Raw genomic sequence first — 142,542 nt, forward strand, 5'->3', positions numbered from 1 at the left:
TGTTGGAAGCTGTCTTGTTTTATTGTCATTCCCTACTTGAAATCTTGTTTCCCATGAGGTATTGCAGCACACTGGTATGACTCCTGACTCCTATCTTTGTGTGAGCTTCAGTTGACTACGTCTGATCTTGTCAATTACTGTGTTGCTAATTCCCCTGTGCATAGTCACAGTGGTTGATGGGAGTTGTAGTATAACAAAACTGAATGATTGCCTACTGATATAGGACTGTCTTCAGATACAGGACTTTCTAATTTTCAGACATTAAAAAGAAACCCTGATATGAAATGACATTAGTTCAGAAAAAATCTATTTGATTTTTTAAGGCTGTTTATGAAAGAACCATTTGTCCTTTTCTACGGAAGACACAAGAACACAGGATTTGAAGAGAACCAAAAGCTTCGCCGGTCATTCAGTGTAATTTTTAAAAAGGATTTCATTAAGTCTAAAGCAAGTTTACAGACTGACTTTACGTAAGCCATTTACGCCTTGTGTTGCTTAAAGCTCAGACGAGTACTCATATTTACAATGCGTATTTCAACGTGTCATGGACATACTTTTTTTTTTTTTCTGTAGTGTGAGCTTTGAGTGATATTGTAAACACACATTCACGTTTAACTCTTACTTCTTGCCGCCAACAATGTGAATCCAAGCCTAAATGTTTTTCTCTTTGTTAGACTGATGGTCTCATGTGTTTGCTCGGTCAGAAGGTCCAGAGCAGGGTAGTTATGTTCACAGGTGAAGCACTCTCCTACAGTGGATATCAAGGGCTCCTCACTGTGGAGACCCGTCTCCATAGCAACCAGTGTATAGATACTCTTTGTGATAGGCTTACATTTAGAAATGTGTGTGTACTGTCGAGCAGGTGGTGTTCTTCTCTAGAGCTTTGTCAAGGAGAGCGATAGGTGAGGGTCGTTGGCCCTCTCCTAGAAAACGCACACATTAAGAACTTTGTAATCTAAAAGAACCGAGGAACCGAGTAAATATTAGTTAACCGATAAAAGCAAGTACGTTTCGCATAAATTCATTCCATGTATTTCTTCCCTCTGGAGAATCTGGGGCGCTGGATTTGTCATTTACATTCACTCGGCTTTAGTTATGTTTTAAATGCTCTGGAATTGGCTGCACGTTTGAGTGTGAGGGCAGGTTTTAATGACTTTGTGACCTGATGTATGAGTCAGCTTCTCAGCTATGAGAGGACTCTCTGAAAGCCCCTGTTGAGTACGGTCTTCTCAGTGTGCTACTGCAGGAAAAGGTCAGCTCTGTCAATCAAACATTAAACCATTGACCCTGCACAGTCTCATCCAGCTCATGCTGCTATTTCACACTAAAGAGCTGACACATGGGTGGCAGCTGGTGTTCCTTAGCCATTATTGTGGATCTCTCTTTCTTTCTCTCTCTCTCTCTCTCTCTCTCTCTCTCTCTCTCTCTCTCTCTTTCTCTCTCCCTCTCTCTCTCTTTTTGGTCTCTTGCCATAACCACACCACAATGCTTTTACACGCCTTTTAGAATATTTAATGAAGTCATTAGCTTGGTGATGTCACGTCGCCATCTATCCTCAGCTGGAAACCTTTGTTCTGGAGGTAAGAGCTCGAAAGCCCTTTTGACACATCATTCTGGATGTAGACATTATTAGATATACAAATCAAAGAACTACATTTTTGATTTGTCTAACAGCAAGTTGTTAAGACCATAATTGAGTCAATTAGTGTCATGCCAATTTAAAATGTCCCTGACAGTGTGCACATGCGTTTAGAGTCAAGCGAGCGTTTGTTGTTTGTTCTCTTGCTCTTTATTTTTTTTTTCTTCTTTTTTTTTGTTACAGTAGCGTTCAACTGTAATGAAAGTGAAAGCAGTCTTTGACACCATCCATTTAATGGAACAAGCATACTGTGTTCCAGTGAACACGTCAGATATTGTGTCATATTTTCAATGCGACTGGATAATGTCTCTCGAAATGAAAAAGACTAATTGTGTGTGTTCTGTGTCATGATTAATGTACGTTCATTTGTTCTTCTTTTTGGGTCATTCAAAGCTTTATCCTTCCACTACAGGGGAGAGAACAAAAGATTAAGCTCTGCTCTCAACGTCGCTGTGGCCCCCCCCTCCCCCCCCCCGAGAGATTGTCCTTTACATTTCCTCTGAATCTATTCAAACTGTACCCATGAATGTTAGTAAGAGCACAAAGGCAGTGCATCAGAGCGTTCTACAGCTGTCAATAGGACAGAGTAGCCCCACACGATCACTTTGGTGATTAGATAACCATCTCTCCCTCGGGTCTGATCTCAAAATGTGATGCAGTGAGGTAACTCTGAAGGTCTTACTCTTTTCTTTTCTTTTCTTTTTTTTTTGTTCTTTCTCCTTTCTCTCTCTCTCTCTCTCTCTTTCTCTCTGTCTCTCCCTCTGTCTCTCTCTCTTTCTTTATCTGTCTTGTCTATTTCCTCTTTCTCTCTCCTATCTTTTGAAAATGCGAGGGAGAGTGCTGAAGCCTGTTGTTGTTAGCTTGTCAGCTTGGCTTCATGGTGGGCTGTCAAACTGCCTCTCATAAAATTGGTGATCCGAAACTGTGTTCTGCTGTCTTTTTTGTTTGTTTGTTTGTTTTGTTTTGTTTTTCTTATTGTTTTTTTATTTCCCAGAGGACACGTTTGTAATGACTGTCTGATGTTGCAAAACCAGTGATATGTGTATTTTTTACTTAACCAGTTAGTTATTAATGGGTCTGGCCTATGTTCTTGTTATTCTTATGTACTGAATACCTCAGTCCCAGTATATGGATATGAATGATATGACTGCCATAAAAATGTAAAGTGAAACATCTGCATCTGCATGCTTACTGTGCCAGCGCCAAACTGAAAAATATACTAATGTTGTTTCTCGATTCTAGTCACAGGACTGAATGTTGCTGCCCAGTGGATTAGTGAGGCTAATGAAGTCTCTTCCTTTGGTATTAAACACCAGTCTGGGCTTCTGTGTGACGCATCTGGTAAAAGCGCTGTCTCTCAGCACACAGGTGTGTCTTACATCTGGGTTTCAGGGTTTGAATCTGTGACACGTTTGCTCACCGCTGTTATAGGTCCGGGGGGGGGATGCAGTGTGCTGCGTTGCCTTGATCGGGCACCTATATAACTAGGGGGATTCTATAAGAAGTGCTCTCCGAATGCGTTGTGTTGCTTGGCAATGCTAAGCATGAGAAAAGTAAACAGGTGGGATTCAGAACTTTTCTTTTTTTTAAAAAAAAAAAAAAAAAAGCTGTAAAATGGATGTTTATTACAATAATTAAAATCTTAATGTATACACAATATGTTCACTCACTTTGTGGCATTTACTGTTCGAACTTGTGGTGTCTGTCTTGTACCAGTCTCCACACATTGCTTGCTTTGAAACACACTCACACACACACACACACACACACACAGTGGGGGAGGGGGTCGAGAGAGAGAGTTTTACAGGAGCAATATTGCATTTTTTTCGGAAGATGATGAATTGAGTCTGGAGTCAGGGTGAGCACTGAAATACACGGAGAATTACTTTGGCAAAAGAGCCAGCAGACACACTTTTCCTCTCCTTGCTTCAGGTCTCCACTGAGTTTATTTGCATGGCGGTGAGATAATCATTTCATTAAAATGCAGGGAGTGGTCCAACAAGCATCAATTCCAACTGCTTATCTTCTTTATAGTATGTAAACAGGAATTCAATGCAAATGTCTCTCTAGTAACAACAATGAAATTTTCATAATGTTCCAGAAAGTAACTGACCTTCCAGAGATGATTGGAGATTATCACCTTGAGTTACCAGCTGTGACACTGATATATGAGAGATGGATCTAAGAATGTGAAGTTCTCTCACATTTTCTCAAACTACTTTCAAAATCAGTAACTACTTAGTTATACATATTTATATGCAAATTATTCATTTTCAAAACATTGAATGTTAGGTTTTTTTCATATTATAGCAGAATATTTTTTCCCATCTTGCTTTGGAAATAATCCCACAATCCCCGAGCTGCACAGCCATTTCCCCTGCCCTGTTTTTAATCTACTCTCCTTTACACAATTCACACACAGCACCGCGTCACTATAGGTTTGACATGGATTAAAATAAAATAAAATCTTTCATCATAGAAATGAGAAGAATCGTAACAACTATATAAGAGGTGTTCCCAGATAGAAGAACAATCTTGTTTTTCTACTTGTCCCAGACTTCTGTATAACAGGATTCAAAAAACTGTTTAATCTATGTTGAACGCCCAGAATGATTTAGAACCTCCACATGTGGGATTCAACCATTATTTCATTCTTGCAGCAGTCTGTGGGTATAGTGGTGTGCATTTGGTGTTTGAACTGAGTAAACTTCAAAAGGCTCTACAGCTGGTTGCCATATAGTGACTTTTCCTCAACGGCGTTAGCGATTGCCTTGACAACATATCTTTAATGGCAATGTGTGTACATATGTTGCAGCTGCAATCAGCACTGATCAAAGTGATATGTATGCCTGGTGTGATGATAAGGCCACAAATGCGTGTGCTGATCAGTCTGTCTGTTTTGTTTGAAGCAGCTGTTGTCAGCACACCCCTCGCATCACCCTATACCCACCCCCACATGGATGCGTTGTGGTGCATTGCAGAGTTGGATGAGTCATCCACAGGTTTCAGAGACACAAGGATCACTACAAAGGTAGCAAGCCATTAAATTCTGTGAGGCAAGATCACAGGAGTCCATTATTGCATTCCCTCTAGAGGTGAGCATAAACGCTTCGATAAAAGAAAAGAAAAAAAAACAAAAAACAACAACAACAACAAAAAAAAGAAGGTCACAGTGGGAATTTGGTGCAAGTGCACAGAAAAGAAGTGAAGATATGTAAAGTATGCGCAAAGTGGGTTAACTGGTATCACGGGCACGGGGTATACTATATTAAAGAGAAAACTCCAGTTCTACCATTTTTTTTTCCTTTTACTGCATGGAATATTCCAGTTAAGCGAAATTCAAAATGGCGTCCCAATAGCAGTCGGTTACTTGACTAAATTGGCCAATTCCACCTGTTAGCGCGTGCTGCTAATGACAGCACATTAAGCGTCATTCATCTTCAAATCTAAAGCTAATGTAGGACAGATGGTGCGTTTTTAGTGGGCCTGTATGCTTCATGGGGAAAACTATTACATTATCTTTGCCCCCTTTTTTTCTTGCAAGCCCAGCTGATGCTGTCTGAAAATTCGGAAAATAAGAGGCTATTATTACTACTAGTGAGATACTCAAGATCAAGTTAATTTGAATGTTTGCCAATGAAGTTACTTTTCCAAGAATACGCAAAGCAAACAATATGTAGTAAAATAAAATCCTATACACTTGAATACGCACTTGCGTGCAAATGCAGAACAGAGCAGGCTGCATCTTTCAGCCCCAACACATACACAATACTATCCTCTGCTCATACATTCTGTTTCAGACTGTTCCCTAGCAACATGGCAGTGTTTGAACAAGTTAACATGAATTTAGATGTAATTATTTCCTAGAGTATTTCATGTTCTGTCTTAACTGCTGTAACTGCATTGATTATACCATTGTCATCTGAAATCCCTGGGGTATGAGTGTGTCCAGCTGTGTAGCGACCTTTGTTCAAACACAAAAAACCAACAGGAAATATACATGAACTACTTCAAATGGTGTTTCTGTTCTCCACCTCTTTAACAGCCAGTATATAACTACCACAAACAAAGGTTAGTTACATTCAAATTACATGAGAATGACAAAAACAACTATAAGGTGTTGCTTTTGGCCAAAATGAAATGGGTGTCTGTAAAATGTACCTGATCCGCGATGACCTTTTTAATACGCCTCTGAATCTGGCTCTATACATTAAGCGTGAGAGGTGTCAAAGAGAAAACCATCACACAGACTGGCTGGCTGACAGATTTTTCAGCGGGATTTCTTCAAGCCCGGCGATTGCGTTTCTATTATTTCATTAATTCCAAGGGCGTAGAAAGGAGACGGTGGTCCGGTGCTGTGGCTGAGAGAGATGGAGCTGGAACGCGAGCTGACAGTAATCTAATGAGAGAATAAAATTACGTCGCTTCGCCAGGTCAAACCTTCATTTAAGATTTTTTTTTTCTTTCTTCCCTGAACCTCTCAGTCCTGTGCCTCGTCACATCTAAGGTCATCAAAGCCCGTGTTTTGTCTGTGACTTGTTAAAAATCTAATATCAAATGCCACCAGAATGTCATTTCAATTACTCTGTTCTTTGAATAAAATAAATAGATTGGCCTAGCCTTGCGCGCCCATTCTTCTGAGCTCATCTTTGATTAAAGACACTCCTTAAAATAGCTCTCCATTCTTTATCTACATTAATACATGAACTTCTGGGTGTCTCCTTCTGACAGGTGAGTTCCTTGTTACCACTGATTTGCAGTCCCTGATGGACAGTGTCATGCTTTTCCATACATCTTGATTTGAGAGGGTATATTTGAATGAATATACTGAACAAACCATTGATATCATAAAAATCTAGAAGAGGCAATGCCTTCCGCTTATTCAAATTAACAAGAGAAGAAAATCTGTATATCTGTTAAACTCTATGTGTGGTTAATGAACATCTAGGATGGGTAGAAGTTAGCGAGAGACCACAGAGTGTTCTCTCAGACGGTACTGTAAGTTCTCAACGCTGACTGTGGCAGCAGGACCAGTCATAATAAACCACCGTAATTATTACACTTGAGAGAGGAAGATTGGATAATTGGTGTCTCTGCTGGGTGCTAACCTCCTGCCCAGGCTGTCTTTCTGCTCTCAGCCCTAATGAAGGAGAGCAATCTGACACACACACACACACACTCCTGTCTTGTTACAGCAAACTTCCATGACATTCTGGTAGTTTCTCTCTTTTCCCTCCCACGACGTTCCTCTCACTTTCCTTCGCCTGCTTGCCCTCTTTACAGCACTTTTTTTCTCTTGTTTCAACTTAATGAGACTAAAAAATAAGGCAAATCCTCCCTCATGTGCTGATTTAAATGCTGTTGCTGATCTCAGATTTTAATATTGTTAATATTAACAGAGTTAATGTTGTAAAGCAATCTGACCATTATGGATAAACACGTATTGTAGAAAGGCTTTCGAGTATCACAGAAAGATTGAAATAATGAACAACCAACACAGTCATCATCAATCTTGGGATGCAGGATTTCAAGGAATCCAAAAAACATCTTGAGCTGCAAACTTTTTTTTTTCCTCATTTTCCAAACCCCTCACATGTGATCAAGATCAGTCATAAAGTCTTATAGAACCAAATGAGCCATCAGGAGGTCTGGTGAAAAGTTGTTTTTTAAAAAAAGAAGAAGAAGAAGATCTAGCAATTTGCACATCTAAGCTTTGTGGGGGGAAAAAAGAGCAGTATTGAAGAAAATGAGGAAGAAAAGGACTGAAATGCATCAAATACTGAACAAGGCATAAAGTTCACCCAGGCAGACACTCCTCTACAAACTGATGACAATCAGAGAGGAAAAGGTCAAGGAAAGTGATCTTCGTGTGCAGTCAATTCTTTATTGAAGTTGTATTGAAAATCTAGTGAAAGTCGTGTCGGATGGCGACGCAAGAACTGATAACAATGTTGATGTAGCCTTTACGTGGAAGAGAATCTTTTCATTTCTCAGTTCTGTGAGTGTGAATTAGACCAAATTATTTTTATATAATTACAGGTGCATTAGATTTTCAAGGTGAAACCATGAAAAAAAACAGCAATTAAATATTAGCAGGAGATGTGGGAAAAGAACATTTGAATTTGCAGGTCATTATGAAAAAAAAAAAATCATAATTTAATAAGACAAATAAAAAGCCAGAAAAACTGAACCGAATAAAGCGCTGAAGTCCCACTCGAACCCAGACAACCACTCTTCCATAAATTAACGACAAACAATCAGGAAGCAGAGTGCCAAGCTTGGTTATAGATAAGGGAACTGAACGGGTTTACGCGTGGATTCAACAGTTTTCAAATTTATCACCGCTTCTTTTTATTTCTCTCGCTGAAAAAGAGGAGGCATTAAAAAGACGCAGATGAAAAGGTATCATTAGAGAACTAATCTCCACGCCCTGCTGAGTTTACTCCAGAGTCACAGTGCTGAGCTCTGGAACTCACTTCAAGCAGAGACAAATAACTTGCCATGGAAGATACAGGACATGATTATCGACCGCACATTTCAACACCTCATTTACAGCTCATTAAAAATTCTATCTGAACTCTACGGCCTGCAGAACAGGCTCTTACAGGAGACCAAGAGGAAGCACAGGATGCCAAGATCGCTAATGTTGCTGTAGGTAGCTAATTACGTAATTTACCTTTGGAGATAATTATGACTCCTCAGAGTCCAAATGACAAATCAATGTCTTATTAAAAAGAAAAGGTCCAGGTGATAGTTTGCCTATAATACTGGTATTTATTTCAGATAAAAACCTGCTGCTTGTTTATCACATGTGCATTTTTTTGTGCATTGTTTATCACATGTGCATCACAAACTGCATTATTAATTTTTCTATGAACTCTGTTGGCATTAATGATTAAAAGCAGGATGATAGGGTTTGAAATTCCTTTTTATACATATGAATTCAAAATGTGCATTTACTTGTTGATAACAATAAAAATGAGCATTTTAATAATTGGTCTGAAATAATTTGAAAAAAGAAAAAAAAATCTTTTTTTTTATAAAGGATTTAATTAGAGAGCATTAATAAATGTTTAGTCTATGGGACAAATGAGAGACGTATGTATTAAGGAGGTTATGTGCTGGCTTTTCTCAGTGCTCAATGCTTAATGCCCACATTCATCAAGAATCATTGGTGCAGGTCAGTCATAAAAGACCAGCAGAGAGGAAATGACTTGTCCTCCGAGACAAGATGAGTCAGAGCCCCATCTACGTCATTAGAGACAGAGAGAGAGTGAGTGAGAGTGAGAGTAAGAGTGAGATAGAGAGAGAGAGAGAGAGAGAGAGAGAGAGAGAGACAGACAGACAGACAGAGAGAGAGAGAGAGATTCCAAAACTACCACTGTAATTCTGGCTACTTTGCTGTGTAGTCCTAGGACACACGAAACTACGTCATATGTTCATTCTGTGTGCACACAAACACTTCTCATTGAAGCCGGTCAGACAGCTTGATAATTAGTGGCATCCAAGCATCTTGTTTGGCTGAGCAAGCCTGAATAAACGTGAAATATCTGTTAATACGGACAACACTAGATGTTCCATCTCGCCACCTTCTGGTTAGAGAGTGCATGAAAAAAATATTAGAGTAGCCTCGTGAATGGAAATACAAATTAGATAAAAATCAAGATGAAAACAAATAAGAGGAAGACTATCATTGGGGGGAATCATTTGTTAGGAAAAAGTCTGTGCCCACCCCATGCCCTTTCATATTTACTGATTTACATGCATATTTACTGACTGCAAATGAAAAGAAATGTAGATAGATGACACCCTGACAGTCGGATTATTCGTAATATCCATGGAGCTGTCTCTCAAAGAATTCAGTAATTACATGTATTCACTTAGAGCGCAAATTGCTGGCCAGTTTAAACTCAACCCTGCATGTAAGTAAATAGCTGCTCACCTGCAACAGTGATATTACATCAGAACAAGTTCTCAAAAACGACTTTGACTTTTTATGGTAATCTAGCATTACAAGCGATAAAATAACTCGCGTCAGTGTACACAAGATTATTTTTAGGACGCCAGCACCAGCAGAGGGTGGTATGCTTCAATTAAAGACCAAGTGAGCGGGTGTCAAAACGCAGAAACAGTCACATCACAGTAGAACTCGCATATTGCCGATTGTCTTAATAAAAGTGTCATCTAAGCGTTTTCAAACGATGAGTCAAGCTGTTTTAAAAAGGAACGATTTTCAAAACTGTTGTACAGTCTATGCATTTTAGAAAACAGGTAAATACGTATTAAGATTGTGGTGTGTTGTTAAAACACCTACATTAAAATGATTACATTTTAAAAAATTCAGTTAATTAACGTTACTTCTTCTGAGCTCCTTTTTACGATCTACTTTTCCAGCGGTGAAATGCCAAACAGAGGTGTCTCTGGTTTGGTGAACAAAAAATAACCAGTAATGTCCATTCTGTGTAACCATTGAGAAAATTAGAAATCCGTTCGTTGAACTGGTGACTGAAGTTACTGGACAAATATCGTCCTCTGTGTGCGGTGATTAATTGTGTCATTAAACAATTGCAAGCCCTATAAGAAGAGATGCTTAAAAACCAATAGCTTCTGGATAGAATCCGATACAATCCAATCACATTTTACTGAGATATAATGGGTGTGGCCGCCGGGCGTCAAAGAGGCGGGAATAGAAAAAGCGGACCGTGCGCTTAGTTAGGTTGAGGAGTTTAGCAGGGTAGTATCATTACTAGTGCAAAGAGGCGAAACAAGGGAATAGCGGCCAATTTTATTATTCATTTGAATAAAAATTGGACGCACTGGATAGTATTTTATTTGTTCATACGTTACCGACATCTTAGCAACTACTGCATCAGGTAAGTTGAGAGAACGTTTGAATTTGACTTCAGAATAAATATGTGGCTAGTCTGAATGTAACGGATTATTTGTCATTACTTTTCAACGATGGTGAGCCAGGAGCAGGCTAGCAGGGATACTAGCATACCGTGTCTTTAAATGCTCAGCTTTCACAGGGATGGACCAGGTTTTAGAACCACAATTTGAATGAATATTTACAGTGTTTTATCTGAAATACATGTAGCATAGACCCTCTGTAATCAAATGGTCACAGACAGCCGGTGAGCCATCTCCATCCATGGTGTTGGCCGGGCCATGCATTTGCGGATTCAGTACTGTAAGGAATGGGCTAGCTAGCTAGGATGCCTTCTGGCCAACTGTCCTGCTTGCTGCACCACTCACACCGGGAGGAATTCTCAGTATACATCCTTTGCTGGTTAAGCTGTGAAACCTCAGATTTTCCTTTAATTTATATTCTTATATGTAAGTCAGATGATGTATGAGAAAAAAAATAATAACGCCAACATACTGATCCTCATGTTAATCCTTACACTGGTAACGTTAGCTGTTGTTCGTTGATGCAGGATAAATGTTTGCTTGGCTAAGTGATTAGCGGGGTTTGACATGAATGCAATCTCGTGAGAATGGAATCTTGCGAGGATGAAACTTTTTTTCGAGTAAATTTGCAAGTTACGTGCAGAACAGTTCAATTCTGTGCACACTGGCGTCCCGGAGAGGGACGGCTCTTACCTCAGCAATGACGGATGATCTCACCACACTGCCTTTCAGAAGCGTCGGAGAACGACGGACTAGCCAGTCACCTCACATTAGCCATCTGGGCTGATCCTTAAATTTGTGGCCTTGACCGAATTTTGTAATTAAGGCGTATTTTAAATGTTCTATCACAAGCGTATTGCCCATCTGTCTCAAATAAAAATACAGATGTTTAAATTACACGTGCATTTCACCTGTGTCTGTATAAAATTCTGTCAGGTAGCTGAATATATACACGTTACAGATTTTGAAAATCCTTAGTATTCTGATGAAATTTCAGTTTTGCTAGAAAAGAAGTCCAGTGGTTCATTCCGAGTGTTTGTGCATTTCAGCAGGCATGGGTTTGGTCGTTGGCAGTCCCTCACTGACTCTCTCTGTGATGTTTCAGGTGGCCTGTTTTATCCTTACGGCCGGAGATGGCACAGCGGAGCGGGCAGGAGGACCCCGAGCGGTACCTCTTTGTGGACCGGGCCGTCATTTACAACCCAGCCACTCAGGCTGACTGGACAGCCAAGAAGCTGGTGTGGGTTCCCTCGGAGCGGCATGGCTTTGAGGCGGCCAGCATCCGAGAGGAACGCGGGGAAGAGGTGCTGGTGGAGTTGGCGGAAAATGGCAAGAAAGCTCTGGTGAATAAGGATGACATCCAGAAGATGAACCCGCCCAAATTCAGCAAAGTGGAGGACATGGCTGAACTCACCTGTCTGAACGAAGCCTCCGTGCTGCACAACCTGAAGGACCGGTACTACTCTGGTCTCATTTATGTGAGTGTGCAACTTTACCGGCTTAAGATCTGGTCCGAATTTTTGTTCCGTTTAATTGACGTCCTCGCGTATATTGAACAACAGTAAACTTAGTCAACAACTCGCAGCATTTACATCTTCAAAATTTGTTCTCAGTCACCATCTTCTATGATGGGAAGGATGTGGTGGTGTCCCGGATAAATTTTTCCCATGCGGTTGTGACCGACTTTGTCACATTCCAAGAATAGAAGCAGAGTTTGGTGGTCATGCTAGACACGGTGTAAATGTGTGACATGACAGAGATAAAGGAAGAAAGGGGAAGAGTTGGTAACGCTGTTGGGTTGCAGCCCCAGCATTTCTTTAGTCTCCCTCATAGCACAAGAGCTTCAATGATGAGGTCATTATGGAATTTCAATGAGAGGGGCCACTTGTCCTTTCACTATCTACTGGGTGTCAGTATTTGAATCCTGTAGACTGTCATATACAAGGAGGGTGAGATATTTTCATCCTGCCTGTGTATTTTGTGAGACTATTCACATGCAATTAGCTTAACTTAGAAGCCCTGTTTGGTTTCCGATTGACTGCATAATTCTGTCCACTGAGAATTCACTGTCTCAGTAAGCAGTGGAGTTGGGGCATTAACACAATTGGCTGGACTGGGAATATTATCAAGGCCGGCACTGTTGTCATAGCTACAGTGCTGCTAAGGGGAACGGTGTACCCTGCGGAGCCCTTTCAGTCACTTGCGCTTCGGGCAGGCTGGAATCCAAAGCTACCTCCCTGCTTTTAAGAGGCCTTGTGTTGTTCAAAGCTGCGTCTACCTGGTGACTGCTGTGCTAATAGCTAATAGCTCCTTGCTATTCGTCTGCAGAATGCAGTAATCAGACAGAGAGGCCCATGCTGAGTCACACGGTGACTGTCAAGCTACAACTGGGCTTCCATCGTTGCTGATAAGCCACAGTTGCCCTGGAATATCTGGAAGACATTCGGCATTCAGACTGCTCCTTTATGAAAAAATAATTGCATTCGCACTTGCCCGTCTCACGCCTCGCACCAGCTTTTTGTGTCTCCCTTTGTGATCCCTCCCTCTGTTCCGCAGTGTGGTTTGAATTGAGGAGTCTTTTTAATGGGCTTCCCCTCCATCCATGTAGATTCAATACATGTCCTAATTATGTGTGCTTATGTAATTAGTTTTCTTCCTGACCAATTTTTTTTTTGGCAGACACGGCGGCTGTTAATTGGTGTTATAGTTCACGTGTCCTTGAAGGATAGTTCTGTGTAAAACAATTTAAATAAGCCAAATTAGAATTTCCTCTCAACCCCAGGTGGACGTGGCTCAAAGCCTCTCTTTCCTGCCTCAGACCTCAGAGTGGTTTGTGACCAGTAAATCTGTTTGTTAGAGAGGCTGACACATTTGCTGTGTGGGCAGAACAGAGTAGCTGTATCCCTGACTAATGTTGCCTCCCACACCCTTACAGAGTAGCAAAATGAAGCAGAAACACAGATTACGGCCCTCTCCTCCTAGTCAAGGTTTCTTCGTCCTTGTCATTTTTTTTGTAAATAATATATATATTTATTTATTTATTTAACTGGGGAAAGAACGATGTTCCCTGAACCATTTTTGTTTTCTGTGAATGTACATAGTTTGTTTCAGTTCTGTTGTTAAGCTGATCTTGGATGAGTGGTCCTTTTGGACGTAACCAGAGGACTGGGCACTGGGTCAACTGTGTTAGAGGGCTTCATCGTAAACAGACTCTGTGGTATCCTTGGCACGGGTGCGCTCTCTCTTCCTGCAGCCTTTCCGGTCAGAGCTGACAGGCATTTGCCCAGTTCCCCAGAGGTCCCTGATCTCCAGAGTTGCAGTAGTGACTCTACCGAGAGATACGGCAGGCGCTTTCGCTGAGTCATTTTGGCAATCTGTGCCCTTGGAAGACCTGTGGTGTTTTGTATAGCCTCACAACTCTGCTGATAGCATCTGATGACTCCCCCAATCTGTTTTCTATCCGCTGTTGCTTTTTTAGTCTTTATTTTTAAACTTAGAACTTTGTATTTGTCTTCTTCCATCTGTCTCGAGCTTTTAAGAAGAACTGAGTGCGAGTGTGCTGTACATTATCATTTTGTTGGTTTAAGCAGAGCGCCAGCGGATGTATTAGCAGTCCATTTAAATAGATAAATGATGTTTTGGGCTCTGAACGGGTCTTTGGATCCTCAAGGATGTTGTTCACTGCTACTCTCAGCTTGCTTGTTATACCGCTATTGTTCTCGCTCATCAACTCGATTAGCTGGAGTGGTTAGCCTGGCAGTCAGGAGACGGGGAGTGGTATCTAGACAGTAGACAGTCCATCCTCACCCTCCCTCTCCATTACTTCCCCCCCCCCCCCGCTTGTATCTCTGGCCAATAGACAACCTACCCAGCAGACAGGGATTACCCCTCTCCCAAACTGCCCTCCGTCTACACGCGTCTGTATTGTCAGAATGCAAGAACTACAGCATTTCAGATGGAAATGTTCTGAACACACAAACGCTGATTGACTGTGTGAAATTTAATGAAAGTGTGTCAGTTTCAAGTTGCTGTCAACCAGAATGACATCGATGTAGTGTCAGCTTAGTGTAACTGGGGCATGGATGTGGCTCTGTCAGGCTTGTGTACCCAGTTTTTTTTTTTTTTTTTTCCTCCCCCCTGTTAGCCTGCTCTGCGTGGCCTGAGTGCACTGTAGTGGGAGCTCATTGTAATTCTCTGTGTCGACGGCCACCTCTCAGTCAGAGATGATGAAGTTCATGCTCTGAGTAGGAGAGTGTGTTTGCGAGGGAGGCATGTCCTGACTTAGTCTTTGGTGTTGCACATGCTTTGGCCTCGTGTATATCTGGATTGACGTATAATATCAGTTTGCACAACTTCTCGAAAATGTTGAACAGGTCTTGGTTTTGGTGAAACTTTCTTATCTCTTTGTGTTAATTCGCAGTTGAGTGGGTGGTTCGCTCTCAGAACCACTTTAGAGAAGGTCGTGACTTGTGAGAGCAAAAATGTTAGTGACAATTAAAGTAGGCCTCCTTATTATTCGTCTGTTCCTCTACAAAGAGGCGTAGGAGAATAAGCTGCACTGTGTGTGTGTGTGTGTGTGTGTGTGTGTGTGTGTGTGTGTGTTTCTTTGAGAAAAGTTCATCCACATCATTTAGTCCTTCCAAAAGGGGCCGTCTTTACTGATCTCTCTGCATGGTTGCTGGCCGGTGCTGTGAATTTTCTTCCTTTGACTGTCTTTTGTTGCTTCTTATTATGGGGTTTTCTCTTGAGCTTTACTGTGGTCGCTTCTGCTCTCTTTCTTCATCGGCCCTGTGTAGGCTTCACTGCCTGTAATCTAGCAGGCAGGAGTGTGGTAGTCTCTGTTGGTCTGAAAGAATGAATAATGATTGTTTAATCAAGAGTTCATGTTGATTCACGTCTCGTATCGTTCTTAGCTTTCAGACATTGAGTCCATTCATGTAAATATGTTTGTGTTGTTATACAAATAAATAATAAAAAAAACCTTTTATTTATTTTGCTGCTTGATGGAAACTGTCCCAAAGCATAGAGTGTGGATTCTGGATTTCACTTACCAATTTGTTAACATTAGAAGGATTCTTTACTCTCTCTCTCTCTCTTGCTCTTTCTGTCCACAGACCTACTCTGGACTTTTCTGTGTGGTCATAAACCCTTATAAAAACCTGCCCATTTACTCAGAGAACATCATCGAAATGTACAGAGGAAAGAAGAGACATGAAATGCCCCCACACATCTATGCCATCTCAGAGTCCGCCTACAGATGCATGCTCCAAGGTAAGGATGCATTGGGCTTCTGTGTGTGCAAAGCAAACACTCTCTCATCGAGCGAATCATTATTCGATTACCTTACAGTATCCACCACATTAGTAATGGTTCATCGCCCGCCGCTCTTCAGCACGCGTGGCAATCAGAACCCATATTAGGAATGAGTCTGTTTTCTTATCACTGCTACGCAGCCGTCACATTTTACGTTCGCTTCTCAAACAAAACTGTGAACCATTTACCCCAGTTAGTGCTGGCCAATGTTTAGATTATAGATTGGTTGTTTCAAGTCCTGTAAAAAAAAAAAGCATAAATGAACTTACTGATCTTGAGCATGAAGACTTGCATAGAATTTGTAGTTTTTCCCGGATAAGTAGAGTTCTGGCAGCTGAGTCCTGTGTATTAAAATATCAGTAGCCACACAATAGCGAAATGGACCAAGTAATGTTTACGAAAGCATTTGTGTTTGCTTTTCCACACCGGCAGATAAATCCATTTTCACTGGAACATATGGTGTGCTTGGGGGGGGGGGGGTGTTTTTCCCCATGTTTCTTGTCTCTGGGCTGTACACTATACATATTGAGAACCTGTGGTCCAGCTATTTGGGTGAAAGGTAAAAGATTCTGAAGATCAGTGACTTGAGATCCAATGTTGACATTACAATCATCCGCTGAAACTGAAGGAGATATCTGGTCAACAACACAGCTGTCTGAGAGGAGATGGGACATATAGGTGCCTGTTCTTACACTCATAATGTTATTCATAGTCGAGTAAATTACCTTGTGCATTACAAGTTTATCAGACTTTTGCTTCTTTTGATATTGCCTGGAATGCAAGATTTTTTTTTCACAAAGGCATGTTTATTTGATCTGGCAGAAACCAGAGAACAGTTCCTGTAGATTTAAGCTTTGCATAGGCTGTCTAATGGAACATTGAAATGTCTGGCTCTTATCAAAAGCACTACCAGTGTTTAAAGTAATTTACACTTTTAAAACCCTTATAATCCTGTGAAAACACAGAGAGCTGAGTGCCCTCCATCATGTGTGTGTTGTTTTTTTTTTCCCCTTTGTTGGAGATTGAGCTTGTGTCCATCATAGCAGGCAATTGCCCCCCCCCCTCCCCTCCAACTCATTCTGAACAAATGGAGCCTTTTCTGACTGCTTCCTGTGTTTGTTTTCTTTTTCACTGGTCCTCTTCCCAGTTGGAGGGGTGTGAGCTAAAGAGCTAAGTCGTAGGCAAGTGAGGACAGCGCTTCTTCCCCCCCGTCAGTGTATTTTACCTCATAGCACTGTATTACAGAGGATGCTTCCAAGTGATGTCGCTCTCCGCTGAATGCATGCGAAATGTTCGGTGTTGCAGAAACCAAATTGCGATGGCAGGGCTCATGCCATGTCAGAGAAGCACCGCGGCCGTGGGGCTCTCTGCCTGGGATCAGACCCGATAGAAGCTGGGATGGATGGTGACCTGCATTGTGAAACACAATGGGGCCTTTGTTGAGCTGCGAAGGGGGCAGTGTGAGCTATGACGCGTTGGGTCAGGCCTGGCTGAGACTCAGAGATCCTGGTGACTGCCTCTGGGTGGGAAACTCCCACAGCACTGGGTTTATGCTCCAACACCCTTACAACTGCGCAAGAGAGTGAGGCAGCGGAGCTGAATGCTTTGGTTCTCTTTTTTTTTTCCCTCGCTAATGCTGTCTCTTGTCGGCAAACAAGCACGCTCGTGATCACAATCACACTTCTGTCTGGAGGCTGCCTTATGCGAAACTGGTCCCTACAGACAGTGTCCATAAAAATGTTCCTTTTCTTTACACGCATAATCCCTCTCAGCGAGTACAGGGGGTCAGAATAGTGTGAAGCGAATGGTTTCAAGAACAACTTAAGACACTTGAGAGCGAGCTGCTTCATGAGGAGCTGGTAAATGCCTTAAGCCGGTAAGCAGAGTAGGACGCTTCATTTACATCCGTAGTGCTTGTTGTCCTTTGCCCTCTTGTTTGGATATAATGATGCATGTTAAGCCCACCAGTGTTCTGGTTCTGCTCATTCTGATGGTATGATATAACTGTTATTAAACTGAACATGCACCAGTTGTTACTGTCACAAAGGGTATTGGGGTCATTTCCACAACCCACAGCCTGCAAGGGAGGGGGTGAGCAGCCCCCGCCCCAGGTTTAACGAAAGGGGTGGGATCCTGATGCTGTTGTGGAAGAAGGATGCTGCAGTAGCTGTCAAGGTTACTAGAGCAGATAACAGGCTTTAGTCACCTTCTTGGTGTGGTGATTAGGGCTATAGCTTTGCTAGCTGGAATAGCTTTAGCCTAACTGTTATCCAGAGGCTCTGATACAGTTTGCCCCTAAAGTAGGCTACTGTGCTGCCCTACATTAATTAGCTAGCCAACATACTGCGATGAATACGTCAATTCCGTCACGTGCCCTTGAGTGGAATTGCTACCTGCATCACTGGCTTAACCAGCTGTGTGTATTTTAATTATGTAAAATAGCTTTCAGGGAATTTTTTGCTCAGTTTTATTACTGGCCACTTCGAATTGCAAATGGTATTTTAGAGAAAGAAAAAAAAAAAGCTACTGTAGCTCTTTAGACCTCAGAGTATGTTATTTCTTTTTTGGTTATGTGTGTTTTAACTCTGAAGGAACTTCAACTTAACATCTGGTCTAAAGAAGAGTAGGGTAATCACTTGTCATTAAAAGCTCTTTATTTATCACTGATCTTTAAAAAGAACTAGGCCAGATCTTTTAATGAACCGCTAAAGGGTATTTGGACCATTTGTTTTAGGATTGTAATTTTAGCCTAGCTGAGATCCCACTCTAAATCCAGATGGGAGGTTAAATGAGGTGTAGTTTTTACAAAGAGACGTTGCATAACTTGCCTCCCCAACCATACACACACACACACACACACATCTGCCTTCGATTAATTTACCAGATACTTTCCATAATCTCCCCTGGTGGCTGTTGACTGGAATCAGTCAGTCACCAAAGGCTAATTATAACAAGCGTAGAACTTGTACCAAGGAAATGCTGATGTTCATTTAAACCAAATCATGTGTTTTTTGGGAAAAAAGGCACACTCAGCTGGGAATCCTCATTCTCTAGAGCGTGGATTCTCAGTTTCAGTGGTCTGTGCACTGGGCTGAGGGGATTTAGCATGGTTTAGGAGAATGCACTGTTTGCCAAGGGGAAGAGAGCAAAGTCAAATGTCAAGAGTATTAAACCCAAAATGCTCAAGGTCCACAAATTTCGTTTGGCTGTTTAAAATGTTAGAGCATGCAAAGTGAGTAGCTATGCTTATGCACCATCAGAAGATGGCCTTTACACCAGTCTTTGGTTCACTGAGTGTGTGTGTGTGTGTTACATTTTAGTACCTCTTTAGTAGACACTGGAGGCCTTTTAGTTGGATTGTAGCCTTTAAGAATTGACTACTATTGTCCATCACTTTTATGATTCCTGTAACCAGATTAAAGGCCTGTTCATGTCATTAAAATTCAAAATCCCAAGTACCCAAGCCGTTGTTCACTCCCTCAATATAACACATTTTTCCCTCGCAAATCAGAGTGCCAGCGTGCCATTCCTTTGAAGAGACGCAGCATTAAATCTTCATTAAGTCAGCTTGACTTAACCTCAGTCCTTATTTAGGGATAAAATAGCTTTGTTAACTATAAATCATAATCAATCTACAATCAGCGCAATTTGTTGACATCGTGATCAAAGGATCAAACGTTTGAAAGCTGTATCAGATCGTGTGCTGAAGCTGGAGATGGTGGGCTTGCTGCAGTGCATGTCCCACCTGGTACCAATAGACAGTGTAAATGGGTTTCATGACCGCATTCTTTTGAACTGGATCCAGGGCTTTGCAGCAAGCCCTCATCCATCCCGAAATTATTGGAACATTGAGAGCTAACTGGGATTGCATTGAAGAGAGACCCTCTGGATTTCAAAGGAATTCCACAGGGAGCTTTCAAAAAAAACAGATCCGTCTTATTTTCTGTTCTTTGTGTTCAGCAACTGTTTCCTCTTTCCATCTGAGAAGGAAAGAATGTTGTAACAGTAGCCAGAAGATGGTTAAAAAAATTACTGTTTTTTTTTTTTTTTTCTTTTTTTTTTTTTCTTTTTCTTTTTCTTTGAATGCAATTGATATTCAGTGTAACGCGGGTTCATTAGATCATGTTTAATCTCGTCTTTGAAATCATTTTGCTAAGTACAACCTAGAGAGACGCACAAACTGCCTTGACCTTCACTGTGAAAGTTTATCTTCTCAGTGGTCCGCAGCAGGCCAGACACACTGCAGCGTACTCCTCTGGGATCATGAGACAACGGCCTCAGTTTCCCATCCAGTCCCTTCACATGGAGCCCTGTTATCTCTGTGTCTCCTTGAGACAAAACAAACCTCATATTCATGCTTTCCTTTGCGGTGTTGAAGAATGGTATCCTTTCTGATAGTTATGAAGCCAAACAGAATGACGAACTTCTTAGAATCAAGCGCCGGCAGTATCCTAGCCCAAAAAAACGTCAGCCGAGCCAATAAATCTTTAAATGTAGTTTGGAAAAGCAGGCTTACGGGAAACTGAGTCTGTCGAAATTCTTTGATCGATGTCTTACGATGCTTTTCCACGTCTTTGGTGCAGTGTGTTCTGATAAATCTCTAATGCACCGATTGTCCACACGTGGCTACTTCTACAGCTCTGATCAAACATGATCCAGTGAATGACACTCCAGTTTCATTCTCAGTGTGTGTATGACAAATGAGACATTGCTTCAGACGGCTCCATGCCAAATTCCAGCATGGTGCATTCTGGACAGCTGGCTCCATTCTTTCACCTCTGAACCTGCCCACTCATCTGAGTAATGCTGAGTAATATCTGTGATATTCATTGTTGGAATGCTTGCCAGTGATGTCACCCAGCTCAGAAAACCTTCACTAACGCTCAGCGGAGTTCATGCACAGGAATGACAATGGTCCTCGTGTCTCTGTGTTGCAAAGATTTTAACGGCAGATTAGTCATGTTAACTGATCTTAACCTGGACCTGTATGTAGAGCTAGCAACTAGCAGTTGAAAAATCGAAAATAAAATGCATCTCTTTCAGTTGTTCGAGAAATATTGAAACATAGACAAGAGAGCATAGTTATGTTGTTAATGTGAAGGTCAAATTTAGAAGTTGATTTAAATGTGCACATTCATATGATACTGTTTATACCATTGCATTGCACATACGCTTGGGGGAAGGGCATGTATAAAATGTGTTGACTGTTGTGACCTTGAGACATAAGGCTGGGCACATGTTCAGGAGAACTGGACTAGAGCAGAGCCAGCTCCAGAGAGCAACTTAAAGCCAAGCAAAATTTGAGCTTTATCGTCACTGCTGCGATAACACGTTCCAGTCATATAGAGCCGACACAGAGGGCCAGGACAAACTTCCACATATCTTCTGCTCTCTCAACATGAGGCATGATTTAAGACTGGAGAGAGAGAGGGTAATGGTCTAGTGAATGTCTCTCTGAATGTAGCTTCTGATTTTAATTTTTCTCTATATGTTCCATTGGAATAGAGCCACTGTACAATGTCTTTTACGTGTTATATACATCTTCAAACAATATTTAATCCCCTAACGAGAGCCTGTGATGGATTTTTCCATGTCTCACAGTTTATCATGTGGCTGAGGAAGACTTTTTGAAATTCCAGATGCTGTAATAAAGCATTAGAAATATAGATGTCTGGTCTGCAGATGAAGAGTCTGTTTTCTTTCTCTGTTCTCAGAGCTGGATTTTTATTCACCCACAGTTATTCTTGAAACGAGTTCTACTTGAAAAACAGACCCCCCCCCCCCTCCCCCCAGTGATACAGCTTGGCTCCAGACCCCCCCCCTCCCCCCCCCCCCCCATCTTTAGTTTCCTGAACACAAAATAATTTTATCACGAGATTATGATTACTCTAGCGTCATATGGAGTGCCCTAACGGACCAGCCGTGCAGACCCATTCATGCTGTACAGTTGATTAGAAAATCCAAATAGTCTGCCCTTGAGTGGAGAGAGGCTGGTGGCTAGCGGTGAGATGTCTGGAATGCGTGGAATGTGTCCTGCTGCTGTGTTAATCCTTTGGAGGGGAGTGTTGGGGGCTGTGGGGTTGATGGGAATGAGGGCAACATAGAGGGAGAACTAGGATATTAACAGTGGTGTTGCCATCAGGAGGAGGCAATTCCACAATAAACCTTTTTTTTTTTTTTTTTTTTTTTAAGTCAACGCAAGTTGAATGCCAGTTTACGCGTAACTCGTAGCTAGGTTTGTGTTTGGTGTGTTGTTGTCTTATGTTGTGTAACTGTCTGGAGACTGAAGCTTATCCTTTTCTTATGGTTCTTACAGAACTTCTGAACATATATTGTCGAAATATGATTCAGCATCTGTTCTTTACATTCAGTTCATAACCATCTTGTCTGTGTGTGTTTTCTTTTGTTTTGGTTGAAATGCAGAAGAATTTTTTATATGTCTGGGTCTTTTAGAATATTCCCCCAGCAAAACAGTGAAGTCCGTACTGTCGAATGAAAGGTTTCTCAGATGCATCCCTTTGTCTTCCGTATGATAAAGTACTTTGTGTTTAAGGTTTAGCCACTATCTAAGGGTGGTTGGACCAAACAACATCAGCACAGTGAGATGCAGACTTGCAAGAAGCTCAGTATAATGAGGTGGAGAATGGCTCACTTCATACCAGTGTTCTGTTTTCATTAGCGCCGATCTCACCCCTTTGGGGTTCTATTGTAAAAGGAGTTTATGAGGCTTGTATTATAGCCTAGTTGTATGTTTTCGAGTGGTGATGAATATTGAAATACATTGTCAAGTTCTTCTATTATGGTGTCAAGTCAATATTTGGCGATCTGTTTTATTCGCTTATTTATTTATTATTTTTGTTACGACCAGAAAGCGGATTGTATTGTCTCCGCGTAGCACATTGGATCTGCCAGTGGAGCTCAGACGTGTGAAGAGAACAATATCATCACCAGTCATGTCAGGCATACAAAATCACCCTGTGCACAATGAAGCAATGTTATAGAAATAGCGCTGGCGGTTGGCTCCCTCAATGCTCCATGGAGCCATGCCTACACTGGCATCTTGCTGTAATCAGCGTTTCATGGTCTGGAAAAGTTGTGGAGGTCTTGGCTCAGAACAGGCAGTGAAAGGAAGTCAAGAGCCTGCTCTTGACTCGATTATATCCTTCCCGTCTCTGCAGCTGGGCAGATAGGAGAGCCCATTCTTAGGAATCCCTAGATGGCCTCTGTGCTTGTGTGAGATAGGGTCACAAATGTCAAGAGAGATTTAGGGGGGAAGGTGAAGGGGGTGGGTGTGTGTGTCTGTCTGTCTGTTTTTTTGCATGTGCATGTGACAGGGAGGGAGAGAGGGAGGGGGCTCAAGGCATGCCCAGGTCTGAGCAAGTGTGGTCAGTGTTTCAGTAAGACTGGAGAGGAGAGCCACCCAGGCCGGCGGCTCAGAGCCAGGAAGAGGCGGAGGAAACTCTGGCCAGGACCGATGAGGTGTCCAGCTGCGATTTTTTTTTTTTTTTTTTTCTTCCCCCAACCCAGGCAATCATGAGCTGCCATCACAGGAACACAGTCAGCAGAATTTTGTCCTCAGGCTTCTGCTGTCATTGCAAGAAGTCAGGTGCCCCCCCCCCCCCCCCCCCCCCCCCCATCAACGCATGTGAACGGCCAGCCAAATTCGTGAGGTCTTCCTGACGGCACGCTGCGGTCATTTGCATTCGGTGCGTGTGTGTTGCGGCTCACGCGTGACTGATTGGCCTCCTCAAGGCTTATTTCAGTCACGTATAGAGGGGGGGGGGGGAGGGAGGGGTCTGCTGCAGGAATGAAAAATGAACTCTGAATCCAGACAGAAATTCAAAGCTTGACCAGTACACCCCCATGTCTCCGTCTCATTCACCGTTCAAAACAAAGACCTTCTCAAATGAATGCTTTTATTCAGGTATTGTCCTTGCCATCTTGGTTTTTGGGATTCCAGCCCCACATGTGGGTGTGAATAGCTTTAATATGCGAGAAGAGGTCATTTCCAGGAGCACACAGAAAGGTCATGGGAAGAGACTCTGACCAGCAGCCATCTGTAGAGTAGAGGAAGGATGTTCATAGAGAACACCCACAGTGACCCACCAATGAGATCTGTAGGAATTTTGCAGAACATTCTACAGACATTCTAAAATGTATTACAGTCACTCTGTGCAGCCTAACATCTCTTCTGGAACATGTCATAGGCAATTCGTTATGTCTCGGTGTCTTTTTTTTTTTTTTTAATTTCCATACTCAAGAAACTTCAAATCACATTGTTCAGAATTTAAGATTGAATTGAGACTATATGTCGTGGAAATTTATTGCCTGCTTTTGTGTTCAACACAACAGTATAGTCAGCACTGAGTCATCTGAGAGAACTTCTTGACTCCCCATCACACTCAGCCGTTGGGCGAGGCTGTTATATTTTGATGAGGTGTGTTAAATTTTTCTCTTGTTGCTCTCTTGAGCGATGACTGCGTAATAGGCTGTCAAAATCATTTTAAGACTTCTTCGTGGGGGCAGGGGGTTTCTAAAAATGTCAGAGTGATTAAAGTTTTGTGGACATCACCAGCTATTGACAGTCACAAGTAATTAGTTTTACTGGTCGATGTTTGTGGTAAAACGTGTTGTCAAGGGCATGAATAAGCAATGCACATGGTTCACTGGAAGTGAACCACTAAGGCGCCGGCCTTTTTTTTTTTTTTTTTTTTTTCTTTCCTCTGCAGATACATTAACAGTACTTACTCCATCTTCATTCCTGGAATAAGATGAGGCATTATTGAATTCTGAGGTCAAACTGTAGTTAGCTGGTGGCTCCATGCCAAAAACCTTTCCTGAGGTCCTTTGAGTTGGTTTGGTTTGCCATGACCGAGAATGAGAATGAGAGAGTTCTCAGGAGACTTTTGTCCTACCTAGAGAACCTCGGCTAGGGCAGGCAAGGGGGCGTGGCCCCAGGGTTTACTGACATGGAAAGAGTTTAATTTACCATACCACAGTATATGTCCTCATGCCATTGGTTTTTATGCAAATATTCTGTAGCCATGGATCCTGGGGAGCCTTTTGGGGAGGGGCTTAGGTATCTTCCATATTTCGAGTGAATCTTTGGCAACACAGATGTGCTGCTGTTATACCTCGAACTCTTACAGGTACTGTGAGACTGATACCACAGATTGTTGTCAGCCAGATGTGGAAAGTGACACAACACATTTTTCTCATTTTGTTTTTCGAGGTTTTGACACCTCGCTCTCGTGCTCGGGTTCGGAACAGAACAGATTTCGAAAGTAAACTTTGCCTCTTTTGGGTTTACCACATTCTTGGGGGATTGATTACTCATTGTTAACATGTGGAAACATCGACTGCTTTTTTCATGCCTCATTTTACCTAAGCAGCTGACTCTCTATTCCCTTTCATTTGTCGTACTATATCCCTCAGTAGATGATGTCTCTTATTTAGGCATTAGTACAGTAATAACCCGTCTCATTTAGGTTTCATTAGCCAGGCTGCGCCGCAGAGTACATGCTACGGCCGCAGCGTACTTATCGAATCAGATGTCCTGCATGAGACGCTAGACCGTTTAAGTAGTAGATTGAATCTACTGATTTCTTCTGATTAGAAGTGGGCGGTAATGTCAGCCAGCTGGAAAGTCCTGTCCGGGGCCAGTGTTGGGAGATAGCTGGCCTCATCCGTTCATTACCATAAGCCAGCAATGGACACACAATGCCTTAATACTCAATTACCCTCATTCTCCACACAACGCAACTCCATTAAAAAAAAGCAAGCTAAAAGGGCCAGGAGCAAAAGAGATTGACTGACTGTTTAAATGAATGACAGTGGCTTTGATGGGTTTTTATCTTTCTGTTTCGACAATGTTCTTAATAGCTGAGTATTGTTTTACTGTAAGGAAGAGCATCAGATAAATTGAATTGCCGTTGTAAGTGCTGTTGATATTTATTGTACCAGCCAGTTCTCCTTACATAACAGCTGTTTTACAGCAAACGCTATGACAAGGCAGTGACAAATCTGTTGAGAATGAATTGAATCCGCTGAAATTGTGGTGGTTTAATGATGTTGGTCTAAGGTCAAACGATGAAGTTTGTTTGGAGAATAAATTGGATTGTCGTGTGCTTTAGGCTTTTTGGAGCTGGACTGGTCAGATAAGGAGTTGACTGAAATGTTACAGGTTCAGTGGCTTAGTGATACTGCTTCTCTCAAAGGTCACTACACATCCTCACCAAAGTGTGTCCAATCAGAGCCCCCTCATCATACCATAGTCCACTAAAGCCCAGGAACTCTTCCGTGCCGTTCCGGATTTTTCTCAGAAGTTTACAGATACCAGGAAAAAAAACCCTGAGTTTTCATTGGATTTCATCCACTGGACTCATCCACCCTGAGTGAGAGATGCTCTTTAACTAAAAGGTTGAAATACGATTGATGGTGAATATCTTTTTGCCTGGCACATGCATTGGCATTTCCATTACTCTCTGTGGCCTCTCCTCCGCAAGTGTATTCATAAAAAAAACCCAAAAAAACAAGATAAAACACTTGAAATTTATTTTATGTTTGTAGTCTCAGTGAAGCTGAAACCATTTCCTGGAAATTGCATCCTGAACTGGTCTGTTTTCCTGCACTGGTGTCATTGACGTCAGCCTTATCTCTCTTGCGCAGAGGCAAGGATTAAATATTAAAAAAAAAAAAAAAAAAAAGATTGGAAAATTAAGTGTTTTGATTGCTCTTCCATCTTGTACACTTTAGGACACTTTGATTTGAACCTCTTTGAAGGGTTTTTAAAAGAGTCCAGAATTGGTTAATGCATTTTGTCAGTGACCAAAATGTTTATGAAATGATACCTCCCATCTGATGAGAGACTCACTGAAATGTGCTTTCAATAAGAGAACAGGACTGATGAATTTTACAGGCCTGAGGTTCAAGTCGGTGTGGTATTACACTTGGTATTACAGAACGTCTCTCTTTTCAACTAACGTGCAATAGCCACTGACAGCAGAATTTAGAACTGAGGATTTTTTTTTTCCTGAATTTATACACCACTCTTATTTCAACAGGAGTTTCCATCAGTCAGAGATATTTTTCTTGGACCATGTCAAAGTGTGTTGCATGAGGACGAATGATTTTGTGAAGTACTGACTCTTTCTTCTCTCTCTCTCTCTCTCTCTCTCTCTCTCTCTCCCACACACAGACCGTGAAGACCAGTCTATTCTTTGCACGTGAGTATCTGTTGGATGTTGTCTCTTCTACAGACACCTCCATCATTTTTTAAATGAATTTACAATCATTGTTTGTCTCTCTCTGGAATTGTTCTTTAATTTTGCCATTGTAATGAACAGTGGAGGCTGAACAAACAGCTCGTTGCAGCAGAAAGCTGGCTCCTTTCAAGGGATCAAAGAGCAACATTTTCTCAGATAAAGGTAGTCTGTCAGAAGTTAGCCAACGTGGCCTTAAGACGGATAGTTGTATTCCACTTTTATCGGCCACATTTGATGAGTGACTTGGCACATGGGATGAAAATTTGCTACACTGCAGAAAAACTGTGGCAGAATCAAACAGAAGCAGAATCCACTAGAGAGTTACTCTCTTCCTCAAAGAGGTGTGATGTTATTTACAAGAAAGTTTTGACAGCGTGGAAAACAGTCTCAGTAAGAAGGGATCTAGCCGTTTGTTGGATTTTGTGTGATGAGCACCTGCTCTGTGAGCAGAGTAATCTAAAGCCAGCTGTCAACAAGTAGAAGGAGCTGGAAGTGCTCCACGTTTCAGGCACTTCACCTCTATGGGTTTGTGCTAACGTGTACGGAGACAGGAAGGCACCTTAAAGAAATGTCAGAGTGACACTACCACCTGAGACCATGAGAAAGCACAAAAGCATATCACACACTGGCTGCAAAGCTTGAACGACGAATCATTTTATCACCATCGTGCTGTAGCCCTTCACATTTAGTCCCCTGTTACATAAAAAAAAAAAATTTCTTTGTCAACAAAACATTGCTGGCAGCCTTTAAGAATATCTATCAGTGACAGGCTTAGGGGGTTGGTATAAAGCATGCACAAAAACATACTGCATATTTAATGCTTGTGAGTGAGAGACAAGTATACTTGTGAGTGTGTTAGAAAGAGACAGGGAGAGAGAGAGAGAGAGAGAGAGGAAAAGAGCAGGAGAGTGAGAGCATGAAAAGGCGGTATGAGTTAAAGTGGCCCTGACTGGGATGGGATGGGTGAATGCCAGTGGATGAAAACAGCTCATGACTGTATAGCCACGTACAGTTCATCCGCACTCATGCTGAGCTGAGGAATCTCGCACTTAGCAACTTTAAGACAAGCATAAAACACACTGACACGTTTCCCCCCACCCTCTCTTCCCACCTGTCACTGTTTTAACTGTTTACGCAAGCGTCATCTGTGGACCAGGCCCGTCAGCGCGTGTTAGATTTACTAACGTTGGCATGTAGTAATATTATTGACATTTGTGAATCCATAAATAATGGTTGTTGGGTTACAATTCATTTAACACATCATGGACAGTTTAACTTGCATTGTCTGACGTTAGCTAAAATATTTGCACATACTAAAGGCCTCAGTAAATCAGGAGCATATTTTCCTGTTAGGAGCAGATTTCTCTCTGATGTAACTGAAAAGAAATTAAAATAGCACTGCTCTGCAGGGGATAATTGATGCAATTTGACATGGAAAAAAAAGGCTTCTTAATTTGAATGGCTTTCTAGCAGGCACATTTTGGGATTTCTTAGGTATTGATTGTTTCCAGATAGGCAGTCTTATTGATATTTCCAAAATTGTGCAATCTTCTTAAAAAAAAAGCTATTTTTTCCACTAGCTGTTGGTATTGTGATATAAGAAGTAATTTATTTCAGCGCAGGGGGCATTTCACAAACCACATTTGCTGCTGACATAACCCAAACCAGACAAATAGACAGCAGAAATATACAAAAGCCTGAAAACAATTCTGGATTGGTGCCTTGCTGGCTATTTATTTATTTATTTATTTATTTTCTCTTTGTTAATACAGTCCAGACTCTACAATGAATGATGCTTCCTCCCAAGAGGACACTTACCTCTGATATTATGCATGTGTGTGGAATGGGGTTTATCTGTTTGAATTTGTTATGTTCTTTCTAATTTTGTCATTTTGTGTGTGTATACGTGCGCTGTCCCAACCTTTGTCTTCAAACAGAGGTGAATCAGGTGCAGGCAAGACAGAAAACACTAAAAAAGTCATCCAGTACCTGGCACATGTCGCTTCCTCGCACAAGGGGAGGAAAGACCACAACATTCCAGTGAGTTTCCTTTCTCCTTATCTCTCCTTGTCTTTCATGCCTCTGTTGTCTGCTCGTTTTCACTGATGTCCAGACTTCTGTTCTCTCATCAGTTAAGAGATGGAGACATGAGGTGCAATTAAGATGGATAGCATATGACGCTTTTGATATCAGTGTTTCCCCTAACTGTCACTGCAGAGCTGATGAAATTACTCGAAGAGCTCAAAATATCTCCAAAATATTTGTATGTAGAAATTTGTTTGTACACTTTGTTGACTAAGAAAATCTGTTTGCTAAATGTGGTAAATGTAAGTAAACTCTTACAGTGAAGTCAATTCTTACTTGTATGATTGTTTTTGATCGATCAACAGGGCTCTGTTACATCAAACTCCTGTTGCTTAAATGTTATTAAGAGAATAACTGAGGAGGATAGACACATTGTTTTTACCAACAAAATTTGATTTATCTAAAATTTGTTAGCATTAGCTTTAGTTCCTGACAGCTGTTTTAATTGATTCAGAAACAATGCAGTGAGTTGTTTGGTTTAACTGTGGCCCGGATTCACTCCTGTGGTAACTGACTTGTTTTCTAGAATTAATTTGCGTAGCATGGCCTTGGGCCTAACTGTAATTCAGGTCTGGGATATTCTGCATCAGAACTTACCTGCGCTCTGCAGGGGAGGTTCGTGTAGTGATATCCCCAGCGGCAGTCTAATGTGGAGCTCTGACCTAAACAATGTGTACAGTCTGAAGAGCTGAATTCCCCACTAACATCTGCATCTGTTTATCACATACAAACAGCCAGAGTCTCCTAAAGCAGTCAAACTCCAGGCAAGTTCCCTTTTATGCTTTTTATACCCGCTCCCCTTATGCATGCACCACTAATTCTTTGCTTTAAAAGAAAATATATATAAACACGACAGTGGTCAATGTTAAGTTTTATATATTTCTTCTATGAGATTTTGGATTTGTTTTGGCATGAATATTGATCAAATAAGGTACATGTTCTTTGAGGGGGGGGCGGCACATGCAGACTTTTTCCAGCTCTGCTTTTAAAATTTGCTCTGATTGCACTAACTGTTCACACTAACATGATATTCAAGGGGTTCTGAAAACAGTTTACATTAAACAAAGTCACTGTTGATTTGATAATACAGGTAAAAGGGCACAAACAAATGGCACGGCAACAAGTTCTTCATCATGCCTAGCATGTTTATTTAAACCATTTAAACCATGAAATGAATCATCATTAATCATGTAAGATGAATATAGTGCATGCTCTGATTGACCTAATCCAAATGTGTTTGTGTGTGTATTGAAGGGGTGATTTACTGAAACCTACCGTACATGTTCAGACTGCTAGTCCTTATGAAATAACTGGACCAGTCGCTTACCCTATTTCACCAGTAGTGATTTGGTTCACTCTGGCATGCATGTGGTCATTGCTGTATTGATACTGTCATTATACAAAGGCTAAGTCCTGTTGTGTAATGTTTGGGGTATCAACCAGTCAATTCCTACAAGTTACATGCAGTAGTGGAGAAAGAACAAACAAACTTGCAAGCTTGAAAATCACCGGAGAATTGAGATTATTTAATGTGGATGGATGTCATCTACACTGATTTTGAACAAACTTTCTCTTCTTTTTTTTTTTTTAATTGCACTGCTTTTATAGTTGATAGTTTGGTATTAAGTATGTTGGCATGCTCCCCTTATCTGTAACCTGTTAACCCTCGTTTGTTTCCATGATAACACTTCAATCTGACAGAGTGGATCACTGTTCTATGTGAGTAGCCTGTAGTCCCCTTTTTCTCTCTGTTGGCCTCTCTTTCTTTCTGTCTCACGCAGAAACAAACACACACTACTTACCCAACAGGCACTTTCATAACTCTGGTCACTTTGCACAGTGCTTTTATATGTATGTTTTTTTTTTCTCTCTCTCTCTCTCTCTTTTTTTTTTTTTTTTTCATAACTAACCTTCAAGGTGAGTTCATTTATGCCCAGTGGATTCTTTGCCTATGATGGTGTGTTTTCCCTATTCCATAAATTCTCTCATCTGCTTGGTTCTCAAGTAGCAAGTAGTTTTCCTGTATGCAGTGTCACTGAGTATGAGCTTATTAGAGGATGGATTGAAAATCTACCCTGAGCTGCCAAAGAGCAGTCCCTAGTACAGGCTGTCCAAACATCACCTCTGGAACTGAGGAAGGAATAGACATGGGGTGGTCCAAAACACATATGGCCTGTTAACTGTGGGGGTCCCATTCTTTCCCCACAGGTTCACCCACCTACTGACTACAAGCTATCTCAGTTTTTGCATTGGCCTTCGATCTTTTTTCATTTTTTTTTAAACTATGTTTTGAAATAGTCTTTTTGGAATGTTATGCAGTCTTTGGGCAGTTTTTTTTCTTTTTCTTTCTTTTTTTTTTTTTTTTGCATTAATCTGCAGGTTCTTGTGAATTTGAACTCTATCCTCAGCTGGTCTGAACTGAGAGCATCTTGTTTTTTTATGGGAGAGATTCCTCTTGGCACTTTATTTGAAGTGACTGTCGGGGCACTCCATAAAATGATGAGAGATGGCTTTGTACGCCTGTAAAGGTTCAGTTTATGTAGTCCAACAGGAAAGCTGACTGCCTCCCATGGACACAGTAACACGTTACATTCATGCTCCCAAACCACATGCTCTACTTCAATGGCTCTCGCCCAGCACTGGATTTCTCCCGTGAGTTGGAAATCATGGAGAATGACCACCCACTGTTTCTAATAGGTGATTGGATGACTGCAGTCCTGAATTATACAATTCGGATGTCTCTTTCATGTGACCAGAAAACAATGAGAGTTTATTGCACGCTACTTCCAGGCTCTAAAAAGCTTTTCTGGTGATAAAAGAAGCTTGAGGAGCACCGATGTGACCACCTTACTCGTACTCAGAATTTGGGTTTTCATTATACAATTTGTATGGAGGAAAGAGTTAGCCTAATGAATGCAGGCAGTCCTGTGCATTCTTGCAAAATATTATATTTCAGAATTTACGCCTGAGCCCAGATCATGTCAGACTCAGTACCACAAATTCCCCTGGACCATGTCCACAAGTCTCTCGTCATTTGTCTTTCCTGATGTAATGGGAAAGTTATTTTTGATCAACGCAATGGAAAAGTTCTTTTTTTTCCAGACCATTTTGGATTCATGGGCTTTGGAACAATGAAGCACCTGTACAAACATTCTGTTAGATGTCCGTTTATTCTGAGCTGACAAATTAAGGCCTCATTCGATACTGTCCGTATCAGTACTTGCCTGAACCTGACTGTTCGGCTAACTATTTTATATTTTGGTTTTGTTGCGTTTTCATTTGGTACAAGTGATGCAGTTTTACATAAGACATAAGGAAAATGAAAGCTCTCATCAGCACCTTAATGATGCTCATACGTCATATGTCTGAAGTTACAGTATATGTGTCCTGAAGGGCCACAGGACAACATGTTGCAAGTCTTGGACTAGACTTGTTCTGCTTGACACGTAAATCTACCCCGGATTACATCTCTTGCTCTGATTGTTAAGAATCTCTGTACGCTTGGATCAAAACAATAGAAGATTTACCTCATTGTGGTGCGAATACTCTGAGAAGCCTGTGGAGCACTGAAAGAGCTAAACCTAAGTGACTCTCTCAAGCTCTGTTTCTCTTGCTCTGTGTTATTAAGCAGTGGAACCTTGGACGAAACTTTCTCTTCTTTACTCTGTCGTCTCATCTCTACTAATGCCACTAGTGTGTACTAACATTGCCATACTCATTTGATGATTGCCATATTGAATCAACAGGTGTAGATTGCCTTAGAGAATGGGTTTTATAACATGGCTAACCATGGGATAAGTTATATGGTGGATTTTGGTGATGGTATGCATAATTGGTTGTCCTCAATGCATGGCTTATTGTCACTCTTCACCGATCTCTTTTTTTCAGCTTCTTTTTGTAGTTATTTTCCCTAAATTCTGTTTCCTTACTGCTGGTTAAACCTGGACCTCATATCAGTGATAGCTCAGTTGGGATCATTCTGCTGCCTTCCCTGTTTCATAGCTTATTGTGCTAAACTGTGTAGGCCTATATAGTCTTATTATCCTGTGTAATGGTTTTCATATGTAGGGTTATCAGGCCACAATGATGGTGGACCTCTCTTTTGGTGCAACACATACCTTTTTTCTGTAAAAATAACCTCGACAACCTTTTGACTTGCAGGGAGAGTTAGAGCGTCAGCTCCTGCAAGCGAACCCCATCCTGGAATCTTTTGGCAATGCCAAGACTGTGAAAAATGACAACTCATCACGTTTTGTAAGTGACTTTGTGGTAAACCATTGCCAAGTTTATGACACTACCCTGAAAACTGTAATGTGCTTATGTTTGCAAGTCGACAGTTTCACTTTAAGTTCTATTTAAACCAAATTTTCAGTGCCTACATTTGTGGTCTTTTATTTAAATTGCTGTTCACCTTTCCTGGTTTGTATGGTTTGCATGATAATAATACCTCTTCATGATGAATAGATTCTGTTTCCATACTTTGTTTTTTTGAGTTAAGAAACTCCATACCTCTTGGCCCCAGCAAAACAAATATCCATTACGCCCTGCAGCAGTAAAGCCTCTATTTTTCCATTTCGAGCGCAATTGTATGGCAGCTGAGCAAGATTTAGCTGGCATGCGTAAGCGACGTCAGAAAGCTTTAAGGATGAAAAACTATGAGCAGCTAAGGAGAGGAATTTGATTTTCCCTGCCTTCTTGTAGATAATAGTTTTGGGACATTCCGAAAGAATGGCAGTGCCTACTTATCTTTAGTGGATCTCTGAGTCTGGATACGTTTAGATCTAGAGAAGCTGCCCAGCAGTCTGCTTGACGGGTCACAATCACATCAAAAGATGAAAGTTTAAATGAGATGAATACTTCAAAAAAGGCTGGTTTAAGGAAAGTTTGTAAAGTAAGTAAATGAGTAGGTAGATAGAACACTGGTATTCAAATACGTAATCTTGGACATTTCATAACAGTGCTATATATGTTACTTGCCATCTGTTAGGAAAAATGCTGGTACGTTTTAAACACCCTTGATCCTTTCTCTACTCTGTTACACAGGGGAAGTTCATCCGCATCAACTTTGACGTCACGGGTTACATTGTGGGGGCCAACATTGAGACTTGTATCCTGATACTGTGCAAAGACAATAGTCGAACCAAAAGATGAAGTTTATTTTTAGTGGTTAATATCTAGTGCAGTGTACATCAAGGATATTTTTTGTTGTGCAGCTATGAGTGTCAGTATGGAAACATGAGAGCATGTTTTATCATATTAAAGATCAGTGGAAATTCTATTTGGGGATAAAGGTTTAGGGTACTAATGGATTCAAACTGCAGTTATCTACAAAAATTAGTCATTTACATTCATTGATTGTTCAAAGGAAGTGCTTTTGATTCTGTAGCTCAGGAGTTGTCAGACCACATTTATTTTATTTTTGTACGGTTTGAAAGTTTCCGTCGATGGTCCTTGACCAGATCCACCAGATCTTCTTGAAAAGTCCAGAGCCATTCGCCAAGCCAAAGATGAACGCACCTTCCACGTCTTCTACCAGCTGCTTGCTGGAGCTGGAGAGCACCTCAAATGTGAGTAAGAAATCATAAGAATCATCTATGTGTGTTTTCATAGAGGATAACGGAATGCTATAACACTGGCATGGGTCACTGGTTATTTTCATACAACCACGAGTAGTAGTTTGTTGTCAAGCATAACCAAGGTTGAAGTTCTGTTCTGTTTTGTGCATTAACTGTGGAGGAGCTGTTTATTTGCTGGAAAATGAAGGCTGAGCTGCCCTCGTTTTGTCAGAGGTGTTCAACTGAGTGTCTGGAAGACTAGACATAAATGATTAATACTTCGGTTCCCTTGGCAGGTGATCTACTCCTGGAGGGCTTCAATAACTACCGCTTCCTGTCCAATGGCAACATTCCTATTCCCGGCCAACAGGACAAGGATAACTTCCAGGAGACCATGGAAGCTATGCATATCATGGGCTTCTCCCATGATGAGATCTTATGTAAGGCATCCACACGTCCGCACCCTGACACAACCAGCCCATCATGAACGTTTTTAAGACACTTAAGCGTCTGTGTTGTCTCTCGTTGCAGCTATGCTGAAGGTAGTGTCTTCTGTTCTTCAGTTCGGCAACATTGTGTTCAAGAAAGAGAGAAACACGGACCAGGCCTCCATGCCTGAGAACACAGGTATTCAAATTCTGCCTTAGATGAGTGGCATCATTATCACACTGTAGAATTTTTTGTAACTTATTTTTTTAAATTAACTCAGTATGTTCAGTACTCAAAATTTCAGTCCTTTTCAGTTTAGTGAGGGAAATTCCATATTTGAGGAAAAGGACGAAATTCTAAATGAGTTGTTGTAACGCTTAATAAGGGTTGAAATGAATTACACATGTACAGTGAAAGCTGAAAATCAATTGTGAAGTCTATATAAACAAGTTCTTGTTCTGTTACTGCAGACTTGTGCCTGTGTTCATCTTGCATTTCTCAAGTTTTTGGCTGATTTTGATTCAGCAGGCTCTAGATCTGGGTTTGATCTGTGCAGAAGTGCTCTGCATTATGTCTGTTTTCACAAAGCATAATGAGTGAGGATGGCTGAGAAGGTGAAGGAAACAAACTTTGTCTTTGTAGTCGTCATTGAGTTTTGAGTTGTGTTTTTTTTTTGTTTGTTTGTTTGTTTTTACTTTTCCATCTTTCGTTTTCGTTTTAATTATCAAATTATGTAAAAAATCAAATAAGGATTTTAACCGATTTTTACCAGAGTCATAAGGTGACAGTAGGGTGTGCAACAAAGGAAAATTAATGTAAATTTCCATTTTCGTATGCTGTAGAAAGTGCATGGGTAACTATGCTGCTCATCCATTGTACCGCTCATATTGTTTTTCCTCTTCTGACTCATAGCAGTGGATAACTGTTAGACCACTGCAACTCAGCAATTATTAAAGTTAACATATATACAGTATTCAAAACCTTTACCCCTCACTGATCTCATCTAACTTGGATGATGATCAGAAATGTTCATAGGGTTATTTTGTTTAAGTTTTATCTTGTATTTAAAAATGTTAAAAGAGCAAATAAATAAATAAAATGTAGGTCAGTGGGCGCCATTGAGCCCATTTCTGCATGAAAGGGCAGTTAATCTCCAGAAAGGTATACACCATCCAACCTGCACTGTAGCAGATGCTTTTACACAGGGGTTTCTATCAGCTCTTTGGCCTGATTAATCTTCTGACTTCTCCAGGAATCCTGCTGCGACAGCCTCAAACTCTCCTTGGATCCATTTCACGTGAAGTGAAAATACCTTAATAGCCGCTCTGCTTAACATTTCAATCAAACCTTTTTACCCACTGGCGCTGTAAACAGCTGCCTTTTTGACATCCCTGCGCATACCGAAACGTTTATTCAGTTGGCCGGTAGAGTTATTCCATTTTTCTTTTCCTTTAATGGTAACATTTCAAACATTGAGTCAACTGAAGATAGTTTGTATTTTTAAGGCACCTTTCTGTTTGAAAATTTGGAAAGAATTTAGTCTACTGTGATAGTACATCTACTGATTTTTTTTTTTTTTTAAAGGGGTTTGGAAGGATTAATTTGTTCAGTTTACGTAGCCTTTCATGTTGTTAATTACTACAGCACGTGGGGACTACACACATCTATAAATATATATTATTTGACACATTCCAAATGCATTTTCTCTGAACCGCAGACCCTGCTTTTCTTAGAAGCAGTCAAGTTTTCATCCGACTCATCTTTCTACGGCAGTCTGATTAGGATTGGGTTGTAAAGTGTCCTCATTGTCACGGACGGATCTTGGATCTTGAATTAAATTGTTAACTCTGATAACATGTTGGCAAAGAGATAATAGGTCCTCAGAAGAGAATAACCAATGAAGTCACAATTCCAGTGGTGCAGCGTCTAAATTAGGCTCGAGTGCCACCGCCATTAGAAGTGTTACGGTATTCTCTTTTGTAAAGGACAGCTTTCTCCAAAAACCATGTTGATGACACTCCTCTGAGAAAGAGTGCCATAAGCAGCCTGAGAATTTTTATTCAATTTATTTTATGTTTTAGCTGAAGGCCCCCATTTCAATTATGCTTTTTCTCTTCTACCCCCCCCCCCCCCCCCCCCCCCCCCCCCATCTAGCTGCTCAAAAACTCTGTCATCTGCTGGGCATGAATGTAATGGAGTTCACAAGAGCCATCCTAACCCCAAGAATCAAAGTGGGCAGAGATTATGTACAGAAAGCCCAGACAAAAGAACAGGTGGGTAGAACCCCTACGTGTGCAGTCCCTCTTCCTTTCTATCTGTCATATTCCTTTCACTCGCTCAACCGGGCAACAGTTCACTTCTCTTACAGTCACCTCCCTGCACCTCTGTCAACACCTGACAGGCTTGGGGGTTGACTCAGACTGAAATGTTAGTGCGCCCTGGGTTTTATTTTTTGCCATCCAGTGTGTGCGCGCTTCCTTTTCACCTCTGTTATCAATTTAAAACAATAGGGTAGGAAGCGGCCCCTCCTCACTTGTCTCTCTTCTGGGATATCACTGGTCTGGTGTCGTAAATGGACGCACTGCAATAACATCCAAGCCATGAAATATTTTAATTAGTCTTGTTAGACCAGTAACTAGTTTTCGGCTCTACTCGAAAGGTGCATGAAATGTCATAAATCAACTTTCAATATTTTCATATGACAAAAGAAAGCATATTGTATGTCTTTTGTTACACCCACAATCCTCAGTTTGAATTTGAATACATTGTTTTGTTTAGCAACCTGTTTTAACCTCGCGAACTCTTTGCCATGTCTTTGCTTTTTTACCCTGTGGGTGCTCAGGCTGACTTTGCAGTGGAGGCCCTGGCCAAGGCAACATATGAAAGGCTGTTCCGTTGGCTTGTTCATCGCATCAACAAAGCACTAGATAGGACCAAACGGCAGGGAGCCTCCTTCATTGGCATCCTGGATATCGCCGGCTTTGAAATCTTCCAGGTGCAGCACACGAATAACAATCAGCTCTTTATTCTTTCAAGACAGAGGTTTCAGCACAGACACAGTGCAGTTTACTCGTTTACTCACAAATCAACGTGTATGGATTTCATAGACATAGATTTGTGCTGGATAGTTACAATTGAAACATGTTATAAGTCTAGACCATTATTTACAAATAACTGGATTGCAAAATGTTTGTTTTACATTTGTGTGCAGTCAGAATCAATTTGGATTAAGCCAAGATCAATAATAATTTTGATTTTGACACATCCTCAACATGGACCTGTAAATATCTCTCTGTCTCTTCCATGCAGCTGAACTCCTTTGAACAACTCTGCATCAACTACACCAATGAGAAGCTACAGCAGCTCTTCAACCACACCATGTTCATCCTGGAGCAGGAGGAATACCAGAGAGAAGGCATCGAGTGGAGCTTCATTGACTTTGGACTTGATTTGCAACCTTGCATCGATCTGATTGAGAGACCAGTGAGCACTAGCTACATGCACATGATGTTTTATCGATTTGAGCTGTGGGGAAGAATGCTTGTTTTTGAATTTTGTGCTTGAATTTTTCAGAATGTTTTGGCTAATTTGAATTTTTCATGATGTTTGACTGATTTTGAATTTTTCAGCTTGTTTGATTCATTTGCATAATTTGATTTGAATTTTCGCAGGCAAACCCCCCAGGTGTATTGGCCTTGCTTGATGAGGAATGCTGGTTCCCCAAAGCCACAGACAAGACATTTGTGGATAAGCTGGTACAGGAGCAGGGCACTCACACTAAGTTCCAGAAACCTCGGCAGCTGAAGGACAAGGCTGATTTCTGTATCATTCACTACGCTGGCAAGGTATGTTCACAAGTGATGGTGAGAAAATTGTCTCAAGCCTGAACAGCAGGTACACTAGCTTTGCTCCCCGACATATGGTTCAAGAACAAAAATTAAGCCTCAGCAGAATTACCCCATAAAACGCTATTATGTAACAAACAGCACGGTTCACTGCACCGACGGGCCAATCAGCCTTAAATCCTTAAGTTGTTTTTTTGCCCTCATTTCAGTGTAGTTCAATTCTGATACTCAAGGTCAAATGTTGGAATGCGGTTTTGTTGATTAGATCAGTTGCGGCTGGAAACGTTGGCCGGCAGTAGAGTGTTACATAGAGGTCCCCTCGTGTAGCATGATCCAGCTGTGCTGCGTGGTCATTTGAGTCCACATCTGTTTCATATCAGCAGATCTGCTGCCATAGAAATTTGATAGTACATGAAACAGGGGACTTTCTGGACTATTCGCTTTCTATGAGGTTCCCAATGGGTGGGGACGGCGCTGCTTTGTTTATGTTAAATACGAACCAGAGCTCAGGGACAAGCCTTAAAACCTTATTCACACTTCTTTTGCTCCAGCTGTCAAATAAATAAAAGAAGGTGTATATATGTAGATAATTTAAATGCTTGTAAGTTATCTGAACCTTTTTTTGTCTTCAGGTGGACTATAAAGCAGATGAGTGGCTTATGAAGAACATGGACCCTCTCAATGACAACGTGGCTACGCTGCTTCACCAATCCACCGATAAATTTGTAGCAGAGCTTTGGAAGGATGGTTAGTACTGCATCTCAAAATAAACCCACACTGTCCTTACATCTAACACAATTAACAGACCGATTTTTGTGGCCCATAGCTCCGACTACATACATACATAGTTCTGATGAAAGAAACTGTTGTCTACATGCTGAAGTTTATTTCTTGTCTGTAATGTCAAATGCCAGCAATGAACTGAAAATGGTCTATGTCCCAGACAAAAGCTTTTAAAGCTTCTTCAGTTGTCCCACCAATGAACTCCAAAATGCCAAATTGTCAACAATTTAATTTAATTCCCTGGGAAGCTGAAAATATTTCAGAATCTCTTACAGAGAGCTTTACCCCACTCTAATTTTCAGGAAATGAACTGAATCCTTTTTTAAGCTCAGTCTGATTGCTGCACATGAACCTGTCTAACATGGTGGGAAGATGCCTTTGACTCTTCACCTATTTGTTGTTCTAACCAACATGTTTATGTATGTTTGTGTGAGCTTGTTGTGTTTTTGTCTTTCTTTTTCTTTTTTTCTTTTTTTTTTTTTTTGACCTCCTTTTCTCATTTTCTTACCCACCCCTCTTTCTCTGTTTCTCTGGCATAGAGATTCAGATTATTCAAAGAGCGTCATTCTATGATGTCTCTAGTCTCCATGACTGTCCAGGTGAATGTATACGATGCTGTAGGTCTCTGCTTACCCATGCATTGTGTACTTTCATGGCTTTTAGACTCGCATGTTCTTCATTTAGTATTCACTAACCTTGCAGACTTAGCAACAGCACCTTTCAGCAGTTCTGATCGGTCTAGTCAGCTGGTTTAGCCAATTTGTTCACAAGTAGTCTTAACATAAACCGGATTCTGTTTGTTGCCAAATAATTTGGAACACTATTGACCTTACTTTAAACTTTACACAAAAATCCTTGAAGAATTCTGTGCTGCTGGTAAGCACCACTCTTGCAGTTGCAACTGTGTTGCAGTAAATGAGAATATAGAAGCGATTTTTTTTTAAAAATTTTTTTTTATGTATATATATTTTTTTTTTTTTTCTGTCGCCAGTGGATTTCTGTTGTCATGGCCTTTTCCATCAGTTCCACTGGGTTGAGCAGCTTGTTTACTTAAAGCGTCAGAATTTTTTTTTTCCTTTTTTTTTTTTTGATAGTTCATGCGAGTGAGACAGGGTGAGTTTGGGTGAGGGGTGGAGGAATTCCATAGTGTCTCATACTTGGGTTGTGGAACAATACGAGTTTTGTTCCAGTGGAATCTAAATGACTCTCAGCGTTGCCCTCCAGTTACTACCACCAAATGAGTGGCATCCGTACGAGAGACGTGGATGTCATTTTATGGGTTCCCCCCCCCTTTTTTTTTTAATGAAAAGATATCAAATACTTAAGGCAGCTCGTGACTGAGGGCTCCTTTTTATGATCCCTTTTCTTGATAAATTAAACTTTCAAAGAGCATTTGTCATCTGATACAGATATCTAAAATGTTTTGCAGTTGATTTGGTGCCCTCAGTAAATAGTCTCATGACTAAGAGAGTTGGGGAAGAGAACAGATAGGAGCCTCTGGTGTGGGCTCAGGGGTAACTAAGAATATAAATTTTTTTCCCCAACTAAAAGGAAATCATTCAGTTTCCATTATAAACTTGAAAAAGGCAAGGAATTCTAAACATGGAAGTCAGATGGTAGTTTGCTGCTGTATTTGTTGTCACTTCATTCTGATTGGCAGCCGAGATTTCTAAATATTAGCATAGGGTCAGAGAGTCAATACTGAAAATTTGGACAGAACAGTCTGGCAGCTTCCATCTGTTAAACTCACTTATTGTTGATGTGCAAAATACAACTTTGATATTAAAAAACAATCTTGGTTTATTGGCAGTACGTACATAATTTCCTCCGCAGTCAGGCAAACAGACAATAAAGTTTACAAAAAAACAAAACAAAATTCAATCATTGAAAGTAAAACTGAGTGGAATTTGAACTTTTGCTTTTGCTCCAGGACTTAGCAGCTGTTCATCATTTCAAGCCAGTGGAAATGAACTTTTTTCCACCATTTAATAAGTAATATGTCCTGATATAGTGCATAATAAACTACTGTTCTAAGTAATAAAACGTTCCCTGTATCCACACTAATATCCATGATCCTTGCAAATATTTATTCTTAGCTCTTACGTGGTACTTTGTAAGATACCAGCAAAAGGGAGAGTGTCTTCATGTCTATTTTAGTCTCTACTACAGTGTTTATGAATTCATTTCCTTTGCCACTATACTCAATTCATGCCTCTCCACATGGACCCACTGCTATAGTCATGACCCTATAAGACACAGGCTTTGCTTAGGCAGCCAGAAACATGGCAGAATTCAGAAACACTCATTCGTAGTGCGATTATAGAGGCATACATGTAAACTTCCATCGTATGCTGCTTCTGTAACCAGCTGCTGTTTACTGCCATTACCTGTGTTTAAATATTTATATGATATCTGTATGGGATGTTTTTTTACTATCAGGCTCATCCTGCTCTTTTTCCTTGTCTCTGTCCCAATGGCAGTGGACCGCATTGTTGGCTTGGACCAGGTGGCCGGAATGAACGAAACAGCATTTGGTGCCACTTACAAGACCAAGAAGGGCATGTTCCGCACTGTGGGCCAGCTCTACAAAGAGTCCCTGACTAAGCTTATGGCAACCCTGAGAAATACCAACCCCAATTTTGTCCGCTGCATCATTCCCAACCACGAGAAAAGGGTAGGTGGCGTTTACTTCAAGACTTGCTCAGGACACGGTACAGTCTGTCGATACTGTTCAAAAACTTGAATTGACAATGTCTCCGATGTTAGGCAGGGAAGCTGGAGCCCCACTTGGTGCTGGATCAGCTGAGATGTAACGGAGTTCTGGAAGGAATCCGTATCTGCAGACAGGGCTTCCCCAACCGCATTGTCTTCCAAGAGTTTAGACAAAGGTATAGGACCAAAAGAGCTCAAATGAAAACATCTATGGATTTTTTTTATATGATATTGTAGACAGCATATTTCCCTTTTTCTTGTGCAGATATGAGATCCTTACTCCCAATGCAATCCCTAAGGGCTTCATGGATGGCAAACAGGCTTGTGAGAGGATGGTGAGTGTCGTCTCCTCTATTATGCAATACAAGAGACTTTTACCATACACGAGCAGTATAGCAGTGAGTCGTTGAGTTTTGTATTGCTTGCAACATGATAAAATCTATTGGATTTTGTGTCTTGAGTAACTATGAAGAGACCATTACCTGCCTTGTTACATTTAATGCTTCTTTTTCCTTCACCATCTCAAAGATCCAAGCCTTAGAACTTGATGCAAACCTGTTCCGGATTGGGCAGAGTAAGATCTTTTTCCGCACGGGAGTTCTTGCTCACCTTGAGGAGGAGCGGGACTTGAAGATCACTGATATCATCATCTACTTCCAGTCTGTGTGCCGAGGATACTTGGCTCGAAAGTAGGTCCAAGGGTTTTACATCTGTGTTGATTACCATTAAAGTTCGTGGAACTATACTTTTAGCAGGAAGTAGTTTGATGATGATAGCTACACTTTATCGCACTTTTCTGTGTCCTTTCTCTTAAGGGCCTTTGCAAAGAAGCAACAACAGCTGAGTGCTCTGAAAGTCCTTCAGCGGAACTGTGCTGCTTACCTTAAATTACGCCATTGGCAGTGGTGGAGGCTCTTCACTAAGGTGGGTTTTGGCTATCAAGTACTGGGATTTTGACCATTGGGCACTGTGTATGACTAGTGTTGGTATGTCTACCTTTGTTAATGTACATGTTACTTACACACTGTGTTTGCAGGTGAAACCTTTGCTACAGGTGACCAGGCAAGAGGAGGAGCTGCAGGCCAAAGATGAGGAGCTGATTAAAGTGAAAGAAAGACAGACCAAGGTGGAGAATGAACTAGTGGAAATGGAGCGTAAACATCAACAGGTCTGTGAAACAATTAGCGCTCCACTAATTAAAGTGCCGTCTGTCTCTGGCTCCTGATTGAAAGAGTATCGTTAGTGTGGTTGTCTGCCACTCGCTCAGGCTGCTTGGTCATCTTCCTAACAGCTCCTCGAGGAGAAGAACATTCTAGCAGAGCAGCTGCAGGCTGAGACAGAGCTCTTTGTAGAGGCTGAGGAGATGCGTGCACGCCTGGTCGCCAAGAAACAAGAGCTGGAGGAGATCCTCCATGACCTGGAGTCGCGCGTAGAGGAAGAGGAGGAACGTAACCAGAGCTTGCAAAATGAGAAGAAGAAGATGCAGACGCACATACAGGTAAGGACTAAAGAGGGGACTGCAGCAGGGCGGGTCCTTTGGATCCTTTTCCATTGAACTACGGTTTGGTGGATAAGCACTATTCCAACGTAAATCCATGAGTGACAGCTAAACCTGTACTTTTATTTGCGTTTGTCCTTGGAAGGACCTGGAGGAGCAGTTGGATGAGGAAGAGGCAGCTAGGCAGAAGCTTCAGCTAGAAAAAGTAACAGCTGAAGCTAAGATAAAGAAGATGGAAGAGGACATTTTGCTGCTGGAGGACCAAAACTCCAAATTCCTAAAGGTTCGTAACACGGCACTGCTTTGCTCATTGGTATGTTTTCAGTAATGAGCATTCAAAAATTCACCTTATTATTAAAGAAAAAGTAAGTCACAAACAATATTTAATGGTTACATGTTTGCAGAATATCAACTTCCGCATATCTGCATATCTATTCTTTGATACTTCATATGTATACTTTATTATATTATGCATATACTATGTATATGTTCTGCCAAATCAGTGCTCTCAACAGCAGCGTTTTCTTCTCCTCTCTCCTTTTTCCAGGAGAAGAAGCTTCTGGAGGATCGAGTCAGTGAGATGACCTCTCTGCTTGCTGAGGAAGAGGAGAAGGCCAAGAACCTCAGCAAAGTGAAGAACAAGCAAGAGATGATGATGGTTGACCTTGAAGGTGAGAGCGTCAGAAAACTGAAATGAAAGTGAAATGAGATTGCTTCCACAACAAATTAATTGCCTTTGTATTTTTCTTCATCAGAGCGTCTGAAGAAAGAAGAGAAGACTAGGCAAGAGCTAGAGAAAGCCAAGCGAAAGCTGGATAGTGAAACCACAGATCTTGCAGATCAGATCGCTGAGCTGCAGGCCCAAATAGAGGAACTCAAAGTCCAACTGGCCAAGAAGGAGGAAGAGCTTCAGCTCGCACTGGCAAGGTGATAACTGATTTCATTTCCCATTGCTAGAGGCTGATTATCCAAAAGACAGTTTGTAGGTGCAGTTCCATGGCTGAGAAACATTATGCGGATATGTTACGCTGCCATCATGTTACCACGGTATTCTTAATGCAAAACGTTCACTCATTGGTCAGAACAAGGTTACTTAGTCCTCTCAGGATTTGTTTACTTTGTAGACTTAGCACAAAGGAATTCACAATGGAATGCAGGCCACAAATCTAATCTACCCTGATTACCAGACGCAACAAATATGCAATCTGATTATGACTTTCTCTGTTGCGTTTACCTTGGCAGGGGAAACAGCCTTAGGATTACACAGGTGTGAGAACTCTGAAATACTGCCACCCTGTGGTTCGGCTGAGTTATGGTCATTATAGTTGCAGCAGTCATTGAAAGCAGTGTCTTTGAAACCAGTATTTGTGCAAGCTGTTTAAACTATTAAATAACTGTTACAATAATAATTAACTATGACTATAATAATTATAACTAAAATAATTTTGTAGTCTATGGCATCTGTGCGGTAACCTGTAATGAAAAGTATGTAGTGTCCACACTATCACACTAATGTCAATCAAAGCACAGCTTTGAGGGCGTCAAAAAACCCATCTCAGATCAAATAACATAAAGGATGAGGTTTGATAAATTGAACCTTAGTGGACTACGTGTGATGACACAAATGCTTGCCGTTGAAACATAGAATTACATTAGATGTTCTTTTCGATGTGTGTAATATGACAGGGGCGATGAAGAGGTGGCCCAGAAGAACAATGCTTTGAAGCAAGTGCGGGAGCTACAGGCTCAGCTTGCGGAGCTTCAGGAGGACTTGGAGTCAGAGAAAGCAGCTCGAAACAAAGCTGAGAAGCTCAAAAGAGATCTAAGCGAGGAACTGGAGGCCCTGAAGACCGAGTTGGAAGACACCCTGGACACCACTGCAGCCCAGCAGGAACTCAGGTAACCTAGGTTACAGAGGTCTGATAAGGTTCCTGCCAAACAGGTCCAGACCAGTATATCTATTATATGGTCCCAATAAGTACGACAGCACACTTATTTGGCATGGCGTGACACTGGCTTGACTGGTACAATGACCGTGACGCATTTTCATGGCTTACCATACCGTTCCCCTTGCTTTCTGTGAAGGACCAAGCGTGAGCAGGAAGTGGCTGAGCTGAAGAAAGCCATCGATGAGGAGACCAGGAATCATGAGGCCCAGATCCAAGACATGAGACAAAGGCATGCCGTAGCCCTAGAGGAGCTCTCTGAGCAGCTAGAGCAGGCCAAAAGGGTGGGTCTTCTAGAAAAGGCCTCATTGAGCTGGTCTAAACTTGACCTGGACTCACTCTGTCATTTTTAAATGCTCTCAGTCCCTCTCTGTTTTTGAAGACAATTATCGCTCCAACTTGATGGAATAGTTATCTACATAATTTCATCTGCCTCACTATTCTAGATTTCTGTTTTACTTTAATATTTTGGGGGTTTTTTAAACCTTGCATTAAAATGAATAGCATGGACTCACTCCTCTTTTTTTGATATGCAGTTCAAGTCTAACCTGGAGAAGAGCAAGCAGACACTGGAGAGTGATAACAAAGAACTATCCAGTGAAGTAAAGGTGTTACAGCAGGCCAAGGCTGAGTCTGAGCACAAGAGGAAGAAGCTGGAAGGTCAGCTTCAAGAATTCATGGCCAGGTTCAGTGAAGGAGAAAGGCTCAAGGGCGAACTAGCTGACCGCTCCCACAAACTGCAGGTCAGTAGATCACATGCTTTTCATCAGCTTTAAGAAAATATCCTAGCGTCAGGAAGCAATGTTTTATTATTTGAGAGCACAAATGCATTAAATACATTATAAGTTGTATCTTGATTAAAGAAGCCATACTTTACAATAATGTGAACTGCCCAAACATAATTGTGTAATGACCTTACATTTTGTTTTTCTGTTATGTCTGGTATCTGTGTGTGTTCGTGCACATATATAGTCTGAGCTGGACAATGTTTCCACACTACTGGAGGATGCTGAGAAGAAGGGAATCAAGTTGGCCAAAGATGCTGCCAGCCTTGAGAGTCAACTTCAGGACACACAGGTGAGATTTCTATAAACACAGTTAATGTTTCAGACTTGGTACATACTTGATACGGGAAGTGATGAGTAACTGCAACCACAACCATAAGTAGAGTAACTGCAACCATATACCATAAGTGTACCCCTTGGATTGCCCCTAAGGAGCAATAAGGGTTTTTTTTCCAAGCACATGGAAAGCTCATTTATTGCAAGAGGTATGTTGTATTTGCAGGAACTGCTCCAGGAGGAGACACGTCAGAAGCTGAACCTCAGCAGCCGTATCCGCCAGCTTGAAGAGGAGAGGAATAGCCTGCAGGAGCAGCAAGAGGAGGAGGAGGAAGCACGCAGGAGCCTGGAGAAACAGCTGGCCACCCTTCATGCTCAGGTAATCACAGTCACCTTCAGAGTTCTCTCTGGAACTACAGCAAATTAATTCATCTGCATTCTTTTTGTGTGGTTATCGACCTCTACAAGGATGTCATGTTAGGATTTGTTTAAACGAGAGAGCCTGAAAATGTATGATACAAGATAATATGAAATAGTAACCATGCACGTAATGCAGTGGTCACTTCAAATTGCGTCTAATTGAACTGCATACGTCTGAGTGAATTGCTTCATGTAATACAAGGCTGCACACTAAGCAACATGCCTCTCCATAATACTGATCTCTTATGTTCTCGTTAAGCTTGTGGACACCAAGAAGAAACTGGAGGATGACGTGGGCACTCTGGAGGGCCTGGAGGAGTCGAAGAGGAAGCTACAAAAGGACATGGAATGCACCACCCAGAGACTGGAGGAAAAGGCCATGGCCTACGACAAGCTGGAGAAGACCAAGAACCGGCTCCAGCAGGAGCTGGATGATCTGATGGTTGACCTAGACCATCAGAGACAGATCGTCTCCAATCTGGAGAAGAAGCAAAAGAAATTTGACCAGGTATGTGTCTGTTTATATGTGTATGTGTATGTTTTTATGATGTTTTGAGCCCTACCAAAAATATCGGTGTTGAAATCAGGTACAATCCAATTAATTCACGATCGTAGCTTTTTACTTTCTGTAAAGTTGAGATGGTATAAGTTGAAGATGTAAAACCTTTTTAAGACAAAACAAAGTCCAAACTGAAATTCATGTAGGTTTAATTTGGGCAGCCATACTTTTATTTTTCAGTGTGCTTAAATGTTCCTGTATAGTTCCTTTCCTAATCAGCTACATTAAACATAAGGAATTATACACACCACAGACTCTCAAAATAACTGATATACTTCAGCCTGACAGAAGGTCTGACCACCATGTTTTTGCGTGACAGATGCTAGCCGAGGAGAAGAACATCTCTGCACGCTATGCTGAGGAACGAGACCGAGCAGAGGCAGAGGCCAGAGAGAAGGAGACCAAGGCCCTGTCCATGGCCCGCGCACTTGAGGAAGCTCTGGAGGCCAAAGAAGAATTTGAGAGGCTTAACAAGCAACTTCGCTCTGAGATGGAAGACTTGATGAGCTCCAAGGATGACGTTGGCAAGAATGTATGTCTCCACATTCTAAACTTTCAGCTTGCTTGAATATGTATACGCTCTTAAAATAACTACACAACTTGGGAAAGACTGATCATCCTAAAATAACTGAAATAAGATATAGGACACCAAAAATAATTTGTTGCACTCTAACATGTTGTTATTATTTCTTTATAACCTTTAACATCCTCTGCATGCGCATCCTTCTTATCCCTGTTTGCTGGCAGGTCCATGAGCTGGAAAAGTCCAAACGCACTCTGGAGCAGCAGGTGGAGGAGATGAAGACCCAGCTGGAGGAGCTGGAGGATGAGTTGCAGGCCACGGAGGACGCCAAACTCCGCCTGGAGGTCAACATGCAGGCCATGAAGGCTCAGTTTGACAGGGACCTTCAGACCAGAGATGAGCAGAATGAGGAGAAGAAGAGGATGCTGGTCAAACAGGTGTGTGAGCTTGTCCTTATTGTGACCTACAGAACTCAGAGCAAACTCTAGGTTTACATGTCCAATAGGGATATTAGTTATGTGCTGTTAAGTATTGTGACATAATTGGTTGAGATATATTTCCAGTGAAACGCATAAGCTCTGAAATACTTTTCAGCCCTTTTCAGTTCCAGCCAAAACAAAGTGACCTTTTTGGTTTTTCAGGTGCGGGAGATGGAAGCTGAGCTGGAGGACGAGCGGAAGCAGAGGGCCCTGGCAGTAGCGGCCAAAAAGAAACTTGAGATGGACCTCAAAGACCTAGAGGCTCAGATCGAAGCAGCAAACAAAGCCAGGGATGAGGCCATCAAACAGCTCCGCAAGCTCCAGGTAATCTGTCTCCTGTAAGGCAAGCAAAGAAGAGAGGGGGAGCGCTGTGTCCTTAATTCTCTTTTTGCTATACTAAATGTGTCACATATTAAGTGAAATCCTACAGTCTAGATACCTATGTTATTGAAAACCACTTCGATTGGTATCACAGAATTTATTTGATTCTCGGATCCTATCGTGCTCTTTCAGGCTCAGATGAAGGACTACCAGAGAGAGCTAGAAGAGGCCCGTGCTTCCCGGGATGAGATCTTCGCCCAGTCCAAGGAAAACGAGAAGAAGTTGAAGAGCTTAGAGGCTGAAATTCTACAACTCCAGGAGGTGAGCTGCACAGTGACGGTGCTATTGCACCACAATGTCAAATCACAGTTCCCTGTCTAGATAAAGTCTGTCAGCTTTGAGAGAACTATATGACTTTGAAAGAACAATATTATGACTTCACTGTAATTCCACTTGTGGCATTTGTCATAATTGTAGTAATGAGGCGTGGCTCTCTGCTCGTTTAGATCACGCGTTTCCCCGTCGTTCACGGCTTGACCTGTTTTTGTCTATGCAGGACTTCGCTGCCTCGGAGAGAGCTCGTCGCCATGCGGAGCAGGAGAGAGATGAGCTGGCGGACGAGATCTCCAACAGCACCTCCGGCAAGTGAGTGACCTCCTGTATGCCTCGGGAAACATGCTATGCCTAGCACAAGTCCAGAAGTATATAGTGTGTGAGTGCATGTGTGTGTTGTAGGTCGGCTTTACTGGATGAGAAGAGGAGGCTGGAGGCTCGTATTGCACAGTTGGAGGAGGAACTAGAGGAGGAACAGAGTAACATGGAGGTGCTGAATGAACGATTCCGCAAGACCACTTTGCAGGTACAAGACCTCACCATCAGTGTGAATACCTAAGCTTCCAGGTGTTTTGTTTTGTTTTCAGTAATAGGGCCGACGTGAATATTACCAGCTCTAATAATCCATCACCTCCGTAGTAGTCTAGGTCAGTTACTTCCCTTTGGTCGTGTTTTCTATATCCCCCGCAGGTGGACACCCTGAACACCGAACTGGCCAGTGAACGCAGTGCCGCTCAGAAGAGTGAGAATGCCAGACAGCAGCTGGAACGCCAGAACAAGGAGCTTAAAACTAAGCTACAAGAACTGGAGGGATCAGTGAAATCCAAATTTAAAGCCTCTATCGCCGCCCTGGAGGCCAAGATCATTCAGCTGGAGGAACAGCTAGAACAGGAGGCCAAGTAAGCAGCCTCAGATTCCCTCACTCATTCATTCATTCATTCATTCATTCAGGGGAACCATCTGAAGTGATGCTTGAGCCATGATGTTCAGGTCTTGTGGATAACTTTAATCAGTTACTTATAAAACCCTACCAACAAGATTAACACACAAGGGACTCGTATGTATCTGTACACCACGACTTATAGATTGTAATACATTTGAGTTTAACTACACATATTCAGACTTGTATCTTCTTAGTCATATTCATATGATATGTGATGTTCACTCGCATGCTATCAGTCAGAGTTGTGGACAGATTCATAAAGTTGGAACTAACGGTCTTACTCCAAGTGTGGATCATAATCTGGGCAAAATGCTTTTGGTGTTTTATCTCCATAGTTACTGACAGTGAATCTTCCTGGTCTTTGAAATCTGGATCTTTTGTAGTTGTTCAGAAACGGTGTACTTATCTTCAAAGTGTTACACATCTAACAGCCATATGAAGCTTCATTTTCTTGATGATTAGCTCTAAAGATGACCCAGTAGAAAATCTTGATTGGCTCTAATAACAGTGATTTTCATTTGCATAACCACTCCACGCCACAGGGAGAGAGCAGCAGCCAATAAGCTTGTTCGACGCACAGAGAAGAAGCTGAAAGAGGTGTTCATGCAAGTGGAGGATGAGCGTCGTCATGCCGACCAGTACAAGGAGCAAGTGAGTCAGCCTGAGTCACACTTATCATAACCGTAGTCTAAAATAAAGCAGGTCAGAGCGGGCCGCGGTCACGGATCAAACGGTTCTAAATTTGATTGCACATTTAGTTTCTCAGAAAAGGAACATTTTAGTTCCAGTGAGGTTAACGTCTTATCAGCAAAGCAGTCAATATGCATGTCGTCACGTTTAGATTAACAGGTCATATTGGGACTCACTTTGTTAACATCCTGTAAATAAATGTCTGTGTTAGATGGAAAAGGCCAATTCCAGGATGAAGCAGCTGAAGAGGCAGCTGGAGGAGGCTGAGGAGGAAGCCACCCGAGCAAACGCCTCGCGCAGGAAGCTGCAGAGGGAACTGGATGACGCCACAGAAGCCAGCGAGGGCCTGAGCCGCGAGGTCAACTCGCTGAAGAACCGTCTGAGGTAATGACCTCATCAAAGTCCTTACCCAGCTGTGTAACAGGCATGTGTAGAAACAGCTGTACTTCATATCAACAATTCAGTATGCGTAATGTTATAAGTAGATGGACGTGAACTTTGAACCAAAATTAAGTCAGCGAAGCATGTTTGCTGACCTTGGATCTTTAAACGTCCTACAGACGCGGCGGACCCGTCAGTTTTTCCTCCAGCCGCTCCGGCCGGCGGCAGCTGCAGGTGGAGGGCGAGTTCTCTGATGACGACGCGGACAGCAAAGCCAGCGACCTGAATGAGACTCAGCCCTCCCAAGCCGAGTAGAGCGCCTCCCCTCGTTTCCGTTCCTTAGCCCGCCTGACTGCTTGCCGGCCAGCCCGGGCACCACAGAACCTCCGACTCCCTCTGCTCAGGAGCCAGTCCTTCAGGGAGAAGACCGAACCCCTATACACGGATACACAAACGAAACCTCTGCTCACACGCAAACACACACACACACACACACACACACACACGCACACCATCCAAAAGCCATTACCACAAGAAGCATGTGAACACCCCCCCCCCCCCCTTTCCTTTTCTTACACACACACACATGCACACACTCAAACACGATCCCCATGCTAACAGGGGAGCCACATCTCTGCCTTACTTGACTTTAGCAAGCCACACGGCTGAGCAGATACCTGCTAATTAGCATCTAAACGTAGTACTAGCCTCAGAATAAATGTACTCCGCTCAAGTTAAACAGGATATAGGCATAAGTGCTTTTTACATAAGGAACTGGATGTGCGGGCGTGAATTTTATACATTCATAAAACCCGTACAAGGGGTTGTTCCCTTTCGTCATAGGTCCAGATAAACATCATAAAGCTACTGCCTACAGCTAAGCAAACCTAATAGCTAAAAGTATTCATGTCAAACGATGGTCCTATTTGGTACAGGCCATAGGACTGTGGACTGCATGTGTGTGAGTTTGATGCATGGACTGCTCAGCCTCCACCAGTAACACTACAGAAACGAACTGGAGTCCGCGCGCTCTGTCTTTGACCTGGTCTCAAACGGACTGGAAATGCGAAACTGTGGGGGGTAAATAAATAAAAAAAAAGCTATCGCTCTTAACGACATTTAACACTTTAGCTTGGAATTCTACAAAGACAGGAGAGAAATCCTCGAAGGCCACTGTCATTGTACCAAAAGCCTTTTTCGCTCACTACTTTAGAGACATAGAAGAAATACACCGAGGTTTTCTGTTATAGTTTAAATTGGATGAATTGTAACCAAGAAAGGAAAAAAAAAAAAAAGACGCTTAACTGCACATACAAGCGTAAGCCATAAGGGGGTTCATTTAAAGTGAGGTCATTTTAAGGTCCCGGGGGAAGAATGTTTCATCTCGTGATGAAATGGGAAAAACCTCAGCTTTGTAAGAATTGGGAAAGGTGCTAGAGAAAACCACCTGACCTATTTGATAAATACTCCTTAAATGAAGACACTAATAAAAATGAAGAACTTTATTTGCTTTGTTCAGAAGAAGACTATTACCTGTAGTTTATACAAGGTGAAGGAGATAGGCATCATTGCACACAATAGGAGTAAGTTATACTGGAATGTTATCATTTTAAACACTATATCCACTTGCAGGCACTTGACCGTAATGTTTCCTCCACATTTGATGAAAGGGGCTGCCATTGAAGTACCATAATATAAAGCCACAAGAAGTCTAGCAGTAAATCCAATATACGTATACCCAGCAGGACTTGCATATCCAACGCTGTTTTTACGTTAAGTTCACTTCTCAGTATTAAAATGAAGAGTTCATCAGAAACTGGGCGCTTTACCTACTTTAATCCAATGTTTGCATCACAGAGGAAATGTGTCTTTTAAAAGTGCCTTAGACACTAAATAAGAAAACATTGGTGGATAAACAATACATTTTTGCATCTGTAACGACAAGACTGTGTTCATATTTACAAAGCTAACTTGATATAGTTGAAACTGGCAAAAAAAGGAAGATAAAACAAAAACAAAACAAAACCCTGCATAAGCATTATTTTGTGTTCTCCTGAACTTCATATCATTATCCTCCAGTGTGTAAGTCCCTTATCCATCCTAAGTTCAGTAGTACAAGGTTAAGAATCAGTGTTATTAACTCTTATGAAATACAAAGCCCTCTGTGAGAGACAGAGCGGAAAGTGTGATTTCATTTGGTTAAAAGCTTTATCATACATGATCTAGTTATTATTACAATTATCATTATTATTGCTATTATTATTATTATCACTATTATTATTATTATTATTATTACTGGACTGGCTGTTGACAACCAGACATTCAACTGCAAATATCTCCTTACTTGTATACTGTTCCTGTATTTCTAGACGACAGTGATTTTTTTGTAAAAGAAAATAAAACATATTCATTGTAGACCTCGTGATTTTTACTTCACTTTAGAAATAAAAGATGTCTCTTTCTTGGTCTAAGATGTGAAATTAGTTTCCTGCTCCACACCCACAGCCTGTATACTTAAAGCAGTACGGTAAGTCACGATTTGGACTGCTCTCTCAAAAGGGACAAACACTTAACAGATACAGACACCGTCATTAATCTCACGTCTTTCACAAGGTGACAGTTCACGTCGCATGCTTCGTGCTGAAATGCCCTCGATTACAGATCACTCGGGTCTGATGGGGAAAATACAAGCCTCTCGTCAGGCGCACCAAGGTCGTCGTAATTTGGCTGTCAAATTCAAACTGATGGATACACTGCATTATTATTTGTAAAGAAAGTCGTGTGCCTGCAGGGGATTAGACTAACTTTTCAGTCTTATCTCCGTTATGTAAGTGTTCTGTGAACATGTGCAGCACACGTCAATCAAGTGAATCACAGGGGCATTTCTCATTCGTTCATGTACTGACACACTGACAGGCACTCAAACAAGAGTTGTACAGAAAACCAACCGCATCATTTTCTTTTATTTTAGGATCAACAGACAAAAAAAACATAAACAAACAAACAAAAAAAAAAATCTAACAAAAATAAGATGTCTAGAACAATGAAATGAAACGTTTTACTCCAAAAATGTCTTGTCCCAATTCACACAAACCTAAAAATTTTTTTTTCCAAATTTAAAACACGCCGTCCACAATAATATCCACGCACAGACGACCAGAGAACAAACATTTAGGTACATTTTTTTTTTTTTTTTAAATGTTAAAATGTGCAGTTATAACATGTACACTTTCACTTCATCTGCAGCTTGACTGCGATCCTCTCTTAAATCTATTAAACTCATCTTTGGCGATATGGTTCCTTCAGATCAGCCAGTCACAGAATGCAGAATGAGTGACAGTAGACCTCAGTCTGAAGATGGAAGGCAGAAACCCTAAGAGCGGGGGAAGGGGGGAGGGGTTGGGGGGTTGGGAGATGAGAGGAAGATCTACATTTTTCCAAAGAGGTATTTAAGAGGTGAGTTTATCATAAGACAGGTGTTGAAAGACATGTAGGAATGAGGAGAGAAATTCATAGCTATCATGAAGCTAACATAAGAGTTCTCTCGCTCTCTCTCTGAAAGACACACACGCACACACACACACACACACACACACACACACACACAGTCTTGACAACTCCCTGGGACAAACTGATAACTGAACAGTAGTGGAAAGCAAAGCCACAGCTTGTACTTGCGCACTGAAGCGTTTACAGTCCTGCATAGATTTTTTTTTTTTTTAATTTTTTTTTTTTTTAAACTTACAAACTAAGGCGATTTGTTGTATTGAAAGTGTTTTGAGTGTTTTGTACTGATAAGCAAAAAATTATTCAGAAATAAAGTTCAAGTATGCTACAATCTTGAGTTTCTCGTCACACACACATAGCCTTGCATACAGACACACGCATAAACACACGTTCTCTCTCTCTTCCCAATAAAAGGAGCTTAGATTTTCTTTTCAAGTTTTTTTTTCTCTCATTACAAGGTCCAGTGTGAGATACAGCACCAAAGACATTGAGAAAATAAGGGGTGACATGGCCACACACACACACACACACATACACACACCCACCCACACACACACACACAAAAACCTGGAAAGAAAATATAGCATATCATATTTATATATATATATGTATATTTTATATACATACCAAGTTTAATCCACTAAACACACTTTTAAACAGTATAATGTGTCCCTGTCAAAAATTTTAAATAAATCCTCAATATTTATAGCCACTCTCATAACAGTCTGTCGAAAGAACAGGTGACACTGAGGAGAGAGGATCAGTGCCTCCCAGTTAAACATAAGGAAGAGAAAGAAAAAAAAAATTATACCTAAAAAAAACCTCTACACAGGACCAAACATTTCCAGCTGACATTTACTTAAATAGAAATTAAATTATGTTGCTTCGTCTCTCTCCTGCTCTCTCTCCCTCGTTCTCTTTCCACAGTGATAAAGGTCTGTTATGTAAACATGTTGACAAAAAAAAAAAAAAAAAAAAAAATTAAAAGATACTCATTTACCTTTTCTGTCATCCCAGAACAACAACGACAAACAAACAAACAAAAAAAAAAAATTAAAATAGAGTGACATTAATTAGAGCAAGGGTGATTAATTTATTAGGTCCATACGGAGGTGAAGGAAAGCCCCTTCGACCTTGGTTTTGTTAGTCATCCATCTGACAGCTACAGAGCCGATGACATCACGCCTTTTGACTTTTACATTCCTCTTCCGATTGGTCAGTGGGATTTCCTCTTAACTTCTCCACCCTGGCTTTGGTTCGTATCTAAATGGAGAGACACACAGATCATACGGATAAGAAGCAAAAAGAGCACGGGCCACGTCGCAAAAGTCGCGTTCCAGGCGACACCCGAACCCCACCCGAGTCTGTTCTTTACATCGACCCCCCCCAAACTAAGAGAGAGAGAGAGCACGACAAAACCGTGACAGGCAGAGTTTCCGCCCTTTCGAAACGGTACGTTCAGCTCAGTTTCTGAGATGAGAAGTAAGAAAGGGCAAAAAAAAAAAAAAAAAAAGCCGTCACACAGCAAAACGGGTAACCGACGGCGGCGTGAATGGAATCAGGTCTATTTAAAGGGATGCAGAAAAGAAACATGCGGAAAAGTGAAGCGAGCAAACAGGGGGACACGCTCTAAATCCCAAAACAGGGTGAGATGGTCAGACTGAAGACGGTTAAGGAAGGGAACGAGACGAGACCAGTCCCCGCGGGGCGGACGAGGACGCGGCGGTAGAGACAAACAAACCCAAGCGGAGACAAGCGGAGAGCAGAGTTTACCTGAGAAAGCAAGCTGCAAATGAGGAGGTAGAGCAGCCTGAGACCCTGACTGGAGACTCTTAAACAGATCTAAAGGAGAGACAGTGTGACAGATGGGAGAGAGGTGAAGTGGAGAGACAGAGAGAAGGGAAAAAAAAAACAAAGACAACAGGTGAAATGAAGGACCCAAGGAGAGAGGGAGCGAGAAAGAGAGAGAGAGAGAGAGAGAGAGAAAGTGAAAGAGAGAGAGAGAGAGAAAGTGAAAGAGAGAGAGAGAAAGAGCATGAGAGCGCCACACGGCACCAAAGAAAAAGACAAAAACAACCAGAAATGGAAGAAGTAGGGAAGACAGGAAAAAAAAAGGAAAGACAAGAGAAACAGACAACGGTTAAGGAAGAGGTACAGGCTTGGCTTCTACCGACACACACCACACACAGAGGGAGCACGTAACCGTGACAGCAGGACCGCACAACATTCATCTAAAATCAGACACAGGCAAGCTTGTGCACGGGGGAGACACACAACAAGGCTGGTTCCCTAGTTCGTCCTGGGAATCCAATTACGACTCCAATTTAACTAATCAAGAGCTTTGTGACTTGTGGTTAAGTTGAAGCTGGGTGAAAACAAAAACATCTTGTCAAATGGGTCCAGGTGACTAAAGCAGGGAAACACATAATTCAGTCACAACAAGCAAAAGACAAAGCACACAACAGGAGGGGACAGATCTAAATGATATCCAGTTCGCCATGAAGTACACAACCACAGTGGAAACATTCAGGGGGGGGGCCTATAAGCGCCTGGGTAGGTATGTATATAGTGTCTGCTGGGTGTACGGCAGCTGTGTCGGCCATTCAGTGTGTCGGTGTGTCTGATCACTCACTCTGGGCCAGGGTGTATCCTGAGTTAGAGCCAGGGGATACCCCCATACTGCTGCAGCCTGGCACTCCAGGTGGAGAAAAGTTGAGCAGCGGGGGGAACTGGAAGGGCAGGGACACGGGCACCAGGCCACCCAACATCCCGAAACCCAGAGGCAGGGAAGGGGGCACCGAGCCCAGGAGGTTAGTGCCCGAAGCCGAAGACACCTGAAAGAGTGAAAGCAGATGAAAGCAGTCGTAAAAATAAGATGAAGAAGACACACTGGTCTTTTTTTAACTTTTCCAAACGTTTTTCCAAACCGAACAAACAGGCTCTCCCCCCCCCCCCCCCCCCCCCCCCATCTTCATGACCGGTTTGGACAGTTCGGTTGATCGGTTTGTGTTGTAGCCAAGCACTTAAAGAGAATTACCTGTGACATGTGGGAAGTTGCCAGAGTCGTTGGCAACGTCGGGGCCGATGTTCGGCTGACCACAGGCTTGGTGCTCTGGCTGGCTCCTCCCACTGGCCTCTGTCTTTGTCCGTGGCCGGATGAGATGGCTGATGGGGTGGGGCTGTTGTCCTGACAGCCAGTCAGGGTTGTGCCCATTGAGTTAGGGTTAGCGTTGTTTCCGCTGGCCGCGTGGGGAGAGGTGGGTTTCTGTCCCCCCGCGAAACTGTAGCTTCCCTGCCCTTGTCCCGCCATAACCCCGGACGCCCCGCTTTGAACCGTGAACGGAGGTCGGAAGCCGGGGCTTTTGGGGCTGTACTGATGCGGAGTGGTTATCATCTGAGGCCTGGCGTGAGAGAGAGATGGGGAGGAAGAGGAGGGGGAAGGTGAGGACGAGGGGGGAGGGGTGGGGGCCGGGGGCCTTGGCGTGAGTTTGATGATGGGGGAGCTGCTACTGTGGGAGGACTTGGTGAGGGTGGCCTGCATGGGGGTGATAAAGCTAGACTGCTGGTGAGGGACTTTACCGGAGGCGTGGAGGGAGTTGGGAGGGGACGGGGTCGGGGAGGGGGCGCTCGGCACCCGCGGCTGCTGGGGGCTCTTGGAGTTCAACTGAGAGGGGTGAGAGTTCATGCGTGGTTGCTGGGAAGCGGCCAGAATCCCACCGCCGACGCCGTTGCCGCCGATGGGTTTGTTTGTAGAGTTCTTGGCCAAACCTGAGGGTGGCGCAGCCTGTCCAGACTTCATACCCATGGGGCCAAAGGGTCTCTGCTGAGGAGGTAAAAGGGGAGAAGCTGTGGGGGGAGGTCGTGGTTTGGAGGTCGGAGAGGGCGAGGTGTTTATTCCTCCCATGCCGGACCTTTGCGTGGGCGTCACCGAATGTCTCGCCTGCGCCTGCTGCATGGACCCCACCTCCTTCAACATGGCGAAGGCTTCTCCTCGCGCGGAAGACGAGGGGGATGAGGTTATTGTTGATGGGCGGGAGGAGAGAGAGGGAGAGGAGGACAGGGACGCAGAGGTAGATAGAGTGTTGTTACCGAGAGACATGACCGGGGTCTCCATTTTGGTTGGAAGGGAATGTGAGAGGGGGGAGGCGTAGTGGCTGACCCCAGAGGAGGAGCCGGGGATTCTGGGTGGAGAGGAGGGGGAAGAGGAGGCTGGAGTGCCGTTGTTTTGAGAAAGGCCCTTTGCAGCATTGTTGAGGAGGGCCAGAGCCTGGGATATAGAGTCCAGTGAGTTGGCGGCCAGGTCCTCGTCCAGCGAGTCGGAGAGGCAGATGGGCTCAGAGGGAGAAAGCGGAGGATGCCGCGCTGCCGGAGCAACGGAGGGAGAGGGCGTGGCACCTTCCGGATTGGGACGCTGAATCCAACCAACCTCCTGAACGTGGGGAAAAAAAAAAAAAGGGAGAAAGTTAGTAAACACAAAACACCAACAATATCAGTTGATTTTCGCATGCTTCTGAATATGCTGTTTAGACTTCCAAACCAATACAAAGTCTGTTTATTATCAGTGAGTCAGAATAACATTAAACAATAAACAAACAGAATGACCGCACAGAAAAAAAACAAAACAAAAAAAAAAAAACCAGAGGCTTTGCAGGAGTGGAATGACACTGACCTTGGGTTTGGTGGATTTAGGAGTTGGAACCATCCTCTTTTTGCCTCTGTAAAGCAGACAGATACTAGTGTTTGTCTTTTGTTTTCTAATGACGACTAACATAAAATATAAACATCACTTATTATATGGCAGGTTCTGCATGTAATTTGCCATTATGACAGGGGTTTGGTATTTGTAGTCTGTTCAGCCTCATTTCTTAGAAATACAGTATCTTTCCATGTACGATAAATAACGCCAAAGTGTGACAGGAAAGAGATAAACTCACAGGCCCGTGAGATGACCGTGCACAGCGCGACTTTCCTTAAATAGCATCCTGAGAGAAAGGGAGAGGGAAAACAACGATGTCACAGTCGAAAATAAAAAAATATGAACCTCAGCAAGTACGACCCATCGGAGCTTTACGTCTGTGAGACGTTTTACCAGGCAGATGAGTGTCTCAAGCAGCTATGACGGCACAGATGAACATCCATAAAATCATCCAGGAGAGAAAAAAAAAATCTTTCCTAAGTTCTGGTTTATAAAGAAACCAAGGACCCATGGGAAAAACACACACAGAAAAAAACACAAACACACACACACACACACACACACACACACACACACACACCTGGCTTGCATCCAGCCTTTAGGCCAAAGTGGTTTGACCTCATTCTCCATGAAGGCCTTGAGGTAGTCCTCCACTGACAGTGAGCCCTGGGAATCCGCTTCATAGCAGCTCAGCTTAACACGCACCAAATTACACAGCAAGTTCCTGCAGTACACACACACACACACACACACACACACAGAATGAAAACACACAGACCTTAAAAACTTTTCCACAACCTCCAAAACTTTCCAAGGCAATCCCTCAGAGCAGTAAAGAATACTGTAAGAAAAAAATTAACTTCACCCAACAAATCTAATGCCATTTACTCAGTCATCTGCATTTATGACTATATCATATATGGGTGGGAACCACAGTTTTAAGCTCCATAAATTTAAGTTGCGGTTCTGTGTGGCATTTAGTTTGAGGACGCCCGGGTTAAGAATAGAAGAAAAAAAATAAAAGACAGATACATACCTGAGTTTGTCGTCCCAAAGAAATTTCTTCCGTGGTCCCATCACCCTCTTCCCAGGCTTCTCCTCATCCTCCTCTTCTGATCCGTTCTTCTCTCCTTCTTCACACTGCTGCCTGTGGATAAAACACACATACACAAACACACACACGCATTCTCTCTTAGTTCCTTGTTAAGGGATAAATGTTTGACTAGTTTCACTCTCTTCAAAGTGGACTGGAATCCACAGCTGCAGTAAAGAGGAACAGCATCCCAAAAAAAAAAGAAAAATATTTCTAAACATTTTTGTCATGGTTCTGCGTAGCTAAACATTTGCGTAGGGAAACAAACCACTTAAATTTTGTCTAGGGCTCACTTTTCAATGAAAAACAAAACGGCATAAGCCAGTGCCTGTTTTTTTTTCTATTCACGATCCATACGGAGAGAGTTAGCAAAAGGAACGAGAGAGGAGAAGAGAAAAAAAAAAAAAAAAGGCCATACTTGGCAGCGGTTTTAGCGAGGCAGTCGCTGTTGTATCTGGCTATCTGCTCCGGCATTATGCTGCACACTGCTAACTTCAGCTTCAAGAGAGGGGTTCGCAGGCGGTCATCCTGAGAGAGAGAGAGAGAGAGAGAGAGAGAGAGAGAGAGAGAGGGAGAGGGAGAGAGAGAGAGTGAGTGAGAGAGAGAGAGAGTGAGAGAGAGAGAGAGAGAGAGAGAGAGAGAGAGAGAGAGAGAGAGAGAGAGGGAGAGAGAGACAGAGAGAGAGAGAGAGAGGAGAGAGGAGAGAGAGAGAGAGAGAGGAGAGAGGAGAGAGAGAGAGAGAGAGAGAGAGAGAGGAGAGAGAGAGAGAGACAGAGAGAGAGAGAGAATGGGGGACAGAAAGATAAACGTTTAAAAAAACAAAAAAAAAACAGGTTACAGGTTACTAGTCACAGTGACCTGTTAAAAGTTAGAGGAAAGCCAGTCGAGTCATGCTGAGCGAGCCTTACTCACCTGGATGTTAAGGCTGAGTTTTTTAAGGCGTTTGAGCAGAGCCTCTTTGTTACAGGGCACGAATGCTTCTAAATGGGAGTACACGTCAGATCGCACCGAGGCCGGCTGCTCCTGCACCTGCAGCTCAATGCTGCACGGGCAGAGAGAGGGAGAAGGAGAGCAGAATGAGTATGAACAGGTGAGGCAAAAAGATGGAGAGCGAAGATAAAGGAGGATAAAGAAAAAGAACCTGAACGAGTGACACGCATATTTCACGCACAGCTGAAGACAAATTGTAAGTCAAGCAGGAAATACTCACTCCAGTAGAATATTATTCATATCCAAAGTGAAGAATTTCTTCCTGCCCTCTTGGTCAAATTGTCTTGAAGCCTGAGTGGAAAAAAAAATGAAATACATAAATGAACAAAAAAACAAGGCAGAGAAAAACTAAGTTTGTAGAACTGTATCACTGTTATCTGGGTAAAAAGAGATGTGCCAGTTTTAGTAATCACCATCATACAACACTTTAAAAGTACTCTACTGACAATGTGTGGAACTTTGTCCTTTTTAATGAATGTGGCTTCTACCTATCTGTATTCTGTCTCAACATGGCTTCTTAATTAAGATATTCTTTTCAAATTCCTATCTCTTCCACTATGCGTCCACCTCTTCTACCCTCTCACTTATTCTTTCGTTCCCTCGCTTTCTCCATCACAAATTCCACCTCTCTCAAAGTCCTTCCATTTCTCTTCTTCACCATCTAACTCCTGTAAAGAAAAGTACTGCATTTAAACACTGACTCACGCAAAACGTAGGTCCAACTCAAACAGTTTTATGATAATGACCTGTTTTAAAACATGTCACTTTAACTGTGTCACCACGGTCCTGGATGAGACACCAAAAAACCCTCGAACGTTACACAAAAATGACCGTGTATATTCAGGGGACTGGCGTGAACGTGATGGAGCCGAATTGTGTCATACTTTTACTGGACATTGTATAGTTCTAATAATTTTCCACCTCACCCAGTCCTTCAAGCAATACAGGAACTCGGCGCAACAAATGATTTAAATAAAGGGCTGAGTTTGTAAAAGTAAATGCTTATCATATGCATTTAGAAAACTGTATCCCACAGACACAAACTGATACTGTCAAAAGTAAAGCATACACGACGAACTACACACGGCAAACGTTAAAGTACAAATCTGACAGTGGAACTATTTTAGCAGTGAAATCGAAGCTGTAACTCACCGCCCGCAGATCCTCGATGCGTTTAATGAGCGGCGCAGGTAATCCGGCCGGCAGCGGAGGGGGAGAGAGGAGCCCCCTCCCCAACCCACCCACTCCTGTCTTCTGCCCCACCGAACCTCCCAGCTGCCCGTTCTCTCTGCTGGGGCTGGACGTCTGAGGAGCCGCGTCCAGGAAACTAAAGTCCAGGTCTCCGAGGAGGTCGTGTATTTCGCTCTCGCTGGCCGAGTTCAGCAGCGACAGCATGGCCGGGTCAGAGGTCAGTTCGGCGAGGGAGATGTCGTTGGTGGCGGGGTTGCTATGGAGACCGGAGTTCTGGAGCAGATTGTTGGCGTGGGTCGCGTTGGCGAGACCCGCGCCCAGGTTGGGGTGAGCAGCGTTAAGGTTGTTTTTCCGAATCTCTTCCTTCTCCCGGGAAAAGCGGCGAAGCATGGCAGCCAGATACAGAGAATCCTTCATTAATTTCTTTCTCTTCTTCTTCTCTGGCCTGTGGATGTTAAGAGCGGTCACTCTGTACCGTTATATGAAGGGAAAAAAAAAAAAAAAGACACAAGTGACTGTGTTACTAGAACAAAATTGAAGGTAATTATGAACAGCCCGCAAAGTGAAAAAGGGCGTTCCACATAGAGGGGAAAAAGAAAAATAAACTACAAAAATGGAGTTGTGGAAAAACTCACACTCTTAGGTAATATCCTCTGAAAAAAAAAAAAACTGCTTCGAAACCTCAATTTACTTAATCTAATCTTTTAAAACGGCTTCTTTCAGACAACACTTTGAAATTCCTTTCCCTCTTCATCAATCTGTTCTTGGTTTCTTTGCTCCCTCTATTACAACCTCCACCTCTCTTTCCTTGTGCTTTTCTTCTTCTTGCTTGTCCAGAAGAAGAAGAAGAAGAAGAAGAAGAAGAAGAAATACCATCTACCATCTAACCCCTCTTAAGAAACGTACTGTGCTCACATCATCTTACTCCAACTGAAATGGCCCCATACTTGTAAGATAACATACCAAAAAAAAAAGCGTAATTCAACTCAATGCACCTTTCACCCAATATCTGTAAAACCAAAAACTCTTCAGCCCTCCTCGCTTTACCTCATTGTTTGCCTTGCACAGCACGATCCATCAAATCAGAGTTTCTAGACATAATGGTGTCAGGAAAAACAGTAGTGGAGAATCTGAAATCCTGCCTTACCCTTGTTTGGGTATTCTGTTCTTCCTGGGTTTCTTGTCTTCCAAATTGGTACCTTCTTTCTTTTTCCGTTTCTTAATCATTTGCTCCTCTCCATCCTTCACCTTTTAAAAGAAAACGATACGAAGTTTTAAAAATAATGATCATTCAATCATTTTCACGTGATAATAATAACGACGACGGGACATCGTTCAGGGACGTGTAAAACATGGATCACCCTGCAAGGTCAATTGGGAAGTGTGAACCAAATGATAAACTGCAAATGAAATCCTGAAAACTCACTCTGGATTTGCCCTCCTGTCCCGCGTCCTCTCCCTCGGAGTCGGAAGCCGCGCGGAACTGCAGAGTGCCTGTGTTGATGTAGAAACCTCCCAGCTTGGTCGTTAAGGACGCTGGCACCAGCTCGTCATACTGTTAAATAAAGTCCATAATAGGTCAAGAGCGTGTTTAGCTTTGTAGGGGCTATTAAAGTTTTTTTATTTTTTCTTAATTAGGTCATGGATTTCAGTTCTTACTATTTAATCAATTCAGTTCTTAATTTTTGAATTCATGAGCACCGTGTGGCTTATATGAGTTTTGGTATGAAATACTCTTTTACTTCAGGTTTATGATTCTAGCTCAAGCAAATTAGTCACTCATGGCTTATCACATATAGAAGTAAAGAAAAAAGTTAGGAGTTACGCTAAAATATAGTAGATTTATTATAAAAAAAAAAGTAAATCATAAAGAGTTTTGTCTCTGCTGAATGTGCAGATGAGTGAACAAATACTAACAGCCTCAGAATTGTCGATGAAGGGATCACTCTCGTCATAGCCAAAGCCAATATCTATCAGATCCTGCATCCTGTCTTTCCTCTTCTTCTTCCCTGTATTACCCTGGGAAAGTCAAGGAACGGGCTCTTATGGTTAGTTTATTCCACAGAGCTATAGACAGAAAGCATTAAGTATCAGTATGGTACTAGTAATGTACATCAATGTGAGTAAAGCTGATTGTTCTAGAACGAATGTGCAGAGAAGTGGATGAAATGAACAAGGGGAGTCTAAAACTTCTAACTTGATGATATTAGCATTCTCCCTTTAAGTCAAGTTTTACGTTCTGGGCAAAAATTTTAAAAAAAAAAAGCTAATAGCAATAGGTTCTACGTCTTCCGACAAAACCTCTCAATTTCATTATTAATTCCTACAAAAACAGTTTTAAAAATAAATCAGCAAAATTCTGCATTATGCCTATTTATACTGAAGAGAAACTGACGTCAAAGCAGGAGACACAAAAAAAAATTAAGCAAACAAATCAAACATGACTACATCAAAATCAAAAATCCAAACTTCAGTTCAACAAAGACAATAGCTCTACATGTAAATCAAGAAGCAAAGTTAATCCATTTTCATTGTGAAATGTGCAAAGAACGCATCACTGTTCATGCAACCACACAAGATAAACTTTATTATGACAAAGAGACACTTACATATTTGTTTTCAAACTTTCTTGCTAAAGCCTCTACCTCCTGTCGTTCTCTGTCTTCATCATTGAATGGGTCATTTGGGTCCAGTGTAGGTGTTAGACCTGGATTCTGTGGAGTCTTTTTAGTCTGTCAGATAAGTTCAGAGAATCATTTCTCCATTACAGTTTTCCCCCATAGATCAACATAATACTGAGGAATTCATTCTGGAGTCTTAATGTTTTTTAGCAATACACATATTCTGCAACCTACTACGCAAAATAAGCATAGACAGGCTAAATATATGATATTTAACACAATACATTTTTCGTTTTCATCATATATTGTTAAGTTCTTGCTCAAAGAGTTAATGTTGTGTATATTTACGTAAAATCAACAAATTACGCCCAGCGTCCATCTTTACTGACAGCTGTTTCTCTTTCTGTCTCTGTGACAAGCGCTGAAGGTAAAACTATGACCAGTTTACAGCAAAGCTAGCTAACTAGCCCTCTAGTACTAACTTTTTTGCTGACTTGGCCATCGGGTCGATTATGGCTGAAGTTGCAATAAATAAAATCTATATAACCTAAAAGTTGCGTATATCTGAACTGAAAACAGATGTCCAATGAAGTCACCCATTAGAAAACTCAATTTTAAAAGGACAGCACTGAAGAAGAGAATCTTTTGTCCTGTAAGTCATGGCAGACACGTTGAATATAAAAGGACAGCTTGACTAGTCCCTCTCCGTACATTACACTCGACTTTTCCTAAGATTATCTAAGTAATAGTTCCGATGTTTCAGGCCCAATACAAAACTGTTCATACCTGTTGAGATTGGATGAGTTCAGCATAATTGAACTCGGCTGAGGACTGGTCGTTCGGCTCAGAAAGAGAAAGATTCAGTCGCACAGTTATGCCTTTTGGTTCACCGTTGTCTCTTACGGCAGTTTTGCCGAACAAACCACCAGCTCCTGGTGCCCCGGTCACTGAAGCACCCATTCTCCCGTCTCTATCAAAGTTGATATCGGCCTCATCGTCCAGCCGGCGTTTCCTAGATTCTGTGGCTGGACCACCAGCAAAGGCCGACAGGGTGACAAATTGTACTTTTCTCGGTTCGGCCATTTGGATGTTCAGGCTGTCTCAACACCGCTCTATACAGAGATAGCGACAGTGAGGGCTACTTCGCGAAACAACTTGAAATAGGTTGATGCAATAGCTTAGACCTTGGTGAAAAGGGATATTTAATGGCTTGTAAGATGCAAGAGGGCCCTCCGCACCTTACGATGAGATACTCATGGGAAGAGATTGTCGGGGAAAAGTTGATTCCTCAGTATTTGCATCCTCAATTGCTATGGTATGGGACCGAAGCATTCAGGACAGCCATCTTGGATATGAAGAGTAAATAAAATAGCAGAGAGAGGTCGCTGAGCATGCGTGCAAAGAGAAACCGGAAACGGTGTGAATGAAGACAACGGCGCGTCCAATCAACCAATGCCCAAAATCAAAACCCACCCCAAAACGTGTTAATAAGCAATTGAGCTTATGAACTCCTTAGAATGGTGTAGAATTTAGAAAAAGAGATTATTAAAAAGAATGCCTCGCAGCACAGCTTTAAGTGGGTACACTTCAAGTGTTGCATTGCAATTCTGTAATGAAGCAAAGACGAAATGATTGTGGAATACATTAATGTTAAGTGATTTCACCCACGAATTTTGCAGAGATGAATATTAATATACTGACAATCCAATGCCCTGTGTCCAAGGCGAATCGGACATTCTTTTCATTTATCAGAGAAAATATATTAAATTGATTCACTAATGTAAGACAGTGATCGATGTGGACAGAAAAACTGTTTATGTGTCCTGTCAAGCGAGTTTTCATAACTGATATTTTGTTCACAGATGGTTTGGTCTCTAGAATCGGTTGAGTGTTGTGATACTGAATATGAAAATAAGTTAAAAAAAAAAAAAAAAACCGCAGATTTTTTTAGTCTTGTAAATCTGATTTAACACTATGACATCACTTATATGAATGAGATTGAACCAAACAGCTTTATAAATGAGCAGTCCCCAAAGACAGATTGTCAGTTTTAACAGATCTGTATTACCTTGTTGCTATTGATTTATAGCTACAGAATGATAAACAAACGAAAACACGAGCCCACCACCAAACAAAAACTGCAATAATATCTACACGCGCCAAACAACTATGTCGAGACAAGCAGCCAAACAGCTCATGTTTGTTACTAAAAGACTTTAATTTTAAATAAAATATGCCATTGATTGTTTACAAATGTTGACATTCAGTTCTTTACATAGGTAACACGTTTTGACACCAACCACCTCCTAGTTACAGTCAGCACGAATTGCATGTTCTAGTGTTTCAACACTAAAAACTGCAACAACACAGTCGTAGTTCATAATTTTTGCTAGGAAGTTGCACTTTGAGGTCACTCTTTATTTTAAAATACAGAGAATATTGATTAAGAGGAGAAATATTGCATGGCAATATAGTGATAACGAGTCTCTTTAAATCACAATCAAAGTAATACAAAACAACGCGCAAGGGCAAACAGTCATGGGTAGAAAGTGTACAGCCAAGTATAACCACATGCACCATGTGTACTGTGTTAACATCAGATAGTGCCATATTTCTTTAAACATTTTTTTTTTTCAGAATTAGTGTTATTTTGACAGGATGTGTATAAGATGGCTTATTGTTTTTGTCTTTACAATCATAAATATGACAGGAATGTACAAAAGGTATCAAAATATATCATTATCTAAATTACCCAAACACAATGCATAACAATAATATAAAATTTGTGTCTAGCCATCTAATGCTGCAACAGGGTGAATCTGTTATCTTTGGCCCATTTCTTCATTATTCGGATGATGTACTCCACCTGAGGGTTCCCAGTGCTTCTCAACATAGGTACCACTTCCTTCAGTACCTCTCTGAAAAGGGCACATTAACATAACAGCTTAACCAAAATAGTATTTAACAAAGAAATAAGGTGATTTTAAAGGACCTTCAACCGAATGTGCGGACACTGCTTCAGAAATCAACCAAGTGATTTATCCAAATGTCACCTTTCTTTCCAGCATGAGTTTGCATTCCAGTAATCAGTTATTGATGTTAACACTTTTTTCTCATTTTTGTGGTTTTGAAAAACATGTAATGAAGTATGAATTTTTTTTTTTTTAATATTAGTAATTCAAAGATGCAAAATATTCGTTCCTACAACTGAACAAGGAACATGATTTCAATGGGGAGCACAGAAAGGGGAAAAGAGAAATAGATCAAACGGTGACAGAAAATGTTAAGCATTAAAACAGTTCTGACCTGGACTCTCTGCCTGCTAATATTAGCTGAAAGATTCCGACACAGGCTCCACGTTTTCCTTCCCAGTACTCTGGACATGGATCAAGACGTTCCAAAGCATCAAACGCTTTCGCTGCATAGAAAAACTGTCCCATCTGGAAATGGATGATATTACATGTGTACAGAAAGTCAAACAAGTAGAGACACAAGCAGTAAACCGTATGTAAACTCCCAGCAGAAAGCAGAGGTTCTTATCATTTACCCACGCAATATAGCTTTAAATATCTGTTCCAGTGCTAAAAAAAAAAATCTGCACATTACTTATTTGCATTTTTTCACAAGTCAATTTATAACGTGTTTGTATACTAGGTTGAGATCATTAAATTGAATTAAAAGAAAAATGAAAGGGTACCTTGTAGCAGTCATTTGCAATGAGCTGTAAGAGACTGAAAGACTCTGAAGACGTCTCCATCTTCAGGTAGAGCTCCCAGGCCAGTCGAGCCTTCTGGTTCATAATGTCTGCGTCATGTCAGAGGGAACATCAGCATTAATATCACATCTAATATGCACACTTTAGCTACATCAGACTAAGTGAATGACTGTGAATACATACAGCATCGGGCCAGCCAGCTTAAATACACATAGTCACTCTTGATTTTCTCACTCTGGATCAGCAGGAAGACCTGTTTCAATCAAATTCATATTCAGTACTACACAGCACTGACCGCAAACACCGTAAATAATCTATATCAACTAGCTCTACGGTGCCAGAAAGGCCTTTGAAGGTGATAAATGATAACTGAGTCATCATAACCTCTATACCTCCTCTGCCTCTTTGTAGTTTCCGACCGCAGCCTTCGCTTGAGCGTAGTTAAAATTAAACGTATCATCGTTGAAGAAGTAGCTCTACAACACAATTGGACAAGTGTTTTTTTAGACTGGTACATTCACTCACGCACATTCATTTTTCCATATTTACTGTTCAAGCTGTGTGATAAGCTCCATGGGTAAACTTTACTTGCATCCTTCAATATTTACAGCATAATTCATATAAACATTTTTACTAAACTTTTTCAGCATAAATCTGCTGACGAATAAACAGCGAGAGACAAAGAGAGAACGCGGGCAGGCACTGACCTTGACTGAGTTTAGATAGATGAGAACATCCTCAAACTGTTTCAGCAGAAAAAAACAGGAAGCCATACACTGCCTGCCTGGTATCGTGTCTGACAAAAGAAAGACAGAGAGAATGGAGTAACACAAAGGAGGTATTTAGAAATTGGTGTTTACACATTCTGCGACACACTAAGGTCAAATTCTTTCAACACAGTGAACAGCTTATCCACAATAATTAACAATGCATGGTGAAGCCATTTATTCCAGACCTGTACTGGGCTCAAACTACTGGCTTTTAAAATCTACACGAAGTGACGGTGTAGTAATGACTAAGCTATTCGAAAAGTGTACAAAACAACAAGTCTATTTAAAGAGTTTTCTGGCTGTACAAGCAGCAGCTTCAGTTATGAATCAGGTAAACACAGCGAAATTTATTACGAGTGTTTTGTGCGCGTCCTGGTCTCTCTCTCTCTCTCTGACATGGGGTTAACATGGGGCTCTATCCACTGAATGACAACAAAGCTACTGTTGAACAATGACGTTACCACATTCACTGGCAGAGCCTCCAACCAGCTGGAAAAACTGCTGGGCAATCTTTAAATGGTCTCTCTAGGAAAACCAAACAAAACGGAGACATTTGGTGAAACTTGGCTGGGGAAATGCATATCTATTCATGCTGGGAGTGTGTACTGAGCGAAAAGACTATTACTTAAGTGGATGACAAAGAGTGAATTCTTCTGATGATACACATAGGTATATGTGTATAGAAAACTTTACGACTTACCGATCCAATTTCTTGTCCCAATGCAGCATTCACCACTCCCTTAAGAATATATTCCTGTGATTGACACCAATGAAATATTAACAATACGTTTCTGCAGTAAGAATAAATTTACATTACCACAGACAGACAGAAAGGTGACGCTAAAGGGAATGCAAAACCAGGAGAGAGAGATAGCGTAAAACAGAGAAATTAAAAAAAAAAAAAGAACTGAGTGAAACTATGAAAGAGTAGAGTAGGGTAGAGTGAGTTGAGTACCTGAGGTGTGGTGGGTTCCAAGTCTTTGATGAGACTGTAGGCTTCTTTCACATCATCTAAAAGAAATGGGGGAAAGAAATCTCAGTTTTAGCATCTGCCACAATCAAAAAAAAAACAATTCACTGTCGCGTGTCAGTGGGTGATTATGAGAGATATAAACGTGATTATGAGAGATATAAACATAAACCTTGTCTGAGATAGTAGATGACCAGGTTGAGTCGCGCCTCGGGGATGACATCAATAAGAGGCGGTAAAACCTGCAAAGCTCCCTCCCCACCACGAAACACCACCTAAGACAAAAAAAAAAAAACAGGAACTTCACCAGGATTGACTGTGGACAAAACAAGCTTTTCAAAGTCATATATTCACATACAGGACTGAACAATGGATTGAATAATGAGTGGGTGAGAAACCGTGAGGACTCACCAGATTGTGCCTGATAAGCTCTTTTGCAAATTCAAATGAACTGGAGGAGATGTCTATCAGATTCTTTAGTTCAGCCTAAAAAAAGAAAAAGCACAAATGGGATGAAAACAAGACAAACAAGTAACCACGTGTGGAAAAATACAAAATCTAAACTGCCCTTCGCCCCGCCGAGACGATCAGTATGTTTGGTTCCTGAGCTTCCGAGGAGCTAATTTACTAAATACAAATGCTGCAAAAATCCCATATCATAATCATACAATACTATTAGCTGCGCTTGCCATGAATCTTGTGAATCACGTGTGGGTAGCGTTACCTCAGCTGCCTTGCCGTTGTAAAGTCTGAAGTGGTTGCAGGCCTTGAGGTTGAGGGCGATGGTAGAGTCTGGGACGCTCTGCAGGTACACAGCCAAAACTTCCTGAGATACATCATAATAGTCCAGCTTATAGTAGCACAGAGCTACATACACATTGAGAGCCAGGTAATCCCTAGAGAAGAGAGAAAAAAAAAAACAGCAATTATTTCACCTCCTAATACCTCATATTCTCCAGAGAGAGGTCAACCAAAATATTAATAAAGTTCAATGAAGATATGCGCAGTTGTAGCAGTTTGCATAAAACTGAATTTGCAACCTCACATGTTTTATGAGAGATATTTAAGCAAGAACAAAAGATCATAGACCTTTTCAAGATAAACCAGCTATTGCCTCACTGCTTTTGACCACCGGACGGGGTAGTTATCTGAGAACAACTCAACCAAGCAAGTGGAGAACATAAGGTACCTGTTCTGCAGTAATATGCGTTTATAGATGTCTATGGCCTCCTGATAATGAGAACGCATGTAGTGAATGGATGCCAAACTAAGCTGATCCTCTGTCACATCCTCCAAGTTCTGATGGAAACCCATCAGCTTCTTCTCATCATTGAACTAGGGAGAAAACAGACTATATGTGATGCAGAGACAAGCGTTCACATGGTATTTATGCGACAGTTGTTACAGATGTAGTTACCTTATGTGCCAAATGAAAGAGAAGTCGGTTCTGAAGTTGACATTTTGGCCCTTGGGAAGAAAAGGGAGAAAGGGAGAGAGACAGAGAGATGGAAGGATAGAGAAGATATTACTGTTAAGGATGCTTCTACATATGTCACTATGGGATAAAACATCAAGAAAAAAGCATCTGAAACTAGAACTGAGATGAACAACAAGTCACTGGCTGTTTGGTTGTTTAAGTCAAATGTTCTTTGAATGCTATTTTAATGTATGACGAGAACACATTACCTTTGAGTGCAGCTTCCTCAGCCTCTTTATACAGTCCCAAGAAAAAAAGAGAACAACCTAGATACACCCAAACTTCCCGTGGGCACTCGGCCTTCAGCGCAAGGGCCCTGTATTCCTAAAATGTCACAAGGTACGGGTCAATTACAGAATTAAGTCAGTTGTGAGAAAACAGTAAAAACAAAAAAAACCATCATTATAGGTTACACAAATATGAAAAGTGACAACGCTGAAATAAAACTCTAATTAAAACCCGCTCACCTCCATAGCCCTCTTGTGATCCCCCAAGTGAAAGGCACAATAACCAATCCAAAGATCTGCATTCTCCTCTGAGACGCCTCCATTTCGCTGGAACTGGCGGTACAAACAGTTCAAGTTAGCGGACTAATGCATCAACGTAGGAGGTATCTACAGGAGCATCGACCTGTTGCCATTACGCCTGTGTGAAATGTTCCTAATCTTACCTCTAGTAATGTTAGGGCTCCAAGGTAATCTCTTTGTGATAAATAATCTTCGACTCGGGGGATCTTTTTCGACTTGTTTTTCCTCTTCTTTTCTACGCTTGCAGTTGCCTCTCCACCAACTGCAGGCTTTATTCTGGACAAGATCTAGGAGGACAGCTAACAACAGTTAGAACATTCCCCAGTTTACATAGCAACCAAGGCAGCGAAATCCATAAAGGCCTGCCGTCCTCAAACAGATAATAATATAACTTGTGACCACGTGATAGTCATAGATCCTTGCTGTTTAATTCAGTTCACAATAACCAATCCAACCATGCACAGTTAGGCCAACCATAACAACATAGTAACATCAGCTGCTCCTATGGAAACTGATGTAAGTTTGCGGTAAATATCGGCAGTTAGTCCACTGAGGAAAATAAAACGGATTTCTGGGTTGCAAGAACAGATTAAGTAATTATTGGCAGTCTTCTGCACGCATACTCACCATGATGCACTGTACCTCAACCGCGATCGAGTACTCAAGGAAACCTTGAGAACCCTAATCAATCTAACTAGATAATATGTAGCGCGACTAGTAAGGAATCGTGTGAACTGAGAAACAGTATGGCCACTAAAAGGGATTTTTTTTTCTTTTTCAAACTAAAAGTGTGGATGCCGGAACTGCATGTCTGTTAATCCTTCAGCCACATGCCCTTTAGCCCCATTCTGATTTCGCTCATCCCAAACTTGTTCTTAACCCACACTTTTACAACCCGAGGTTGAAACCTAAATCCCCTCTTAACCTATTTGTTTTAGAATATTCTGGTAATATTACTTTCCTGTATTTACTTCAACTGGAAATGTATATATTTTGCAAACTCCTTTACCAATGCCATACACACCACCCTCCCTTTCTTTTGTTGTGATTTTTTTCTTTATTTCAGAAGTTTTCGAACATCATTTATGAGTCTCAGATAACTTAACTCTGCTTGTGCTTTTATTTTGAAAAGTCATTTCAGGTTTCCGAAACTCTTGCTGCGTAGTTCACATGGGTAAACTAGCTACAGAAGAAATTCACCGGTCCAGCAGAGGTTTTGTATCCTCCTGTTCTTCAGTCATTGTTTGATGATTATAACTTTTCTTAATTCTTAGTAAGTAGGTTTTAGCTTTTTGTTTTGTTTTTTTTTTCAATCGGGACAGCAAATCCATCTTCGGTTTCTGCATCTCGGGTCGAATATAGCCTACATAGGCATAGGTGTGTTCGTTGTGGAAGGTGCAGTGATCACCTCAGAATCTGGGGCTGGTAACGATAAATCCTGTCTTTTTCATGTGGTTAAAGGAAGGGTGGGGTGGTTAAATATCACAACATGTTTTTAGATATGAAAAGTATTTAGATACTGGCAATGGTGGTGTTGTAGCACCCCCAAATGGTTGATGGAAAAACTGTACTGAATGTAAATGAAGTACGTTTCAAAATCCACGTTGTTGCGAATTATTTTCACCATTTTGTCGTTAATAAATCAAAGCAATAGTTGAATCGATACTCCAACACAGGCTATTGCGACTATCTTCGCTATCATCAAACTAGAAATGTCGGTTCGACCTTATTCTAACTCCTCCGATTAAAATGGCATCATAGAAACGAGGATTCAGATTTCTAAGGGCTCAAAACCAACCCGGCTCAAGTAACCGAACCTGGAGACTGCAGGACCTACCAGCTGACCATCCCGGTCATGTTATCATCATGGCTCCAAACCACTTGCTGAGTTTCAGCCACTTCAAACTATATCTGAAATAGAAGCTTGCGACCAAAGAGGTACTGGAGGTGTTGGAAACTGCGGACATACCTGATTCTGAGAAGTCTTTGCAACAACTAACGTTTAGTACCCTGTTACATGTTTGGATCGAAACTTTTGCGCCCTTATTTAAAAAGATTAGGATGAAAAAAATTGAAGTGGTTGCATTAAGGACAGGGATCGTATTTCTGCAAAGGACAAAACAAAAACAATAATTAGCCAGCATAGTGTAGGGGATCTGGGGGGTATTCCAGAAAGCGGGTTTAGTAAAAACTGTGAGTTAGTTAACTCAGAGCAAGCAGTAAACCTCCTAATAGAAGAGCCCTGTGACAGCACCTAGAAGACCGCTCCAGCTGGTTACACCCTATAGCATAATACGCTGATCACTGGGTAGCGCACTGTGTTGACACTTCGAGGTTTTGGCTCCAAATATGTCCAGCGATAAGGCCAGCTGTGTAACTAACCTGTCGCCGCGCTGTTTATTTTTCCCCTTGTTCATTACTGAGACTTTGTCATCGCGTTACTGCGAAATGTCATATTTCAATGTAATCGTGTTATCTGTATTCTTTCCCCCGGTGTCTTGTATCTTTGGCACTGGCTGTTAGTTTGTTAACATAATTTCCCCTGTACAGTGAAGTTGTTTTGTCTTTTGAGTGCCTTGCGTAACAGTCGTGCGGTCTCTCACACAGTTTGTTTTTATTTGCCTTGGCGAAGGATTTCAAGTTCTGATAAGCAACTACTTTCCTGTGTAATTAGTAGGGTGGCACCGATCTGATCTCGTGTTTGTTGAGCTATTGTGAGCAGTGCGCTCATTATATTTCTTCCCCTCCTCTTAATGTGTGGCCAAGGGTAACTGTTGTTGTCTGCGGGGAGTTTATGGGAAACTCTGTCTACTTCGTATTAACTACTAAAAATGATCACAGATCCATCGTTTCTTTATTTCAGATCCCGAAATCTAATTTATAAAACATTTCTATTCTAACAACACTAAAACACCAGATTCAATCAGTCATTAAATTTGTTCACAGATGAATTATTTGATCAGTTATGTGACTCATGGCTGAAGCAAGAAAATCTCTTTTCTGTCGATCGCCAGCACCGAAAGACTAATTTAATTTCAACATCAATAACAGATCCGTTTTAAAAAGCCTATATTTCACTACAGTTTGTCAGCTAAAAACACTAGGCTACAATATGTGGTATCCAGAATCTAAAACATAAAGCCATTTTGAGGTGTGTATATATAAATATATATAGAAATCTGCACCATCAGCATGAAATTTTCATTGTTAAGACAAACAAAAAGGAAACATTTTATTTCACTCATAACATTCTATACATTTTGTTATATAAAAATTTAAAAAACAAAAAAAAACTCCAAAGAACTGGAGAAATAAGACAAGCAATAAATACATTCATATCAATATTATTTCACATAGAGTATTTTACATATATACATTATAGGTCTAAAGAATAAACATAGTCTTTCTCTATACATGGCAATAAAACAAGCTGTTCAAGTTACTGATAAACAAAAACCAAACCTGTTATTTCATAATAACAGGTTTGAATGTCCAAGCTTTGTAATAAAATAGCATATAACTAAATATGAACTTAATGACTCTTTCATTTGTTACACTCCTCATTCAAACGCGCCTGCCGTCACGGTCCCCGAGGGAAACCAAATTTATCTTCCCACACTTCCTTCCTCAACGTGCTATCAAATAAGAAGGAAGCATTGTTGTTTTTTTGGCTCTCTGAGGATGGGTCTTGGCAGATTCTTCATAACATGTGCAATCTATTTCAAACAAGAGCAATCAGAGGCCATTGTCCATATTTAGTGTGCAAAAATTGCATTACAAATAAATAAACTCTTAACATTCTCAAAAAACGAGATAACATTTTTTTCTGGGTAAAAATCTGAGTTAAACACTAACATTACAGTAATTTCCTTTCCTTAATAACATTCCATATCTGAAATTACTATCAGAATAATTTCTACTCTTATGTCATAAATAGGGATCATTCTGGGATTTTTCCAATTAAGGAAATGAAACGGGGACAAGGGACAGAGAACAGAGTGAGTTGGATTATGCATTCTCAGACTCTGTTAACAGCATTCTTCTCTGAGCTGGGGAACGAGTTTACCTCCCAGCGACGTAATGTGCTGCCCTTCAGGTCGACCTCACGCTTGGTGATGAGGTAGATCTTCCTGAGGACGGCACGGCGGAGCAGGATGTAAACCCAAGGGTCCAGAATTTGGTTCCAGGAAGCTAAGCGTACACCCATTACCATCAGGGTCTTATAGGTAGCCAGGTCATCCCCAATACGGCACTTGTAGGAGTGAGTTACCGTAATTAGGCCAAAAATCTGAGGGGGGAAAAAAAAAAGCGCACAGGGATATAATCCTTTGGTTAATTTTCGAAACTAAATTTAGACATAATTATGACAAATTCTTTACGTGCTGAATGGGAACTCTGTTCAAGAATAGGGTGTGGATGCACGTAGCAGGAACAGCAAATGCAAGGCAAGGGAGAAGTAATTCCAGTCAGTGACTGCAGTCCTGTAAGTGTTTGTCATTTCTGTTGTGCAATAAACATCTCTTGCACATTTACCTGTACAAATGGCTGAAAACATGAAAATATCTTTATGAATATGATATGCCGAGCCACTTCGAAGTTAACATTTTAGATGCTCATGTTGTTTTTAAACAATTACGATCTGTGGAATGCATCTTGAGTTGACCATATTAATTGTATGTGACATCTTAGGTTGTAGTTATTCTGTTCCATTCAGACATTTTCTTTCTAAAGGTACTGAGGATGTTCATTACCTGTATAGGGCATTTGTGCTTTACTTAGACTAAATCACATTGTGAAGATTTCTTTCATTGCAAATTCAATTTCTATAGGGCTTTAGTTCATATGTGTTTTATTACTCTCCTGTATAAAATAAGTCTGATAATATATCAATTAAATACTTAACATTGTCAAGATAAAGCGATAGATATCAGATATCTGTGGGGCACTTGTACACCCTCCTTTGCTGGTGACTTTTGATGAGTATATTTAGACAGAGAGACAGAAGGGAAATTTCAGCAGACAACTGGATTCTTAAAAGGGACTTCCTGCCGTAGTCTTAATGACGCATCCAGCGATGTTACACAAAGCCCTCCTTGGCAAAACATCAATGACGTTACATAATTAGACAACAATTGCTCAAATGCTGCATTGATCCCAATATCGTTACTCAGACTCACCAGCAGAGGGCTCCAGCAAATGCAAGAGGTCACCATAATGCCCACAAGCTGCACCACCATCTCAATGTCGTGGGATTTGGCCAACCGACGATTGCAGGGCTTCCTGCGCATCCGAGCTAGCACCAGCGTCACCCCACTAATGGTATTACACACCAGGGCAATGGCCAGGGAGGCCAGCCCCAGGCCAGAGAATAGCATAACAAAGGCAACATCTGCCTCATCTGTCTGTTCCAGCACCTTTATGAAACACCAGGTCCCTGGGTACTGGTAGGTGTAGGAACCCAGCTGGAAACATGGTAGTAAAGCCACGCACAGTGCAGCCAGCCAGATGAAGGAAAGGGAGAGTTTTGTCCGTCTGGTGGTGACCAGAGACGCGTGAAGTAGCGGTCTCGTGACGCCCAGACACCTCTCAGCAGCCATGGCAGAGCCGAGGAAGAGAGGACACAGGCCGAAGAACACCATGCTGCCCCCAAGGAACTGGCACAGTGGGTCGGTTGAGTGGAAGTCTTTTACCCCTCCTGAGAGGTAGAGTCTCAAGACCAAGGAGCCCGGGATGACATGTCCTGCAAAGTCCGTTATCACCAGGGAACTGGCAAACAGGAGAAAGGTGGCCTTGGAGCGCCGGCGAAGGTGCGCGTATGCGTTCACCAGAATGATCAACGCCACTATGTTGGAGAGGATACCCAGGGTCATAGAGAGTCCAGCAGCGATCGGGCCACTGGGGCTTGGGCCGTCAGAGGTGGCATTCTCCAGTATGATCAATTCCTTGGCAACCTCCTTCTCCGCCAGGCTCTGATTGGAGAAGGGTTTCAGTGGCACAGGGTTGGAAGAGTTGCAGTGGTGCATGGCTAGCTTGGTGGAGCTTTGAACAAACGTGCTCCTGTCGCTAAGTGGGGCTGCTGAGACAGAAAGAAAAGAGATTTTAATGGATATTAATTCATTCATCCTTCTAAACCCACAAATCACTCCAACCCTTACATGCCAAAAGATCGGTTTAATACCTTTCTTTCTCTCTTTCTTTCTGTCTTTTTTTCTTTCTTTCTTTCTTTCACCCACCAACCCATAGTAACATTTTAGATGAGCAAAGAGGAACAAAAATAGCATGAGGAAAGCCTGAGGCATTTTAGATTAATTGCTTTGATATGTCATTCTGATCACACCTAACATACCAAGACGGCCAACAAAAAAGGTTTAGGGTCAAAAGGTTTAAATGTTTTCTTGTCAGATTTTAACTACTGTAGATGTGAGTGAAGGACAAGTTCTGACAGCGCCTCCTGGCAGCAACATAGCCATTTAAACGCATTCCATAAGGTTTATTCTCCTGTTCGATCCAAGGTTGTTAGGTCAAAGTAAATACACCCTTTTAAAGACCTGAAAATATCAAGGAAGTGACATAGCTTAGCTCGATAAACATTCATGGATACTGGTGATTCCAGAGCACTGATCCAATTAACCCTTACACTAAATCCACCACAGCTAACCAACGCATGTTGCATGAGCCTTAAAGACATTTAACTGAAAAATTCGAGGATCTTAATATTACTCTCCTTCTTTCCCATGTTTAAGTCTTTATCTGTATTACTCGTAATATAATAAAGTATGATAATAAAGTATGAGTAAAGTATAAAGTGTACAGGAATTAACATATTCAAAAGTTCCGAGCAGAGCTTTCTATATTTAGCCTATAAAGATATTGCAGTTATCGTAATAAAAATTAAATTCTCATTCTGAAATCTTGTGTAGAGTTTCGCCTTTACTACTCTAAATTATTTCCCCCTTGCTGTTCCTCCCTTCTCAAATTCATAACCGAAATTATGTCGCTAAAATTTTAGTTGAACACTTTCAGGGCTTGAACATTGAGGTAGATGCCTCCATTTGACAGTAAGGTAAAATCTGTCACTGATACATAACGGATCATCATTAGTGCTTAATTCAAATAATGTTAGAATCTGTCGCAATCCTCTTCTGAGAAAACGAGAAACAGAATTACCATGGTGTGGAATAAAACTCCGCGAAGAAAATGGTATAAAGCAGTGCACAGTAAAAAATTCCAGAAAAAAATAATATCCCGCAGAGTAAGAATAATCCAAAAGGACTCCAGGACACCTTCAGTTCCTCACTCTTTCATGTAATCCTCTTTGCATGTTTGCTCCATGAAGTAGTTGTTGGACTGAACTATTCATCTTGCCGCTTAAGCTAAATAATTCTGTCTGATTGATTTCAAAGCGTTGTTTTCGCCGAAGAGAATTTTGAGAGGTGAAGTGCTAAATCCTCTCTCGCTCTTTTGCTCCTGCTCTTTTGACGCAAGACGAGAGCTTTATAACCTCCTTCAAAACAACCCCTAGGCGGCTCTGCAAATCAAGGTCCTGTGTGAGATGTTTATCGGCCAATCAAATTTCTATAAGTTCTGACAGTTTCTGTTTTCTTACTGCCTTGTTGCAAAATCAATCAGAATAAGAGCATTAATGAATTCATATCTGCTAATCTGAAGGTGAACATCATTAACGTCAACGTGTATTCCTTACTTACAGAGAAAACTCACAAACCTAATGCATCATACCTGTATATTCTCTGGAATCAAAATGAGGAAAAAAATCTAAAATGTCCTAGGCAGACTTAACTGACAGATTGGCTGAGTAACATAATTCCTGGTTGTCTGACTGAACCTGGTGTTTACTCAGTGAAGACAGGTGCCTGTATTTGTTTAATTCTGTCAGTCCTTGGCGACCTGTCGGAGGAATGGTTCTGTGGTTTGGAATAAGACTAAAAATAACATTTTAAAGTGGCCTCGCCCTAGGTTCACACAAGGGAGGACCACTGGTTGACACGAATGGAACATTTTTTTTTATGAATAATTGTCAGCAAGAAATAACGGCTATCACCAAATTTCTTCAGCATATATTTCTATGTGAAATTAAAATTTTGTAATAGACAATTTACTGTCTTAGAACATCATATCGAGAACACAATAAAAAGCAGTTCTGGATAACCTGAAATATTTGTCATAGATGCTGAAGGTCTGCTGATAGCACAGACACAGTAATAAATGACATTTTGCATTTTGGAGGACAACTATATCAACCTTACAGCAAGTTTAGTGTCTATATCTGGAGACTGGCTACTTTTGCAGGAACTGGCAATTCAGTGGTAACCCCTATAGCTGCTTCAAGGGTCATCAACTCAGCAACTCAGACACCAATGTTAAATCATAATATCAAATTTTCATTAGATCTGTGAAACTTAAACAAGCAAAATTATGTTTCGTAAGGACGCCAACACGTATTTTGTAACCTATAGCAAGAACACTGAACAGGACTCTCAAAGGAGCCAGGCGAGAATCTAGACAAAGAGATTTGTTTTCGTCTCACCAATAAACGAACCTTTTCTCAAAATGCAGAAGCCACTCTGACAGCCAAAATATTTATCTTGCCTTATTCACAGAGCACGTTTAAACTTGAAAGCTGTGGGTCTCCATTTCAAGGTCTTCTGCTGAAGGCCAAAATCTGATAACATGGCCTAGGGTCATGTATCAACCACATTCATGAGTGCAAACAAGAACGTTGTCAAAGCAGGCCAAGTCTCTCCCATTAGCTCTTCACATAAGGGGTTTTTTTTTTGTGTGAATGCAACATTATGGGACTGTTGATATTGGATCATTAAGTCAAGACAGAAGAACAGAGTTCACTCTCTCTCTCTCTCTTTTTTTGAAAAATTTCGTTTTACAGCTGTGTCCAGACCAGACGTTTAGAGCAGAAGTCAAACACTTGGCTATAGAGGAGACTTTCCGTTCCACTGCTCTGAAAATGACCCATCTTACCATTTTTTGATAATCTCCATAAGTGAATGGTGCCATTTGGACCATGTTCTTGCCTTGTGGTCTCTGAGACCAAGTCTGGGTTTTGAATCCATCCCTTTCTTGCAGCAACCACAGAGCGATCTTGAAAACCGCCGAACTTTTTCAGAACTTTGTGTCAACCTGTAGAGCTTTGAACTTTCACATGTAGCACAGACGCCTGATCTGAATAAAATATCTGAGGCTCAATTTTGACCTCTTTTCAGACAAAGATGGAGATCCAAAAAAGTTGTGAATTGCAGGTACTCATGTTTTATGACACAATTAGAGCAGAAACTCTTCATGCAAGGTTAAATCTCTTCATGCTTTTACCAGTCTGTTTCCTGTCGTTCTGTTCCTGAGATCATACTGCACCATCTCATTTATTCTGAAATTATGCCTCCACCATGATAGAGTGACGAGTTTGACATGTGTTACAAGGTATCAGAAAAACCCTTGAAAGGATTTAAAAATAGAAAAATACAGAGCAAAATGGACTTAAAATCCATTTTGCAAATTAAGCCGTCCACCGTCATTTGGATGGCAAATTCAGATCTCAGCAATATAGCTGGCTGGGTCAGGTGTCACAAACAACATAAGTGGCTTTAGGAGGGTTGGCTGAGCAAGATGCACTTTTTTTTGTCATCGTGCTTCAGTCAGTCCTGGTGTTGAAAGGATCTCTGTACATTTGCAGGTGTATCTATGGGGGAAAAGTGTGGGGCTCCACACATGCTGCATTACCCTGGAGATGCTTGTAAATTGGGCATGTGAAAAGTAGTGATCTCTGGCATTCTGTCTTTTGTAGAATACATGCAATAGCCTCTTCCCTCGTCCTTGACCAATAGGTTGTGCCGTAGAATAACAGTGCTAGGAAATGGTGACTCCACATTGATAGAGAGGGAGGTCACAAAAATACACCACCGAATTTTTGCTTTAATACATCTAGTTTTTCTGTGCGGTGATGGAACCATGCATCAAAGATACGATATGTTGTTCATGCATTTTGCAGAACTTAAAATATGAATATTATTTGAATTTCAAGTAGTCTCAGAGCAGCTTTACAGAGATCAGTACCTACACCCCCAGTGAGCAAGTCAAAGGTGATAATGGTGAAGAATAAGCACAAAATAAATCAATAAATTGCATATAAAATTATTTAAAGTATATAATTTATTATGTTTACAGTACATAGAAATCACTATTATATCTAAAATACATAGATTGAACTCTTCAGGAATAGAAGGCACATGTCTGACATGGTTTTGTAGTTGCATTGGAAATGGGGACATTTTCATTTTAAATTGTTTGTTAAACCACATGACCATAAGTGGTTAACTTGCATGACACTCAGCAAAATTCAGACAGATATTCCTGAAATAACATAATTTATTCTGGTTACATCTTTCATCTTTACATCTTACATCTATTTCCTTCTTCTTCTTTCCTTTTTTTTAAATTTAAAATCCTGTTAGTGATAGATTCAGTGGACCATGCAGGAGTGTTTGTGGCTAAGACTGTTAAAAAATCTGAAGGATTTGTCAATATGTCAATATTTGATTTATCACGTCATTTACAAGTCAGTAAGAAGTGGAGCAAAACGTTTTATCAAAAAATTGATTCCCTCAACATCACATTGAAAAGTGTGATGTGAAGTTAATGTACAATTGGATTTGTCATTGAATTTCAATGGAGATCAACATTTTCACTAAAATGGATTGGTAAATCTTTATTCGCGCACACACACGTGCGCATGCACACACACACACACACACACACACACACACACACACACACACACACACATTACATACTCTGAAAGGCAGAAAAGGCAGACATTTGAAAATTGAACATTTGGTCCAAATCCTTGTTTTGGGGTGGTGTCCAATATCAAGTTCATACAGACCGAGTGCTTTTATATAGGTAATAAAAATAATAATAATAACACCACTCTAATTTTGATATAATTTCTATGAGGATGATAAAATCTTGTTAAGAGTGACATAATTTCTTTAAAAATTATATTCTGTATGTTAATTAAACAGAAAACCTGAAACCGAAGTTTTGGGTGCGTCAGAAGGTTCTTTAGGTTCTCTCTTGTAGAATCATATCTTGATTTGTGATTTTCTTGAAATTTCATGACATCAAGTTGCTTTATAGATTGGCAACATCACCAGACATTGTAAGTACTGGCCTTTTTAAAGGTTTAACCTTTTTAAAGTTTTCTGTTCTTTGAATGTATGCTTTTACATTTTTGTCTGCTGAACACAAAAACTCCATATATAAATGATATATCAGCAAATTAAGGAAACAGACATAGTCACACAGAGTACAAAATATATCTATTATGATTATTGATATTTATTAATGTTAGTGATGAAAATATTGGATTCAGGCAGTGAAAATCCTCATAGCTGTTATAGCACAAAGGCCGCAAAATAACCTCAGTATTCTGTGACTTACCAAATTTTTTTTTTCCGGCGGGGGTTGGGGTGGGAGAAAAACCTTTTTGGATATATGGTGGTCAGGCCCAGTGACGGGGGGGACAAAGTTATGCTGGTGTCACAACCTGCACCGCCAACTTGGGTCCTGCACCACACCACCAGCGTGACAGCTGGGCCCAGCCCACCGCTGAGGGGGGCACAGGAGAGAGAGAGAAAGAGAGATCCTCATTCATTGGGGTGGTAGCTGGGGCGCGTTGAAATAAATTTGTCCCGGGCCCAGGCATCATGCACGCCGGCCCCCGATGGTGGTGGATTAGACTCTGCACTCTTACAACATGCTGTCAAGATGCTCTTTATAGAGAGGGAAACACCACACCAAATCTGCCTGATTTAATTTTGTTTCATAATACGAAGAAACATGTTGTAGAAACATGACTACAAGGTTGGGGGAAAAAAAAAAAAAGAGTGTTTTGTTTAGGTCTCCAGGGGAGGGAATGTGAGTCGGCATCGACAGCAGTTCCTGATTTACCTCGCAGATGGAGCACTGCTTAGCCATGGCCAGCCATTATAGATCAGCCAGTTTTCACATTTTTCATCCCAGCCAGGGGAATGCAAACAGTTATTTATCCTGGCCAGAACTCTCTCATTCCAGTTCAGGCATTAGAATTTGTGGTCTTTACTGATGCCTGGGCAAAGGTATCGCTTAAAATGTCTAAGAGTTACCATTTGTTAGTCAGGCTGTCGGCTTTGTTGAAATAAGTGACTTATCTCTTACAGACATATTTCAGCTCTCGGCCAACTACTGAACTATTTGTATAATTCTAATGTATTGGTATTGTAATTTATTGGCAATTATCTTAGTAATTCACATAAAATTCTCACTTGTAATTCATACAGATATCTTATGATATGAAACAGTGTCTATAACTTTCCATAGAGTTGCATCAAAGCGAAATATTTTCCAAAGCACAGAGGAACAATATAGCATTGTGTGAGATCCTGAGGACCTGGTCAGTCTCAGAGTCCACATGCCTCCTCTTTACAATGACGCTATGCAAAGGTCTGATGTGTCTTTCAATAGAACAAGTAGATTGAGTCTAGCATGTCCCCCTCAGGAAATTGAAGAACAATCCAGAATTGAGAAAACTATGAACAAAGTAATCCCAGATAATCAAATTAGGAAAACATGTTGAAAACCCAAGAGATTGAAAATGGAGAGCAACATTTTTGAGGCGTCAAGTTTGCGCTGATAATAAACAGTGCAGTACCTAACAATAGATGTCCTCAGGCAACTTGGCTAGATTAAAAGAACGAGCGAAAACACAAATCTGCGTTCTCTAAACACAATTGGGAAACGTGATGGATCTGTTATTGCTGTTGATTTCTACAGAAAATGGTAGATGTTAATTAACAGTCCTTTTTTTTTTTAAACCACCATTTAAGGATGAAAAAGCACATGTCTTATTTAATATTAGACTTCATTTGAAAGAAAAGACATCAGGTTTTCAACCGTAAATAGCGTCACACTTACTCACTTGCTTTGTCTAAAAACAATTCTTATCTTTAGTTTAGTTTTTGTACTCCCACTCGGTATAAAGAGTACATGTTATGTTTGTGACTCTAAGTGGTGATAGAACCCAAACAGAATGCACTGAAAAAGCCTCAAAAATCTATCAAAACGCTCATGAAATATCAGCAAACATCTGGCCTGGAACAATTTGCCAAATGATAGCACACTGAGTTCAAAAAGCATTCATGACTTGGACTGATTTCAAAATATAAATAGCAAAAAAAAAAAAAAAGACAGGATAAACTTTACTCTATTAATACGTTAGACAAATGCATTAAATCTTTAATGATAAGTTCGTGGGGTTTTTTTTGTTTTTTTTTTTTGGACAAATATTTTACCAAGGTGAACTTCCCCTTCAAGTTACCTTTTTACAGGGGAAGCATCCACATATTAACGTTTTCAAATGGTACAGAGAATTGGTATGTACAGTCACTCTTCAAAAAAATCAACCCATCCAGTCAGACCGCTATCTTCCTGGAGGTCTCCAGGAACATTCTGGAAAGTTAATCTCTTTTTTCTATCGCAACCACAGATTGGAACTCTGGCTTCTCAGACAAGGGGCAACAAAAAAAAAAAAAAAGCCCAACACTCATCCTCCATCCTGAAAATTCCACTCGGCCGTGCAACTCTCAGAGACCAAAGTTGGTTCACCACACACACATAAAAATGTCAGGGCTTTGAAAAAAATCCTTCCCTTCCACAACTCAGGCACCCAGACAGAAAGCCAATGTGGTCTGGTGGTTTGGATGCATGTGAGAACTGCTGGTTAGGGTCTGAATGTCCCACTGCACCATCTTGATAAATCTGGGTTACATACCAGGGTCAAGGCCCTGGTGACTCTTTATTATAGACATAGATTGGATGTGAATATTATCACAGCGTAGTATGTAGTATTATACAGCAAAAAATGAGGTTTAAAATGAATTTAGCAAAATAAGTAAGGATGTCAGTAAAGAGTTGCTGATGTGCAAGATGCCAATTAACATCAGATATGAACTTGGCCTTCCATTTTGGCGATCGCTCTTTGCCTGAATTGGAAGGTCCTAACCTTTGAATCTACGTCCGCTTTGAAACATCTTGTTTGCTTTGTTTAGACAAACAAGCTTCTGAAACATATGCTGGAAATGTATTTTTGTGACATTACAATAAAAAGAAATTTAGGGGCTAAATCCTGGGATAAACAGACACCATAAATAGAGCAACATGTTCTTGGAGCACAGGATTATTCCCAACTCAATGGGAGCATTTATTCCCTCCGTTTATTTATTTAGCTGTCAAGGTCAATTGTCCATTAGAGAATCGAAAAGAGAAAGAGTTGGACCGCATGAAGCAGACATGACATTTTCATCTGCTACTTAGTAATGATTTCTTGGGTTATTGGTAATTGAAAATGATTTTTTTTTCATACTGGCTCATAACATGTGCACACACCCACTATAGTTGCATACACACACACAGAGGCACACACACACACACACACACGCACGCACGCACACACGCGCGCGCACACACACACACACACGCACACACGCATGCACAGTACACGTACACACACACATTTGTGTACATAATGTGCCTCTGGTTAGTCGCTAACACAAAGAAAAGCAAGCCCCAAAAAGTGCTGTAATGCAGCCAAGACTAATACAGAGCTGATGTTGAAGTGAAAATGGGCTGGCCCTCATTTCCTCTTCTTGTATTATCTCGCCACTTAGCTCTCATTAGAAATGGTATTAGCTTATCCTTAACAAGGGCCAGGGCAACGGAAGGCAAACACCTTCTAGCGGTCCGATCCCTCGGCCAACAAATTTCCTTTCCTTTATGTCTCAAATCGGCCTCGGGGCCCCGAGAAGGTTAATGAGACTGATGTCTGTGCAAAGAAAACCTGTCAGTCTCTTTATCGAAAGGTCTCGCGTCCCTGTGCTGAACGTTATGTGCAGCAAATCGATAGAAAACAAATAAGCCTCACTGCCCACCTAAGATGGCATAGAAGAACGGTGGTTAACCACCGCAAGACACACACACACACACAGAGTCGAGAAGCATTACTGGTACATTGCCAAAGGCAAGCAGCCACGTAATTATAATTATTTACCCCCTTTTAACAACGTAAATACAATGAGGATTATGGTATTATGCTGTATTTCCAGGCTAAACCAATTACAGCTGTCCAAATCGAGGCCTCGCGAGTATATTTGCTGACTAACGTTTATTCTCCATTGGCTGAGGTGGTTGGTGTTAACGTTGAATGGCAACATCAGTGCCTGGAGAAATAAACCATCTTTCCTGAAACACATTGTCTGACTTTGATTGTGCTTGTTGTTTTTTTGCTTGATGCCCCGCATAGCAACGCCAACACCTATATATTTCTTCCTCTCTTGTACCAGTGGGGGCTTCACCTGGAATCCAAAAATGACCGGCTCTAACAAGGTGTTCATGTGTGGTTCCAGATTTGCTCTGCGGTCTAGAGTTGGAGTTATTTTCAGTCAGATAAAAACACCATTAAAAATTCATTAACTGGGGCAGGAAGAAAATGCCAGGCCAGAAATGATTACAGCAAACAGGTCTGGATTTCACTAGCCATACGGATGCTCTGTTACATGACACAGGCTTTAAGACAAAAGCGAATTGCATGTTACCCACAGAAGCAGCTTGAAGTTGTGTGGGAGGTTATAAAAATACTACTGGAAAAAGTTTGGATTGATAAATGAATCTCTTGTCCATACTTTATTAAGCTAAAGGATCCAATAATGAAAATGGAGCCTGTACTGTCTGGAGATTTATGAATGCAGTGATGGCTGGGCCAGCCAAGTCAGCATGTGCCAGATTAATGACCTGTATGCTCCTGCATCTCTTCTCCCAATGATTACCGAATACGCTCAATGAGCACAGCCTCCCACACACCTAACCACACACACACACACACACACACACACACACACGCGTGTGCACACACACATACACGCACGCACACACTCACACACATGCACACACACACAGGTGCGCACACACACGCCATGCGCGCACACACACTCACACACACGCGCGCGCAGGTGCGCATGCACGCACACACACACGCACGCACACACACATACACGCACGCACACGTACGCACACACACACACACATACACACACGCACACACACACACATGCACACGCACACACAAGGAATACGTGGAAGGAAAAACAAGATTAACGGTCATTAAATTATTTTATAGGTAGAAGCCGTAAAACCTGGTGACTGATCTATTTCTGGAAATATTCTGTGATGTTCCTCTCCTTCTGTACGAATGCTCTCTGGTCTCTGGTCGTTTGCTGTGCTGCATTTCATTCATCAAGGTCACGGTGGAACAAAGTCTTTCCATTAACACAGACAATATTTCAAAATTTCTGAGGCTTAAAATTGTATAGTTCAAATATTAATACTGACTGAAAAGCTACTTCATGACTCCCACAGCATTAGCGACAAAACCAACATCCATTCATCAAATGATCCTAGCTCACAAAACCTGTAATTCTTTCAAAAGAATGGAATCACTGAGGGTTACTAAATTGTAACCCGCATATGAATGAATGTAAAAAAAAAATCAGGGGTGGAAAAGTTCGACTGCTGTACGTCCTTACCGTAAAGTTAGGAAAAGTTCACAGGCAGTTTACTACGTTGACGTAAACTAAAGAGAAAAAAAAGTAACCCCTAAGAACATTTTACCAGTTCAACAACGAGACTGTTACATTCTGACAAATGTAAGCAAAAGTAATCCATGAAGACTACACAATATCTTCGAGGACTAATTAGCTGAGAGACAAACAATGTGCCTTCTGTTTTGACAAAAGCTTTTTGGTTGGACGCGAACGCGGAATCACAGTCGGACTAAGCTGTCTCTGCCTTCAGTAGCACTGAGAATGGTCTGATGATGACAGAGTGCATTTGGCCCAAAGTCACACATTCAGTGTTGCCTAACAGTTATAGGGCCAGATGGTTGTGGACGTTTCAATTCTATGGAGAGATTCGTCAAATAGCTCAAGTGAAATGTGATTAGAAGCATTGAGAGAAGAGACAATGAACACAAGCATCAGATATTGTCCAAATTCATATCTGTCCAAGAAATTACGCAAACTGCCTCTTTGTTTTGTGAGCGTTCCCCTGCAAAGTCATTTAAAAACTATTATTATAAAGTCATCAACAGTTATTCGTATCCCAAAATGGCTTTTTGGACTTGTTAATGAAGATCTTACACATCCAAATGAGCTTTCGTGGGTGTATTAGTAAACTTCGTTTTAAAATTTAGCAAGACGGAACGGGAGAGGATTATTTCTCGCTCAGTTTCTATTACTCATAATCCAGAAATAATGTAAGAGGTTCTATGGTGACCTCCAACCATCTGGAATTTGCCTGTCTCATTCTGGGCACCATAACGTACTGCATTATGATTAAGGTTAACATTTATTCCATCTCTCTGGCCCTGTAATGGGCTCCTTGCATTTACGTTGGCTCTGTAAACTGCTTATAGTTCAAGGTAGGTGGCCCTGGAAGACAGATTAAAAGAAAGCCATAATGTCTTAGATGGAATATAGTCAGCATCAGGAGATGGCTCAAATCCTTTCAAACCTGCTGTGTACAAGCATGTGTACACACACACACACACACACACACCAATAACTTCTTGAGAACAGAAAAGCTGTTTACAAGGGGAAACTACAGTTAACTTTGCAAGTAAATTGTTCTAAGGCTTTATACATTGTGTTTCGTGTACAGAGAATGCTTTTTGTTTTCTTTCTTTCTTTCTTTCTTTTTTTTTTTGTCAGCTTGGCTTTTTGGTAAGCAACACCTTGAACTGTGTATAGAACTTGAGCCAGTTTGAGCTCTGTCTGAACTTAAAATGTTGTTTTGTAATAGTTTAGTTTACATTCCAGAGCAGTCCCTCTTACCAGATATGAGAAAGACATTTGCTTAATTAAGACTTTTTGGAAAGGACTGATTCATACCTACAACACTCCATTCTACTCCAAATATTCATTGTTTGCCTATTATTATCCATAACAGGATTTTTTATTTTGACAGTTTGATTCCTACAGTTGCAGAATGGCTGGGGCTGCTGTCAGACAAACATTTCCGCATCGCCATTTGCTTTCAAGGTCATTGAAAGAGACCGTTTAAAATGAAGTCTAAACTAAGTTGAATTAAACCATATTTCATTTGCACTGTTACGTTCCACAGTACTGCTGGATTACGTCTTGGTCTCCGGTTGGTCCTGGCTGCATTAGTCAAATTTGACGGTTTTATATCAAGACATTGCGCTTAACCAGCGCAAATAAACATGAGGATAAGAAACCTTATTCACTGTCTCCAGCGTCTGCACCTTCATTGCCGCTACACCCGGCGATTGCAGCCTGGCCTCGGGACGACAAGAAGAATTACACGAAAGGAGGATCTCGCCCAACTGTGCTGTTCTTCGGAAAACAGATGTTTACCACTTCCCGTAAAACGCTAGCTTTGTCATGCTTCTGCCAACAAATATCTCATTTATCCACTTCTATTTTTTCCCCCCTAAGAATGTCGGTGTTCCCTTGTTTTTCAAGTGTTTAGATTGAGGCGTTGTATTGGATGTGCCATAACTAAGCTCGCAAACTAAAGGCGAGATGACATGTAACACTTGAAATGTGCTAAAGAGCTAAATCACTGTTTTCCAGATTACATAAAAGGGGGGATAAAAAAAGGGGGGGAAAGAAGGAAGAAACTGATCAAAGCTGAAGGACCCCGTTCAGGCTCTGTTTAAGGAAATGCACTATGACATTCAGCATGCCTGAAGTATTGCTCCAGCTGCCTCAAAGTGAAGTCTGACTGCCAAAATGGGAACCAAAGGCTAGGGTGTGATTACTGCCTGCAGGTCTTCAAAGAAAAGCAAATGGAATTTTTTTTCCTTTATGATTATTTTCTCCACTCAGTATTCTATAATGTGTGCAGTTTAGACTGATCTGGATTACTCAGCTGCGTGACATTATGTAAAAAACAGGAATGCATGTTTTTTTTTTTTTATTACAAGAAAACGGAATAATAGAGGCCCTTACCGTCAACTCATTGCTCCACCCACCAAACACCCCCCACCCCCCACCCCACCACCACCACTCCGCCCCCAGTCTCTGATATTCCGAGTTATTTTTATTCTCCTCACTCGAGTGCTTCCTTGTTGGAAAAGCAAAATAAAACAAAACAGAACAATACAAAAGCGAACAATAACCTTGCTCTGTCAAGAAGGTGGACAAACAAGAGTTAGAAACAACAAAAAATTGCTGTGAAATCAGCTTTAGTGTAAAAAAAAAAAAAAAGAAGAAAAAACCTAATTAGAACTAATTAAGGTCAGTTAATAGTTAAGCTATTCGTCACACCGTTCAGTCGCAGGATGAACACACGTTTTATCCATTATGTAAATGTAAGGACAACCTTCGGTTTAAGTGGGGAGGAAATCTAGAAAATTTAAAGCGTGAAGAGTTTAGATGCTTGGGGCTGGACTGTTTTTCGTGTCTGACTCAGACTGGATCTCTGCTTTATTCTCCAGTCCTGAATTCAGGTCCAAGTTCACTCTTGGATCCTACATTTGCAGAGGTTACACAGATGTTGCAGAAAACCTGCACAGTGTGCTTTGCCAAACTCAACAACCTTTACAAACTCTCATTCAATCCATGCTCTCACAGAGCCTGGCTTTGAAACTTTCATGAGACCTCGCATAAAAAAAAAAAAGCATCCAAAAATATGGAAATGTTCTGTGTGAGGTCCAAGATACACACCCAGTCAATATTGACAAAAGAGTCATGTATGTTAAATGAATGTGGGATGCTGGGAGTCTCCCATGGCCCATCATTTATGACAGTCTGGGACATATGTGATTCTTTTATTCCTTGTTTTTCCAATTTTAAAAAAAAAAATCGAACTTTTATAATCTTAATTAATCACTGTTATTTGACATGTGCATTCATTTGAGTCACATCCAGCCACAAATAGACAGAGGGGATTAAGGGAAGCTAAAATAAATGGACACACTGGTTTAAAATACCAAACATTAAGTGAGCACACATCTGGAAAGACCAGCTTGTAGATCATTGTGTCCTTTTCGTCACTGTTGGGAGTTATTAGTCCGCTGCCGACTGTCCATGGAATTAGTTCATTTTTCTGGCACACTCTCTGAATTTCTCAACCAATGGGATCCTTCCTGAGCTTTAGTGTTCTGCAAAGGCTCCTGGGGGAAAATGGCAAACTTCCAAAAACTATTAATCACAAACCATGGTGAAGAACAGAGGAATAGCAAAAAAGGAGACAGGAGACAGAAGGCAGACGGGGGGGGGGGGGGGGGGGGGGCTCTCTTTTAACCTGACAGTGTCAAAGTTTTTCTCGTTTTTATCAGTTCTGATGATGTCGGTATCAATTTATGATGTTTTTACTTTGTTTTGTCTCTAGTGAAAGGAGTTCTTCGTGTATGTCAACAAATATTCTAAACAGTGTTCCCAAATACTCCTCACAGTGATGAGGAATGTTGTTGATTAATGTGCTTACAACTACTCTAGCGGGATGATACATCTTGGCGAGCATCAGCACAAAATCAGAATTAAATGTCCTTGAGCCATACTAAGTTAAACCACTCTGAGAAACATATACAGTGTGAAGCTAAGATCCAAACTTTCACAACAGGTCACCCCCTCCCCAAACATGATTCACTGATTCCAACTATCAAGTTGAAGTTCAGAGAACGAATGGAAAAACAGGAGCATAAAAGAAGAATCCACAAGTTTACACTTTCTCTTAATCCTGTACCATCAAAGGTACAATTCTGTCACCCTGGGTCTTTTCAAACTGACTGGCTTTTGCGCTAGTATAAGTCTTTACTTTCAGGAAAGTTGGCTAAATTTACTTCAGAAAATAATGGAAACTCTGACAGGCTAAATGGATTTTAGTTGAAAGTCCACGTCCTTTTATTAATTTGTGAACTCTGTAAAACCAACAAAGGACGTACAAAGATCTAGCAACCTACTTTTCATGTGTCTTTAAACATACAGATGTTTGTCTTTGTGCAATAGTCTGCTGTTCCTCGCTCTGCCTATAAATGTTCTACTAAACATGGGTATCTGAGGAAAATTTGGTGCAAGCATCTAAAACTACATGAGTCATAGTAGATGCATGAGCCAGGCCTTGTGCTGGTCCTTTTTTTTCCCCCCAACCGCAGAAAAAAAGTATAGATTGACAGAAAGAGATGGAGAACATTGTTGGGTGTTTGAGCAGTACAGAGTGTTGCAGCTGGACTGAGGTCTGCAAAACTAAATCCATATATGACGACGTTTGGCAAGATTTGGCCACGTACAATGTTAAACTGAAAACATTGTTTAAAATGAGAGCATAATGTTTGGAATTACATCCTCTTCTAGGATATCCATTTGAACAACTGTTAAAGATCTCTAAATGTTCCATGAACGACATCTTTACCGGAGAAAAGGTTTCACGACATGTAATCATTGCTACAAGATTACAATAAAAAAGCAATAAATGAACTGACGCACACAAATCATCCCACAAATAAAATGACTAATTTAACTGTTTCCAGTCTTCTTTCTTCTATTGTTGTATTTTTTTTCCTCTTAAAAATAAAAATGAATGTTATATGGTGAGTCATGTATAAATTCTGAGTCATCTAGTGTTGTAAGTTTCTATGTATAAAACTTATATTTCAAACTTAGGGCGATATATTTATGTACTTGCAGGAGTAACTGAATATTCACATGCTCAACAAGGTCAACCTCGTGGAACATGATTATGCCAGAGTTTGGAAATAAAAATAGAATACTCGTCAGTGTCACTTCCTGAGAGAGCCTCTTTAGCTTAACCGTTGACCTGAGATATGTTTTTAACCCTATGACCTGGAAGACTGTTTTTTTTTTTTTTCAGTAACTGCCACTGATAGATGATCAGAAAATGGTGCTTTTTTTAATGAAACACCAAATCCTTTGGTCTGAATCTGTCATCACCTTGACCTGTTTCAGAACTAGGTAATGCAAAAATAGGCGATGGCAAAACAGCGGATTGTCTGTTTTTCAGGTCAGAAAAGAAAAAAAAAACACACACACACATTCATACGGTAATATAATTTCCATGAAAATTTTTAAAGATTTAATATTGGGTTTTCCATGTATTTTTTATTAATCTGGGTTTCTTTAATTGTATACTGAAAAGGCCGGAGGATATAGGTTTCATTCAAGCACTCTTGCAGATGCCACTTCATTTGTACAGAAGACGATGGATTGTCTTGCCGTGAGTTATGGGAATTAGTGACATCGGGCCATAACTTAAAACAACAGCAATACTCACAGTAGAGATAAACACAAGTCCAGGGAGAAACAGATTGAGTTCAAATCGGAATCTGTGTCCGAGTAAAGAGACGGGATCTTCATTCCATTCATACATAAGTGGTTTTTAGTACGAATTAATAATTTGGTAACTGAGATTTACCACTGAGACACTTTTTCGAAATACACCACCTCCTACACATAAGGACGACAATGAACTGGGTAATGTAAGGTCTAGAAATGAGTGTCAAAATCACCCATGTATTTGGTTTTGGATAGATAAAAAAAAAAAAAGTCAAACTCTGACATCCTACATCATCCATGATCCATGTTTTGCTTTTAGAGATGATCTGATCAGCATATAAGAAAAAAACCTGATTACCGTAATCCTGGTGTGGTGCAAATGAGTCATCTTTAGACCCTTTGTGGAAAAAAATAAATTTCTGCCATAATTCTTGAGGTACTACTACTAGGGGAACACATCTCTGCAAATGAAGACATTGCGTGAATCAGTTCAACTGGAAACTATTCTTCATTTGTTCTGAAATCTAGAGATATTTTCTCAAGAGCCGGATTAAAGAGCACAGAACGGACCACATTCCAGATCATATTAATCAGAAATATAGTTCATTCTGCAAAAGTGTCTGAGTGAACAAACTGACTCAAAAACTCCCTGAGGCTGCACAGTAAATCATCCAAGTTGAGTCATGAATGGAATTGTTTAAAAACAAATCCATGTTTTTTTGGATGTTTTACACTATTTGATTAACTTTATCAGAAGCAAAACGTACTTGTCAACAGATAGGAGATTTTCAACTGAGCAAGCCATGGTTTTTCAGTATTGTTTTTCAATGTTCCCTTTCATGGACAATCCTCTGCAGCTGACTGTATAGGACTGAGCTGGAGTTGAATTTCAACGCGTCTGAATTTTATTACTGTAATTATAAGGTCAAGGTCATGGAATGGAGATGACACGTGAAATTAATGAAATAAACATTGTCGCCCTCTTCTGCGAAAGAGTGCACTAAAGGAATTATTGAAAAATTACACTTAAATCTATCTTTCACAATAACATGTAAATCTGTATAAATTGTAAACCGCCTCCTTCGCATTTAGAAAATACATAAATGTATATAAATGTTTTTGTTTTTTTTTAAAAAATCACTTTATTTAGAAAGTGCAGACTTCACATGCATTTAAATCAAAGCAGCCATTTAAATAGAAGAGCGGGTTAACAGAATCCAGACTGCCATTACCTAATGTCTCATGGAATTGGTGCCTGCGTGTTCCACACCTCCCATCATTCAGTCTTAACGGCCAATCTCCCGAGACCCCTGGGATTCTTTTTGATCCATTGTGTCCTTATAGGGGCTGGCATTTCTCTGTCCTCTCCATTTCTGATACAGACAAGAATTCCCAATGGGCATATTTCTCCCCATTTTCAATGTTATGGTTTTCACAAAGCACTTTAAGCAACGCTCATAATTCTCATACGTGGGAATGAAAAGAGAGAGCAAACAGGGAGAAACAATTGACATGAACTTCATGTGTTTCATAAGAATTTACCATTGCATACAGAGTGTTCCGTTTTGCAGATAGGCTAGCTGAGAACCTCTCAGCATGATAAGAGTCAGTCCCTTTTGAAATAGCATTGAATTACACAACACGCCAGAAAACACTTTCAGTTCATACGCTTGATTAATTCTGAGAAGTAAACCCCTTCTTATCCTTCTCTGTTTCCTCAAACGTTAATCTGGCTCATCCAGTCGTCCAGGTAGAGTTATTTTCCCTGTTTGTCCTTGCGTGCCATCGTCTGGTTCTTGACTGCTCCTCCTGGTCTGTTACAGACAAAGCAGTTGGCCATGTGTTTCAGAATCAGCCTTTGCTGAATGTGAGACAGAGAGATGGTGACTGATTTGATTCCATTTTTAAAGACCACTGAATGATTAAAAGGAAAATGTTGATAGGAAAAAACGGCTGAGACATTGCTTTTCAGCGAGTGTGATTACCACAGAGAATCTTAAAGTATTTTGTTATTGTCTAGCCTGTCTGAATCTCACAATCTCAAATAAAAATATTTTCAGAAAACATCATATTCTCAGCAGTTATGTGATATAAAAATTTGACGTTTTGGGGAAAAGAAAAAAAAATCCACAGACACTTATTGAATTAATAAGAGAAAGATTTGTCCATAATGGATGACCCATCAGCCAAGTATGTGATATTACATAGGAACTCTTCGTCCTGTAAGCTTTATCATCTGCAATCAGAACGAGAGGGCGGTTTAGAGGTCAGAGATCAGTTTACCTGCCCAATGGGCATTTCTTGATGATGCCAGCAATTCTTGGAACGAGTCAAGTGTTTCTCCAATATCGTATGACGGATGATTCCAAATACAGCAAAACCTCTTTAGCACATGTAACAGGAGACATGGAGGGACTGTACACCACTTCAGCAGTAGCACAGTGTCCCATGTGTAGGGAGCAGGCATTAAAACAAACCTCACTATTACTCTCAGTAAGGTTAGGTCTAAAAAAACAAAACAAAACAATATTTGGAATAGTCTGGCCTCTTTATATTCCCTCTGGTGTACTCAATGGCACCAGACAGATATTTTCAACTCCTGATATATATATATATATACGAAAAAAAAACTTTTAAGGAAGAGCCACCCTGACTGTTTAACTTTCTTTAAATGCTCCCCGTTTTAGAACATGAGAATGTCAAAATAATCACAATAATTTCAGACCATGTTTTCACATATCACTTCTCGTGCTGCGTGTAATAAAATACTGAAAATGAAGGTCTTGAACCCTCCGTGACCTTCCATATTTTCTCCATGTAGAAAGGGAGAGACGTGATATGAAAAAAACATGTAGCATGGGAGGATCGCGCCAGCGCTCCTCAGCTCCTCGGGGCGCAATGATTGCAAAGCCACAAGACGTGCGAAGAAATGCTGTCTCGTGCCAATTCTTGATGCTCATAAATCAGACACCGAAGATTAAAGGCAGCAGATGAATAATATTGTGTTAGACTGCAATGACATGGACAAATCTTTGAAAATGACTCACATCTCAACATTGTCACCTCAAACCACAGTGTCTTTCTATTTTTGTTCTTTTCTCTCATTCGGTCTATTCTCCCTCTCTCTCTCTCTCTCCCTCTCTCTCTCTCTCTCTCTCTCTCTCTATGCCCATCTTCCTTACTGCAGGCTGTCTAGACTTTGTATAACAACTCCTAACTCCACCTCATTGAGAATTAAACAGGTCATGGATTTTGGTGCGTTTTTCTTTTTCTTGGAACGACAGAAAAAAATATTGAAACCCTTCAGCCAGTGTTGATCATCCAATGAGTTTTTACCTGTTCCATACAAAATACTAAATGATCCTGTCTTTTTTACACACATGATCATTTTCTTCAGGAGTATTATAATGTGTTAAGTCTTTATTTGGTATTCTGATGGGTCTTTATTAAAAGACTCCTATTCTGGTTTGTTTTGTACAAGCTCTGTTGCAAATGTGATGATTCAGGTCAGTGTTTGTGTGTTATTTTGACATGTTCAATCCAAATGTAATAAACAAATGAATTGAGAAAGCGAGAGAGAGAGAGAGAGAGGGAGAGAGAGAGAGAGAGATTGCGTATATAGAGAAGAGAGCAGGCCAATGTACTAAATCACATTTTTCAGTGTGGATGGATTTATGTCTGGGAAACTGTCCAAAGTGTTATTGCAAGCAGTTGAACATTACATAATCAATCCTAATTGAAAATCAATGATTTTTTCATTTTGATTCATTGATTTTGATTTGTTTCATCAGCAGAAGCTACAGCAATAGACAAATGATAGATATCTCATTGCATCTTCTAGGTAATTTTTTTACAATCTAGCTGTTTGCCAAACAAACTTTCACATAAGTAATGGAACAAAAATTGGTGTAGATGAACACAGAAAAGAGGACAATCATCTTCAGATCCAAATTTGATGATTTGTTTTTGGCTCAAGCTCAGGCATCATTGTACCGAATAAGCAAGGAGTGAGAGGAAAACCAGATGACTAATCAGCACAAAACCGCTCAACAACCTGTATTTGAAAAAAATAAATAAATAAATAAAAATGATGACGACTTCCTGCTCTAAATCCAACTAATACTCCTTCACTATTGTCCCTTTGGTGCAACTACTCTCTTTGAATCACCACTTTTAAAAGTGGATGCCTTTTTGGATCTGGTCTAAAAGTCATATTACTGAGCCTCCATCGTGCAATCATGGTTCTCTCCATCTGTTCAGTAATTAACATGGCCTGACTGGCTGACGTGAGTAATCCCTATGCTGCCTCAAGAAGACAGTTTTATTCTCGAAACTGCCGTCCCCATCGATCCAGGAATATAGTATTAACAGGCACTAAAAACGAAGGCTGGCCATTAGAGCAGCCCACTTGCGAGGAGCGCTGGGAATATTGTTGAATGTCTGGGAGAGAGGATACTGTTAGACCATGTGATGGATCGATTATACCGGACCTGACACCAATTCGCTTTTGTCTCGTCATCCTTGGATCGAAATACGGAAAAAGGCCAAAGTAAATAAAACGGCGTCCACCGGGAATTTTTTTTTTCCCCAAATGTTGCAGTGATGTCGTTACCACGTTACACACTGATGATTAGTGAGATTTGCATTTGCAAGGCAAATCTATCATGGTTGGCGATACCTAAAATAGTCTCAAATTCACAATAAATAATAAACAAATGCTGAATTAAAAAGTAAAACATTTACTTTCATTTATGCTATTATAAATTTTTAAACTATCACGCTATTCAATCATTAAATCCACTGAGACAGTTTTACACAGCATGTGAGATGTGTGTATTGCAGACTCTTGGTCAGCAAAATGAATTTGAATTGCCTCTGAGACCCAACGATCCATCAGCACTAGGATGACTTGAACTGGATGAGAATGTTACCAGACCAAAGAAAATACAGCTGGGAACAAGAGAAATGGACCTTGAAAAATTTCGTGTATACACAGACATTGGGTTAACAGATGTTCCTGAAAAGTTGTTAGCCGTGTTTGTTTGTTTCTAGACTGATGCGCGGCAGTGTGTGGTTTGGTACTCTGTTATATTTTGGCTTTTGCTCAGCTAACCACTTGGGGTAAATGCATTTTTCTGAAGAGCAGTGTCATCGAGGGGCCATGCTTTCATAGCTGTTCTTCTGCCTAGTAGTCTGATGGTCCTAGAAAGTTCAACATCATAACAGAATTTCAGTCAACTGCTTAAAAAAAAAACGGCCATAATTCAAACGACACAGCGTTAAATTCAAATCTAGTGTCTATTTGCGTCATTTAGCATCCTCCTCATTGAATCTCAAACTCACAATTGAACAGTTCTAAAAATCTAACCTTGATTGAACTGTAGCTGCAACCTGCTTTTAATGATAATATTTAGTATCTGTGCTTTATAAATATGATCACAATGTAAAATAAAAGCTGACAAATGGAGAAGAAATGCAGTCAGATTTATTGAGCATTCGGATACATCTACAAAAAGCCCACAAGAATGCTTTTCCAACGTCAGAATGACCACTTTACAATCTTTGTGCCACAGTTCCAATAAAAATGAACAGTGCCACATTACACTTAGTATTCAACCATAAATCCCACATGTACAGTTTAGTCATAAAACGTCTTCAGTTAAAACTACGAGCTTTTGACATAGTTAACGGGTGCCCCTTCAGAGTACAGTAAGAACAACAGGAGATTAAAAAATTAAAAGATTTTCTCACCGGTATACTGGTATTATAGTAAAAGTGTAATGAATCCGTGAAGAAATGAACATGGTATGTACAGTTTATTAAAAGGAGCTATGACATCAGCTGCAGCGGTTCAGTTACATCACTACCCTGCATATGTAATGGATCCGGGCCAACGTGACTACAAACCGCTAACCACGGGCTAGGTAATCATAGTGAATAAGGTAAAGGCATCTTTCTAGGGATGGAGGTTAACCAAAAGGCATTGAACTCAGCCAGCCCATCTGTGCAAGGACAGCCAGATGACTACATCGCTTCTCTGCCTGAATGTACTTCTGTTCATGCAGTACAGTGCAGAGTAAACAAATAGTTTTGACTTGAGGCTGCAGACAGAGTTTTAGTGTTCCTGGAAAATAACGAAAGTCAAAAAAAAAAAAAAAAATGATTTAGTGAAAAGCCGCTGGCCAAAAACACAGACTCCAAAAAACTTCCGATTGGACAAACAAACCATTTGTCATTAATGCTTAAAAACACACAAGTGTAACTACAAGATTTATTAGATGAAAATTTCTACACTGAGAGTGTGTTTTTGTGACATGATGTATTTATACTGCTTGCGGGGCAATGAGGGGCGGGGACACGGTAGTCATAGAGACCGCATGATGGGCAAGGCCAGGTGAGGGGTTCGTTTGAGTGGCAGTCGAACTGTCCCGTTTGAGCTGGAGGATGTGCTTCTGTAAATGCATGATCCAGTCCTCCTGCACGCAGAGTGGACCACGAAATACCTCTTCACAGAACCTGTGGTTCCCGAACAGTGAAGGACCAAAAAAAAAAAAAAATGTTTACAATCAAACTTCTAGAGCCTGTGCACATTTATGTCTTTTCTTTTTTTTTTTTTCCCATGACTAAGCAGTTATGAGGATATAAACTTGGTCCTACCTGCACTTGAGTGAGTATACTTTCCCCACCAGTTTGACCAGGGAGGTAGCTGGAGGTCTGGGAACAAGAGAGGGGATGTTTCCGTAGCGCGGGGGCTTGGAGGGTCTGGCCTCTCTCACTCTGCTCTCAGTGTGGGACAAGTGCTTAGGAGGGCGTCGTTCGCAACCTGGGAGGTGTGACAGAGAGACGAAAATATGATTAAAATGAAGGTTTCCCTCATTTTTCTCTCAAGGTTTTCTTTTCCAACAATTAAAAAAAAAAAAAAAAAAAAAAGAAGCAGTGAACACATATTTTATATCTCCATTCATTTTTAGCTCCAGACAACATTCCGTTGTTTCATCTGCGCTTCTGTGTTACAACCGAACTCAAGCGCGTGTCCCTGGAGCTCCGGCAGATGTTGTACGCGCTCGTTAAAAGCAAAGCTGACCGCAACGAGAAATGAAAGGGCTTGTGGTTTGTCTCACCTCGGGGTAAGCGAACATTGAGCTCGCTGCGAGCCACCGGGCTCTGCTGGAGACCATGTGTTGGCTGAGAAGTTCCCTGAGTCATGTGTTTTTTGTGAGAAGAATGACTCATGTCTGCTCTGCTCTCTGAGGCCGAAGAACCTGAGATGACCGCGGCGATGGACCGTGCGACCTGCTGACCTTGTGGGACCCCCTGAGATAACCTCGGGGTTAGGGGGACTCTGAGCGTGCCCGCACGCCAGGACTCTGGGTCGGTGGATGTGCACGGGGACGATGTGCTTCTCTGAAAGGTCAGAGGAGCAGAGGAAATGTTCAGAGAGGAAATACATGGCTTTGAGGTCATGAGAAGATTAAACTAACTCCGTTAAACTAACTCCAATCATTTATTAGCGCTGGGACGGACGACACATCAAAACTTCACCACACATGCTATGCGGCGCGCAGTTTATTGCAGGATATTCCGTATTATTACATTTTTCGTGCTATTTTTTTTCTTTCTTTTTCTTTTCCATTTTCTCGTATCCTTAATGTTTGTATGTTCAATTGCTAATCTGGGCCACTAATCAACAGTTTTTTTTTTTTAAAACAATTACCCAAATACGGTGGCAGTCCACATGCCTTTGTACTCACCCTCCTGATGTGGGGGAGGTCTCCCTGCATGTAGCGCTTGTGCAGCTCCGCGACCTTGCTCGGCTCGTTCTGCATCCAGATGCTCAGGGTTTCGATGGGGGAGCCGTTGATTCGCCACTCCACCCCGAGCTGTCTGAGGTGGGCACGCGCGTGGCTGGCTAAGGCCTTACGGTTCTCAAAGTCAAAGCCACAAAGCTCGCATGTCGCGTCGCACGCTGGTTGGGAAATGTTAACAGACGGTGAGTCATTTCAGGTGTTAAGCAGGGGAAGAACACGGCAGAAAAGAGAGTAACATCAAAGAAACCAAAAAAAAAAAAAAACCCCCACGAAACACACAACTGGGAAAAACATTCATTTTGTGTCAACCTCAACTGGCGCATTTATATTAAGACTCGTACATATTTACAAAAAAAGTAAGTAAAGTAATACGAAAAATATAAATATGAAATATCGGCAATAAAATAGAAATAGAAATATCAGCGGTAAAAAAATGACAGAATCTAAGCCATATAAGTACGAAATATAATGTTTAAAATACAATTAAGGATAAATACAACTATCGGGGGTGCAAATGCACCAGTAGCAACGGTGCAGTAAAGGTGTGGTGTGACATGGAGTGATGATGTATCAGAATGTTGAATGACATGTATGGTTGATGTGCTCTAATTAACAATTAAATGTGACATCTTTCCCTGATTGTATCGTTGCTGCCAAAAACACGTAATTAGACACACATTTCCGACATCCTCAAAACATAAAAACAGGTCACTTTTAAGTAGGTGAGGGGATAACCGGGTAAACCCTACCTGACTGGGCAGTTGCGCTCTCTGAGGTAGGCTTCTCTTTGAGGGAAAAGTCGACCGGTGAGGGAGTGAAGGCCCTGGGTGAGGAGGCGGGCTTTCTCCACTGCCCCGCTGTCCCTGCGCTGTTGCCGTAATTCAGTGAGGTTCCAGAGCCGGGCTCCAGCTTGACCTCTGAGCCCTGGTACCGTCCCTCCCTGCGCATCAGCTCCAAAAGGGTGTCTAAGGGCGAGCAGTTGACGGACCAACGGACGCCCAGCTGACGCAAGTGAGAGCGGGCGTGGCAGGAGAGAGCTTTGCGGCTGTCGAACAGCTCCCCACAGTACTCACAGCTCACCACCTGCAAGGTATCCTGCTCAGGTTTGGGAGCTACGTGGAGAGGAATGAAATAGCGAGTGGTGTATAAAAACCTGAATGGATATACATAAGTTCTTTGACGTTAAAGAAAAAAACAGTGCAATTTTGTGGTGGTTAAAAAATATATACATATACAAAAAAAAAAGATGTGCCTTAAGTTCTACTAGGTTTATTCAGGTTCTTGTAAAGAAGAAGAAGGAAAAAAAAAAAAAGAATCCAAAATTGTATTGTTGAGGAGTTATACCGCTCGGCTCCCGTTTGAAGCACTCACCTGAGTGAGGAGACTGAACGCTCTGAAGGCTTGCGGAGTTGGACCAGTTCGGAGCAGTGGCGGGAGGGGTACATATTGCATGAGAGCCGGGGGGTCCCACCACGGAAATGTCCATTTCCAAAGGTTCATCCTTCGGTTTGGACACTAAGCGTGAGCCCTTTCTGGCCTTTGGCACTTTGTGAGGAACAGGGGTAGAAGAATGCTTCGGCAGATTGGGGGGGGAGGAGGAGGAAGAGGGAGGAGAGGGCAAGGGGAGATCTGTTGGGGGCTTGAGTGGGCCGGATATCCCCCGACTAGCTATCACCTCACGTAAAGTGGCCATGGGGGACCCCCTGACTGTCCATTCAGTGATGCCCAGCTGGCGCAGATGAGAGCGGGCATGGCTGGCTAGGCTTTGGCTTTTCTTAAAGGTCTCCTGACAGAACTCACAGCGCAAGTCCTTTGACGCCCCTCCTTGAATCAGCGAGAGAAAGAGAGATGTTTTTCGTCCAATTTTTCCAATAAGAGATTTGTAAAACCTAGAAAAGTGTCTTTGCATGATAACCAGAAAATACTCTAGGCAAAGAATATTGTATAAAATCCACTTGCACTGTGCAGAACTACTTTATTATATTATAGTTTGCAAAATAAATAAATATATATATATATATATATATATATATATATATAGGCACAACTATAGCAGTTACAGCATACAAGACAAAAATAAAAAATGACACTTTAAGACATACCATGAGAGCTCTTTTTCTCAGACTTTTTCCCAGGAGACCTTGTGAAAGAGAATTCCTCTGAACCAGATCTTTCTGGAGACAGTTTGAGCTTTTTGGTGGATGGAGGAAGCAGTGGGGAGGAGACAAATCCATTCGATGTAGAGGAAGAGATGGAGGTGCGTTTACTCGAGATGGAGGAGGTGGACAACACTGACGAGTCTCCTTCAAGGGCCGACAGGTTGTCGAGCTCCACGGCACCATCCCTGTCCTGAAAGTCCTTGCTGCGGAGAATCTGGTGGAGAAGTTCTATAGGAGCACCCTTGGCGTCCACGTTCACCACCCCAAAGTGACGCAGGTGCGCACGGGCGTGGCTGGACAGACCCTTACGCGTTTCAAACCAAGCCCCACACATCTCACACACGTGCACATCATCCCTGGATGACGCGTCCATCATTGCTAAAAAAAAAAAAAGAAAAGAAAACAAATAGCGATGACACCATAAATACCGTATTCAAAAATCCACATTAAAACGTTTAAAGGACAAATCAGACACATTTTGTGGAGAGGTGCTGGAAAGCAAGAGGCCGATGTAACTACGCGAGAAAATTGCACTGGCTTAAAATATTCTTTCGGAGAAAAAAAAAAAAAAATCGGAAAGGGTACAGTTTTCCTCATGGCTGTCTGCATAAGTGATATTTCCTCTGCTACTTACTTAAATTGAGTGGAGCATCTGTTTCCTGAGGAGCCCAGAGGGGCTTGGCTGAGGCCAGTGAGGTAGAGGCTGATGGACTCCCAGCGCTGAGTTTTGAGTCCATGGCACTAAGTGGAGAGGAAGCTGGGGGCAGGGTGGAAATCTGAACTTTTTTCACTACAGGAGAAGATGAGCGTGGCTTAGAAAGGGAGAAATGTGAGGGTGAACCAGCGGGGGTCGATTCCTTAGGGGTTTTGGGAACAAAGGAAGACTTGGTATACTTTTTCTTGACCAGATTGGAAATTTTGATCTTCAGTTTGGTCCCCGTGTCCTTTTTGGGGCTGGGAATCTTGGGCTGCAGTTTCACTGTGGGGCTGGATTGAGGGAGGGGATAAGGTAACTGCCCATCTCTCTCCTTGATGAGCTGGTAGAGGAGGTCAATGGGCGCACCACTGCTGTCTGACACGGCCACGCCGAGTTGTCTGAGATGGGAGCGGGCGTGGCTTGAGAGGCCCCGTCTCGTCTCAAAGCAGGTTCCGCAAACCTCGCAAACGTGCACTCCTGTCGCTAGTGGAGAGAAGGAACAGCCTACTCACTCAAGTTGGACAGTAAATTCATTAACCTTTTTTTCCCCATTAACCATTTAACTAAAATCGGTACATAACTTGGTGTTGCGCGAGAGGGGTCATTATGACCGGCGTTTTAATGACACATATAGCTATATTCCTATTGCTAAGATTAAATCACAATACCTAGGCTTTGCTTAACTTCCACCTCAGACAACATCTTTACTTTTACTTACATTCAGAATCATCAGTGGGTGCTGATACTTCTGTGTGACACACCCCATGGTCGAAAGAAGATATGCTCTTCCTCGCAGTTTCAGGTGCTACTTTCTCCACATTTGACATTACCTCCTTATCTAAAGCACATGCCAAAGAAAAAGAAATCACACACACACACACACAGTTAACGAGACCTACAACAGTTCCGATTTGACTAAGACACTGCGAACAGACAACCTACAAGCCTGTAATTTGATTATTATTGGGCCTCCGTTCCCAGTTCTGTCACAAATGTTTACAATGGACATCGCGTCTCGTGCAAACTACGTGTATACACATACGCTACCGTCAAGGCGCCGAATCCCACTGCAGTAGACTTGTGCTAACGTGCAGTGAACTTTAGAAGCCAAGACAGAAAATGAGGAAAATCATGCAAGATGACTGAGCACACCAAGGCACTCTAACTTTTGCACTCCAAAACGTTTTTTCTCTTTTAAAATATCTTATAAACGACAAGATGTCCCTTTGTTCCGTATTCGTCTCAGGGCATACTGTGATTTTTCCTCTATTTACCAGACTAACCTCTCTTGACAACTAGCATGCAGTATGGATGTACGTTAATAACTGCATATAACTAGCATACAGCGTAGATGTAAGTTAATAACTGCTCACATGCTTTGCTTTCTCATCACGAAACCACATCACAGTGGAAGCTTGAGTTATGTGCAAGTTAGCTTAACAGCTAATTACAGCGGTTTTATTCCTGCGATCACAAACAAAGAATGGCTGGTCAGAAGAGACACCTACAGCGATTATACCAGAATGAATTCCTTTGCGAGCACACTTCCTCGAGACGAATAAGAAACCAGGAATTACCTTTCTGTAATCCAGATACTCCTTCCTTTGTTGTTTGTACACACTCTGGGATGGAGGCGGCCATTTTGCTCATTCACACACCCCCGCTGATCATATTCAATCGAGTCGGAGCAGACAGAAACCATCGAGTGCAGAGTAAGGACGCATGAGCAGTAGGGAAACTGATAAGGTTTATTGTTATCCTTATGTGGTGTGGCCATTGGAAGCAATGTGAAATATGAAATGAATGAGAGGTTTAAAAATGTCGTTGTGAGTAAGGATATTCAATTACTTTTTACTGTTTAAAAACCTGCTTGTTACACAAATAATGGAAGGTCAAAGAGAACCTAGAGTAAAAATGATAGACACCACAGTTGAATTTATGCAATTTATATCACTAAGACATTTAAATAGCTTTTTTCTCTCTTCTTTTTTTGTAAGTAGTCTAAATGAGACCTCACAAAATTAAGTACCTCATAAACCAGAACTGTAGAACCACTGCTGGGCGTTAAAAGCCTTCTGAACTGACACAAAATGTGTTAAAGTTGCCTTGACACAATATATGTGTAGAGGAAATAACATATTAGTTCTTAGAGTGTATGTTATTTCAGCACTCTGAACAGAGGGAAGAGTTGGTCCCTTTGTCACTATTCATGCCATCTGGGTTTGATGGTGGTGATTAGTCGGCCATAACCCAGCAGGACAGGAACATGCTATAATCACATGTAGATGCCAGTTCAGAATTCAGTCAGTTGAATACTATCCGATGGCCCATAAGATCATCACTCTGTGACCATGGAGAGTCCTTACTGAAGGCCTTTGAAGGTGATTGGTCTGGCCTTTGTCTTGGGCCGACATGTGAAGCTTCAGTTGAGTTTGGACAATGACCTTTTGTTCACTGATAAGTTGTCGGGTACTCGCTAAAGTTTCTTGCACGTGGCGAATGCCGGCATTCTAGGTTGGGTAATGCCTTCGTATCTTACATACCAATATATAGTATATGTGCTGTACTGTGTGTGTGCGCGCGTCTGTGTGTTTCTTTACAGTATATATGGGCAATTAACGACGTACTTGAAAGATCATTCTGAAGTTATAAATCTTCTGAATTTATTAAAGGAATAAACTCTTTTTTTTTCTTAAAGCATATTTTATTAGTAAGTGCAGGTGTGACTTTTCAAGGATCTGGAATATGAACCAAGTTTTTAAGTAGCTGCACTGCTGTCCTGAGATTGTTCTACTATGAATTTACCCCAAACTCTTGATACTGCATATGCCTTGGCATTTTTCTTGGCATTTTAACTACATCCCATGGTCTTCACCTGTACAATGTTGTGACATCATCAGCATTAAACATGAAACGATTATAAGTATAAGGAATGATTTATGATAGACTTTAATGAAAGTGAAGCCAACAGCAGATCTATGGCACAGCTTGCATAGAGCAAGGGATGGTGTAGCTTCCTGTCAGCCACTAGGTGTTTATGACTGAGTATCCATTCATCATTGGGCACCACCTTGGGCAGCTACATCCTTTATGAAGACAGCAAACTGTTCCTCCTGAGGACGCACAAGAGAACACCATTGAAATCTGATACTGATCGACTTAATGCTACAGCAGAAATCAGACAAACTACGTAAATAGAGGAAGTAAAAGTTGAAATGAAATGATTAAATTTTTATTAAGGTTGTGCTCATTACTTACCAGTACATTCATTCGTTCTGCTGCTGCCATAGCAATGCTCAGCTTTCTCTCATCCTCCTCCCTCTCTTCCTCTATAACCCCCAGCCTAGAGGAATGTTGGAGAAAGAGGCATGGTTTCAGCTCTACACTGGGCAGGCTTGAGTTACCCTAATGGATCTCTTTGCTAACATACTCATGTTCTTTACCTGAATGTAGCACTAGCAAGTTGCTCCTCCCGGATTGCTAGAAGGTTCCGAAGTTCATGCACCTCGGCCTGCAGTTGTGCATTCTGTTCCTGGCTCTGCGCAATGAAATCTTCCAAGCGCTTTGCCATCTCCAGCTCACGCTCTGTCACTTGCTCCACTCCAAGACGAAGTTCAGATAACTCCTGGGCATGCTGTACAAGATGAAACCTTCTTAACAACTAATTGCATCATGAAACCCCTTTCCCACGTTTGGCAATTTGTACCAACATATCAAGTAAAGAAGAAGCAAGGGGCAATTGGTCCCATCACAAATTTATATTTTTACAGATGTCTCAGATTTCAAGATGTTGGTGGACAAATGAAAATGCCCTAGCTAATATGTCGTAAATTACCGATGGTGTCTTTAAATGATTTGATAATGGAGCGTCCAGGGAAAAAATAGAATTTTCAGTGGTCCACTCACTCTGTCCAGTATGTTAATCTGCTCATTCTCTGGTTTCATTTGATTAGGTTCCTTGTCGTTGTTCTCTTTAATCCATGCCACTGGTGCGGGTTGAGCTTGTCTCTTAAAAAGAAAGGAAAGTAACATTTAAAATGAGAGAGTATTATAGGAGAAAAATGGAGTTTTGATGGCAGAATTGAAATGCATTTCAACTGTTATCTTTTCGGCCAGATGTAAAGACTTACGTTTCTTGGAGATGAAATATCCATCGCGGGACTAACGTCTTGTTTTTGCTCCAAATCTTCCTCCTGTGTTTGCAGTTCCTCATTGCTGATCTGCCTCTTCATGTGTGGTCGGTTCTGCACAAGTCGTCTGTTGGGGACACTCAGTGACCTCTCAACTTTCTTTTTCTGCCTCGCTGGTGTGGATTTGTTGTCCATTGGCAACTGCTGCATGGAGTTATGCAGAGGACTGTACTTGCCCAGGTCTTTTGGGGGAACATAGGTGGGCTTTGGCTGACCGATACTGAAACATGGTAGGTAGAAGATAAGTTGTGAAAGCATTATACGAAAACGATATCATGTCTATTATAAACCTAATGTAAGCCAGCTAAAGGTTGACCATTAACCCAATTGCCAGGAGGCCTGTTGAGGGGGAAAGGCTTACCAGTGACACTGCTCTTAACTGGCTCATCTGCACCATACAAACAAGAGACTCACCTGCTAACAGTGATGCGAGGAGCATCTGCACCAAGGCAATCTGTGATCCGGTTAAGAATTGAGGGCAAGGGTTGGAGGTTGTCTATAGTATCCTGTGAAAGACAAAGCAAACAACAATGGAGACAAGATTGTTGACAGTTTAAAAACGGTCCAATGGCATTTCCTTTCAGAAATCTCACACTTTGGAACACACTCTTAGAGGAGCCCACTCTGTTCACAACACCAAGAGAATCCTGACCAAGGTGCTAAATTCCTAAACACTGCTATTTTAAACAAAATTAAAAAAAAAAAATCAGTGATCGAGAGCACCCTGTTAAAATCTGGGTGTGTGTTCTTCTAGTCTTAAATGAAATCAGTGTTGGGGAATTTATCTCACCTGCTTCATAGGAACAATGATGTCCACTAGGAGGCTGTGAAGGACTGCCAGACGAAGGGGCAGGTCAACATATCCATCGAAGCGTGCCATATCCAGCTCGCTGTCTGGATTAGACACCCTTTGCAGAAAGCTGCTCATGTGCTCCCAGTGTTCTTCTAGGAAGTCGTTCATGAAGAACATGTACTCCTCCTTCTCTCCAAACCTGCAGGAGGAGGAAGATGCAATTCAGGCTGATGTATATGAATATTTGGAGTCGACTGATTGAAGAAATGGACTTCATTGTTCAGGATTACGATACAGGGAAACGAGTGCCATTTTTATATAGTTGTCTATATGACAACTCCAGGAGTAATTAAAGTGTTATATATTTGTAGTTACTTATTTCTGAAACCATGCACACATAGCTACTTATTTTTGAAACCAGGCATATGTTATTCTGGTATAACAATATCCTCATGGACCATAAGTAAGCACAATGTAGTATTTACACGTAGTATGGGGTATATGCACCCAGTTGTACAGTTCAGTTGTTAAAGTATAATATAATAATAGGATAGTGGAGATGTAATAGAAACATAATAGAGACAGGACTCACAAAGTGGAGTTGGCGAGGTTCTGTATGACCTTAGCAGTGAGAGTCAGTGTACGGAGAGTGTTTGGTTCAGGATAGGGTTGGGTGAGACCGAACAGTGAGGGGCTGAGAATGGCAGGGCACAAGAACCGGAGAAACAGAGATGCCGAAATGAGCCGATGACCGATCTCTGCACGCCCACGGCTCTCACAGTCAGAGACCCAGCTGGAAAAGATCTCATTCAGCTCCACGGGAAATGAGCTGCCAGTTTAATAGAGACGAAACATGAGAAAAGTTAACCGATTGTAAATGGATGCCATTTTTCATAACAAGGAGAAATTTCCTCTGCGCAGAACCAACAAAACAGTGAAGATTAAAAGCATTTTGTATTTATCCCCCAAATTTGGAGCCGGTTAGGTCATATTATATTATACTGTTACAATTTGTTATGTTAGAATTCGAGCGTGAGTGCAGATGCGCGTAGCTGCCAAATATTTTTCCATTCATAATTCAGTAGGTACGGTTGTAATGGAGACTGTGGCCAGAACTATTATCTCAGATATTTCTAACCTTTGCATCTCAGTAATTCTCTGCACCACCTCCTCACAAGTCTCTTTAAGATTCTTCTGGTTGACAGGCAGTTCAGAGGCCTGGCATTTACGAGGATCCACCTCACAGCTCTTTGTTGAAGCATACAACTGAGCGATGAAGTCACCTGTAGAAAACAAAGAAGTTGATTGTAGGTGATCAGATTGTAAGACTGAATGTAATGGATGAGAATGAAAGAGAGAACTGACAAGAGAAAGTCAGGTAAAAGACACAGCCATGAACCATTACGTAATCTCCATCATAGTCCATACCGAGTGTATCAATTAAATACTTCTGCCCCACAAGCTTCATGTATTCATCAATCGCCTTTGTGGCAAGGGTGTTCTCTCTGAAAATCAAAGCCTCCTTCTCTTCCAGTCGTTGTACCTCAGCACTGCCCAGGTCAATCAAGAACTCCTGTTCAAACAACAGAGATATTACATACTCTATCCCTTTTTCACATCTGTTTTCCATTAGTTGCTGTACCATTCACTCACCTTCGCCTTGCCTATACTTTGCAGCACATGCACCAGGGCACCAGCCAGTTCTTCTCTCTCCCTGACGTTCAACAAGGGCTCCAAGCTACTACACATGTCCACATAGTTCACCGTCACAAACTCTGCAAACTCTTTGTATCGTTCGATGGGAAGCACCTGTAAGTTTTGGAACCGTGCCTTCACACGAAGAGATGCCTGAGTCCCCAGTTGATCCTTAACCCCAGCTGAGCCTGGTGGCTTGTAGGGCACAATGGGGTACCATTTTTCCTGAAAGGCCCGACCCTGTATGTCTGCCAGAGTTAGAGCCACACTGCCCAGTGGATGCAGGGAGAACTCATCTTTGGAGTGTCGCTTCTTTTTTGGATCCTCGTCACGGAAGAGGTGCAGAGTGAGCTGAGAGACAGGTGGCAGATTGTCTAGCTCAAACAGCTCACCCCAGAAAAGCTGACACCCTCCGGCTGACCCACTACCCCCAGGACCACTCCCTGCCGCCCCAGCATTACCATCACTCACTACGCTGGAACGTTGGGAGGACTTTCCAGTGGCTCGGCTGCTTGTTCGAGCGAACAAGGTTCCATCCAAGTGCAACTCGCAGTAGTAACGCCTTTTAGGTGGCAGGTCCTTTGCCTCGTTTACCCACAGGCTAAGGGAGTTTTCCATACGCTCACAGTTGTCCTGTTGGAGATTGTAACAACAAGATGCGGTTATTTATATATTTAAGGATATTACTGGGACGCTAAACTCAGTGTAAGTTAGAATTTCAATGCGTTCAGATAAAAGTAAGCACACTTAAGTCAGTACTTTGTTGGGTTGAGCTGCTCGTCGAAGATTCTCAATCCAGCGGTCTCTCTCTGCTGCAGAACTACACCCAAAGCAATGATTGCTCTTTGAATTGATGACCTTAGGAAAAACACGGGGGGTAACATTCAGGAAAGAGACTTTCCATTTGCCACAGTTCAGTATTTTGATAGAAGTGTATCACTAATTTAAACATTGTTTAATGCTGACTATGTGGAAATGCTTAAGCCAAGCATTCAGTGAGCATCCCACAGGTCAAAATGAAAAATGAGTTTTGAGCATTTACATAAGTTGAAATGAATAGCTACCTCAAAGCAGTACTTCTCTCCCAGGATGGAGCTGTGCACAGGCCTTATGACAGTGCTTTGGTCTGTACTGAGATCCAGATTCTCCGCAGCACTCACTGGCACTGACAAGGATTCCTTGGAGCCAAAGTGTCTACAAGTGCGTGTAAATATTTATGGATTTGAGTGATTCATTGATTTACATTTACGAAAATCAATGATGCTAAAACTGCTGTGTTTGTACTGTACCGTCCCCCAGAACTCAGTCCAGCAATATCCAGCTGTGGGTTGCTTTTTCTCATAGCTCCACTCTGGAAGCGTCGCTTGATCATAGCCTGTTGAGACAAGATGTGTTGAGAGAAATGAGGAGAACGATGAAATGGAGGGAAGAGGGTATGAGAGAGTGAGAGGATATGAACAGGAAAGAATAAGAGCTTCAGTGCTGAGAACGTTGTTGTGCGATAATGCTTCTGGTTTGTGCGGACACGTGATGGATACTCACTCGGACCCCTCCATCTTGTCCCTTTAATTTGGGACCACTTAGGGGAGCCACATGATCTGGACTGCATTCTAAAACACAGAGAAGAAATGTTTTTTGTTTTCTACATTACAAAGTAATGTATAAAATATACATTACATGTGTATTACATTATACAGTACATCAAGGACACTTTGCAAGAAAACTTCAAATGAGGACCGTACTGATGAGATCCAAAAAACCAAAGGACCAGCACAGGACTTCACTGGATGTATATCACAGCCAGCTCTAGCTGTTTGTACTAGCATATGCATATATCTTGCTGTTCATGTAGTTTTCACTGGCTTGATGGAAGGGCTTAACTTGTTTCTTAGCAGTAATGGCATCATACCAATCTGAAACCATTACAGGATGCAGACTCATTTCCCTTTTGCATTTCCGCTTGCAACAGAGCATCTTACATCTAACTAGTGATACAAAACATGCACAACAATGTTCATGCACCCTAATCTGCATTAAATTGTGACCCTCGGACATTCTGTTGCAGAACAAAATGTTAGCAAGTGGTAAATGTAACAGCAAATATTTACAAGATGCGTAACATAACAAGACCTTATTTTTCCTTCGGACTTCTCCGAGAAGTTTTCAGATGCAGGATGTGGTTTGAACAGATGTACTAATAATGAGGCAAAACAAGCACTCCCTTATTGAGAGCGTATAACAAATACTTTTTTGACTCTATACCAATGTGCCATTTGCTCATTGCTGAAACAAACAATGGCAAATTCAAGTTCTTCAGTCTCTCCTCTCTCATTGTTAACATTATACGTAACTGTGTTTAACTGCCTGTGCTGTCTCTTTCAGCGTTCTTGTCTGAGAGCACTACCTACCGGTAGAATAGAGTTGAATATTTGTTCCTACTTTCGTGTAATGCGCTAAAACGAGTAGAATATCATTTCAAAAAGCGAGTGACCTCTAATGTAGTTTAAGCAATGAAAAAAAACCCAGGAGATATACAAGTGTACAAAAAAACATCTATTCAAACCTTGCTTACCTAGTGCACCTCCACAAACTATCCAACGTCTGAAGCCCATAGTTAAAGAACAGTCTTGTAAAAAGTATATATATTCATAAGTGCCAGTCCATGATTTCTATCCCTCTAAGGAGGGGGCCTCACATATTTGTACAAAGTACAACAGACAACTGTCTGCCCACCAAGCACGACTGATATTCTGCTCTGGAACACCCAGTTGTGATGCTATCTCCTAAAATTTAGAGGAAACAATTTAACAGCCACACGCACGCATAATCATGTCAGCTATTTCCTCTAAGACTACAGTTACTAGTTTTCTTGCACATTTGTTACAGTTGTTGGTTGGAGACCAAAGTTGTGTCTCATCGTGAAATTATCTTTCATTCTAGCTGCCATGTTTGGAAGTCACAGAATGTTAATCCCCTCATTCACAAAAATAAAACCCATTAGATTGTGCAAGAAAGAATCTTCAAAATCCAAAAAAAAAAAAAGTCTCAAGTATTTTGTAACATTTTAATCATTTAGCATTTCTACTTATGATTATTGAAAATGATTCATGAGGGTGTGTGTGTGTGTGTGTTTTTTTTTCCTGTTCAAAAACAACAAAATGATGGTGAGCCACAAAATAATTGCAGTGCTGGCAGTTTAAACGTTTAAATCTTAAACTTTAAGTAAACACTACATTATAAAATAAAATCTGATACTTTATTTCAGGAACACTGACCTAGATTAGTGTGGCTCTCTGCGAGGTTTTGCAGGCTAGTAGAGGATAGACAGCTGCTGGCCCGATTCCGCGTCCTCATCACCGGCTGAGAGAGGAAGACAAAATAGTTCAAAACCCCTTTTCATTGACATGTCTGAAATAGGCTTCATTTAACCATATGGGACCCATTACTTATTAAGATGACATTTTTACCGGGAAATATCGGGTTTTATGCCAGTTAGCACAACCTTGGGAATGAAAATATTTCAGAAATCTTCTTGTCTGTTGTAACATCACATGTGAGTTAGTCTACCCCACCTCCTCCTCTCGAGGAATGATGATCTGTCCATCCTGGAGGATGCAGCTGTTGATGTCCCAGACAGGAACATCTTGGGGTGGGGCCCAAGAGAGTCTAACAGTACCAGTGGCTTCACTTTCAACCTCTAGTTTCCCAGGATCTAAACAAAAATCAAATGACATGTGGATTAAACTACCGAAGTACCTTCAGAGCCAATGAGAGATGGAATGATCGCCAATCAGCTAACAACTACGTGTAATAAATGGAAGAGCAGCTTCAAAATATTCAATATCTTCACTCAGAAACATTGAACCCCCATAATCAGGAAAGAATGGAGACGAGAAATATAATAACGTCTTTAAAGCAGACATCATCTCCTCAACGTTACTTTATGAATTCAGAATAAAATGTTAGATCTGACAAAGTGTTACTTCATTTCCATGGACAATTTGTACGGACAGATTTTGTTTGAGGAAAACATTCATAGTGAAAATATTTCAAAGCAGTATCTACCCTCCACTACCCCTCCCCACCCCTCCTCTGTCTCTGCTTTTCTTTTTTGTATTTCCCACATCCTGTGTCGGTTCCTTCTTTCTCTGTGCTTTCCATTAAGTTTATCTAAGGGACTAGAAAAATTGTTTTGTTTCTCCCTTTCAACTTTATGTTGATGATAGTTAATATTACCAGTACTATTATAGTGCTATACTATTATTGCTTATAACTGCACCACCTACTACGCCTTCTACTAGTAGTACTAATACCCCTACAACAATGTTGCCACTAGTTTGCAACCAGATGTAGGTACTATTATGAGTGATAAAAGGATTAACCACTAGAGGTCCCCCTTTCATTGTGAAAAGACTAAAACCTTCAAACGTGAGCCTGAAAATGACGTGACTGAAAGAATATCAGACATGATAAGTATATATTCGACAAATCTTCTTAGGTGCTGCATTTACTGACCAGCTTTCATAACTACTAAAGCATTATCACGACTCATATTTCAAAAGACTGTGAGATTCAAGTAATCTAAAATGAAGTGATGAAGGTATATTTTTGTTTTGAAAAGATAGTTAAGTGATCAAAGATCTTAAAGTTAATATGAAATCTAGACTATAGTACTACCTTCACTGTTCACTTGAATCCAGTGTACATCACAAAAACTACATCCACCTAACTGATGGGGAGAACACTTGTTTTGTTTTCTTTCATGATGATGACTTTGTGCCGTCGAGTTTGTAGTGAATAATGACTTTATAAACATTCCTTCAAAATGCATCTGCAACATTTGAAATGAATATACTTTCAATTATTGTCATTCAGATTGATTCAGAATTACAATCTGTCTACAGAGCCTTTGATTTTTGACAATATGTTTACAAAGATTTGGATTTTTCATGGTATCTGTAGCCAAAGCTACAGATTTAGGTCAACGTGTAGGCACATAGCTGTGTGAACTATATGGCTTATGGTAGATACTGATTTGTTTCTTATGGACAGCTTTCAATTAGTAATGGATTAATTCTCACCATGCTCTATGATGGGGGTACTGTTACGACTTTGCAGTCGAGGTCTTTTGAACTTCTGCGAGACGGTGTCCAGGTATTTCCTGAGTTTACCCTTCTGTGCTGTGTCCTGAGTGTTGGAACCAGAGGCCTCTGCGTTAGGTTGACTTGATGATGATGATGACGAAGGTGAAAGGACAGAGGACAGAAGTGACCCCGGTGGCTCAGATAGAGCCCTACGGAAGGGGTTCTTACGAGAGGTCGCGTGCTTGTCCTGTTTTGGAGCGTTCTCTGCCTTTTTGCCCGCGGCTGACGCCCTGTCTCCCGCGTCCTCACTCAAGGCTTTTCGCCAGCTCTGCATTTTACTCCATTTGGTGCTGGAGCCCTTCTCTAATCGCTCGACAGTCCCCTGTCCTTCTCCCTTACCCTTTGCTCCGTCGTTGGCGTGCTTGGCCCCTGTGTGCCACTTGTAAGTGTTAAGGGGATTGCTTTCCTCTTGGGGCTCTGGGTCCAGTTCCATCGGACTGGTATTCTCTGAAACGTCTTCCTCTGGTATCTGAGGAGTTGTCTGTTCCACGTCTGACTCCTTATTCGTACCCATATTTGTTTGAAGATCTCCACAATACGTTGTTCCCCCTTTCTCTCTCTCTCTCTCTCTCTCTCTGTCTCACTTGCTCTCTCTGTCTCTCTCTCTCTCTCTCTCACTCTGTCTCTCTGTCTCTGTCAAGGTTTTCTTGCCTCAGGCTTCAGTTTTGGTTGCTAAGCAGAAACTCTCCTCTGCTCTTACTTGGTGCAGCTCAACGGCTGCTGCTTCCTCTCATGCTCATTTTGCATTTCATCACACCAGGTTAAATGGATGCACTTTTAAATCCTCTTCTTTACGGCCTCTTCAATGATTTTTGTGGTCCGCGTGGTTTTGCCGTTTTTTTTTTTTTTTTTTTTTTTTAACGTCCAGAAATGTGATCAGTTTCACTCTTAGTGGTGTGAGAGGTATTTTCCTCTCTCTTTATCTCTTTCCTTTTCTGTTCACAAATGATTCCACATGATAGATTTTGACGTAACCTTATTCCTCCTCAGTGCAGCAGGAGTCTTCATCTACTTAAACTGTCATAGGAAAACATTGGAAATGATCCTATAGATTACTACGATTCCAGTTGTGTTCACTTTTTAAAAGTTAAAGTGTCAGTCACCGCACAGGAAGTCTGCAGCGCTGTTTGTGGGTGGAGAAAATCAAAATCCGTTTGAAATGTTCAAACAGCAAGAAGAACAGGCTGGTGGGGCTGTTTTGTCAGTGGCTCAGAATACAGAACAGGTGTCAACATTAAATGTCTGAATTATTTCAGTTTTCAGTGCACAGAAAAGCCACGTGTTTAGGCGCCAGCTTGTCACCAATGTCTAGTCATAGAAATTAGCTGTGTGGATTATGTCATGCCGTGTTTCTTTCTCAAGCTTTGTAGGATGTATCTCCGTTGTCTTTTATGCATAAACATCACGATCATTGAACCCATTGTCTTCTGGACCTAATAATCACAAGTGTTTAATTGTTATACTGAGACGTATGGATTGAAACACAGAGATCAGCAGAGGAGTGTTTACTCTCACAGTCTACCTGTTTTAGTCAGTATCTGTTGGGTACAGCTTCCTGTCACAATAGCACTTCCTGCCCTGTCTGTCTCTCAGGCCAAGTAAACCACTTCCTGTAGTGATGAACAGAAAGTTCTGTCACATAACTGTAATTCTGCTATACAGTGAATCAAATATGCGACACTCGAATTTCTGCAAAATTTCTATTGCATTGCCTCTTTGACCCAATTTTTAAAACGATGTTTACAAAAATCCAGTCCACTAATAGGTAATTTCTCACAAACAGCCTAGTTTATTTTCATGCTTATACATTCAGCTCATTCAAAAACATCTCTTCATTTATTGATTAATGACGAGAAATAATCTTTTATAAAATGTATTCTGATGCATATTTTTTCACAGGCTCACTCTAGGCTACCACAATTCTTTTAAAAATAAATTAAAAACTTAAATTTAAAACTAAAAAGTTAATAAAACAAAATTGTTTGCAGTCCTTTAAGGCCTGTCACACTCCTGTAGTCTGATTGCTGGTTCCATTTTCCTTTAAAACACAGAGATAGGAGTGAGAGAGAGAGAGAGAGAGAGAGAGAGACAGACAGACAGACAGACAGACAGACAGACAGTCATACAGTCAGACAGGCAGGCAGGCAGGCAGACGGAGAAGGAAAGACACAGGTAAATGGATCTGGATTAGAACACTGTAATATAAAATGTAAATGCAAAACAAATGCAATCAAACATATACGGCTTCATCTAAAAGTGAGTTAATCCTTACTTTGTAATGTTCCCATCCTCTGATCTCTGAGTATAGCGCATCACCTGGGCAGTCAGTGGCCACCACTTGCCTATGGCCATACAGCGTGTAATTTCCCTGCAGAAATCCTCTGCCTACGGCACATGTGACCAGGTGATGGCGCATTAGTTCCATTGAGTACACCGAGGGAAGGGTGGAAGAATATTTCCCAATAAAAGCCACCCCATAACCGAAAGTGTTATGGCCTCTAGTGTGGGCTCCACGTGTCATCCAACCACGACCCTCATAGATGTACCCGTCAGAACCTACGACAAAGCTGAGATGCAGAAAAAATATCATTACTTTATCATCGTTAAAATATCGTTACACGAGACCTCCTATGCCCACATGTATTCTAAGTAATATTAAAGACTTTTTGAAAGGGAGTTATTCTTACAGCCAGAACTTCAGGCTAGTAGCCTATGACCTTTCTGTGTGTATAATGCTAAACAAAATGTATGAAGAATATTTTAAAACATGTATAAAGTACACAGAACAACAATCTTTTAAAAGTCGTTTATGATGCAAATTGGATCTGATTGTATATTTTTCGGTGTGAGAAATCGGTGCTGTTTGTGCTATCACAGTCCTTATACTGGGCCGACACAAACTCACCTGTAGCCTATGTCATGCCAGCCTCTCTCAACCTGATGGAAGTGTTGTATTGATTGCATATCTTTTGAGCACTCCTGGAAGGTCAGACATGGCTTGCTAGGGACCTCAGTGTGGTGGACATAGAAGAAGGGGAGAGGTGGAGACAGCGAAACAGGGGTGCCACGAAATGGTTCAGCGCCCCACTGACACCGTGGAATGATAGCAGGGCATTCTGAGAGAGGAGTTACATGGACTTCACTTTATGTTTTATTTATAAAGAGTGCATTAGGACTTTACAAACACTTTGGCTTATTGCTGATCAGGTTTCAGTTTTGTTTTGTTTTGTTTTGTTTTTCAAGCTAAAAAAAAAGCTGCTTAAAAAATTCAGCCGGATTTTGTGAGCGAATCCTGAAAATACACTTCAGGTAATACTCAGCAAAAATCATTTCACCTCTAACACAGAAACAAAGATAAGCCTCAGTGGGAACAGCCAGGTTTATTCCATCAGGCAGTTCACTCAACTTGACTTGTACATTACTATTGGTTGAATTAGAAAAAAAAGGCAGGTTGTGTTGTAAATGTTTATCCTGTCCTTTCATTTCTTTTTGTATATACTGCCTCTCACTCACCCATGTAGCGTTGCACAAATTCCTCTACCCCCTCTTTCACCACTCTTTCCAGTTCAACATCCCCTTGCATTCCCTCCAGATTTAAGGCTTCCAGAACCTTCTCCTGCAGTAAAGCAGGAGTCACAAGGTCTTTGAAGTTCTGCCTGCGAAGGGGGCTCGTAAGGGAGTTGCCTGATCCCGGCTCAAGCTTCTCTGGTGCTTGTGAATAGTATTCCCTCAATATCCTACTAAGCTTGTCATTGATATCAGAAAACCCAAATAGGTGATTCCCTAAAACAGACCCATCCATCCCTCCATTGATTAGTGCATCAGTGGCCAGAGATGCCATTCCAGAGAGAGTGAACATCACTGGGGCAGTTACATTGTCCCAACAGCCATATTGGACCAAGGCATTCAGCAGGGGTGGAATTATGGAATTTGAGGAATGACAGGCCCAAATGTTTGGCCAATGTGAGAACGAACAATCCTTCAGGAGAGGTATTCTCCTCCTTGGCCTTCAGCCCGGTTTCAATACCTATGAGAAGTGGGGCCAGGGCAACAGTGGTGCCGTCGGGCGTGAGAACCACACCACGTTCCTCACCAGTATCTGTCACGAAATGGTGGATGGCTTTGTCAAAATAGCCAGAGAGCTCTGCGTTCAGAACTATATCGTCAGTGCTATTCCTGCCTCTCGGTTCTAGGATGCTCAGATCGTTCTTCTCATGAGTTTGTCCCAAGAAGTGACGAGTCAAAACATCTTCATAACCGACTGTTCTACGCAGACTCCGCACCAGAGCCAGCGGCCTCAGCCCAGGATTCAAGTCCTCAGTGTGATTTATAGCCTCGATGAATCGGTCCATGTTCCGCAGGTAAACCACTGTAACACAAAATTGCCTTAGTGTTATTGCATTGGAATTAGCAACACAACACAAAATGCAAATGAACAAATGAATGCATAGCTGTATATTGTTTTAACACTTCTAAGTTCATGTAAGTCACCTAGGAAAACATACCTGAGCATGAGATCTTGAGGCATGTGCCAGTTAGAGTAATGAGCCAAAGAGAGAAAAATTTCATTCTTTACAGAAACTTTTCTTGTCTGTATTTCCAAAGCAGCAGAGAAGAGCTTAATACTAAATCCACTTGATAATGTTATCTGTGAGCCTCTCCTTTCTTATATAGGATTCAAAGAAGAACTGCAATACAGAAGCTGGGATTGTACAACTTCTGTAATGTAGTGTTTCTGGGGTTTTTCCAAAAATCATTCTATGTAGTCAGCTTGAAAAAATTTGGCTGTTGTATCAGTGTCATGTGGTTTGCCTGAGTTGGGGGGCTGGAGGGGAGGCAGAGAGAGGGAGTAACTGACAGAAAGAGAGAGCTTTGATGTCACAGTGTGACAGAGAGAGTCAAGGTCTTTAACCAGACGTTTTCAAAGGTTTCCCAATGTTGATCTTTTTTTCAGTGTTTCATGATTTTGCAGTGAGTTACCTTTCACTGTGAGGTCATCAAAGACACACTCTAACAAGGAAATAGTACCAGATCACACTTATGCAGTTATCTTAAAAGATAATATAAAGCTTGGTTAATTTTTCTGTTCATTAAAAAGGAAGTAGACACATTGCGTAGTTTTAACACACATACATAGATGTTGTAGACTGCTATAGTTTTTCTAGTGTTAGGAGAGGAGGGAGGAATTAGTTAATTTAATACACAATAAGGGAATGTTGTGTGTGATGCATGATTGACTTAAGATACGGATGATTAATGAGTAGCAAACGCTGTGATGAATAGTGCTCTAGGAGTAGGTTTACTGCGTGTGCTATACTCTCACTAGAAATGAATGAGTGGCACAAAGTCCTCGAACATCGACTCGAAAAACTGTCAATGTGTTTACACTGTGTATGGGAGCAGCAATAGGGGACTGCCCTCTGAACATTTACCAAAACACACACACACCCACACACACTCACAGAGAGAGAGAGAGAGAGAGAGAGAGAGAGAGAGAACATTTGAGGCCCCAATGAAATGGTAAAATGGGGAGAAGGTGGCTGTTCTATTTTTGCATGACTGGTTATTATCTGTGACTCCCTTAAAAGCTGCGTAAGCTGCCAAAGACTGAGTTAGCAGAAAGTGTGAATGTTCCTATGAAAGACGTAGAATGAAAAAAAAAATATATATATATATGACATGGCACCAGACTGTGAATACGTAACAAGTGACTACTCCAGTGTTAGATCCACATCTCAGTTCATTTACAACATTCAATTACTGTTCAATTACACTTTAGTGACTGCTGCACTTACACATATTTACAAAAGTCATAGATAATCCTGGCCGCCCATGCACAAGATGGATGTATTATTATTATTATTATTATTATTATTATCCATGCTAGTGTAAACACTGTAACAGATGTAAGCTGTGGGGAGCATAAAGAAGATAAATAAACAGAGCAAATGCAACATTTATTTGATTTTTTCACACTTTATTTTTACGTGCCAGTGGTTTCACAAATATGTATTTTAAAGTGATCTGTTAGTCATTCATACAATAAAAATAGATTATGTTTTGGTGACCAGTGGGTTTTTTTGTTTGTTTTTCGGTAGATTAAATTTGTAACTTTAAAGACAGTGGTGCTCATTCGTTACACGCATGTCATTATATGGCTGTAATATTTGACTGACAGATTTTATTTCAAAAGAAGCACAGTTATTCTGTGTATGTCTGTGTGTGTGTGTGTGTGTGTGTCTGTGGTGGGAAGCAGGGGAGTGACATGGATTAGAATGAATAAAATCCCAACATTAAAAGATGTTCTGACAAATCATTCAGGCTTGTTTAAAACATTAATTTGGAAAGCATAATGTGTGTGAAAATTAATCTCCCACATTATGTCACAACCAAAAAACTTCATAGGTGGAATATTTTATCGTAAAGTGCTAAGGAAATCTGGTTACCCTTTAATGGGGCGTGGCCTCTTCATAGCTCAGTATGAAAAAGAGCATGTTTGCTTAAATAAAAATAAAAACCTGTTAACCCTCTGATTAAAATGGCAAAGTTACATTTCACTTTTTTAAAAGGTGTGGACTATTCTGTTTTCATAAGGAAGTTAGAAAATTGTTGAAATTATCTGGATCCATTGCACTTGAGGCCTGATATGAGGACTGATATGAAACACATTTAAAGCTCTCATATCTTGATAAAATAATTGCATAGCTCGGTGATATTTTCATATAGCATTGAAATATGGAACATTTGACCACAATCGCTAAAGGTTTAAGAATTTTTCTTTGACAGGCTCATAACTCAAATTACAAGATGTGACGCAGCTATATGAGACATGTATAAAGTAAGAAACAGTGCAGTTCACTACAGGTACACATATCTGTCGACTAGCAAAGAACCACTATTCAAAGACATGGAAAACATACAAATGAACAAATGAATGGTCTCTAACATATATTGTTAAACCAGTGCTTTCATACTGTGTCGATACTACTCCTGAATGTATATAGAGCTGTTTGGCTTTCACTCAAGCTAAACACTTCACATTCAAATAGTCAGTGAGAGGCCAGTGGAATCACATGTAATCCCTCTCATTGTTAGAAAGATGAATTAGACAGTGAGATGCTATGCTTGAATGGAGGCCTATAATGATTTGGGGGCAAAATACAAAATAAAAAAAAAAAAAGTCAGGGTTACATTCACAACCAGTCAATTAATTGATGTAGAGCAGTGTTTCGGTAGCAATCAACAAGCAAAATGTATCAGGATCACTCAAATTTGTATTCTTTGGTTAAGCAGATCTATTTGGTACAGTGTGACGGGATAGAATGCAGGGCTGAGGGAAAACTAGGGTGACTCTATTCGCTGGCCTTGGTTCCATTGTAATCACCCTGCATGTCCACATCATCCTCTGCAGCATCCGAGGTGTCAATCACCGCCCGTCGGCTCACTCCCCCAGTGCGGCGTGTTGTGCTGCTGCTGCTGCTGCTGCTGAAGGATGGTTCGTTTCCCCGTCTGGAACGCAACGACATCATCAATTATGAATCTAAAATTTTGATAATTCTCTTCGTAACAAAAACGACCCGAAAATCTCGTCAGGATTCTCGAGGGTTATCGCACTCTTCCACACTTCCACACTCTTCCATATATTTTCACTTTTTTTTATTATCATTTTACTCCAGTGCTCAGCCAAGCCAAACAGTTAGATATGAAGCAGTGATTTCAGTCTGATTATTTAGGGGCCATCTTGCGTATGATGAGCCACTTTCAAAAAAAATCTGATTATAATGGCACAATATCATATGACATGTATGATAACAGTCAAACAAAGCCTTGCAGATTACCAGCTCCGATCCTGCAAGTAACATCTCTCAGACATATTTTATTATGTAAGGGCATTCCAAAGGGCCTTTAGCTGTGGTCCAACATTGAAAACATTGAAAACTGTAGAGCTGATCTAGTAAAACAATCTGCACTTCACACGACGTTTAGTCTCTTTGTTGCGTTTGATTATTTGGTATTTGAGTACTGTTGGTGTTGCAACGCTATTGAATAAACGCAGAGATGTCAAGACGTGAGCTGCTCTATCTGGGTGGCTTTGTCTGACCAATCTGTGAAGAAACAACTGCAAAAAAAAAATCAGTGTAAAGCACTTGTGACTGTCTCCTGACTCAGAGGCACTGATGACTTTGAGCTGTGCACTCCTGGCTTTGAATGTTCTAAATAGTTTCAAAAATTAGACTAGTCTGTGCGCTCAGTCAAAAAGCAGTCATAAGTCACTTATGGAACGATGGAGTTGAGGTTAGGTCAAGACGTGTACACAAACACTGCATACATTATCATTCAACTCATTTAAATCCTGTCAGAACAGGCAAAATGAGAAGTTCACTGTGGGTTCAGGCCAATGAACTGTGTTTCAAAGTAGAGAGAAATATGGTCAGATGGAGACATTTAAACAGCTAAACGTTTTTGAACAAATGAGACTTATTTGACCTGTGTAACTGATTTTGGACAGGGAGGACAGGGTTATCTGCTGTTATCTGAGAAAGTCTGATTTCAACTGATAATACAGTTGAGTCTTAAACAGACACAGGATGTCCTGTTTGGTTTGATCAATCAATGAACCCTGATTTGTGGGAGAGAGATTTAAAAAACAAAACATGCAGTCAAATTGTTTTCGTCTGGTCTGTTGGATGAGCATCCCAATCACAAAAGGATTCAGAGGGATATTTATATACCTATTTTGCAAATTGGCAATGTATCTGGTTATCATTAGTCCTCAACAATTCCTTAAAGCACCCAAGTGATTTTAAACTTTAAATAAACCATATTTCGCTCTGTCGGTTGAAATAATGACAGAAGGAAACTGCTCTGTGACTGGAGCTATGAAAAGGAAGTGATGAGTATCAACATGGCAACTTCTCAATACAGTGGTACCTGCTTAGTCACTGTGAAGGTTCAGGATTGCCTCTGAAAATGAGACAGAAAACCTTGGGTTTCTAGTCAAAGAAATGTCTGGGCAAATCAAGTTTGCTGTATCATTGAAAAAACTCTACAACCTGTCCATGTATCTACACAATGCGTAAAGAATAAAAGGGGACAATGGGGAAACAATGTGCCAATGGCAACTGCTAGTCCTACTGATAATACATGCCTTTAAACACCAATGGGAACACCGTAAAGTAAGAAAAAGTGTTAAAAATATCTCTCGGGTGCTGATTTCAAGCCAGCAAAAGGATGTTTTATGTCATGAAGAGTAAATTATGGAGTTTTGTTCACTTTATTGGCAGCTTAATGCTCGGGCGTGCTTACCTGAGTTTGTTCTTGAGTGTGGTCACCTCACGGCTCATGGCATCGTTGGCCTCTGTGGCCTCATCCAGCTCTCTCTGCAGCTTTCTGCGGGCGGCGGTAGCACGCTGGGATTCCTCCTCTGACTCCTCTAGCTGCCTCTTCAGCTGCTTCACCCTTACATTCGCCTTGTCTGCCTGTGTACAACGTGATTCACAAAAATGCACTTTTCCAGCCGGGTTGCAAATTTTGAAGAGTGGTCTTTATCACACAATGAAACTACTTATAGATGAAGGTCTGACAAAAAATGTGATGTCTATGAGTTTCACTCCATTTCACTCAAGTTCGTTCAACAGTGATAGAGATTCTGAAAAAATAATTGCTTATAAGATAAGTACACCAAAGGAGTGGATGACAACAACATCTAAAAGAAAGAGATATAAAGAGGAAACTTCAGAGGGACATTAATGGCAGACCTGGTCTTTGTATTGCTCTGCTTGTTTGCGTTCCTCCTCCACCTGGATCAACAAGTCTTTCATTTTCTTGTCTTTCTGTCGCATTGCCTTCGCACCAGCTTGTTTTTCCCTGCATGATCAAGAACTAGCAGTTACTACTCAAACAAATCCAAAAAAAGACACAAAACAGCCCTTGTTTTGCCCTTATTTAAACTTGTTTTAACCTTATTTAAATTTAACCAGTTTTCATTTTTTTTGCCTACAAAATACACATTTCTCACCTGTTCTCCTGCTCTAACTGCTCCTCGAGTTGGGCAACTTTAGCTTCCAGGGAAGAAATGGAGGCCTTGAACTTATTTTTGACATCCTTCTCCATCTCCTGGAGCTTAGTCTTGAGGTCTTTGTTCTGTCTCTCCAACTGCTGCCGCGCACTCTCATTCTTCTGGGATGTGGCACGCTCTGCCTGAAGCTCGTTATTCAGTTGTTCAGCCTGAGGAGAAGAACAAAAAAATGTAATGATTCGTTTTGATCCTGTTGTTTCAGTGTGGAAGGGCCGACTGCTTATCTAAAACATTCGACTGGATTAGGTGATGTCAAGCAATTCACTAACTGCGAAAGCCGAAATTTTTTTATCTTTGAAGCCAATTTCAGTGACAAGAAAGTAATAATGACAAGCAAAACTTCTGTAATCAGAAGTTATTTTGGATTCCCAACATTACCTGCTGTACACTCTTCCTCAGCCTGTCATTGATCATCTCCATGTTGCTCTGCTCCTCCTCCAGTTCCTCCTCCAACTGTGCAATCTTAGCCTCCAGTCGCCTCTTCTCATCGGCCAAGGCAGACCTACAAAGATTTTTTCAAATTTGAGGTTAAAGCCACTGCTACCTAAATAAGAACCAGCCTGGGTCAGTAATTAACTCAAAACTACTGTGTCATGGACACTGCTGCTTAGACATTGTGTACAGATTCCTTGGTGCTATTCAATATTTGGGGACAACTTAGGTGCATTCCTTTTGTTGGACACTAGTTTGATGCTGAAAAAAGCTGCATACCCCCTTTAAATCAGTATATTTTGTGTTTATTAAGACAAACAGCTTAATGAACACAAAGAGAAAACAGTAAAATCTTCAGCTGTGTTAGCAAAGACCAGACCTAGCAAGTTTAGCCACATCAAAATCTTCAGCATCGCAAACAGGTAGTTACAATTAGTGCCAACATCTTTTATTTTAACTCATATCAGTAATAATACCAAAAGCATGAAATACAGCATTAATATTTAAGCCTTAAATTAGTCATGCATGCCATAGCTTTTGCATGTTTTTGCTGAAACAATGGTCAATGGTATTAGTTCATGTCTTGCAATACTCACTTTCCAGATGTGTTGCTGGAAAGTTCATCTGCCAACTCATCCCTCTCAGCTTCAGCTTGTTTCTTTGCTCTCTCTGCTGCAGCCAGATCCTACACATAAAACAATGCTAAGCAAAGTCTCTCTAAATTAATTAAATAATTTGACTATCCAAGTCTTCACAGAGGCAAAAATCAAGCGTTAAATTTTCTCTATTAAATTACAAAATTCAAATTTTATTTACAAAATTTGTATACAAAAATACAAATTTTTGAATTTTGTACCTCTTGTAACTGCATGAGTTCAGCCTCCAGACTCTTTGCCTTCCTCTCACTTTCCTTTGCAGTGGTTAGAACTTCTTCCCTGGCAGAACGGGCATCATCCAGATCCCTCTGGTAGTCCTTCATCTGGGCCTGGGTGATTAAATATGTTATTGTTAGGACAACCCTTGAAATGAGATTGTATTTTCAATGTATTGGATTTTCAATGCTGGACATGAAACTGCATTCACCTGGAGTTTACGGAGCTGTTTGATGGCCTCATCTCGTCCCTTGTTGGAGGAATCAATTTGACTTTCCAGGTCTTTGATGTCTACCTCCAGTTTCTTTTTAGCTGCTGCCATGGCAGACCTCTGCTTGCGCTCATCCTCCAGCTCAGTCTCCAACTCACGAACCTGTTGGGTAAAAACAATATATCTTTTATATGCAAAACATCATACAGTACTTGTTTTTCCAGTGAACAAGAACTGTAGAAGGACTCTATATACAGTATATCTGCTCCTGAATATTGTAGTGCTATTATTAGTGAATATGACAAACAAACCAGTTTTGCTCAGTGTGGTGTGACATTTTCCAAATAATGTTTATCCTTCATCAAAAGGGACAAAGAGGCTGTGACCTCACCTGTTTGACCAGTTGTCTCTTTTTCTCCTCACCCATCTCATCCCTGCCTAGGAGATCCCTCTCAAACTGGGCTTTGAGGGCCTGCATGTTGACCTCCAAACGGAGTTTGGCATCCTCAGCTGCCTGTAACTCATCCTCCAGCTCTTCCATCTGAGTTTTCATCTCTTCCACTTGAGCCTCCAGTGAACGCTTTGACTTCTCAAGTTCATGCACCTAAAATGCAAGAGCAAGTTTAACTTTGCGTCTGTTTTCAGCGAATGTCTCAAGTAAGGTTTGACAGTTAAGTGAATAAATACATAAACAGTCAGGTGTTATGCATTCATAACAAAATCTCCTACTTACATTCTTGCCAACATCATCCTTGGAGCTGACCAGGTCCTCCATCTCAAGACGTAGTGCTTTGTTGGCCCTCTCTAGCTCCTCACGGGCATCCCGAGCTTCCTCCAGTGCTCTGGCCAGAGACAGTGCTCTAGTTTCCTTTTCTCGAGCCTCGGCCTCTGCTCGATCACGTTCATCTGCGTACTTACTGGAGATGCTCTTCTCTTCTGCAAGCATCTGATAAAACACAAACCAAGGTGACCATAATGCAACCATAGTAAGACCTGGGGTGGCTTTACAATTCCAGACAGGGAAAATGACAGGCATGATGGTAGTTGACCAAGAACTTGTTGATCAACCCAAAAAGCCCATCCTTCATCAGTTTTGTCTTACCCTTAAGCATGCCCAAGTTACGACAATTGAACTGTAAAATAATCACAAACCTGGTCAAATTTCTTCTGCTTCTTCTCCAAGTTGGAGACCGTCTGTCTCTGGTTGTCTAGGTCCATCATTACATCCTCTAGCTCCTGCTGCAGCCTGTTCTTGGTCTTCTCCAACTTATCATATGCTGTTGACTTCTCATCAAACTGGTTGTTGGCTGCCTCCAGGTCCCTCTGCAGTCGTTTCTTACTCTCTTCCAATAGTTCAATATTGCCTGATGCCTCATCCAGCTTCTTCTTAAAGTCTGAAAGCTGTGGACATGAAAAAATTAAATATTCATGTTGTAATAAGGTGCCACATACTTGAGCTTTCTGTCCCATTCCAATGCCCAATGTATGTTGTGTCTATGTTTGGAGGCTTTACCTGCACAGTCAGAGTGGAGACGTGCCTCTCCACAACCCTTTTTGCTTCTGACTCCTCTTCCAGCTGTTCCTGAATGCTGTTGCGTTCATCTTCCATCTGTCGTAAGCGGGTGGAGAACTGCAACTTCTGCCTTGTCTCCTCAGCAAGCAGCTCCTAAACCAGCACAAAACAGGATAATTTTAAGATCCAGTTTGACAAGATCTTGTTAAGGACAAGAAATCACATCAAAACATGGAGCCCTTGACAGGAATACCTGATTACGTCTTATCATTATAACATGGAACCATCATGGAAATGATCAGTGAATATGATACCTGTGTATCTTGAACTTGAGAGGTCAGTGCAGCAACATCTTTGCTCAGCTTAATGTTCTTTCCCTCAGCTTCGTTGAGAAGGTTAGTCACACTCTCCAATTCCACCTGTACAAATAAGAGAAACAGGCTGTGTGAGAGAAATGAAACTTAATTTGAAAGAAAGTTACCTGCTCATTTCTAAACAGCATATGATTTGGGAGTGATTGTAAAACATTCTCACTTACTGTGATTTTGGTAACACGCTCTCCCAGCTCTGCCTTCTGCTTCTCACTTTCACTGTAGCGAGACTGCAGGTCACTGAACTGACTTTCAACTTTCTTCTTTTTGTTTTCTACATCCTGCTTAGCCTGAGTGATTGAGCGGATCTCCACAGTCAGCTCTGACGTCTCTTTCTCCAAAGCCTGTTTGGCCTTTTCCAGGTTAGTTCTCACCTAAAGAGCATGGAGATGGAGTAGTTCTTTATAGGTTCCAGGCAAAACATTGTCATGCAAACTTGGACATAAGCATAAAACCAAAAAAAAAAAAAGATGCATGTAGTTGCTTCTATTCGATTGGTGAAATTCAGTAGCTTTTTTCATCATGTTCTGTTGAAAACGTATGCCTACTCTCTTAGCCTGCTCCAGCTGGTCAGTGAGCTCCTCAACGGCTTGAGTGTGCTTCTGCCGCATCTCATGCACTTGGGCCTCATGTGCACGACTCTCATCTTCCATCGCCCTCTTCAGCATAGTCACCTCCTGTTCACGTTTGGCTCTAAAGAAAGTTTACAACACCATGGTTGGTGACAATTAACACCCTGTCAGATTTCTAATAAAGCTTTCAATCACATAGCTAAACAAACCTCATCACTGAAGGTTGCTGTGAGTCTGAGTACAACATTATAACAACAACTGGACATGATTGGGTTGCATCAATACACACCTGAGCTCTTGCTGGGCAGCTGTGGTGTCCAGTGTGTCTTCCAGCTCAGACTTGAGGGCCTCCAGCTCCTCTCCAAGATCCCGCTTTGCCTTTTCAGCTTTGTTACGAGCAGCACGCTCCGACTCCAAATCCTCCTGCAGGTCAGAGATGATTCCCTCCAACTCTCTGATCTTTTTCAGTGCATTGTTCTTGTGAGCCGTCTCCTCTTCCAACCTGATGCGACAAAATGACAGGAAAAATGTCAACCAACAACAGGGCTGTGAACAGCATTGTGAATCTGTAGGTGGATAGTAAGGGTTGAGGGTTGAATCATGTCAGAAGAAGGGCAAAAGCTAAAGTACTAATAAAGCATACCGTGCTAGTGTAGCCTGAAGCTCATCTTCCTTCTTTGCGAGCTGTGCTTTTAGGTCAGCGATCTGAGACTGCAGGTCAGCAATCTGGTCCTGAAGGTCATTTGACTCTGCTTCCAACTTTCTCTTATTTTTTTCCAGCTCCTGACGAGTCTTCTCCTCTTTCTTCAAACGCACTGCAGATCAGCAAGCAATCACAGTTATTCCTCATATAATCGTTATTGGAATTCATAGTAAAAAAGAAACCACACAAGTTTTTACAAACCCTCAAGTTCAGATATCATGGACTCATGTTTGGTCTTCAGCTTGGCCAGGTTTTTGGATTTTTCCTCTTCCTCAGCCAGGTTTGCACTATAGTCTGCTACTCTTTCTTCCAAAAGCTTACGTTCCTGAGGGAAAACAGAACAAAAGAATTTTCAGAAACCTACACTTTACTGTCTGTTGCTTTGAGCCAACAACAGTGTATAACTTGTATAACCTGTTGGTTTCTATCGTAATATGTCTTAGCATTTTTTAATATTGTGCTTCTGAAGCTGTAACGCCTATCGTAAGGATTATAATAAAGACTGTTAAGTGATGTGTCATTCTTCAGAATTACAGACCTTCAAAAGTTTGTTATTCTGGTCCTCCATCACTAAAATATCATCCTCCAACTTCTTTATCTTGCCCTCACAAGACACCTTCTCCAGCTGCAACTTCTGACGAGCATCTTCCTCTTCATCAAGATGCTCCTCGAGTTCCTGATAGGAAAGAAAGATGAAAGAAATTTAGAAACTTTCTACAGACTGTGTAAATCTCCAACCAGTACTTGAATATTACTGAGGGCATAGGTAGGAGTTTCAATTATTATAATTACTGTCATTGTTAAAATTCTACTTATTATGAATAGTGTACATTAATGTATGAATTAATGAAAATAAATAGCAACATGATCACTACAACAAGATTATGAAAGTTGACAATGTGAGTAGCAAACCTGGATCTGCTGCTGCATCTTTTTCCTCTCCGCTTGCAAGGCTACACCACGGTCCTCTTCTTCCTCCAGACGGGCCTCCATCTCATGGAGGATCTCCTCTAGTTCCTGTTTCTTAGCTTCCAGGCGCACCCTCATCTCTTCAGCTTCTGCGTAAAGCTCTGTCTCGGCCTGAAGCCGCTCCTGAAGCTGGTTCCTCTCCTCAACCACCTAGAGGTACAAGTTGACATAGGAGCGAATTAGGGTCAAACCAGCAAAGAACTGGCAAAGGGGACAGAAGCCAGCAAGGATAAATATATAAGTACAAATGGGGACAATGCACAATACAATGGAGGGGAGGTGTATTAGGAAAGCTTTAACTTTGTTCATCTACCGTACCTGTGTGTGCTTCAGTGTGATGTCCTTGAGCTCTGTCTCAAACCTCTGTGCAGCCTCTTTTGTTTTCTGCAGCTCCTCTTCTTTCAAAGTCATTTCCTCCTCTTGCCGGGTGACTTGCAGCAGAGGCTTAACCTGTGGAGCACAATATTACTAGTACATACAGCTCCCTGATTGACCTGGTTTTAATTGAGTATCCAGAGCTTTCATCTAGCTAACCTTGGTGAAGAGCCTCCACCATTGCCAGTTCCTGAGTTTGAGGTAGGCAGCACAGTTCCTCTGGATCACTTTCATGGCCGTCAGCTGCTGCTGTCTCTTGGCAAAAGCCCTGATGAAGTATGAGACAGACACAAAATATTAACTGGTAATAGGGTGCATGTCAGAAAGTTTGTATTATATCTTGACCTAGTCTGTAAAAAAGACCTAAATATGATGGAGCGCCTCACTTACTTTCGGGCCAGGAATCCTCTTGCCTGGGCTTGGAGAGCAATGATTATAACAGTGATCTTGAGATCACGCTCCTCCTCCAGTTGGGCCAAGACTCCAGTGCGGAAAAAGATCTTACTTTGTCCAATACGATAGAGGTTGGGGTCCAAATCCAGGTTTTTCATCTACAGTGAAAGTTGTATGAGAAAAAAGGAGTTGCATTGGAAAGGGCGTATGTGAGGCATACTGTCTGGCAGATAGAAATGTAACCTTGAAAGAGAGGAAAGCCTAATATCACAGCAGTATAGTGCCACTATTCTATAAGCAGATACTGTGATTAGAATACATATAATCTCACCATTAGGCAACAAGCTTGTTTTCCGTCCATAAATCCCTTTGGAATTGCACCGGCTGTCAAGATCTCATATCTAAATGGGTTCAATAAATTGCGCAAAATATTATATACAGTAGTCAGACCATATCCATCTAACCCTTTGTTCAGCAAAGCAGAGAGCAGGTTTTCTGTTTGTCTTACTGTTAACAACTGTGACCACATAAAAGTAACATTTGACTTACAACATATGGTTGAAACATACTTAAAACATACTATTGTATATGCATTCAGCTGCAAAGAGAAATCCAGTGAAAGACAGCAGAGATGCTGTTAAGTACTCTGATCTCTTTTTGAAGATTATGATTATGAACTGTGCAAGTACTGGACATGCTTGTGCATCTACCACTACTAGGGGAGTTCTGTATTGTGGCTGTAGTATTCAAGAGGTGATGTGAAAAGACACTGTACAAGCTTGTTTAGAACAAGTGTAAGTCACTAGTTTGAGTCATTTACCGTTGACGGAATTCCTGGAAGACTATCCTGTTGGGGAATCCTTGCCGACAGATACGGATGCCCTCTAGTACACCGTTACACCTCAGCTGCTCCAGCACAAGATTAGCATCCAGCTTCCCTGCCTAGAGAATTCCGAATCATCAGTAACATTTAACAGTTAGCAGTATGTCATCACCCAAAATCAAACTGTGGGTATGTAATTTAGGGATACCAAATCAATGGATTCAGATCACTTAAAGTCAAGGAAGTATTACACAGCCAGAGCCACTATTCAGAACTGCCAGTTATAATATCAGGGAGAAAACATACTCTTTTTTCGTGGTTGGGGATGATACATCGGACAAAATTAGGCTGTGTGTTGTGAAGGGTGGTCATGAGCTTGGCGAGGGACTCCTTGTACAGCTGGCCAACAGTACGGAACATGCCCTTCTTGGTTTTGGAAGAGCTTGGTGCACCGCTGTCTGACATCTTGGCAAGAGTGTCCAGACCAACCACACGATCCACTGGTAGGTGAAACAGAATTTATGAAAAACTTGACGGTAAACCATACCTTACCCTGAAATGAATGAACTGAATGCTAGTGCTACTTAGGAAAGACATTTACTTTATAAAAATGTGCAAAATATTATTATCACAAATATCAACAAAGGATTCCACTCTGCCTCTAAATCCAAAAAGTATATTTCATTAAATGGGCTCAGGTCATTTTGATGACGAGTGAACATCTAATTGACAATACTGACTGTCTTTCCATAGCTCTTGGACAATTGGTATTGAGGAATTGTTGAGCAGTGCTGTAACGTTGTCATTCAGCGGATCCATGTTCTTCGTGAGCCAGGCTGTGGCATTGTAGTCCACCTAAGAAAAAAACTCTCCTTATTTCCACTGTGAGGTAATCACACCACTTGAATGTATGTCTCGGTGGTTTAAGCACTGAACATGTATTTTCATAAATGAAATGGAAAGTCAATTTAATCAATCAATTTATCAATTTACCTTTCCAGCATAATGAAGAACAGAGAACTCAGTCTTGTCTTTCAGCTGTTTGGGCTTAGCAAACTTGATATGGTTGCCCTGTGTGTTGCAAAGTTTTTCCACAAAGGAAACATCTGTGGCCTTGGGGAACCAACATTCTTCATCCAGCAGGGCCAAGATACCTGGTGGGTTGTTCTGTTGGAAATATTCACAAAATCCATCATGTTGTATTCACCAACATACAGTTGCTGCCCTCTGGTGTCTTCTTTGTCAATGATAGATGTAGTTTGTTTCATACCAGAAGTTGTCTTTCACTGCCAGCACAGTAGCAGAAAACTGCTTATACAAGCGGATTACATGCTGAGAGACATACTGTCAGCACAGATTATCTCTATTAGCACTGTCATGGCAGAAAAAACAGCACAATAAAGAGTAAACTTATTCTTTCAATAAACACATGTACACACACACACACATATACACACACACACACTCACCGGTCTCTCAATGAGCTCAATGCAAGGCTGCAGATCAAGACCGAAGTCTATGAAGTTCCATTCGATGCCTTCTCTTTGGTATTCCTCTTGCTCTAGGATGAACATGGTGTGGTTGAAGAGCTGCTGTAGCTTCTCATTGGTGTAGTTGATGCAGAGTTGCTCAAAGGAATTATCCTAAAAAGAAGGAAATTTTCCATGTGAATACCTCTGTTACATGTAAGTTCCTGCCAAGTTACTGCATTTGTGAGAGATTTTAATTAGTCTGTTAAACCCTTACTTTGTTTACTGATTTGGAGTACTTCAAAAATAAATGATGTAAAATAGCAAAATATGCAGTTCTTTAGACAATAAACAATATTGATTTTCCAGACCTCAAAGATCTCAAAGCCAGCGATGTCCAAGATTCCCAGGAAGGATGCGCCCTGACGTTTGGTCTTGTCCAGGGCCTTATTGACTCGACCCAGGAGCCAACGGAACAAACGCTCATACATAGCCTTCGCCAGGGCTTCCACAGCAAAATCAGCCTGTTACAGAGACACGTATATAGTATCTAAGCAAAGCCTGTACAAATAAGCATTTGTTCATTTGTTACTGTTATAAGTGGTGGCTCAGGTATGCATTTATGTTCAAATGTCATCTTATACTGTACATCACTAGAAAATACAATACAAGCCTAATGCAACAATTCTATAAATAACGATGACTAACCTGAAAAACTGCAATGTTGGTCCTATCACACTAAATTTGTGTGTATTAGGCAAAGAAGCTATCACTCTCTCACTCATTATCTAAGCCGCTTATCCTAATTAGGGTCGCGGGGGGGTGCTGGAGCCTATCGCAGTGCTCATAGAGTGAAAGGCGGGGAAACACCCTGGACAGGTCACCAGTCCATTGCAGGAGGCAAAGAAGCTTGTTATTCATATTTCATTTTCAGAAAGAAAAAAAACATTTGTCCCAACGCTCCCTCATCACTCGTCATGTTATAGGCATCAAAACACTTTACCTGTTCCTTGGTCTGAGCCTTCTGTACAACTTCACGACCCACTTTGATACGTGGAGTCAAAATGGCCCTGGTAAAGTCAGTCACATTAATACCCTGAAGGTGGCACACTTTCTGGGCGGCTGGAGATGACAAAAAAGTCATATTCTCCCAGTAAGCGATCAAAGTTTCATACATGTTAGACAAACCGAAGGCCTAGAGAACATTTCTGTGTTGTTTATCACCTGTGTTATCTGGCATAGTAGCCTGCTCCTGGTTCCTCTCTTTTTTAAACTCAATGTTGCCCAGCTGCAGCACAGTCGAGACTACTTTGAGGACTCCTAAAGACAGGAAAAACAAAAAATAACGCTTTTACAAATTATATAATTAACAAAAGAATTATTTGCCACAACACAAGAGCTTCTTTGTAATCTTCCGTCATGGGACCACGCACTATATCATTTTTCAATACTCTTCAACACCTTCTCTTCCATATGCGGATAAAGTGCCTCTTCAAAACTTTCTATTGCTTCACTACGCAAAAGAATAGCTGAATTTGAATTCTCAAATATGAACTCAGAGGTGAATTTTCAGAATACTCAACCTGCTTTCTCCTCATCAGTAAATCCCATTATGGTCATGGCTTCCATGGTCTCTTCATACATGTCATCGTCCTGGCTGCCTGCGATCTGGACATTGCCGTTCGACAGGAAGCGATAGTTAGTGAAGTTCTCCAGGAGCAGTTCCTCTGTAAAGCACAAATATGAACAGTATGACAGAATTTGTCAGTAGAATGAAGCACATTTGGCAGTTTTGACCCCTAACCAGTTTCCATATGTGTCTATATTTGTACAGTAACGTAAACTGATGTTTAAGGTCTCCACCCCGTCAGATACAGATGCTAACACAGAGGACGTACAGCAACACAGATCAGAATTACTAAAACTCTGAGAGAACTGTTCATTTGGTGCATCTGGAGGGTTCTTGTCCAGGAAACTTAAATTATATTGCTATTTGCTTTAATGCTATTTGCTTTGATTTATTAACATGAGTCCCAAATTCATAGAAGAATGCTTCACCTATTCCACCCATAACTATCAATGATAACATTCCCTGGAGAATTTCTGCACTCACCACGTAACTTGTCCTTTGCACCAGAAACCATGTAGTAAAAGATATGGAATGTTCTCTCTGTTTTTGCCTGTCTGACACAACGTGACTTCTCCAACAGGTCTAAGTTTTGGTATTAAGGCAAAATACAACAAAGGCAAAGTTTCTACTCATTTCCATTCATGAACCAAATGACATTTAAAGACTGTTTATTGCTTTTTAGGATACAGGTTTCTATATTTGCTCCAACGATGAAGCCTGTCACATCAAAATTAATTCTGATAAATTTTCCCTGTAAGGTAAACATAAGAAATAGATCAGATGAGAATCATCAGATACCATTAGATACTGGACATAATGACAAAATCATGTGGAAATTATATGCCAGGGTGTTATTTCATGATGGCATGATATCCTTTTCATTTGAACATTGGACTTGAGATTAGACTTACGAATCGTGATGAGTTGTCATTCTTGATTGTTTTGGCATTTCCAAAAGCCTCCAGAATGGGGTTGGCCTGCAAAAGCTGCTTTTCTAGTTCACCCTAGAGGTCCAGATGAAAGGATGATGAGATACACACAATGGTAGACAAGAACTCACAGGGACTTAAAGTGTATGTATGTGTGTGTGTGTATATATAAATTAAAAAAAAAAAGATTGAACGATTGATTACGTTACGTTCAAACGATTGGGTGTTGAAATTCTCTGAGTAATCAAGACGCTACCAAAAAAAAAAAGCCATGAGCAGTAAAGAAAGAAAGGGTTCCAGTCTGTCTGATGTATTAACAACAATGTTAATCAAGATCCTATGTGGATGAGGTTGTTTTTTTTTTTTCTAGGACTTCTGTTTTGCAGTACAGTTGACAGAGGTCATCACAGTCCATCAAAAGGACACAGCAGTCAGGGTTATACACTCCCACTGCATTCAGAACTCAATGCTCTAAGGACATAGCAGTCAGGGTTATACACTCCCACTGCATTCAGAACTCAATGCCCTAAGGACATAGCAGTCAGGGTTATACACTCCAACTGCATTCAGAACTCAATGCCCTAAGGACATAGCAGTCAGGGTTATACACTCCAACCGCATTCAGAACTCAATGCCCTAAGGACATAGCAGTCAGGGTTATACACTCCAACCGCATTCAGAACTCAATGCCCGAGGATGCTTTTTTTGTTTCATCAAGCTGCCTTTTATCACTATTAGATTTTGACATGCTCACGGGAACAATTAACAAAATGAGGACAATGCAGTGGCGCACTGCAAAAAAGGAAAGAACAAATTCCATTAAACTGCGGTTGGAATAACAAGAATCCGCAATTATCTCCAGTCTTGAGAAAGGTACAGCTTGTGTTGGTTTGCAGGGACAAGTAGGATGTAGGTAAGTAATGAAGTGAGACGCCATGTCAGTTTTAAGATCTTAAATCCTTTTGATCAAAAGGAGGCAGTTAGTTTAGTAGCCAAGGCTGTGAAGCCTCAGTGGGCATGCTCTGCTTAGACAATGGTCTGCATGTAGAATATTCAAAATGCTTACAGATGAAAATTTGGTGTCTTGAAGACAGACTTGTACTTCTAATCTATATATGTTACATGAAAAACAGCGCTAAGTTATAGAGCACTAGTTTCCAAAGGGAATAAAGCGCAAAATTCTATATTTAAATTAAAGTGCTTCCACAAATCATCTAATTTTATTGTGATGTATGAGAGAACGCAAAATGAAGATGGAAATACTATGAATGCTAAAACTTTGTTTCTCTTGAAGCCAGTTTTTCTCCTGTAGACTTTTATTAGTAACCAAGACTGTCCCAGCTAAATGACATAAGCCATGTATTGTCAGGCTGAGCTGTGTTTGAGTTTTTCTGAAGTTCTGTAGTGCTCACATGAGCCGTCTGATGAGTCATAACAAAACAAAGCATGAAAGTTAAATGAAAAAGAAAAAAGAAAAAAACTCACTGAGATACAGCATTCAAAATACCTTGCGGAATTACTTGAGAGAAAGCAGATATGTACCAAAGACAGTTCAGCGCTGAGAAAGAAAGGAGATCCCTGATTGCTTCAGACACTGACAGAAAAGAGAGAGAACAGGAGAAAGAGAGGGAAAGTTGCAAGAAAATACAAGACAGAGAGGCTTTTCCACAGAGCGAGAAAAAAAGACTAAGACAAAAAAAGAATAAGACACAAAGTTGGCTAACTCTGAGAGGAAAAGGTTTGAAAAACATGTGATGCTACCCTGTCCTGAACCCCCTCCTGGGAAGAAGCCACGGAAGAAGCGCTGTGAGGTTTGAGCACCATAACACTAGAACTTTGAGGAGGTATGTTAAACCTCTCTGTTTGGGAGTTGCCCAGGAATATTTCTGTTTAACTCACCAGGGTGCACATGACCTCATCTGGACACTAGCCCATTAGGGGGGGCTGTTCAACAATTTTAACTCTTTAACTTCATTTGGTACTAGGAAAAAGTATATTTTCACTGTATATTTAAGGTGGTGAAAAGATTACAGAAAATGGTGCTCAGTAAATTCAAACTGTGCGTAACAGTGGTTCTTCTACTACTAATTCTGCCAATCAACTAATAACATTCTCTGTGAAGCTCATATGTACAACAATTGCAAAATTATAATCCAAATTATATCCACAACACATTATAAAACATGCATTACATTAAAAGCGCATTGTGACTGGCTTGTCTTTCAATGCATATCTAATTTTTTACAATATGTCAAAAATGAACATGGATCACTTACAGAGCTGAATATTGATTATTAAAGATATGCTTTTAACAAGTCTTATAATGCATTATGAATTCATAAAATTCACACACATGAGCTTTACAGAGGATTTGAACAAACCTGTGATTGGTAGGCAGGTGAAGAGAGACAGATAAGGTCTGTGAGTGGATATGATGTCTTTGGATGGACAGGAAGGTAGACTGGCATGCACACACTGTGTTCGTTCAGTCTGTGATAGACCATTTCAATGCCAGTCCTCAGCTCCAACATTGAAAGGGCCCCTCAATCTCAGATGGGGGAGTAACATACGTGATAAACTGCCACAAAAGTCTGTATACTACAGTACAATATGTAGTACTTTATGGCTTCATATAATAACCTTTCCAACGTCAGTGCTATTAATAGGGAAGGTCCCTCCATGTAAGACTTTGTTTCGCTAAGATCGACATAAGTGAACAACTCCAGCATGCAATTCTTGACCCAATGGAGCACGCAAACACACACACACACGCAAACAAACCCACACGCGAAAAAACAAAAACAACAAAACGAAAAACTCTGGACATTCCCTTTTACTCACATAGGCCAACTGTGATCCTGATGGCTGCCAGTTGGAGGAAATTTTAATACATGGGTTAATCTGAGTGATACACATTGGTATATTTGCTGTTGGGAAGAGAAATGCTCAACTGGTTGACTAGAGCATATTCACGTTGAGATCCTCCTAATGACCTACCATTTACAATAAATATTTCCAGGATGACACATGACCTTTCCACAGACTCTCAATAATCCTATTATAGATATGACACAATGGCTTGCCAAGACTCCACTTA

General features: G+C 41.2%; 6 protein-coding genes across 12 annotated transcripts in view; 1 reads left to right on the forward strand and 5 right to left on the reverse strand.

Annotated features, from left to right (window-relative positions):
* Positions 1-11,682: 11,682 nt before the first annotated feature.
* On the forward strand, positions 11,683-52,114 carry LOC115818840 (myosin-10). Of its 6 annotated transcripts, none has more exons than XM_030782333.1 (42): positions 11,683-12,027; positions 15,664-15,820; positions 27,060-27,087; positions 29,064-29,166; positions 29,946-29,991; positions 32,372-32,373; positions 33,373-33,465; positions 34,255-34,318; positions 34,680-34,778; positions 35,063-35,206; positions 35,298-35,393; positions 37,350-37,468; positions 38,038-38,190; positions 38,505-38,678; positions 38,867-39,040; positions 39,673-39,787; positions 42,304-42,497; positions 42,590-42,711; positions 42,801-42,870; positions 43,064-43,224; positions 43,351-43,459; positions 43,572-43,703; positions 43,827-44,033; positions 44,179-44,316; positions 44,581-44,704; positions 44,789-44,960; positions 45,720-45,932; positions 46,119-46,263; positions 46,516-46,722; positions 46,952-47,056; positions 47,267-47,419; positions 47,720-47,968; positions 48,339-48,551; positions 48,767-48,979; positions 49,184-49,345; positions 49,535-49,663; positions 49,899-49,987; positions 50,078-50,201; positions 50,366-50,574; positions 51,161-51,269; positions 51,520-51,692; positions 51,869-52,114. In XM_030782333.1, exons 1-42 carry the CDS (start codon positions 11,683-11,685, stop codon positions 52,002-52,004), a joined length of 5,970 nt encoding a protein of 1,989 aa, XP_030638193.1. In that variant the 3' UTR covers positions 52,005-52,114. The 6 variants fall into 6 exon arrangements, with proteins under 6 accessions (XP_030638193.1, XP_030638195.1, XP_030638194.1 ...); XM_030782335.1 differs by lacking the exon at positions 32,372-32,373 and adding an exon at positions 30,913-30,930 and having other exon boundaries at positions 29,946-29,975; XM_030782334.1 differs by lacking the exon at positions 32,372-32,373 and adding an exon at positions 40,363-40,422 and having other exon boundaries at positions 29,946-29,975.
* A 4,214-nt stretch (positions 52,115-56,328) lies between these two features.
* On the reverse strand, positions 56,329-67,050 carry ubn2a (ubinuclein 2a). The gene is made up of 17 exons (XM_030782162.1): positions 66,574-67,050; positions 65,776-65,898; positions 65,084-65,185; positions 64,593-64,721; positions 64,314-64,414; positions 63,128-63,635; positions 62,196-62,266; positions 61,898-62,027; positions 61,404-61,513; positions 60,929-61,039; positions 60,473-60,616; positions 60,131-60,178; positions 59,866-59,911; positions 58,234-59,625; positions 57,829-58,030; positions 56,970-57,038; positions 56,329-56,459 (listed from the first exon to the last, which is right to left on the reverse strand). The coding sequence occupies exons 1-17, from the start codon at positions 66,868-66,870 to the stop codon at positions 56,413-56,415; spliced, it is 3,630 nt and encodes a 1,209-aa protein (XP_030638022.1). The 5' UTR covers positions 66,871-67,050; the 3' UTR covers positions 56,329-56,412.
* Positions 67,051-68,584: 1,534 nt separating this feature from the next.
* On the reverse strand, positions 68,585-75,103 carry ift56 (intraflagellar transport 56). Its single transcript, XM_030782843.1, has 18 exons — positions 75,092-75,103; positions 73,390-73,533; positions 73,187-73,279; positions 72,929-73,043; positions 72,660-72,709; positions 72,432-72,577; positions 71,967-72,138; positions 71,654-71,728; positions 71,415-71,517; positions 71,228-71,283; positions 70,973-71,026; positions 70,734-70,797; positions 70,210-70,298; positions 69,895-69,978; positions 69,686-69,755; positions 69,485-69,591; positions 69,094-69,227; positions 68,585-68,705 (listed from the first exon to the last, which is right to left on the reverse strand). Exons 1-18 carry the CDS (start codon positions 75,101-75,103, stop codon positions 68,585-68,587), a joined length of 1,689 nt encoding a protein of 562 aa, XP_030638703.1.
* Positions 75,104-77,264: 2,161 nt separating this feature from the next.
* On the reverse strand, positions 77,265-79,269 carry ptger1a (prostaglandin E receptor 1a (subtype EP1)). The gene is made up of 2 exons (XM_030782800.1): positions 78,424-79,269; positions 77,265-77,534 (listed from the first exon to the last, which is right to left on the reverse strand). The coding sequence occupies exons 1-2, from the start codon at positions 79,267-79,269 to the stop codon at positions 77,265-77,267; spliced, it is 1,116 nt and encodes a 371-aa protein (XP_030638660.1).
* A 29,795-nt stretch (positions 79,270-109,064) lies between these two features.
* On the reverse strand, positions 109,065-122,934 carry rasal3 (RAS protein activator like 3). The gene is given in 23 exon segments (XM_030782720.1): positions 109,065-109,396; positions 109,542-109,626; positions 109,727-109,917; positions 110,190-110,291; positions 110,414-110,693; positions 110,888-110,979; positions 111,264-111,465; positions 111,859-112,095; positions 112,405-112,549; positions 112,695-112,839; positions 112,920-113,594; positions 113,721-113,819; positions 114,026-114,155; positions 114,251-114,336; positions 114,504-114,571; positions 116,237-116,321; positions 116,534-116,673; positions 118,043-118,511; positions 120,378-120,672; positions 121,011-121,221; positions 121,619-122,033; positions 122,035-122,474; positions 122,611-122,934. Coding segments are annotated over 23 exon segments (4,713 nt in total). The 5' UTR covers positions 122,675-122,934; the 3' UTR covers positions 109,065-109,339.
* Positions 122,935-125,278: 2,344 nt separating this feature from the next.
* myh11a (myosin, heavy chain 11a, smooth muscle) overlaps positions 125,279-142,542 on the reverse strand; it is a 29,303-nt gene continuing 12,039 nt past the window's right edge. The window contains exons 6-42 of one of the 2 annotated variants that reach the window (XM_030781025.1): positions 142,287-142,310; positions 139,428-139,520; positions 139,204-139,267; positions 139,000-139,098; positions 138,470-138,613; positions 138,111-138,206; positions 137,890-138,008; positions 137,258-137,410; positions 136,887-137,060; positions 136,411-136,584; positions 136,158-136,272; positions 135,724-135,917; positions 135,415-135,536; positions 134,926-134,995; positions 134,592-134,752; positions 134,361-134,469; positions 134,145-134,276; positions 133,770-133,976; positions 133,396-133,533; positions 133,059-133,182; positions 132,798-132,969; positions 132,444-132,656; positions 132,131-132,275; positions 131,750-131,956; positions 131,526-131,630; positions 131,212-131,364; positions 130,851-131,099; positions 130,432-130,644; positions 130,090-130,302; positions 129,699-129,860; positions 129,472-129,600; positions 129,212-129,300; positions 128,562-128,685; positions 128,124-128,332; positions 127,864-127,972; positions 127,412-127,584; positions 125,279-125,614 (exon numbers count right to left, since the gene is read on the reverse strand). In XM_030781025.1, the coding sequence (XP_030636885.1) occupies positions 125,458-125,614; positions 127,412-127,584; positions 127,864-127,972; positions 128,124-128,332; positions 128,562-128,685; positions 129,212-129,300; positions 129,472-129,600; positions 129,699-129,860; positions 130,090-130,302; positions 130,432-130,644; positions 130,851-131,099; positions 131,212-131,364; positions 131,526-131,630; positions 131,750-131,956; positions 132,131-132,275; positions 132,444-132,656; positions 132,798-132,969; positions 133,059-133,182; positions 133,396-133,533; positions 133,770-133,976; positions 134,145-134,276; positions 134,361-134,469; positions 134,592-134,752; positions 134,926-134,995; positions 135,415-135,536; positions 135,724-135,917; positions 136,158-136,272; positions 136,411-136,584; positions 136,887-137,060; positions 137,258-137,410; positions 137,890-138,008; positions 138,111-138,206; positions 138,470-138,613; positions 139,000-139,098; positions 139,204-139,267; positions 139,428-139,520; positions 142,287-142,310 (5,334 nt within the window). In that variant the 3' untranslated portion in view covers positions 125,279-125,457. The remainder of the gene's footprint in view (positions 125,615-127,411; positions 127,585-127,863; positions 127,973-128,123; positions 128,333-128,561; positions 128,686-129,211; positions 129,301-129,471; positions 129,601-129,698; positions 129,861-130,089; positions 130,303-130,431; positions 130,645-130,850; positions 131,100-131,211; positions 131,365-131,525; positions 131,631-131,749; positions 131,957-132,130; positions 132,276-132,443; positions 132,657-132,797; positions 132,970-133,058; positions 133,183-133,395; positions 133,534-133,769; positions 133,977-134,144; positions 134,277-134,360; positions 134,470-134,591; positions 134,753-134,925; positions 134,996-135,414; positions 135,537-135,723; positions 135,918-136,157; positions 136,273-136,410; positions 136,585-136,886; positions 137,061-137,257; positions 137,411-137,889; positions 138,009-138,110; positions 138,207-138,469; positions 138,614-138,999; positions 139,099-139,203; positions 139,268-139,427; positions 139,521-142,286; positions 142,311-142,542) is intronic. The other variant, XM_030781024.1, reaches the window with a different exon arrangement.

This window comes from Chanos chanos, chromosome 8 (assembly GCF_902362185.1).
Source record: "Chanos chanos chromosome 8, fChaCha1.1, whole genome shotgun sequence".
Classification (NCBI taxonomy): Eukaryota; Metazoa; Chordata; class Actinopteri; order Gonorynchiformes; family Chanidae; genus Chanos; species Chanos chanos.

Coding starts and splice junctions, on each gene's coding strand:
- LOC115818840 (XM_030782334.1), top strand. CDS start 11,683: ATGGCACAGCGGAGCGGGCAGGAGGACCCCGAGCGGTACCTCTTTGTG. Junction 42,498..42,589: donor TTCCCAACCACGAGAAAAGG/GTAGGTGGCGTT, acceptor CTCCGATGTTAG/GCAGGGAAGCTGGAGCCCCA. Junction 50,202..50,365: donor TCCGCAAGACCACTTTGCAG/GTACAAGACCTC, acceptor TATCCCCCGCAG/GTGGACACCCTGAACACCGA.
- ubn2a (XM_030782162.1), bottom strand. CDS start 66,870: ATGGCCGAACCGAGAAAAGTACAATTTGTCACCCTGTCGGCCTTTGCT. Junction 62,028..62,195: donor ATGAATAATATTCTACTGGA/GTGAGTATTTCC, acceptor CTGCCCGTGCAG/CATTGAGCTGCAGGTGCAGG. Junction 56,460..56,969: donor TTTGCAGCTTGCTTTCTCAG/GTAAACTCTGCT, acceptor CTCTCCATTTAG/ATACGAACCAAAGCCAGGGT.
- ift56 (XM_030782843.1), bottom strand. Junction 73,280..73,389: donor GAGCCCTAACATTACTAGAG/GTAAGATTAGGA, acceptor TTGTACCGCCAG/TTCCAGCGAAATGGAGGCGT. Junction 72,139..72,431: donor CGCATATTACTGCAGAACAG/GTACCTTATGTT, acceptor TCTCTTCTCTAG/GGATTACCTGGCTCTCAATG.
- ptger1a (XM_030782800.1), bottom strand. CDS start 79,269: ATGCACCACTGCAACTCTTCCAACCCTGTGCCACTGAAACCCTTCTCC. Junction 77,535..78,423: donor TTTGCTGGAGCCCTCTGCTG/GTGAGTCTGAGT, acceptor TTCCCCCCTCAG/ATTTTTGGCCTAATTACGGT.